General features: G+C 44.0%; 3 protein-coding genes and 1 long non-coding RNA gene across 10 annotated transcripts; all 4 read left to right on the forward strand.

Annotated features, from left to right (window-relative positions):
• The first annotated feature begins 42,117 nt into the window (after positions 1-42,117).
• On the forward strand, positions 42,118-97,849 carry OTUD7B (OTU deubiquitinase 7B). 5 transcript variants are annotated; one of them, XM_029950145.1, is made up of 12 exons: positions 42,118-42,362; positions 72,463-72,612; positions 77,172-77,357; positions 79,376-79,603; positions 81,108-81,209; positions 82,008-82,135; positions 86,590-86,702; positions 88,462-88,589; positions 88,894-89,043; positions 89,903-90,017; positions 92,012-92,096; positions 92,969-97,849. In XM_029950145.1, exons 2-12 carry the CDS (start codon positions 72,528-72,530, stop codon positions 94,172-94,174), a joined length of 2,526 nt encoding a protein of 841 aa, XP_029806005.1. In that variant the 5' UTR covers positions 42,118-42,362; positions 72,463-72,527; the 3' UTR covers positions 94,175-97,849. The 5 variants fall into 5 exon arrangements, with proteins under 5 accessions (XP_029806005.1, XP_029806004.1, XP_029806003.1 ...); XM_029950143.1 differs by lacking the exon at positions 42,118-42,362 and adding an exon at positions 42,602-42,826; XM_029950142.1 differs by lacking the exon at positions 42,118-42,362 and adding an exon at positions 70,438-70,523.
• Positions 97,850-98,410: 561 nt separating this feature from the next.
• On the forward strand, positions 98,411-99,437 carry LOC115300442. Its single transcript, XR_003912649.1, has 2 exons — positions 98,411-98,572; positions 98,682-99,437. It is a non-coding gene; the product is annotated as an uncharacterized LOC115300442 (long non-coding RNA).
• An 891-nt stretch (positions 99,438-100,328) lies between these two features.
• Positions 100,329-108,292, forward strand: MTMR11 (myotubularin related protein 11). 2 transcript variants are annotated; one of them, XM_029950147.1, is made up of 17 exons: positions 100,329-100,623; positions 100,966-101,056; positions 101,466-101,587; positions 101,800-101,860; positions 102,025-102,167; positions 102,637-102,715; positions 102,847-102,982; positions 103,231-103,318; positions 103,468-103,556; positions 103,642-103,766; positions 104,377-104,443; positions 104,675-104,745; positions 105,294-105,460; positions 105,769-105,942; positions 106,198-106,380; positions 106,872-107,165; positions 107,614-108,292. In XM_029950147.1, exons 1-17 carry the CDS (start codon positions 100,558-100,560, stop codon positions 107,758-107,760), a joined length of 2,103 nt encoding a protein of 700 aa, XP_029806007.1. In that variant the 5' UTR covers positions 100,329-100,557; the 3' UTR covers positions 107,761-108,292. The 2 variants fall into 2 exon arrangements, with proteins under 2 accessions (XP_029806007.1, XP_029806008.1); XM_029950148.1 differs by lacking the exons at positions 100,329-100,623; positions 100,966-101,056; positions 101,800-101,860 and having other exon boundaries at positions 101,506-101,587; positions 103,441-103,556.
• A 920-nt stretch (positions 108,293-109,212) lies between these two features.
• SF3B4 (splicing factor 3b subunit 4) lies at positions 109,213-114,221 on the forward strand. Of its 2 annotated transcripts, none has more exons than XM_029950149.1 (6): positions 109,213-109,316; positions 109,793-109,921; positions 110,416-110,958; positions 111,294-111,500; positions 113,445-113,618; positions 113,825-114,221. In XM_029950149.1, the coding sequence occupies exons 1-6, from the start codon at positions 109,283-109,285 to the stop codon at positions 114,010-114,012; spliced, it is 1,275 nt and encodes a 424-aa protein (XP_029806009.1). In that variant the 5' UTR covers positions 109,213-109,282; the 3' UTR covers positions 114,013-114,221. The 2 variants fall into 2 exon arrangements, with proteins under 2 accessions (XP_029806009.1, XP_029806010.1); XM_029950150.1 differs by having other exon boundaries at positions 111,294-111,482.
• Positions 114,222-119,487: the final 5,266 nt, after the last annotated feature.

Genomic DNA, 119,487 nt, shown 5'->3' on the forward strand with positions numbered 1-119,487 from the left:
CCCCCCCCCCCCCCCCCCGCCATGGTGTAAGGCAGCTACGGAGGCACTTAGTTCTCACACTGATTACTAGAGGATTTGTGGAGGGCATCCTTTCTTTTAACTAGCACTTATTGAACACTTACTGTGTGCTAGCTATGGAAATATAGCATTGAACAAAACAGACAAAATCCCTAATCTTAGGAACTTTACAATCTTAGGACAATCACACCAAGAAAAGAAGTAAAATTTTGGTAATTAGATGATGATAAACTCTATAGAGGAAAACAAAACAGGGTTCTCCAGATGATAACCTTTATAAAAAAGGGACGGGGGTAAGGTTTGCAGTTATACACAGGATGGCCAGGGAATCACTGACTGAGGAATAGACACTGAGCAAAACCCTGAAGGAGGTGAGAGGAATAACTTAGGTGGTATCTAAATGAAGAATCTTCCAAATAAAAGAAAGAGCAATTGCAAACCACCTCCCACTCCCCGAGGTGGAACTGGCCTGTTGATCAAAGTACAAAGTGACCGTGTAGCTGGAGCTGAGGCCGTGAGGGCAAAGCAGGTAACGGGGAGCAGTGTGGGCAGGACCCTACAAGCAGGGCACTGACTTTTATTTTGAATGAGCTGTGAGTCACTGGAGAGCTTCGAGGGTCAATGTGGCTGTTGGGTTGAGAATAAACTGCCGAGGGCAAAGGGAAAAAGCAGGGAGACTAGTTAGGAATATTTACATTAATCCAGGTGAGCACTGAGGAGGCCTTTGTCAGGCAGATGGAGAAGGAGGGGGAGAGATTCTGGAGATCATGACAGCATTAGCTGAGAGTGCCAATCAACATATGTGAGAGGGGAGACCCAGCAGGATGCCAGGGTTTTAGCCTGAACGACTGGTGGGAGAAGCTGCCATTAACTGAGGAAAAGCAGCCTTTACCCCTTCCGGTTCCGCTGTTCCTGCCGCACACCTAAAATGCTGTGACAGCCAGCTTTTAGCGTCTTCCTTTTCCCATCCATCCTGTGTGCTGTAGGAATTAAGAACAGGTGTTGAGGGGCGCCTGGGTGGCTCAGTTGGTTAAGCATCCGGCTTCGGCTCAGGTCGTGATCTCACAGTTCATGGGTTTGAGCCCCGCGTCGGACTCTGTGCTGACAGCTAACTCAGATCCTGGAGGCTGCTTCAGATTCTGTGTCTTCCTCTCTCTCTGAACCTCCCTGGCTCTCACTGTCACTCTCTGTCTCTCAAAAATTAAAAGAAAAGAAAAGAAAAGAAAAAAAAGAACAGGGTTTTGGTACTGCAGAAAAGTGAAGGTTACATCGATGTTCAAGGGTTAAACATACGTGGCGTTTACTGTTTTTCTGTAATAGGGATTTGCCTTTGTATTTGATTGTTTTTGATGTTTTTAAAAGTTTATTTATTTATGTATTTATTTATTTAGAGAGGTAGAGAGCAAGCAGGAGAAGGGCAGAGAGAGAGAGGGAGACAGAATCCCAGGCAGGCTGTGCAATGTCCACGCAGAGCCAGATGCAGGGCTCCAAGTCACCAACTGTGAGATCATGACCTGAGTCAGTCTAGAGTCAGATGGTCAACCGCCTGAGTCATCCATGAGCCCCTGAAGTTGTTTTTAATGGTTCGATAAATTCGAAACAGAACTACAAAGAATATAATTATTTCCTCTGCTTTTTTAGACATGCTTTTAATCATGTTAATTATATTACCTTATATTTCTTTGTAATTTATCTTACCTTCTGTAAGATAAATCTAAAGCCTTTTCATTCACATTTTTATATTCTTGAAGACCTGCTGTAGGACTGCAGGAAGTTTAAAAATTGGCAGTGGAGTGGATTTGTATTATTAGTCTGATCTTAATGTTGTAACATTACTGATTACGCAAGACATATAATTAGTTTGTTTTTGTTAATTAACCTGGGGGACTGTAACAACACAAACTGGGGAAGATATAAAGGTACCAGAAGAAAACTAGTAAATCACCACCTGATTAAAACATTTAATTCTAATATTGGCAGAATTCTCTGTTTAAAATTCACAGTGTCTTTTTTCCCCGTTTCCAAAAATTTCCCTCAACCTTGGTATGTGTCTGTTGAATAGTATCTCTAATTTTAAGAGTTTAGTCTAGAAACAAAGTGTAGGGCACCTGGGTGGCTCAGTCAGTTGACTGAATGTCCAACTCTTGGCTTCAGCTCAGGTCATGAGTCCAAGGTTGTGCGGATCGTGCTCTGCGTCAGGCCCTGTGCTGAGGATGGAGACTGCTGAGATTCTCTCTCCCTCTGCCCCCGTTCCCTACTTGTGCTCTCTCTTTCCCTAAAATGAAAACGAATAAAGTGTTATCTTTTTGAAATCTGAATCTAAAAATCCTTAATATTATCCCCCTTGACACTAATAGACAATTTTCTGTGTAAGGGTCTTGATAACAAAAATACTACATAAATACAGTGATATATAATTTATCTATTTTAAGACTGAGTTCCTTTTTGTTTTGGGGGATTAATACATCTTGTCTCTCCTTCAAATTAAAAAAGTTTTTTAAAAATTTTTCACATTATTTGTTTTTGAGAGACAGAGAGAGACAGAACGTGAACAGGGAGGAGCAGAAAGAGAAAGAAGCACAGAATCTGAAGCAGGCTCCAGGCTCTGAGTTAGCTGCCAGCACAGAGCCCAATGCGTGGCTCGAACTCACAAACTGTGAGATCATGACCTGAGCCGAAGTCGGATGCTCAACTGACTGAGCCACCCAGGCAGACCTCTCCTTCAAATTTTAAACTCTCATTCTTCACCTTTATGAAAATGGAAGGAGTAGAGGGGTGATTTATCGACATTGTAATATTGGGTTGTTATAATTTTCTTTGTTGCATTTCCATGACTTTCATGTAAGCAATGAGTGAGTTTGGTCACTGCACAGCTGATTTTAATAAGTTTTGTGTTTTTAACTCTTAGAATGGGTTGGTCATCACACATATGTGTCGAAATATGATCTAACTAAACCTTTAACAAGTCTCAAATTTGAAAAACTGTTAATTGTGTGAGATTTAATTTCTTTAGGCCAATTTTTGTAGACATCGTATTAAACCACCAAATGTATCTGGATCCTTCACTATGAATAAATGGGCTTCTGGTATCATCTGGCAATGTTATCATGATTATAACTCTTATTGAACTAGTGAACCTAAAATTAGAGAATCTTAAGAATCCTAAGAGTTAGAAGGGAATGTAGAAATCATCTGGTCTGATGTAAAAGTGTCTCTTCATCTCTGGCACAACATCATTCACTATTTGCTTAGATATGTCCAAATAGGAGTGAACTCACTAATTTATAAGAAGGTTATTCCATTTATGAAGAATTCACATTGCTAAAAATCTATTCCTTATATTAAAACTTTAGCTCTATCTCTGTCTAATTTTTACCCTTTGCCCTGTCCTTTAGCAACTACATGAAATAGGGGCATCTGGGTGGCTCAGTTGGTTAAGCATCTGACTCTTGATTTTGGCTCAGGTCAGGATCTCACTGTTGGTGAGATGGAGCCCCACATAAGGGTCTACGTTGACAGTCTGGAACCGGCTTGGGATTCTCTCTTTTTCTCCCTCTCTCTGCCCCTCCCTTGCTCATGCACTGTACAAGCTCTCTCTCTCTCTCAAAGTAAATAAATAAACTTAAAAAATTAGGAAAGCTGTAGGAAATAAGTTTTAAGCATCTTTTGTATCAGTGGCCCAGCACCTTTTGTGTTCTTCCCACTAAGTATTTTTTTCTAGCTTTGGACAACCTTAGTTTGTTCAATACTCTTTACATGACACGGTTCCTAAGACCTTCCTACCCAGCTGACATCCTCTGCACTTACTGAAGCTTCCCAGGGTATTAGATTAAGCAATAGTTGCTGAATTTCGGTGTACTAGAATAGATTCATGTGGGGCGCTTGTTAAAAATGGAGGTTCTGGGGGCGCCTGGGTGGCTCAGTCGGTTAAGAGGCCGACTTCGGCTCAGGTCATGATCTTATAGTTCGGGGGTTTGAGCCCCACATCGGGCTCGGTGCTGACAGCTCGGAGCCTGGAGCCTGCTTCGGATTCTGTGTCTCCCTCTCTCTCTCTGCCCCTCCCCCACTCATGATGTTTCTCTCTCAATGATAAATAGAAACATTAAAAAATGGAGATTCTGACTTAATAGATCTGAGATGGGGCTCTGGAAGCCACACTTCTCATTAGTACCCCATGGAAATTCTGATGCAAAAGGCCTCTGGACTTCTCTTTGAGAACTCACATTTCTGAATTCCTTTCCCAAAGGCCTCAGCTGATGAGAAAGACAAATGTACAAAATGACCCTTACAAGGCCGAGCAGGGTGAAATGAAAGTGAGGTCCACAGGCTGGAGAGAGTATGCTGATCTGTAGCCAACAGATGGGGCAGGTCTTGGCCTTAGTTTGCCCTGAAGTGGGGGATGGTGCTCTGATTGGAAATGAGTGTGAGGGGAGGGGCAGGAGTATATATACACTGCCAAAAAGTAGCTTTTAAAACCCTACACAACGATCTACTTATAAGGTAAACAGAACTCTTGTAAATAACTATGGGTTGAAAGAAAATAAGAATTGAAATTAAAGACAACACTGAGAATGTTACATAGCAAAGCATACAGCATACAGAAAAGAGTGCTGAAAAGAAAACATACAGCGTTAGAAATGCACTGAGAAAACATGAGATCTTGATATTAAATAATGAACCAAACACTGATCTCTATAAGCTAGACAAAGAACCTCAAGAACAAAAAAAACCCCCCAAAAAACAGAGCAATGGAATGAAAAGAGGAAATGAAGTTGAAAACAATCAAAAGTCTACTTGATCAGTGTATCCAAAACTGATTTTTGGAAAGACCAACAAAATAGACAAACTTCAGGCAAGTCTGATGAAAAGAGAACGTCTTCTGATGGAGAAGGAAAGAAAATACCAAAAAAAAAAAAAAACCCAAAAAAACCAACCAATGTTAGTGATAAAAGGGGGGCATAATCACGGAAATAGTGAAAACTCAAAAAGTGTAAGAATGAACTGCGTACTACTGTAGAGCAAAACACGTAAAATCTAAATGGAACAGAGGAATTTCTAGGGACACAGAAGCCAAAAGTAACCCCAAAGAAAAAGAGAATCTAATAGCCCAAAAACCATACAAGCAATTAGGAAGTAAAAGGAATGTATTTAAAACAGTAATAGTAAAAGGAATAGTAAAATAATGTATTTAAAATAAAAATAGTAAAGGAAATGTATTTAAAAAGAAAAGAGCACAATGAATTGTATACTTAAAGATGGTTGAGATGGTAAATTTTTTTATATATTTTTTACCACAATTGAAAAAAAATTTTTAAAGGAGAAGAAAAGAAAAGTCTTGGGGATTTTATGCACAAGTTATAGAAAACCTTTAAGAAAGAGACAAATTCATTTGTTACTCACACATCCCTAGAGCATGGAAGATAGTGAAATACTTGCAATATATTTCTTAGGTTCACCTAACCAAGACAAGGAAAGGAAAAAGGACGGCACAACAAAGAAAAACTCACGTCAACCTCACTCATAAAAATAAAAATAGGGGCGTCTGGGTGGCTCAGTTGGTTAAGCTTCCGACTTTGGCTCAGGTCATGATCTCACATTTGAGGGTTTGAGCCCCACGTCGAGTTCTGTGCTGACAGCTCAGAGCCTGGATCCTGCTTAAGATTCTGTCTCCCTCTCTCTCTGCCCCTCCTCCTTTATGCTCTGTCTCTCTCTGCCTCAAAAATAAATAAAACATTAAAAATAAATTTTAAAAAATAAAAATAAAAATAAAAATTCTAAATCAAATATAAGCAATTTAAGTTCAGCAGTGGGTTAAAAGGAAAATAGGTCATGGACATCTGCTAGACCACAAGCTCCATGAGAAATCATTGCCGGGTCCCTAATACATGCCAAACAGTTGGTACAGTATTAGGTACCTACATTTTTTGTTGAATTGAATGAACTGAATTAACCAAATAGGTTTAATTCCAGGAACGCAATGTGGAAGGTGCGGTTGACATTAGGGAATATGCTCATTACACCGAAAGAAATAAAGAATAAAAGGATAATCTTGTAAGATGCTGAAAATTCTTTTGATAGATCTCAACTCCCATTCCTGATAAAAGCTATTGTAAGCTAGGAAAAGGAAACTGCCTTAATTGAGAGCCATCTGTTAAGAAGCTTAATTAAACATCGCACTTTATTATGAAACATTAGAAGCCCTTCATGAATAAGACGAGAATGGCTGCCATACCATCTGCATTCAACAGTGATCTAGAGGTCTTAGCCAATGTAAAAAAAATAAAAGTAATAAGTGCTAGAAAGGAGGAGACAAAAATTATTGTATGTAGGCAATACAATGACCTGTTTAGATAATCTCAGGCAACTAATGAAACACTAATTAGAATTAATAAAAGTGCAGTAAAATGGCTCCATATGAGATAAACAAATCAACATCTTCCTGTGTGCTAGCAATAAGTAATGAAAAAAATGTAATGGGGAAGAAAATCCCATTTATAAGAATAACAAGGGTATAAACCAAATAAGAATTATGTGACTTCTATGCAAAATATTGTAAATATTTTCTGAAAGAGAATTTAAGATGTTTTGAATAAATAAAGGGATAATATAATCTTGGATGGGAAAATTCAATATTACAGTGATGTCAATCTCTCCTACTAATCTCTATATTCAATGTAATCCCAATCAAAACCTTGATGGGAATTGTTTTGGGGGGTAAGGATGTGACATATGAAGAGAAAATGTAGACAGGAATAGATCATTAAGAAAAAATATTTTTTTAAGAGAGCAATGGGTAGCCGATGAAGCTACCAGGACCTGCTGCATCAAATATCAGAGTGTCAAGAGTAATTAAGATAGTTTGGTAATGCCAAAGGCAAGAGAAACAGATTGGAATAGAGTAGAATGCATAGAAATAGACCCATATTTAAATGGAAAGGTATTCTATGATAAAGGTTATGTATTATTTATTTTACTTAAAATTTTTTTTAATGTTTATTTATTCTTAAGAGTGAGAGAGAGAGAGAGAGAGAGAGAGAGCATGTGCGCATGAGCAGGTGAGGGACAGAAAGAGAGGGAGACACAGAATCTGAAGCAGACTCCAGGCTTGAGTCTGCTTAGAACATAGACCCAACTCGGGGCTCAAACTCAAACTGTGAGACCTTAGCCAAAGTCAGACACTTAACCAACTAAGCCAGCCAGGCACCCGTACAAAGGTCATATTTTAAATCGATGGGGAAAAAAATGGACAGTATAAGATTCCAAAGCTATCCATTTGGAAAATAAATAAAGGTAGATTCCCTCCTTGAAGCCCTCTGTAGAAAGAATTATAGATGAATTAACAATCAAAATGTACAAAAAATTGTAAAAGTACTACAAGAAAATAAAGAACATTTTTATTCTTGTACTGATAATAGCCTCCCTAAGCAAAACGTAAAAATCACAAACCATAAAGCACCATAATTTCAGACTTTAAAAATTATGCATGCATGATACATGGTTAAGTATGGCAATTTTAAGAAATGGAAATAGAATATATAACTTAGAAACTAAATCAGGAGAAAGAAGGAGTAAAGAAAACCCAATCAAGGGGCACATGGGGAGCTCAGGCGATGACACATCCACTCTTGGTTTCAGTTCAGGTAATAATGACACAGTTGATATGTCTGAGCCCCACATGGGGCTCTGCTCTGACAGTGTAGAGCCTGTTTGGGATTCTCTATTTCCTTCTCTCTCTGCCCCTCTCCTGCTACTCTCTCTCTTTCTCGTTCAAAAATAAACTTAAAAAAGAAAAGAAAAGAAAAGAAAACCCAGTCAATATAATAGAGAACAGGAAGTGAGGGGGAAATGGTATGGGGAAAAAAGTTTAAAGAACAAAAAAATTAGGTGGTGGAAAATAACCAAAATATATCAGTGACCACAGAAATCAAAATAAATGAATTAAACGTATATGTTTGAAAACATATTATATTTATATCATAAAATATGCTTAAAAACATATTCGCTTGTTAGATTTAAAAAATATATTTATTTTGAAAAAGTGAGAGTGTAGGCGATGGCACACGACTGAGGGGAGGAGCAGAGAGAGAGAGGGAGAGAGAGAGAGAGAGAGAGAGAGAGAGAGAGAGAGAGAGAGGGAATCCCAAGCAGGCTCCACACTGTCAGAGGAGAGCCCAATGAGGAGCTCAGTTTGATTCCATGAACCCTGAGATCGTGACATGAGCCGAAATCAGGAGTCAGACACTTAACTGCCTGATTACGTATCAGATTTTTAAAAAGAACTATACGATGTTTACAACAGATATGTGTAAAATATAAAGATTTTATTTTGAAAAATAACAGAGAATGTTTCAAAGTAAAACTACAGGAAAAGATACAGCAGACAAATGCTAACCAAAATAAAGACCGTATAATGCATTGTAAGGAAAAAAGAATTAAGGCTTCAATACGAAAAAGTAGGAAGTAAAACTTAAAATATTTAGTTCAAGATGTAGATGTTCTCAAACTAAACACCAAAAGCACTCACTTTAAAGAAAAAGACCAATTAATTTTACTACATTAAAACCAACCCGTCTACAACAAAAGCACCATAAACAGAGGAAGGAGGCCACATACTAGAAGACACTTGTATGGGGCGCATCTAGGGTGTTCTGTGTGTGTGTGTGTGTGTGTGTGTGTGTGTGTGCGTGCGCGTGTGCACTTTACATCTGAAAAGGGTAGTGTTCAGGATCCCTAAAGCATCTTATGAAACAGGTAAAAGTTTAAATGGATAAATGTGCAGAGTCCTATGCTTACTTTAGTTGGCTCAGGATGGGAAATATCTGATTTACGAGCAATACTTAGGTCAACTACCATAAGCTTAACTATGAGGCAATAATGTGAGCTGGCTTACAAAAGAGAAGCAGATGCAGTCTTCAGTCAGACTACAAGAACACCGTCAGAACTCTGTACTGTCCAGATTATAACCAGTATATTGAGTTTTTCATAATTAGCCAACACTCAAGTAATTTTTTAAAAAAGGAAAATTTATGAAGAGGTTTGAAATCTGTGTGATAAGGTGTCAAGTCTGCTAAAACACATATTTATTATTCAGCTTTATTTTTAACATTTTATGTATTTATCTATTTATTTATAGAGTGCGGAGCGGGGGTAGGGTGGGAGCACGCAGGGGAGGGGCAGAGAAAGAGGGAGAGGAGAGAATCCCAAGCAGACTCCGCTGTCGGCACAGCGTCCATCGTGGGGCTCAATCTCACCAACCAGAAGATCACCACCTGAGCAGAAATCAAGCGTCAGACGCTTAACCAACTGAGCCACCAGGCGCCTTGATTATCCAACTTTCAAATTTGGTTGCTGTTATCTTTCCCACTCTATTTGTTTTGGGAATCATATGCCTTATTGCCACGTTAGAGGAGTTTAGACAAACTACACACTTTTGCTCAATACCCATCTATAAACAGTCCTTTTCCTCAGATTAAGGAAGGAGCATAAGATAAACAGCTTTTATTTTTTTTAAAAAAAAGAGGGGTTGGCATTTGGTGCTACTTCTTGAATATTTTGAGAGCTATTCTAGCAGGGACAGCTAACATACTTTCTTAGGAGTTGTATTATTTTCATTAATTAACATGTTGAGCTGACTGGGTCATGGCTGATCTAATTTTTGCTAGTCTTTATTTTCTTACATATGTTTGAAAACAGCCATAAATAAAGAAAATATCATGTTTAAAAATTAACTATTGTACTTTAAGTCTATGGGGTGGATATGAGTAGAAAAGTAGTTCACTGTGGTGGGGTTTTTTTTGTTTTTTTTGTTTTTTTTTTTTTCGAGAGAGAGACAGGGCAAGCAGGGGAGGGTCAGAGAGAGAGGAAGACACAGAATCCGAAGACAGGTTCCAGGCTCTAAACTAGCTGTCAGCACAGAGCCTGACACCAGGCTCGAACCCCCAAACTGCGAGATCATGATCTGAGCTGAAGCTGGATGCTCAACCGACTGAGCCACCCAGGCACCCCTATTTTTAAAAAATTTTTAGTGTTTATTTACTTTTGAGAGAGAGAGAGACAGAGGGTGAGTGGGGGAGGGGCAGAGAGGGGACACAGAATCTGAAGCAGCCTCCAGGCTCTGAGCTGTCAGCACAGAGCCCGATGTGTGGCTCAAACCCATGAACTGTGAGATCATGATCTGAGCTGCAGTCGGACGCTTAACTGACTGAGCCACCCAGAGGCCCCAGTTCACTCTTATTCGTAAAGGCCTGGACAGTAGTGTTATGGTGCTTCCATTTAAATTTAGCTAATGAATAATTCAGTTCTAGGAAGGAATGAAAGACATATTAGCTCAAATTCTTCAGTTCTGTGGGTATTGTTAAATTGTTGTGGGACAGCTCTCTGTTAAGTAAGATGAGTTAATGATTTTAATCAATATGAAAGTCACTATAAGCGTATCTTAATTTTATAATTTTTCTTTCTGGGTTCACTCCCCCGTGAATCATTCTCTTAAAGCAATTTCTCTTATATTCACCACAGCTTTTTTTTTTAGGATCAGAAACATGTCGGCAATACAGAATGATTGATTACATAATGATGGCTTCATTCCTGAGAATATTGAAGTCTCAAAAGTTATCATGAGGAAGAACATAGAAACAAGGTAAAGTCTTGCAAGAGAAATACAGATGACCAAGTATTAAGCAAAGATATTTCATGGAGGAGGCAGTGTGATGTCATGAAAAGACACTTAGAACCCAAAGCAACCAAGGTCTCAATCTCAGTTTTATTCTTGCACCAGATGTGTGGCTTGCCTTCCTAGACTTCAGTGTCCCCATCTGTCCAATGGGTATATTGTTGGCTACTCTGCAAGTTTGTTGTGAAGATGTGAATTCACCCTCTACCTAGTGCGGTCCCTGGCACACAAAGCACGTCAACTGAGCACCTACCACTATTGCAACCATAAAGCCGGCTTAAACCTTAAAGGAAGACAGTAGAAACTGACACATATGGGGTATGGTTGGTATGTAGCTTTTCTCTTTGCTAGTAACCGGAGCCCCATCAACTAACAGTTCTGTGTTAGAGGATATTAGATGTTCTGCTAAGTGTCACTATATTTTGTAAGTAAGGGTGCCCATGTCACTCACACTTGCACACCGTGTTCTTCTCTCTGAGGCTCAGCCCTCAGAGACTCAGGTTGGCTTTTTCTCCCCAGATGCTGAACCTCTGGGCTCCATCTCTCCCAAGCTTAGCTTTGGACTGGAATAAGGTGTCCCTGACTGCTCATTCCTCCTGGGCTTTTTTCATTTTAAGAATTTTTTTTTTTAACATAGAGAGAGGATGCAAGTGAGGGAGGGAGAAAGGGAGAGAAAGAAACGGGGCTCACCCAGTACAGGGGCTTGAGCTCACCTGATGTGGGACTCGAACTCATGAACTGTGAGATCATGACCCGAGCCCAAGTCAGATGCTTAACAACTAAGCCACCCAGGCGCCCTTACGAATGTTATTATAAACCACTATGGGGAGTTACAAAGAACAGGCAAATTACAAAGCACATGAAGGTCTTAAAGGAGTGACCTTTGAAATTAATTTTGACATAGTAACTCAAGGGTGAAGCTCCCTTCGATAAGCAGAATGATGCCCCCCTCCCACTCCCAAAAGATGTTGTCTACCTTAAGATTAGGATCCTTGGAACCTGTGAATATGTCGTGTTGGACGGCAGAGGAGAATTAAGATTGCAGACGGAATTAAGGTTGCTAATCAGCTAAACTTAAGATACAAAAGAATATTGGGGACCATAGTTAACAATATTGTATTATATATTTGAAAGCTACTAAGTAGTAGATCTTAAAAGTTCTTATTACGAGAAAAAATGTAACTATACGAGGTGATGGATAGTAACTAAACTGATTAGTTGATTTATATTGTGGTAATCACTTTATAACATGTATGTATATCAAAGCACTGTGTTGTACACCTTAAACTAATACAATGTTGTCTGTCAACAATAGCAATAAGATTGGCAAAAGTAAAAATAAAATTTTTGTAGTTAAAAAAAGATAGCAAGAATACTGGGTGAGCCCAAGGTAATCACAAGGATCCTTAAAAGTGGAAAAAAAGATAGAAGAGAGGGTCAGAGAGAGATTTGACAATGTAAGCAGGGCCATAGGGGTGCTTAAAACAATATTCCTATATTTTGAAAAGTGGCTTCTTAAGGAAAATATTCCAAATATTAGAAAAGATTTTAGGAATGGCTGATTGTGATTAAAATAGTTCTGATGATAACCAAAAAGTTAGTATGTGTTGAGCTAGTATGTGATTTCTTAAGCAAAATTTTTTTGAACTAGGCCATAAATTGGGGCAATGGTCCTTGAGACCCTTTAAGGAGAGTTACAAGGTTAAAAATTATTTTCAAAAAAGTTTTAAGGTGGGTGGAAAATAGATTAAATGGGTGATGTATATGTAAGTGATGAATCACCAAATTCTTCTCCTGAAAACAATATTATACTAGATATTAACTAACTAGAATTTAAATAAAAATTTGAAAGAAAAAAACCCCCCACCAAAAAACTTTAGGACATGATATGCCTCCCCGCCCCCCGCCTTGATATTACACTGATGGTACAAAAGCAATGGTAGGTAAAACCTCTAGTCTCTTAGCACAGATTAAACAGTGACACCAAACTATACTATGCAGTGGTCATTGTATTCATCACTGCCAGGCACTTGCAGAAAAAAGGGGGAGAAGGAGAAACAAAGAAGGAAGGAAGGAAAGAAAGAAGAAAAGGAAGGAAAGAAAGAAGGGAAGAAGGAAGGAAGAAAATGAAAGAAAGGCCAGTTTCATTGAAGACTGATCTTGATGAAGCAGGAAAAATTATTTTATTAAATGTTGATCCCTGAGGTAGAGGTAGATGTGTTTTTGACATTCTGGGAAATGAAATCTGGACACAAACACTTCTGTTGTATACCAAAGTGTGATGCTTGTCTTGTAGAAAAGCATTTGTGCAGTTGCTTGAATTGTGAGCTGAACTAGCTACATTTGGCCATGGACACCATTTTTACTTGAAAGAACATGAGATGAAACTATGGCTGAGACAGGTATATGGTGGATGTTTTCTTGAAAATGAACAAAAGTGAGCCAATCACTTCAAGGTAAACAACTGACCAAATCTGTTGCCAATGATAAAATCTGGGCTTTCAAGCAAATATAAGAATTTTGGAAAAATTGTATCTGCCATTGTGAACTTGAGAGCTTCCTAACACTTAAAGATTTTCTAATTGGATCATATTCATAAATGAGTATCTTGCTATTACACAACGAAATGTGTTAGCATTTGGAAAATCTGCATAATTCAGCAACCCAATATTTTTGAAAGGACCAATGCATGATGTTACAAAATAAGCATGGCTAAAAGACATATATTCAAAGAGTAAGATGGACTCATGGGTTTTAATGTAAGAGTGTGAAAAATTCATTACATATGCTTTCGGATTCCACATTGCAACTAATGTTTTATTTTTATTTATCTTTTAATCTTTTTTTAGTGTTTATTCATTTGAGAGACAGAGAGATACAGAGCAGGAGCAAGGGAGGTGCAAAGAAAGAGAGAAACACAGACACAGAATCCAAAGTAGGCTCCAGGGCTCGAACCCACAAACTGCAAGATCATGACCTGAGCCAAAGTCAGATGCTTAACCAACTGAGCCACCCAGGTGCCCCTAACTAATGTTTTAAAAACTACTACTTGTTAAGTTTGGGAGTAGTATCAAAGAAGAATATTCACAATTATTTGAAAAGACCATTGAAATATTCCTCTTTTTCCTAACTACATATTTTCATGAGGCTGGATTTTCTTAAAATATTTCAACCTTTTCAAACAACATAACAAGAAGTGGATATGAGAGAGAATCCAGATATCATCTGTTAAACCATGTATTAAGGAGATTTGCAAAAATGTAAAATAATGCCATCCATTGACTAAATTTTTATTTTGGAAAATATAGTTATTTTTCCTAAAATATGTTATCTATTTTGGGCTCCTGGGTGGCTTAGTCGGTTAAGTGCCCAAATTCGGTTCAGGTCATGATCTTACAGTCGTGAGTTCATGCCCCACATCTGGCTCTGTGCTGACAGCTCAGAGCTGGAGCCTGCTTTGGATTCTGTGTCTCCCTCTCTATCTGCCTCTTCTCCACCTGTCTGTCTCTCTCTCTTTTTCAAAAATAAATACAAATTAAAAAGAAAAAAAATATATGTTACCTATGTTAACCTATAATGGATTTATTTTTAATAGTTTTAAAATACCTCAGTTTTAAGTTTTAATATGGTAAATATCAGTAGTTATAATCTACATAACCTAAAACTCTTTGGGGTTCTCAATAATTTTTTTAAAAGATTATTTATTTATTTTGAGAGAGAGAGAGAGAGAGTCGGAGAGGGACAGAGAGAAAGGGAGAGAGAGAGAATACCACACAGGCGCCCCCCTGTCATGGCGGAGCCCAATGTGGGGCTCAAACTCATAACCCCTGAGGTCATGACCTGAGCTGAAGTCCTGAGTTGGACGCTCTACTGACTGAGCCATGCAGGTGCCCTGGGGTCCTGAAAAATTTTTTAATGTAAAAGGGTCCTGATGCAAAAAGTTTGAGAACCACCGAAACACGAGGCTTAATATGACATTTTATTGCATGTTGACCTTATTTTTTTTAAGTGTATTTGTTTATTTTGAGAGAGAGAGAGCGAGAGAGAACAAGAGTGAGTGGGGAGGTGCAGAGAGAGAGGGAATGAGAGAATCCTAAGCAGGCTCCTTACTGTCATGATGGAGCCTCATGCAGGGGCTCAAATTCATACACCATGAGATCATGACCTGAGCCAAAATCAACAGTCAGACGCTCAACTGACTGAACTACCCAGGCACCCCTGCATGTTGATCTTATGATGGAAGTCGCTAAAGTTAATTATATAATAAACATGATTAGTACTTTAAATCATGCTGATGTTTTTTAAAGGCAGTTAAGTAAATATAAAACAATGAAACTACAGTATTCAAAATATATGATTTCAGACAAGTCAAAGTCTACATTTTTATTTATATTTTTAGCTTGATCTAATGCCGTAACAACCCCATAAAACATACAAACAACTCAGTAAGTTGCATTGAAGCATTGGAAAACAGATTTCTAGATTATTCTGATGGAGCCAATTATGCTAAAAGCCAGAGGGATGAGCCGCTTCAAATGTTTGCAGAAATGATTTCTTTTTTTAAAGTAGCTCTGTCAGCCAGAGAACAGAAAAAGGACAAACTTGCTGAATGAGGATGGGTTGGAGTAGGCCAGAATTCCTGTCTTAATTCTCCATTTGGCATTTCTGCTGCAGCTCGGAGAAGCCTAAGTGTGGGGGAGATCTATAGGGCTGTCGTCTACATCAAACTCAAAGTGCTTATGTGAGTAGTTTTTAAGTTCTAACTGCAAGTATGATATGAGCTATGACCTTAACGAATAGCAAAGGAAATGTAAGGTTTTGTGTTTATTATTATACGTCAACAGATTGCTTCCGTTACCTAATCTATGAACTGATCAAATTCCACAGATATGATCGTCAGCGCCAAACTATGTACGTAAAAACATAGTGAGAAATCAAGAGCGTTAAATGAAAGATTTATTATTAACAATAATATGCTTAGAGACATCTTGGTATTGTAGTTTTGGAGTTAGACTGGTCAAGGCTTAAATTCGGGCTTTGCCACTGAGGATCGTGTAACTTGAAACCAGTTTCTTTAGCCTGCATGACCCTCAGTTTTGTCCATTATAATATATATAATACTATTAATCTCATGGGCTGCTGTGAGGATTAATGAAGTAAAGTGCTTATTACATAATAAGCATGCCTACCCATAATAAAGTTTTCGTAATCAACAGCTACAATAATAATTATACTAATGTTAATTTTATACCTTAATGATAGGGGTTAGCAGAGACTAAAGAAATCTCGTATCCTGCCCTGTTATTCACCACGAACAAGTTCTTTGAGGCATAGAGCCATTTGGGTAATACTGAGTATCATTTGAGGACATAGCTAGGATTCTTATCTTCCCCCAACTATTTCACTTACTTGTCCAGAGCAGGGCAAAGAATGAGATTTGATGCCTCGAGGGAAAAATAGTTTGTCCCCAAAAAGGCCCTATTTAAAATGCGCATATTATTGATTAGTAGACCTTTTCTGGGCAAAAGTTTAAAAGGTGATAGACCGAGGTGCCTGGGTGCCTCAGTCAGTTAAGCGTTCGACTTCGGCTCAGGTCATGATCTCATAGTTTGTGGATTCGAGCCCCACCTCGGGTTCTGTGCTGACAGCTCAGAGCCTGGAGCCTGTTTCAGATTCTGTGTTTCTCCCTCTCTCTCTGCCCCTCCCCTGTTCGTACTCTGTCTCAAAAATAAATAAACAAGAAAAAAGTTTTAAAAAAAAGTGACAGAGGGAGAGCGAATTGTAAGCAGGCTTCATGTCCAGTGCATAGCCGGACACGGGACTGGACACTGGAAATACAAGTGCAAACTCGTGTTTGTGGACCTTCTTCACAGCATTATTTACAATAGTGAGATAGAAACAACAAGTTAAACGCGTAATAATAAAAATTGTTCAAGTAAAATATGGCCTACTCATAGAATGAAAATATATGCAACTACTAAAAGTCATAGAAGAGGTAAAAAAACTCAAATGTCTTCATGTGCTTCGCCAGGAAACTAAGTGTGCAATGCATCTAAGACCACTAGTGAGTGGTCTGTGTTTAACTGGAAAGTTCTTGCTTCACCTAAAGGCGTTAAAATTCAAATGATAAAACAACACTATTCCAGGGACACCAGGCAAAGTCTAAAATCTTCCCACAGGCTTACCAGCTTGAAACACCTACTGGTGGGGAATATTAAAATGTGGGAAAATATACATGGTATGCTCCTAAGTGACAAATAATAAAAGGACAAGTAAAGGATGATTTCAATATTTTTTTAAAACTATTTGTGTTTATAGACATATTCCTTTCTTGTCGGTTGTTGGTCTGTCTTAACTATCTGGAAGTATATTTGTAAAAACAATAATAGCAGATGCTTACATAGACCTTACTACATGTTACGGATTGTTTTAAGCACCTTACACATGTTAACTCATTGAATCCTCAGAGCAATAGTAGATAGTATCCCTATTCCCACTTTACAGATGCTAAAGCTGAGGCACAGAGAGGTTAAGTAATTTGCCCAAGGCCACACAGCTTGAAAGTAGTAGAGGTGGGATTCAAATTGAGGCAGTAGGGTCTGAGCTCTTAACTACTCTGCTATGTTAAAACCAAAAGGCTTTGACTTGTTTGAGGTGTGTTTTTGTTTTTGTTTTTGGTTGGGGGTGTTGTTTTTATTTTCTTTATGTTTTTTGGTGGTTAAATTTTTTCTGTAACCATCATGTACATTAGAATCAGAAAAAGCACCATGTTTTAGGAAAAGTGTATACTTATTGCCTAGGCTTGTGTTCTCTTTGACTTCTCTAATTACTGTTCTCTATTAATGAAAATGAGTTTGTCTGATTTGCTACCTGAAACCTTAGGCCCTGAGGAAATAAAAAAAAAAATAGGACAGATATATTTTATGGAGGTGGAAGGAAGATCACATCAGTTAACAGGCTCTGTGGGACAGCAGAAAAGCATTGAGCTAGAAACAGCAAGACTAGGTTAATGAGTGCAACGTGGGTGGCTGTCCCTACAGATGAGTTTTTTTTGGACCTGGCCCTATACCTCACTGAAAAAATGGTAATGTTGGGGTGCCTGGGTGGCTCAGTCGGTTAAACCTCCGACTTCAGCTCAGGTCAGATCTCACATTTGTGGGTTCGAGCCCCGCGTCGGGCTCTGTACTGACAGCTAGCTCAGAGCCTGGAGCCTGCTTCTGGTTCTGTGTCTCCTTCTCTCTCTGCCCCTCCCCCTCTCATGATCTGTCTGTGTCTGTATCAAAAATAAATAAAACATTAAAAAACATTTTTAAAAATGGTAATGTTATTTAATGTATCACTTTCAATGTCACCTAACATTTTCTTTAATGTATTTAATAAGTATTCATTAGATCCCTCCTTGCTAGGCACAAACACGCAATGAAAAATCATATAAGGAACCTGTAACTTAATAAGGGAGATAAGGGAGTCCTAGAATACGATCTTTACTGGTAAAGTGGGGAGAGCTTAATGATTTTTTTTCCGGCTTTACTGAGATACGATCGTGTGTAAATTTAAGGTGGTGGTTTGATGCGCGTGTGTGTTGCAGAATGTTCACCACTGTAGCGTTAGTTAACGTGTCTGTCACCTTACGCAATTACCATTTGTGTGTGTGTGCGGTGAGGATATTTAGGATCTACTCTCTTGACAACTTTCGACTGTATAATATAGTGTTGTTGATTATAGTCGCCATGCTAAACATTAGATCTCCGGGGAGAACATCGTTTATCCAAAAGGTTTTGGATAAAAGGTGTTAATCACTCTTCTAGTACTGGGAAGTTAGCGAGTGATGAGCCAAACACACAGTCTCTTGCCCTCAGAGAGTTTACATTCCAACATTGAAGACAAAGAAGTAATTATAACGCAGCCTTGTGTAAAGGCACAGAAAAAGAAAGAAAACCCGCCAGCTCAGATTATAACCTTGTAAAGCCAGGACACCAAAAACCATACTAATTAGCACCAGAAAAGAACATTATAGGGCGTTCTTCACTTAATAACACCAGTGCAAAATATGAAATGTTAGCAAAGAAACCCAGTAGTGTATTAAAAGACCAGGCAGAACTTACTCCAAGTTTATAGAATGTTTCAATATTAGAAAGTCTATACATAGAATTCAGTAGATTAATATACGAAAGAGGGAAAGATCATTTTAAGAGATGGTTAAAAAAAGATTTGATAAAATGCAACGCCATTCCTGAATAAATAATAACAATTTTTAGCAAAAAAGAAATAGAAAATTTCTTTAAAAAACTTTTTTAACGTTTATTTATCTTAGGTGGGGGGCAGAGAGAGACACACACACACACATACACACAGAATCTGAAGCAGGTTCCGGGCTCTGTGTCGACAACTCAGAGCCTGATGCAGGGTTCGAACTCATAACTGTGAGATCATGACCTGAGCTGAAGTCAGACGCTTAGCCAACTGAGCCACCCAGATGCCCCAGAAATAGAAAATTCCTTAACTTGATATGAGTTTTTAATCTATACTCAGACATTATACTTAATGGTGCAACTTTAGAAGAATTTCCAAACAAGGAAATTCATTGCCACTACTCAACATTTATTAGAAATCAAACCAATGCAATAATGTGAGAACAATAAGAGGTATACAGATTGGAAAAAGAAAATGTCTTTATTTGAAGATGACATGACGACCTACATAGAAAAGAAAATAAATGGGCAAACTATTGAAACCAATCAGAGCAGGCTGACAAGATCAGTGTACAAAAATAATGCTTCTCTATCCCAGTAGCAACCACTTTGGAAATGAAAGAGTAAGGGCACCTGGGTGGCTCAGTCGGTTGAGCATCCGGCTTCGGCTCAGGTCATGATCTCACGGTTCATGGGTTCGAGCCCCACATTGGGCTCTGTGCCGACAGCTTGGAGCCTGGAGCCTGCTTCAGATTCTATGTCTCTCCTCTCTCTCTGCCCTTTCCCCACTCATACTCTGTCTTTCAAAAATAAATTAATGTTAGAAAATTTTAATGAAAAGAAAATGAAATAGCAAAAAATTCCTTTCACACCAGATATAAAAAAGCATAATATAATAATTTAATATTTTAAATCTACATAATTTAATACTTAAGTGAGCAGGGCATGTGGGTGGCTTAGTCGGTTGGGCATCAGACTAGGTTTTAGCTCCTGTCCTGATTTCGAGGTTTGTGAGTTTGAGACCTGTAAAGGGCCTCATGCTAACAGTACAGAGCCTGCTTGGGATTCTCTCTCTCCCTCTCTCTCTGCCCTTCCCATGCTTGTGTTCTTTCCCTCAAAATAAACAAACTTAAAAAAATTAAATAATTAAGTGAGCAGTAACCACTATGTTCACTAAAAACCCCCACATGGGGCGCTTGGGTGGCTCAGTTGGTTGGGTGTCTGACTTGGGCTCAGGTCATGATCTCAGGGTTTGTGAGTTTGAGCCCCACATAGGGCTCTGTGCTGACGGCTCAGAGCCCAGAGCCTGCGTCTGATTCTGTGTCCCTCTCTTGCTCTGTCTCTCCCTGCTCATGCTCTCACTCTCTCTCTCTCATAAATAAAACACTGAAAAAATTAAAAACAAAAACCCACATAAATTAGCCATAGTAAGCATCAAGAGGTTGACAATTACAGATACTGCAGATACTGATGGCCTTTTGCAAGAGCAGTTTCTATGTCCTGGTGGGGATTTAAGTGGGGTGCAGGAAAGCGGCAGTTGAAGGAGAGAACACGGGACGCGGTGCACCCTGTGAGAGGCTTGCCTGCTTGCGTCCAGTGAATGTTTTGTGGGGCTGGGTGTGGCTTTGTTTGCTTTTAGATGAGGGTGGTATGGGCTGAATGGAAGGATCCAGGACAGATAGAGTAATGAAAAATACAGAACAAAGAAGAGACGTGGGATACTAATGATAAATGTTCCCTGAGGAGGAAGCAGGGGTTGGGATTTTATACAAAACGGGGTGGGGTTTAGGGGGATTAACCCTGAATAGAAGGGGCATTTCCTTTAAGCCCAGAGGGAAAGGCTTTTAACCAGGAGCTTGTCTAAGACAAGGGCGTATCCAGCTGTAACTTGGTTTGTGAGCGCAGAATCTGGAGGTTTAGAAAATGCCTTCCACTCACCCCAAGGCCTCAGTTAGTTTTCTCTGTGAAGTGGGCCATTTGTCATCTGCAGAGAAGGAGCAAGGTGATAGTTCTAAAGGGAAGATGGTGGTGAGTGTTGGGCATAGTGACTGAAGGAACCAGAGAAAAGTTCGAAATTTTAAGTTGATAGTTAAATCTTTATATGGTCCACAGGTTTCATTTTCTTTATTTTTTTTTAATGTTTACTTATTTTTGAGAGAGAGAGGGCACAAGAGAGCATGCACAAATGGGGGAGGGGCAGAGATTGGGAGACAGAGGATCCGAAATGGGCTCTGTGCTGATAGCAGAGAGTTCGATGTGGGGCTCGAACTCATGAACCATGAGATCATGACCTGAGCCAAAGGCTGATGCTCAACGGACTGAGCCACCCAGGTGTCCCGCACTGGTGTAATTTTCTACTATTGTGTTTAGAATGTAGTAGTAGAGAAACTAGCTTTTAGGGATTACATATAAAATAAGGATAAGAGGGAGCCAAGGCACCAATGGTTTCATTATGGGACCCAGGCTCCCTGGAAAGAAAGCGTAGGTGAGAAAGTTCACATGGACTCAGAGCAGATGAAGACATGTAGATTGTGAGATGACTGTGGTGGCAAAGGACCGGTTTGGAGAGTAGGAGGGTGAGACGGCTGGAGGGATGAGAGGTTGCTGCAGGATTACTAGACTTTAAGACTTCAGGGACAGCCATGTGGTGTAGTAAAAAGAGCATAGGCTTCGGAGAACGCATTGAGACTTCCTTGCTACATAGTTTAGGAGAAGTTACTCAAATCTCTCTGACCCTCTGTTTCCTTATATGAAAAATGGGAAGGCAGGAGAATGCTATGACCAAATCGCTTGTCCTGAGACCGTGCAGCCGGAAAGAATGAACAACCTCTGTTGTAGGCAGCTGCAAATAAATATGCTCCTAGATTTGCTTTGGGTTAAACTCCCAAGACTTCTGGAATCTTCAGTAAGTTCATTCTTGAGCTATCAGTAGTGCTCATCTAAAGCAACCTTGGGTTGTAGGATCATATCTGCCGTCATTTGTTGCATTTTCTTATCTGCTGGAAATAAGTCTTTCAACTTTTGAGAATAACCTCACTTGAGTCACAACACCAGGGTCGACATAATCGTTAGCCTTCCAGAGCCTGCCAGGGTCAGAACTCAGGGCAATGGGCTTGTTTACTCAATCAACCGACAGTCTGTGAGTGGATGGTTACCCTCTCAACATGCCATCGAATTTATTTTATCCATGAAAGCTTATTCAACTTGTTACAGGTTTGACGACAATGATGATTTGATGATCTGCCTAAACAAATACATTCCCTCATAATCTTGAGGAGACTTGGGAAGTAAGCTGAGTTTCCTAACTCATCGTTAATTATTCAATTATATTTATTGACTAAACCTGATATAAGAGATTAACACAATTTTAATTCATAAAAACAATACGGCCCTTAATCTTTCTTTTTAAAAATTTTCTGGACGTTTACTTACTTTTGAGAGAGAGAGAGAGAGAGAGAGAGAATGAGTGGGAGAGGGACAGAGAGAGAGGGAGACACAGAGTCTGAAGCAGGCTCTGTACTGAGCTGTCTGCACAGAGTCCGATGCGGGGCTAACCCAAGAGCGGTGAGATCATGACCTGAACTGAAGTGGGATGTTTAACCGACTGAGCCACCCAAGTGTCCCCTTAACTTTTCTTTTACCTAATGTTTTCTCCTAATCTGGTTTTTCCCAGGTTCTCCTGGGAAACACAGAACCTTGTATTGGGCCAAATGATCTTGGTAGAATTTAATCCAGTGGTTAGGCTCTGTGTGCTTTGTTTTATGGTGTCTATTGTGATACCATTGACAATTGTATCCTTGCCAAACCTGTTTGATTTAAAAGAATTAACTCTTTGGGGGCAGAATGGTTATGTATTAGTGAAAACACGAATGCTTTTGAATCTTACCTACTATCTAATAAATTAATAGATTTTTCTATATAAAGGAATTTAATGTCAAATTACGGTTTGTTATTTGGTATTGATCTATTGCTTTGGCTTCTTCAGAAAGTTTTTTTTCCCGTAATATTTTCTTTCTATACAGGAGAAATTCTTTTGGTCTTAGCTAGTTAATCATCTTAATAATCTGAACTTGGGGTGCCTGGGTGGCTCAGTCGGTTAAGCCTCTGACTTCGGCTCAGGTCAGATCTCACGTTCGTGAGTTCGAGCCCCGTGTCAGGCTCTCTGCTGACCGCTCAGCGCCTGGAGACTGCTTCTGGTTCTGTGTCTCCTTCCCTCTCTTTTCCTCCCCCTCTCATGCTCTGTCTCTCTCTATATCAAAAACAAATAAAACATTAAAAAAATTAAAGAAAATAATCTGAACTCACCAAATTAGTTGAAGAAGTTTCTTTACTTTTCTACTTGAAATCACCCATGATAGAATAGAACAGAATTTATATATTTTATAGGGAAGTAATAAAGAAATCTTTCCAATTTGGAATTTTAAGGAAATGAACATTTTCTTGGCACTGATTTTCCTGTTCACGGTAAAGAATACTAGTTGAGTAGCCAATTATTATAAGGAAACTTCTGTGGTAAATGAAGTTGGTAATATTGAACTGATCAGTCTACATTTGTGCCACGGCTTTCCTATTACGTATCTCTGTGGTATTGTAATTATTTATTTCCTCTCTGCCTCACCTTCAGAGGACAAGCACTTTTTTTTTAACATTTTATTAATTTTTGAGAGACAGAGAGAGACAGCGTGAGCAGGGGAGGGGCAGAGAGAGAGAGGGAGACACAGAATCTGAAACAGGCTCCAGGCTCTGAGCTGTCAGCACAGAGCCCAACGCGGGGCTTGAACTTACGAACTCTGAGATCAATGACCTGAGCTGAAGTTGGAAGCTTAACCAACTCAGCCACCCAGGTGCCCCCAGAGGATAAGCACCTTAAAGTTAGGGATAATCGATCAGGTTTTGTGGTGATGGTATGGTTTGGAGCTGATGGCCAAGAAAGAATTCTTGAAAGACATTTTTGGTGCAAAAAGGTGATTTTATTAAAGCACAGGGACAGGACCGGTGGGCAGAAAGAGCTGCACTGAGGTTGTGAAGAGTGACTGGTTATATACCATGCAGCTGGGGAAGTAAAGGCAAACAGGAAGTTTCCAAAGAGATTTTCAGATGCTAAAGAAGACTTCCAGGAAGTGGAGGCTTGGCTATTGTCAAGCTAGGGTTGCTTTCCTTCTAGCAAAGCATTAAGACAGTAGGGAGTTCCTGGAGGAATGTCCTACTCTGCCTGTATTTGTCAATGGGCTGCAGGTTATAAGGAAGTTTAAGTTTGTTCCCACATCGTTATGGAGGGGAGAGTGATACTAGGGGCTACAGGAAACGGAATCTTGAGGTTTCTGGAGATTAGGCTATTGATAAGATTGCCTTTTCTTGCAATTTACTAGAATATTTGTAAACTGATAGAGACTCTGTGCTGCATGACTGTGCTCTCTATCAGTTAACCATTTGTTTTCTTTCTTTTGTTTTTGGGCAGCCAGGAGTGTCTGAGGAATGTCACACATATCCCACCTGGGGGAGGGGGTGTAGCTTGTATTTTGCCCTCAGCTTCCCTTATGCTCCCTTATCAGTAATGACCTAATCTTGAACCCCTAGAACCTAGCAATGGGATGCCTATCACATATAAAAAGCACTCAGTATGACACATTACATCTGATGTATAATACATTTGATTTATGTTATCTGAAGCCTGAAAGTCAAAGATTATTTAAGCAGGAGCACATGATATGATTAATGGCGTACGTTGGTTATGCATCCAGGATAGCTTTGAAATAATAATATAATTTAGAAATTTAAAATTGTTAATATCATAAATTTAAAAATTTCAAGGATAAGTATACTTTTGATTACAAATTATTACAAAAATCCAGGGATGCCCAGGGGGCTCAGTTGTGTAAGCATCCAACTCTTGGTTTCGGCCCAGATCATGGCCTCACAGTTCACGAGGTAGAGCCCTGCATGGGGCTCGTGCTGACGGTGCAGAGTCTGCTTGGGATTCTATCTCTCTCTCCCTCTCTCTTCTGCCCCTCCCCTGCTCTCACTGTCTCAAAATCAATAAATAAGCTATAAAAAAAACTACAGAAATCCCTATGGAATGAATGTAAGCCAAAAAGGAAGATGTATTGCCAAACTATGGAAAGGGCAGTAGTCAAGTCATTCTCATAGACCACTGGCTCCGAGAACTTTGGTATCATTTCTTTCTCTTCATTTCTCACCTCTGCTTCTCTCTGTGTTGGCTTTAATCTTTTAAGTGGCTATGAGCATATTTCACCATAGCCTTACGTAGTTAGGAACTTATACCCTTAGGACCTCATAACCAGAGAAAAATCTAGTTAGAAAATCCCCGGAAGGGGCTCTGATAAGTCAAATTTGGGTTACATGTCATCTTTGCGCTAATCACTGAGGTGAAGGTGGATGAGAGATTACATCTGGAACCATCTGGGTCAGGAGCTCATCTCTGTGACCTCAGAAGTAGAACACTGTTACTGGCAAATACCTCCAAAATCATAGGGTTGCAGGAGGAAAGAAAAATTTCCCAGAAGGAAACAAGTCCTGTTATAATCAGACAAAACGATAACTATTCATTACATGGACTCTGACATATATTTTCAGTTTTCTTCTATGATTTGCTCTGCCTTTCTTCCTTACCAAAACAATCTCTCATTTTAACTTGGCAAATAGCTGCCCAGAAAAATAATACATTTATAAGCTTTCTTTCTTTGCAGCTGGATGCGGTCATGTGACCAAGTTCTGGTCAATGATGAAAAACGGAAATGTGTGCAACTTAAAGGGAATATTCTAAAAGGAAGGAACACGTGCCTCTTCATTCCTTCTCTTCCCCTTTGAAGAACACTGGAAGCCTCTTACTCGAGGCCTCACTCAAGGCCACTTCAGATCCCTTCGCAGCCCTGTGACTAGACTCTTGCAGCTCTGCTTCCCTTCTACTGTTTTGTCCCAAATATGAACACAAGACCTTGACCATTTCTCCTTCTCCAACCATGCGATTTTTATGGAGACTTCTATGTTATTATATAGCTCTATTTCCCCAGCACAGTGGTTGGTCTAGGCATGGACACCTATCCTAAATGTAATATTTCACCATGTCTCACACTAGACGCTGGTCTGGCAATGGTCACCTGACCCAATATAGTCGAATCAGAGCCCTTTCTCCAGATTTTTAACTTGGACATGGAAAGCTGGCCTCGAGTTCTCTCTCTGGTGGAGAGCATTTTATGATGTGAGGCTCTGGAGTTGTTATTACCTCTTGTGTGAAAGAAGCCAGTCTGTATTATGTAAGGGTAAAGCTCAAAAGTAGAAAAAAGTCATGATGAAGCCTGGGGAAAATTCTGGAAACATTTCAGTCCTTGATTTCAGTCAGTCCCTTCTTGCTGAAGTCACTCATATGTATAGATTTGCATCCCTCTCTTATGGAAATTTGTTCTCAACTATCGACATTTGTGTTTTTACAACTCTTGTCATAGAATATCATTCAAGCTAAATTCCTAAAAGATCAAGAATAATGTTTTTGCTTTTGTGAGAATCACAGAAAACAGCATATAGTCAATGTCTTTAACCCTCATTAGTGTTCTTCATCAAGCCACCTGTTCCTAGGTTTTATCACCTTGTACTCAAATCCCTTATCCTCTTTATTGTTCTCTTCCTATTAAGCTAATGTCCCCTCCTAAGCCTGTGAGATCCTTTATTCCCCAGCGGGCAGAGGCAATAATCAGGGACAGGCTCCTGCAGAAAATCTCTTACCTCAGGCGTTATAGTTTGCCCTGGTCTTGTCCTTTTCTTTTTATTTCTTTATAATGTTTTTCAATGTCTATTTTTGAGAGAGACCGTGTGTCTGTGAGCAGGGGAGGGGCAGAGAGAGAGGGAGACACAGAATCTGAAGCAACCTCCAGGCTCTGAGCTGTCAGCACAGAGCCCGACATTGGGCTTGAACCCACAAACCACAAGATCATGACCTGAGCTGAAGTCGGACCCTTAACCAAATGAGTCACCCAAGTGCTCCTGCCCTGGTCCCATCCTTAACAACAAAAATGAAAATGACTTGAGCCGAAGCCCGATGCTTAACTGACTGAGCCACCCAGGCGCCCCTTGGGGAATTTTAAACGTCCACATTTAAATTATATTTTTAATGTCTTTCCTTCTGCCCCTCTTAAGGAAAGCTGCATTTGCTGGCAATATGCATATTTTAATAAATCTTACATGTTTTTCTTTTTTTAAAAATTCTTAATGTTTATTTATTTTTGAGAGAGAGACAGAGTGTGAGCAGGGGAGGGGCAGAGAGAGAGGGAGACACAGAATCCGAAGCAGCTTCAGGCTCCTAGCTGTCAGCACAGAGCCTGACGTGGGGCTCAAACTCATGAACTGTGATCATGACCTGAGCTGAAGTCAGACACTTAACCGACTGAGCCACCCAGGCGCCCACATGTTTTTCATTAATATTGTCGACTAATTATAGATTGATTCCATCATCTGACAAGTATTTGTTGAGCTCCAGAATCTGAATTCCACCAGGCTGCTGCCGTCATGTGCTCTTTCACTAAACCTGAAAGGTTAGTGGGCTTAGCCCATGTTTGTTCATTCCATAAAAGGGCCTCTGGGACTCAGTAAACTCCAGTGTGATGACTAAGGCAGGTGGGAGGTGAAAGGGTCCAGTGCTACAGAATGAAATAGACTGAGTTCCTGACCTCCGATGTCATCTTCTATTTTTGGCTCTGAATTCAACCCTTGGACTTGATGACACAATTTTGCTTCTCTAGATTAATACTTAACCCCTCCCCCAAATGTAGTTTTACACTCCCCCCTGGCTTCATTCTTTGCCAGCCATAGCGAATATATACCTAACTTGGGTCTTCCCTGCCCTAGGAACCTGCCTGAGCCTGGCCTGCCTTCCTCTTCACCCCTACTGGAAAAAAAATCAGACATTAAAATCCTTAACAATACACTATTTGATATAGCAAAATGGAACATACTTCCTATTAAAGTGTCTGACCCGAAAGGGGGAAAACATCTGAGTCACTTAAAAAACTGATGAGGTTGGTTTTTTTCCCTTTTGAGAGAAGGGAATAGAAGAGTCAATTCATTTGCTATGAATAAAACAGCTCTTAAACTATGTACTTAAAAACGATGTTACTTCTGGCTTTCTAGAAGGCTAGCTAATAGAAATGGGAGGAGGGGGATTGAGGCCAAGCTGAGACCCAGGAGACACCAGAGCTTTGCTAGATGAGGCAGCTAGAGGCCAGCATCCACACCCTTGTTTGGAAACCAGGAAATCAACAAGTGCCAATAACTATTTTGTTACACCAAGCATTTTTAGGAAACATGTACTCTTTAGCTACAGATCATTATTTGACAGAGGTCTACTTGGTTTTAGAGAAAATTTTCTAGGTAAGTCAATAGCTGTAAATAAAAATCTAGGTTTGTAGTCAAGGTTTTTAATCAATAGCAGAGAAGAATTTTTTAAAATATGCATTTATTTATTTATTTTGAGAGAGAGAGAAAAGGAGCAGAGAGGAGGAGCACGAGGGAGGAACAAAGAGAGGGAGAGAGAGGGAGAGAGAGAATCTCAAACAGGCTTTGTAGTGTCCATGCAGAGCCCAACATGGGACTCAGTCTCACGACCATGGTACATCATGACCTGAGCTGAAATCAAGAGTCAGACGCTTCACTGACTGAACTACCCAGGTGCCTTTGTCATTTTTTTTCCAAAAAAAATTCTTAATGTTTATTCATTTTTGAGAGACAGAGAGAGAGTGTGTGAGTGGGGTAGGCAGAGAGAGAGGGAGACACAGAATCCAAAGCAGGCCATCAGCACAGAGCCCGATGCAGGGCTCGAACTCACGAATCATGAGACGATGAACTAAGCTGACATCAGATGCTTAGCCACCAAGGCACCCCCATTTTTTTTAATTTGAAAGTTGAATTGGTTTTATTAAGTGATTCACGAATTGGGCAGCACCCCATCTAGCAAGTAGAGGGGATCTCCATCATATTTTACCTTAAATATATAGTTCTCTAAACCCAAGCATTTTCTATTTTGAATAGGCCCACCTCTCACATTTGGGGGCCTTGGGACAAGAGTACAAGTAGAGACCTATATACCATATATCTAAATATTAAAAAAGTAACAAGTCATTAGATAAAATGTGTTTTTTTGGTAAGTGTATTTATTTTGAGATAGAGAAAGTGTGAGTGGGGGAGGGGCAGAGAGAGAGAATCCCAAGCTGACTTCAAACTGTCAGTGTAGAGCCTGATGCAGGGCTTGAACTCATGAACCATGAGATCATGGTTGAGCCAAAATCAAGAGTTGGATGTTTGACTGACTGAGCTACCCAGGCACCCTGGGGTTATGGCCAGGAATATGGCAGTATGAGGGGAGCTGGCCCATTGCTGATAATACTCACTCTCAGGAATCTGGACCCAGGGAAGAGGCCTACACAGGTCCTGGAAGCTGGCTTGGAATATCTGGACCGCGAATTCCAGACCCCTAGGCACCCAGAGGGTGCTGCTTTAGAAAGGGTTCCTGGCCTCCAGATGTAACTGTCTCCAGATTCTATAGACTTCTCAACCTATTGGAAAAGATATGGCCAGGAGAAGGTCAGAACGATGCCTTTTCAAGTTCAAGGCTCAGAGCAGAGAGGCCCCTTGGGTGGGCCTGAGGGCGATATGATTTGTCACCTGGGAATCACCCTTTATAATTGCTACTCAATTACTAATACCCTGTCCTTGTCTTTTCCCTCTTTTCTTGCCTACTGTCTCCCCTTAGAACACACAGAAGTTACCAACTCTTCCGCTCAGATACTAGTTTTACAAAATAGGACACAAGGATGGTGTCTTCTGTTATTTCTCTGTTTGATTCCAATTCCCTCTACTAATTATCTGGGACCTTTCTTATTAGCAAAGTTTACCCACGGGACTCCTGTCACAGAAGAAAGAGTGTGCATGGCAGTAAGTCTTGGTCAGAGACATGGTGTTTTCTTTTTACTGCGGAGAAGGCCTTTGGAACTGTTCTCAGGGTTTGTGGCACATCCCACCCCTTGGTTAGAGGGACAGAGGTTCCAGCGGTATTCTCACAGGCCACAGCTGGAGGACCAGAAGATGCATGATGGACCGGGTCTCTGATCAGACCATTTATTTTATTTTTTAAATTTATTGATTTATTTTGGGGTCAGAGAGGGAGGGAGAGAGAGAGAGAATCCCAAATGGGCTCTGCACTGTCAGCAGAGAGCCCAACTTGGGGCTTGATCTCATGAACTGTGAGATCATGACTGGAGCTGAAATCAAGAGTCAGATGCTTAGCTGACTGAGCCACCTGGGCACCCCTGAGCCGACCACTGTAAGATGAAAGGAAAATGAGGGGCGCCTGGGTGGCTCAGTTGGTTGAGCCTCTGACTCTGGGTTTCTGCTCAGGTTATGATCTCACGGCTTCGTGGATTTGATCGAGCCCTGCATCAGGCTCTGTGCTGACCAGAGCCTGCTTGAGATCCTGTCTCTCTCTCTCTCTGTCTCTCTCTACCCTGCCCCCCACCCCACGTGTCTCTGTCTCTCTCAAAATAAATAAACTTAAAAAAATAAAGTTTATTAAAAAATGAAAGGAAAATGAAAAATGAATGTCAATACCATCATCACATACATATTTATTTAGTACTCATATGGGGGATACAGAGTACCACTCAGGGCCCCTGTCATACTGACAGGATGAGAGAGTGAAAAGGGAATACACACCTTTCACCAAATTGTAACCCATGTTGGTGTGAAGATTACAGTGAGATTCAAAGGAAACTGCCTAATGGCTATTCTCCAGTAGGGTTAAGAGCTCCAGGGGTTCTGGGGCTGGGGGTGTGCCTCATGCTTTTCCTTGTTACTGATGGGTTCGATGTCTGTCTCATGTCACTGTCTCCAGTGTGCTGTGGTGGTTTTGCATCACATTGTCCCAAGATGTAAAGCAACTTCTTTCATTTCCCCCAGAAAACACTCCTCACACAGGATATTAGTGTATGTGTTAGGCTTTCCTGAAGACTTGGAGGCAATAGAGAAGTTTTAAATGTTTATTTATTTTGAGAGAGAGAGAGATCGAACAGGGGAGCGGCCGTGAGGAGGAGAGAGAGAATCCCAAGCAAGCTCTGCATAGAGCCTGATGCAGGGCTTGAGCTCACAAACTGTGGGATCATGACCTGAGCTAAAATCAAGAATCAGACGCTTAACTGACTGAGCCACCCACTTGTCCCCAGGAAGATTCACATTGCTGTATTACTTAGTCCTTTCTCTTTTGTGAAAGACTCTTCATTTTCCTGACCACGGGGCTTCCCTTTTATGATTTGATTTCCCTTATTGTATTATAGCCAAGGACTCATTAATGGGCCCTTCTGAATTATGGTTCATCTGTTTCAGTTTGCATCCTGACACTCAGAAGAACTGACAGGCTTACAATGGTCACCACTCACTTCTTCCACTTCTGTCAGGGGAAGGAGGCTTGTGAGGAATGTTTCCTTTGCTATATGAATTACATCGTCTCCTTTAAAAGGCAGCATCTATAGTCAGTTTGGGTTTAATGTTTTTTTTTTTTTTTTCATTTTTGAGAGAGAGAAACTGACAGAGTGTGAGTGAGGGAGGGGCAGAGAGAGAGGGAGACACAGAATCTGAAGTACAGAGCCTGACGCGGGGCTTGAACTCACAAACCACGAGGTCATGACCTGAGCAAAGTCGGATGCTTAACTGACTGAGCCACCCAGGCGCCCCAGTTTGGGTTTTAAATGACAATGTTTTCTTTCTCAGTTTACCCTTACCTTGGTCCCAAAGGAATCTATCATCTCTCTAAATTCTTTTAGTCCCTCGAGAGTGTTTAATACCAACCACATTTAAAATAATAATAATAATACTTATTACCATAAACATATTACAATACATACGTATAATTATAATTATATAATATTTTATTTTATATTATCAGGAGCTTATAATAGTAGTAATTTACAATAATTATTATTCTTGGCAGTAGATAAATTTTTCTCCAAGGACAGTTGAAGGCTTTTGAGCAAGGGAATGATTGACCACAACTGAGTTTCAGGCAGGGCCCGAAGGGTGGTAAGAGAAGAGAGATTAAAGGCCAGACAGCTGTGGAGTTATTTTACAGTACTTTCCATCAGGGGTAATGAGCTAAGACTGTGGTTGTGGAGAATAGATGTAATGATTCACATAGAGGTATTGACCAATGGATTCAGACATTAAAAAAACATCTAGCCTAGTTTTTTTTTTTTAATATTTATTTATTTTTGAGAGAGGGAGACAGAACACGATGGCGGAGGGGCAGAGAGAGAGGGAGACACAGACTCAGAAGCAGGTTCCAGGGTCCGAGCTGTCAGCACAGAGCCCGATGTGGGGTTCAAACCCATGAACTGTGAGATCATGACCTGAGCCAAAGTCAGACGTTGAATTGACTGAGCCACCCAGGCACCCCTTCGCCTAGCCTGGGTTTAAGCAGAGACACTAGTTACGAACTGAGTCTACATTGTAATCTAACCATAGTTTTGTTATTTGTCCAGTGGTTAGGGTACCCACCGGAATAGGCCTGAGTAACGCCAACCCACTGGGCTGTGCTTCTGAGTTAAGTAACCATCATACCTTCTGACAGTTAGAAACTATTTGCTGCTTAAAGACCTGTAAATACTATTCATCTAGTGAAGGAGGGGAGGAAGAAACTAAAGATCAAAAGGAAAGTCTCGTAGGAAGCAGGAAATCAATGGCAAAGTGTACTGTATGGGCGGTAATAATTGGGCCTTTCAGCTTCTTTCAGGAATGAATGTCTGTAGTCAAAGGTCACATTGTCTTTTTATAGTTTACATCACCTTCCATCTTTCTTCCTGTATAAGGTAAAGGACATGTGTCAGGTGGAGAAGGATTGGATTACTAATGCCTCATCTTGCTCCTGAGAGGTCCCTAAGGGCCAGTGATTGTATCTCTATATGCTTTACATATGGCGGCCACTGAAAAATATCAACACAAGGGCGCCTGGGTGACTCAGTTGGTTGAGTGTCCGACTTTGGCTCAGGTCATGATCTCACAGTTCATGGGTTTGAGCCCCGAGTCAGCCTCTGTGCTGACAGCTCAGAGCCTGGAGCCTGCTTTGGATTCTGTGTCTTCCTCTCTTTGCTCCTCCCCCACTCATGCTCTGTCTCACTCTGTCTTTCAAAAGTAAATAAATGTAAAAAAAAAAAAAAGAAATCAACAGAATTCATGGAATTGTATTAATTCCAATTTTGTTGAACTTTGGTCACTCCTGTAGAGAATCTAGACAAGGAGGCCAGGGGTCTGGTGCTATATTCAGTATCCTTTACTGGCAAGTAAGAGCAGAGCTACCCATTGTGTGTAATCTCTGGCCCAGGAGGGGGGTCGAAGGGCAGCACGGGTGGGGAGGCAGCCCACTTAGAAATTGGGGCAAGACCATGTGACCTTTGTCTAACTGGGTCTCATTATTCGGCCCTTCAGTTTCACGTCTTACACTTTTCTCTTGCGTGCTCCTATAGTATTTTACTCATTTATAGATCCCTCCTGAGTTCTTGGTCTTGTTCTACCAATTTTTTTCTGACGTTAGGGTTTCATCTCTTCCTCAACCAGGAAGGTTCCCTAACACACGAGGGTAAGTATTACAGTAACCTAAGTAGAGGTGACACTTCTCAATGGCAGACTTTTTTCCAGCTGAAAATACTGTCATCTGTTTACTTCTTTTATGGGAAGTTGCTATGATCTGCAGGCTTGTTCACAGACCATAAGTGACATGGGAATGAACATTGCTCAGTTTGGGAACCTGAAGAGTGATAGAGGGCACGTCACTGAGAAAGATCCGAATAGATGCCAATTAGATATAGTCATCCATCCCCGGAGCTCTCTAAAGCAGGAATAAAAGCATGTATTTATAACTTAGAAAAAAAATTTTAGAGTGCAGTACCTAAAGTGCTTAATGCACACTGTTAGTCACATAAAAAGGGGCAGTTTGGTGCAGTTTCACACTTTCTATCCCCTGGAAGTTCTGTCAGTTTCCAGTAGCCTGAATTTGGCCTGCCTCCCAGTGCTGACCTAGTCAGGGACACAGTGACTTGGTCACTCCATCCCCCGGCCTCTCCTCATTGCCTCAGCCAATGTTTTTGCAGCCTAATTATTTGCTTTTCCTCCAAACCTGAGGGTGTGTCACCTGTGAAGTGGACTGGAAGCTGACCCACCTGGCTGGTGTTCCGATCAGGTAGGGTTGCCTTTGCTCTCTTCAGAGCCTCGGGAACTGGCTTCTCTTCCTTGCCTACCTATTGGTAGGGCCTCTGAGGGCCGAAGAAGCCCATTCTTACATTCTCAGGGGATTTGTCAGAACCAGAATGGGAACACACCCAATCCTGCCAAGAGCCCTTTAGATAATGTCCTAACACAACTCTCCTGGGAACCAGCACTTGCAATAATTGAGAGCTGATAAGTCCTATTTACAACAAAGTACTTCCAGTGATCTTTGGTTCTCCCGGGGCCTGACGGCAAGGACTTTTTACTAGAGAGTTCCCCTAATGCCTAATGCTAGGAGCCTTTTAAAAACAATGTCACCAAACTCTTCTCTCTGGCTATTTTATCATTCCTAGGTTTTTTCATTAATTGATTACATAGTTTACTCACTTGCAAATACCTGTGAAAACTAACAATTCAATGCAACTCTCAGATTCCAATTGGTAAAGACATTCATAGCTTGGGATTTTATAGGAAGTCTGTAAAAGGAGATGATACAGGTTGGGCCTTGAACTCTAGGGAGAACACACTTAGGGACGGAAGAGAGAAAGTTGAGTGGTAACATGCTTTTGTGTTCTTACTGGCTTGCACTTGATTGCACATCTCTTTTCCAATCCTGTGTTCAGTGACATCACATTAGTAGCATGAAATTGTCAGGGGTAGGAATATTTAGACCATGGAAATTGGTAAATGTTCTAACTCAGGTTTTTTTCCTTCTGGAAAGCTGGTTAGTATTTGTCAGCACACCACTGGTGCTAAAGGATGTAGAACACAAATGTAGAGATGGAAATTAGCAAGCCATATTCTGGAGTTAGGACTAGTCTGGGGTCAGAATGTGTAGGATCATACAGGGCTGACTAAGAAATCTGACTTTATCCTACAAATATTGAGAAGCTATTGATGGGTTTTTATTAGTTGAGATGCTTTTGGTTACAAGTAACAGAAAAACTAAATTCAAAATGGCTTAAACAATAAGGAAGATCTATTATCTCATATAATAAGAATTTCAAGGAGGACCCCCTCAGGATTGGCCAACTCAGCAGTTCACCCAAGACCCAAAGTCTTTTCATCTTTTTGCTCAGCCATTCTTAGTATGTCAGCTTGTCCCTTAACCAGAAGGGCCATTCCACATCCAACATCATTCAGCAGCCAAGGAGAATCTTTTCTTATTTCTCTGAGTCTCTTTTTAAAATCAAGAAGGTGAAGAAGATTTCCTTAAATCTCACATTGGTTAGAACTTATCACATGCCTAAACCAAGCACTGACAAGGGGAGTGGAACCTCATAATTGGCTTAGATCTATCAGTGTTTCCTCATCTCCTTCCCGCACAGCCTCTAGCCCTCCACTGGAGCCTATCTCCCCTTGAAACCCATGGTTACGTACAGAAGGGTGGCTACTTGAACATAATCAGGGTTCTATAAGCAAGGAGGGAAAAGGGGGATGGAAAATATCAATGAAACATTTTAGGAAGCATATCTAGCAATGGTGCACAGATAGAGGGCCTAAGAATAGAGAGACCCAGTTACACTATTTTGAGTCTGGATGCTACTCTGTTAAAGGAGTCTGATATGAACTCCCAAAACAGTGGTTCCCAACTGTCCATTCATTCATCCATTCACTCCGTATTTAATGAATTGCTACCACGGGTCAAGCACTGTGCTATGTACTAAGACAAAATTGTGAACTTATGAAGCTTCATAATCTAATGGATGAAGCAAATATCAACAAAAAATCCACAAGAAAGTGTAAATTTATAACTTGGTTAAGTGTTACAAAGGAAGCCAGGATATTTGTTTTCTCTTTTTAAAACTGAGATAAAATTCACAGATTTTAAGTATACAATTTGATGTCCATGTGTAAAAACTACCCCATCAAGATATAGAGCATTTCCATCATCCAAGAAAGTTCCTCTGTGCCCTCTTTCTATTCAATCCCCACACCCCTACAAAGGCAACCATGGTTTGCTTTCTATTATTTCCATGATCATAGTATTATTTCTATTATCATCTATTGCTTTTACCTATTCTCAAATTTCATATAAATGGCTTCTTTTGGTCAACAAATGATTTTGAGATTTATCTGTTGTGTTTAAAGGGAGCTCATTTTTTAAACTTGTGTTCCATTGTTTGATCAATTTATTTGCCCATTTTTCTGTTGGTAGACATTTGAGATGTTTCCAGTTTAGGTCTGTTATGACAAAGTGGTTTTGAATATTCATGTATAAGCTTTTTGGGGATATATGTCTTAATTTCCAGTAGGCAAATACCCAGTAGACTTGCTGGATAATAGGGTAGAAATGTATTTAACTTTATAAGAACCATGCATGTTAGAACCAACAAAATGAATTCAGTAAAGTTGCAAGATACAAAATAACTATTCAAAAATCAGTTGCATTTCTATACACTAACCATGAACTTATCAGAAAGAGAAATTAAGAAAACACTCTCATTTATAATTACATCAAAAAGAATAAAATACTAGGACTGAATAAAATACTAGGAATGAGTACTAGGAGGTGAAACACCTGTACACTGAAAACTATAAGACACTGATGAGAGAAATTTAAGGAGACACAAACAGAAAGATATTTCATGCTCATGGAGTAGAAGAATTAAATATTGCTAAAATGTCTATACTACCCAAAGCAATCTATAGGTTCAATGCAATCCCTGTCAAAACTCCAATGACATTTTTCACAGGAATAGAAAAACAATCCTAATATTTGTGTGGAACCACAAAAGACCCTGAACAGCTAAAGCAGTCTTGCGAAAGAGCAGTGCTAAAGGGATCACACTCCCTGACTTCAAACTGTATCACAAAACTAACGTAATCAAAACAGTGAGGTACTGGCATAAAAACAGACACCTAGACCAATGGAAGAGAATCGAGAGCCCAGAAAGACAACCACCCACACATCCATGGTTGATTAATATGCGACAAAGGAGGCAAGAACATGCAACGGGGCAAGGACAGTCTCTTCAGTAAATGTTGGGAGGGGCACCTGGGTGGGTCAGTTGACTGGTCAAGGTCATGATCTTGGGGCTGACAGATCAAGCCCCAGATCAGGCTCCATGTTGAGTGTGGAGCCTGCTTAAGATTTTTTTCCCTCTCTCTCTTCTCCTCTTCCCCACTTATGTCTCTCTCTCAAAAAAAAAAAAAATTGGGAAAACTGGACAGCCACATGTAAAAGGGTGAAACTAGGCCACTATTTTATACTGCACACCAAAATAAACTCAAAAGGAATTAAAGACTAGAATTTAAGACCTGAAATGATAAAACTCCTACAAGAAAACAGGTGGTAAGCTCCTTGACATCAGTCTTAATGAGTTTTTGTGTCTGACTCCAAAAGAAAAAATAAACATGTTGGACTGCATCAAACTAAAAATGTCCTGCATAGCAAAGGAAATCAAAATGAAAAGGAACCACAGTAAGTGGGAGAAAATATCTGCAAATCATCTATCCAATATGGAACTAATGTCCAAAACATGTGAAGAACTCCTACAACTAAATAGCAAAAAAAAAAAAAAAAAAAAAAAAAGATGTGATTAGCAAATGGGCAGAGGATTTGAATAGACATTTTTTCCAAAGAAGAAATACAGATGGCCAACAGACACATGAATAAATGATCAACATCAGTAATCATCAGAGAAATGCAAATCAAAACCACAATGAGCCTAACCTCACATATGCTAAATGGTTATCATCAAAAAGAAAGAATAACAAGTGTTGGCGAGGATGTGGAGAAAAGAGAACCTGTGCACTGTTGGTGGGAATTTGAATTTATGGAGCCAGTATGGAAAACAGTATGGAGGTTCCTCAAAAAAATTACAAATAGAACTATCATATCTAGCAATGCCATTTCTCAGTATTTGAAGAAAATGAAAACACTTATTCAAAAAGATATATGCACCTTATGTTCATTGCAGCATTATTTACAGTAGCCAAGGCATGGACAGAAACTAAGTGTCCTGTGATAGCTGAATGGATAAAGAAAATACAATATACTGGATGCCCGGGTAACTCAGTCTGTTAAGCGTCTCACTTCGGCTCAGGTTGTGCTCATAAGGTTTGCAAGTTCGAACCCTGCATTGGCCTCTCTGGTGTCAGCACGGAGCCCACTTCAGATCCTCTGTCCCCCTCTATCTCTGTCCCTCCCCTGCTTGTGCGCTTTCTATCTCTTTCTCTCAAAAATAAATAAACATTTAAAAAATAAAACAAAAAAATGTGGTATACATACATACATACATACATGTATATATATATATATACAAACTTCTATTATATATAATATATTTATATTGGATCATTACTCAGCCATAAAAAATAGAATCTTTCCATTTGTGATAACATAGATGGACCTTGAGGGCATTATGCTAAGTGAAATAAGTCAGACAAAGACAAGACAAATACCATGTGATTTCACTTATATGTGGAATCCAAAAAAACCCCAAAACCCCACCAAGACAAACAGATAAAACAAAGCAGAGAAAGAAAAAAGTTGAGCCCATTGATACAGAGACTAGATTGGTGGTTGCCAGGGGAGAGGGGTTTGTTGGGGTGGGTGAAATGGGCAAAGGAGGTCAAAAGGTTCATACTTTCAGTTAAAAAATAAGTCACACGGAGTATGTAAAGCATGGCAAATACAGTTAATAATACCGTATTGCATACTTGAAAGTTGCTGAGAGTAAATCTTAAAAGTTCTCATCACAAGAAAAAAATTGTAACTGTGTGTATTGAGGATGTTTACTAGACTTAATGTGATCATTTAACAACATACACAAATATCGAATCGTTTTGTTCCACAACCGAAGCTGGTATAATGTTGTATGACAATTATATCTAAAAAAAAAAAAATAACCGTGGGTATTTAAAAAATATTTACTTTCATGGTTTTCAGTCCCCAAAATTCTGAGTTAGTCTGTCTGAGGTTCCTAGGCATATATAGTGCATTGTTTTGAAACTCCACAGAACTACTGGTCTAAATTACAGTGGTGGTAGTGGAAAGGAAGTTATTTTGGTTTGGTTTTCTGTTCCACCACAAACGCATATAAATGCAAACAATTGCTGGGTTTTTTTTTCCAGGTTAGCTGCAAAATCGCTTTCTCTGAACATCCTCCCCACTCCCCATCCATTAGCTACAGTGTTGAAATAGTCTCTCCTTTTAGTTTCTCCAGTGAAATGCAAAGCTCTATTTTTTTTTTTTACATTTATTTATTTTTGAGAGACACAGAGCGTGAAGAGGGGAGAGGTAGAGAGAGAAAGAGACACAGAATCCGAAACAGGCTCTGGGATAGTGGTCAGCACAGAGCCTGCTCCATGCGGGGCTCAAACCCACCAACCGTGAGACCATGACCTGAGCTGACGTTGGACGCTCCACCAACTGAGCCACCCAGGCACTCCATGCAAAGCTCTATTTTTTCTTATGGTGCAGTGAAAGCTCGGAGAGCTCTTTGGAGCAACCCTGCGAATTGCTAAACGAGTAAATAAAAACAGGCCCTTGGGATGGAAGAGAACTTGGTACTAAATGGCAGATGAGGGTGTGCTGGCTGGTACACTGGTGGGATTTTCTGTCGCTTGGACTTTCATCTTTTTACTACTCTTTTACCTGGCAGCAAAAGATAATCAACTGTGTTCTGGTAGCTGACAGTGACCTCGGACAGTTGCTTCTGAATATTCAGTATGGTGACAGCCCAAACAGCTGCGGCTGTGTATCGTTCTTGAATAGGTCCCCAGTTCCTAGGCAGAGAACCTGAGACGCTGGAATAGGAAGAGAGTCACTTAATGGCTTCAGGGCTGGCTGAGCTGGGACCAGAACCCAGGTGGCTTGGCTCTCAGCCTGGCTGACCACACGGCTACCCACACTGCCTGGCCTGACCCCAAACAAGCAGCCCATTGAGCAATTGCACAAACAACAATGAGTGATGGATGGTCAGATCGAGAAACAGGCACAAAGCAACTGCAGCCCCATCACTTCCTGGCCCCTAAATTTCCAGGCAAGCCTGTAAAAAGTGTGGTCATTTAATTGAGTTTGGCCCAGCGTTCCAATTTGGAAACTTTTTGTGGTCACTGCCAAAATTAAAAGCCTGCCTTGTAATGAGGGTGGAGGGTGTCTTTGAACTCTGTACCTGGTTCTCATAAGGCAGTGGTAGTGGAATTAAGACTGGAAAGAAATAGTTAACAGATGAGCATAACCTCGCCCTGGGAGGGCTCTGGTGAAACAAGACTGCTTTAGAATTTTGAGGCTGCTCATCTGTGACTCTATTCTCCTACCTTGGATTTAGCTAGCAAGGGGTGGCTGTGATCAGTGCAGTTCAGTTTAGAATCAACTTAGATGACCAAGTCTCATTCTACTCTCCTCCTCAAATCTGCCACTTAACAGTAGTCCCAATTCAGAGCCCTTGCATGCTTGAAGCCCAGGCCAAATGGCACGGCTTGTACTGTTGGTCCTGGGTGTGCCTCTCACAAGGCACTCTGACCTGCTTGGCCTTGGTATGGCCTTAGGCCCAGCCCTAAATCAACACTAAACCCTGGATGTCTCCAGGAGATAGAGCTGCCTGTCTGGGCAGTTTCCTGTTTCGGATGTCCATTTTCTAGTCCCGAGCTGGATGATCCCAACATGTCTAGGCTCCACCCCTCCCATTTAGAAACAGGATTTCAGGAAGTATTGAGGAGAAAATCAGTGTAATTCAGTATTTGTTCTTAAATAGGCCTACTGGGCCCAGTGTAGACAATAAACATTTTGAATATGCAGATCAGGGGCCCCAATGTTAGGAATCTCAATTAAAATTCAGGATTTCTTTGGTCAGATTAGAGCTGGAGCGGGCCTCATTTTGTGTTTGTCATAAAGAGGTATTGATTCAGTGGCTCTGCTCTCCCACTATTTATTTATTCAACAAATATGGAAGGTCTGTCTGCTACTATATTTTGAAGAATAAAGCTTACGTTCTTACAGCCAAAGTCCTTTGTAACTCACAGAGCACACGTGTGAGTTCTGGTATACATAATACAGTTGCACGTATTTTACTAAAGTGTAAGATCCTTGATGCCTGGAATTATGTCTTCTTTAAAAACTTTTTTAATGTTTATTTTTGAGAGAGAGAGACAGAGCTTGAGCAGGGGAAGGGCAGAGAGAAAGAGAGAGAGATTTCAAAGCAGGCTCCAGGCTCTGAGCCATCAGCACAGAACCCCCATGCAGGGCCTAAAACTAACAAAAGGTGAGATGTGACCTGAGCGGAAATCTGACGCCATGCCTAACGGACTGAGCGACCCAGGTGCCCCTGGAATCATGTCATCTTATTCATTTTTGTGTCCCCAATATCAAGGAGCACGGTATCTTGCCCAGAGTAGGGACTCAGTAAGTATTCGTTGAATTGGATTACGCTGGAATGCCGTTAAAAGGCAACGACCAAGAACAGCAATCCTTGACTCCTTTCCATCGGGCAAACAGTCTGAAGCAGACACGTCCACGGGGCGAGGATGTTTTCACTTCACGAGTCTCACAGGGTGGAGACTGGTCTGGCAGAAGTATGGCGAACGCTCCTCTGGTCCGTCCAGAATGACTGCGCCGAGTCGCTAGAACTTCAGTCCTCTGGTTCGAAAGTATTCTCACCCCCTCTCACCTTTCCAGAACCACTTGCCTCTTTCTGCTTCTTCCCCAAGGGCTGTCGCCAAGTGACTCTAATTCAAAGGCTCAAGAGCCCACCGTGTACCCCTCCGGCTCCGGCTCAAGAACTCTCTAGACCGAGGCCTTAGGAAACCCGGGCCAGGAAAACACAGGGTCAAGCGCGGGGCAAGCGCCAAACTGGCCACCGCCAGGGGAGCGGCGCTGAGGGCGGGGCCGCTGCGGGGCGGGGCGGGGCGGGGCGGGAGGAGGCCTGGGGGCCGCTTGGGTGTCACCACCAACCCGCTCCGGCCGGAAACTGGCGCCAGTTTCCGGCCGGACGGCCGAAAGCCGCCGATCTCGAGCCGGCCGCCGGAGCCGTAGTGGCGACGGGGTGTGGAGAAGGCAAAAAGCCACTGGGGGAGGCCGGTCCCGAGCAGCGCTGTCTGGCTCCGGCTCCTGGACCTGTGCGGGGCGACAGCCGCAGTCGCAGTCTCCGCCGCCGCCTCCGCCTCCGTCGTCGTCGGGGGAGGGGCCAGCCGGACCCCGGGGTCACAGCCGAGGAATGAGGAGCGGCGGCTGGGCCCCGTGCTCCGCCCCGGCCTAGGGCCTTGCCCCGGGAGCTGCGAGGGTAACGGAGCCCCCTGCCCTGTCACCTTCCCCCGTCCGCTCCCGCCCGTCCCGCCTCTTCAGGACTCCCGAACTCTGACTCTTCGATCTCCACTTTCCCCCTTCTTCTTTCTCGTGGTATTTCACCCGGAGCCACCGCCTCCTGGCACCCCCTCCTCGCCCTGACTCTTCCCTGCTTGGTCCCCCCCCCCCCCCCCCCCGTTCCTCCTCCCTTTCACCTGAGCCCCGCGTTCCCAGCCCCGAGCCCCGTCCCTGTCCTCCTTTCCTGAGCTGTGCTGGGCAGTGTGGACGGTGCCCCCTTGTCCGCCAGACTTTTCGGGAAGGGATGGCGGGGTTTAAAGGCGGTTTAGAATGCAGGCTACCCCCGATTCTACCCGCACAGTAGGATAAAGTTCATGGTACAAGTCTCCGCATAAAAGTACTACAAGAAACCAAGCCTGTTCATCCCCTAGAGAGCCAACTGAGGTGCGTCCGGTAATGGAGGAAGGGAGCGAAAAGTGTGCGAGTGTGGGAGCGAGAGAGAGGGAGAAGGATTGATTCTAAGGCAGGCTTACGAACTTTAGAGAAAAAAGTTGCTATGAGCCGATGGAAACTTAGAAGCTGGTGATGAGTAAGCCGTGGGCTGCGTGATCTCACTCCTCTTCTCATAATTACTAGGTTAACGGTGTGGCTCCTGTCGGGATGGAATGGGATTTGTTTACTGGGCCGGCGTATTTTTAGCTTGTCGGCTCATAAGGACCAGAGCTTGGAGTCCCTCTGAGTCTCTTTCCCTCCCTACCGCCCTCCTTCTCTGTCTAGGGAGTCTGGCTCACCGAGGTGGTTCCTCTGGGCACAGTAGAGATCTAGAAATGCTGATTAAAGAGGCGAACTGGTGAAATTAGATGGAAGAGGGTCTCCCCACCTTCTTCCAGGGGGGTTCCTTTCCATGAAATGCAAAGGCAGAGGATTAGCAGGACTTTGACTTTTATTTTGGTTCTAGTTTCATAACGGTATGTACAAAACGCTTTTTAGAAAAATCAGATGCTGATACTTTTTCAGTCTTTGGCTCCTCGTGCAGTATATTTAGGAGGTCTTAGAGGAGGCCGGATCCTTTTGTCTTTCAGAATCTATTTCTAAGGTGGGAAAGGACAAGAGGAGGTCGTGATAAGTAAGGCTAGTCCAAAAATGATAGCAAACCCTACATTAACAACAACAACAACAACATGTAGAAAACTTTCTTCCTAGTGAATGAGCTTGCCTTCCTGGTGGAGTGAGAAGACAGCAGGGACTTACTTAGGTCGGGTGACTTGGGAGAATCGGACTTGTAATTAAACATTTGCTGTGCATAATTTACAAACGAATACATTACACTCTTTGTCCTCATTGTTTTTCTGCACGGTTCTTTTAAAGTCTAGTAACCAACCTGCAGTGCTAGTCTATTGGTATTTGGAAGGCTGAACAGAACTGTAAAATAAATGAAATTGATGTTGCTCATTGGGAGTCTGAATACCAGTCTTGTTCTAATTTCCACTGGCTCCCTGGCTTGTCTCAGTACCTCCCTGAGTAAGTGGCCAGTTACTATGTACTTAACGATCACAAATGAATACAAATATTAGCTCATGCTAGGAATAATTGAGAAAGTAAATCTGCTGAAAAGATCTCCTGAAACAAATCGATTATTTTTCTATTTTATTCCATTCTGGACTGTCAGCGCTTTTCTGCCGATAATTATCCATGAACATGAATAATTTAGAATTGAACAGATATCCACTTTGGGCACTGAGCATTCAAGCAGGAAGGAAAGATGGAAGGAAGAGAATTCCCAAACTACTACTAATTTTTTGTTGTTGTTGCCTCACTTGACTTACCCTTTCATTTAATGCCAAAGACTCCCTTGTGGAAAAAAAAAGTAAACCTTTGCCAAAGAGAGGGCTGTCTGTTGACTTGTGTAAGGCAGGCTGAACAGTAATGAATGGTAATTGTTCGTTGGACTTGGTAGAGTTATGTCACCAGCAACTTGGAAATATTCCTGAAGCTTTGTTTCCTTAGTGATGTCTGGGAAATTCTATTTACAGCAATAGGTAAATTAGGGAAGATTTCTGAGTCAGCAAAATTTGAAATGGAATTGGAGGGTATGGATTAGAGTCCTAAAGAGGCTTGACGTATGCTGTTAGGTAGAACTTGGTTCAAGTCTTGTTTACGGTTTTTACTATGTGACCTTGGACAATGTACGTCTCCATCCTTATTTATAAAGTATGTGTGAGCATTCAGGCAAATGAAATGGTTATTCTTTATTAGAAGTACATGAAGAGAAAAGAATTTCCAGGCAGAAAATATGTTTATATCTATTTATATCAACGTCTACATTGATTAATTGGTGGCTGGTGAGCTGGGCTGGGGCTGGAGACTGAAGCAGTTGAATAAACCTAGGAATAAGCACAGGGCAGCTTCGTAGCCTCCCACGATTCCCATTTCACAGAAGGCATTGTGTGGGTTTTTGGGATTCAATATATGAAACCAAGAGAATGCTGATGGAATAACAGTATTAATAATAAATTTTCAGACTGTTATGGGGTAGTAAGTGCCGCTTGTGAAAGTTTTAGAGCTTCTCAGGCATGTGTGAGCATGCTGTGGATTTGGCAGATCCTTGTGGCTTCGTGTAAGGAGCACCTCCTCTTCTTCCCCAAACATTTGCCCCACTGAGGGAAAGTCCTGAGCCAGTGCTTCGAAGTGTGGCTGCAGCAGTGTCTTCCCTGTAGGAACTTAGGAGCTGTGAAGTCTTTTCAATGGCCCCCGAGAAATCCAGCGAATTATAATCTATGTAACTGGAATATACATGCAGGGCAGTTTTATGAATGCCTGAATTCAGTTGATGTTTTTGATATGATAGAAGAAAGTTGGGTTTTGTTTGTTTTTATTTTTAAGTAAGAAATAACTTGCTGAATAATGATTGAGCACTCTTGTGGATAAAGCTGTCTCCAAACTCCAGTGATGGGCTTTGGGGATATAGAAAAGATACAAAGGCAGGTGTCCTTGCCCTTGGGACAAGGATGGGGTATGGTGGGTATATAAAAAGGGAAGGCACACTGTTAGAAGCTTTAACATTTAGGACACAACATATAAACAAAAGCAAAATTAATGTGCTACAAATGGAGTATGTAGAGGCTAGACAACTTGAAGTGACAAAGTAAGAGTCCATGAGATCAATTAAGGAAGATTTCTGAATCAGCAAAGTTAAAAAAAATTTTTTTTCTTTAATGTTTGTTTATTTCTGAGAGACACAAGAGTGTGAGTGGGGGAAGGGCAGAGAGAGAGGGAGACACAGAAACCAAAACAGGCCCCAGGCTCTGAGCTATCAGCACAGAGCCTCACTGGGGCTTGAACCACAAGAACATGACCTGAGCTGAGATCATGACCTGAGCCTAAGTCAGACGCTTAACTGACTGAGCCACTCAGGCACCCCTGAATCAGCAAAATTTGTAATGGACTTGGAGGCTATGGGTTAGAGTCATAAAGAGGCATGGGTGGCCAATGGAGTTAGATGGAACTTGGTTCGAATCTTGACTGTGTGATCTTCATCTTTATGAAATATGTGTGAGCATTCAAGTAAATGAAATAGCTGTTCTGCGTTAGGAATAAAAGAAAAGATCTTCCAGGCAGAAAGTATAGAACATACAATGTGCAGTGATGATGTGAATGACTAAGCTGTGTTTGTTCGGGGAATAAATGAGAGGGGCTGGAGAGAATGTGGGTGGTCAAGTCATGGGTAGAAGCAGGCAAGAGGGTGGAGGGAACTCAGAGGCCAGACTCTGTTGAGTGTTGATGGAAGGGTCAATAGAGTCATTGTAGGTCCTTGAACAAAGGATGGATTTAGTGAGAAGTATTGAGCCTTATAGTCCAGGAACGCAGGGACAAGGAGTCCGGCTGCCACCGGTACGTTGTAACTCCTCGGTTTCTCTCCTGGACCATCTTGGTCTAAAGGGACCATCGAGGAGAAATAGGATTCCTTATGTTTTTGTGTCAACACACCTTCCTCAGTATGCTGAGCTTGGCTTGGGCCTGTCTCCTATTGTCCCGGCTTGTGGGTTATGGCTGGATTCTCCTCAAGAGCTTATGGTAAGGACAATGTCAGGTTTTAGGTACATTTAACTTTCCGTCATCTCTGGTGTTGTAGGGTGCACTAGTATATATAATTCAGAACTTCATATGGAAATTTCTTGGTTTGAAAGCATGCTATTTTTTAAACCAGATTTATTTTCTTTATTTTTGAAGTGTATTTATTTTGAGAGAGTGTGAGAGAGAGTATGTGAGAACTGGGGAGGGGCAGAGAGAGAAAAAGGGAGAGAGAGAATCCTAAGCAGGCTCTGTGCTGTTAGGAGGGAGCTTAGTGCGGGGTTCGATCTCAGGAACCGGGAGATCATGACCCGAGCCGAAATCAAGAGTTGGATGTTTACCCGACTAAGTCACCCGGGCACCCCATAAACCAGATTTATTTTAATGTTTTAAAACTGGTGTTGATAGTGAATTTGCATTTCTAAGCCTCATAGTCCCTGATGGTGAGGAGGGTATATTGATGGCAAAGAACAGTCTACCTTGGTTTAAAGATTTTTCTCAGAAATCCTTTAAAGTGGATAATACATTTGTGGATAGTTAAGACTGGACTATACGGGGTATGTTAATGAAGACTAATTTCTTTTCAAAATCTGTGCAAGTCCAGTGTGGCCACCTAGGCCGTCTGCCGTATGCTCCAAGAGCGATTTATAGGTGATGCCTGTGTTGTGGCCAGAATGAGTCTTCACTCACCGTATCTGCAGGAATCCTCTAGCGTTATATCGTGTTGTTGAAGATGAGTGAAGATAGCTTTTTCAAAGGACTTGGGCTTTGTAGAAGCTCTTCCAGACATCAGCTGTGCTGATCGTCTGTCAGGTTTTTCCTCCTGAAGCAAACTTGTTTGGAACTATGGCCAATTAAAAAAAAAAGATATGGGGAGCAGTGTCCACGTTTAATAAACAAAAAAATCGCACGGCTGCTCTTGCAACCTGTTCTTTCGGTTGACTTGCTCTCCCTTCCCCCTGCCTTCCCCCTACCTTCTCACAGTCATTACCAAACTATGCGCTTATGATGTCATGAGCACAGGGTCATTATTGGCCTCTTGAGTCAGGAGATGGTAGTATTTCTGAGTGCAACTCAGAGGTGGAAGTCAGAAATCTTAATTTATGCAGTTTAGTCCAGGATTATTTTCAATTCTGTTTTTTAGGATTAGGTCTCATCTTTTTTATTTCCTCTGAAAAATAGTTTTGGACAGGGAAAATTACCAAGGTATTATTTTTAGTGACCTGCTTTAAGTTTAGTTTTATGGTAGCGACTGCAGAGGATTAGGAAAGATGATGACTTTGGACCTTTGGAGAGTCTGCGATCTTGCTGGGAGTCAGTGGTGTAAGAAGGACTGAATACCTGCTGAGCCTCTATTATGCCAGACAAATAAAATGAAGAAAATGTGAAATTATATTATTGACTGCATAGTACAGACTGCATACCATCGAATGTATTCGGGGAGGAGAGCGCTCAGGTAGTTATGACTATCACAGAGGAATTACAACTTATTCTGGATCTTAAAAATATATATAATTGTATTAGTACCAAGGGGTGAAGGTGAAGTAAGTAAGAACAACAACAAAACCATTTCACACTGGAGCTGAGAGGGACCGGGCTTGGCTGGGCTTGAGCAGTGAGGAGACTGACCCGAGTAGCAGGGGACAGTAGGGAAATGAGGTGTTTACATTGGTTTGGAGCTTTTTTTTTTAATGGTTTATTTATTTTTGAGAGAGAGAGAGAGAGAGAGAGAGAGAGACAGCATAAACAGGGGAGAGTCAGAGAGAGAGAGGGAGACACAGAATCTAAAGACAGGCTCTAGGCTCTGAGCTAGCTGTCTGTCAGCACAGAGCCTGACACTGGGGCTTGAACCCACGAACTGTGAGATCATGACCTGAGCCGAAGTTGGAGGCTTAACTGACTGGCCACCCAGGCACCCCTGGAGCTATGTTTTCTAGGGGGCTTAGGAGGCAGGCTTGTAAGTGGAGGTTTTATTTTATTTAATTTTTAATTTTTTTTTTTACATTTATTTATTTTTGAGAGACAGAGACAGAACGTGAATAGGGGAGGGGCAGACAGAGGAGACCCAGAATCTGAAGCAGGCTCCAGGCTCTGAGCTGTCAGCACAGAGCCCGATGTGGGGCTCGAACCCACGAACCATGAGATCATGACCCGAGGCAGAGTCGGATGCTCAGTGGACTGAGCCACCCCGGCGCCCATATGGAGAGTTTAAATCATGGAAAATGGTGAAGCCCCATGAATTGAGGAGGATGCCGTGTAGCGGGATGATAGTAGGAAGCAGGTTGGCTGGGGGGAGGGCCGGGAGATTGGCACCTGGGCCAAGCGAGGGGAGGAGACCTGAGCTAGCATTGCAGAAGGGGAGAGCCGGAGAGACAAAGGGGACGGGGACACTGTGAAGGAAACACTGAAGTCCATGAGGACTGGACGCAGCAGACGAAGGAGAGTGAGCCATCAAGTATGTGACATTTTTGAGCCTGGGTTCTGAGACCCTGAGGTACAGAAGTAGGAAGGTTTCCTCGGTTTTTAGGGGAATTTGGGGAGGTGGGCTAGAGAGGTGTCAGATATAAAGGGGTAATGGACCCACCCAAGTGACAGCTGTTCCAGCGACGAGAGCTGTGGCTGAGCTGGCGGAGAGAGGCCGAGGTGCGTATGTTTGTAAGTGCGGTTCTGCGGCTCCTCTGTCTGGATGTGGCCAGAGCCAAGAGGACGAATAAGCCCTCTGAAGACGCGAGTTTAGGGAAAGAGCAAAAGGCCAGAGCTCGTGGTAACGATATGCTCTTCGTAGTCTTGAGGCCATTTTCATTGGCTTCTTCCTTGTCCTCTCTCCGTCCTGACTCCAGCAAACATCCCTTGAACGTCTCTTACCTTGTGAGCCCTGTTGTAGGCACTGAGGGAGCAGATGAGTCAGACCGGGTCTCTACCTGCAAGGAGTTTATGGGTCCAGGGGGAGGAGACAGACGCATAAATACGTGTAAGGACGTGTGGTGGCTGCGACAGATATGCAGGGGGCATGGTAAGGGCCTAAGGGTCAGTCCTGCCTTGGGCACGCAGAGGCTGGAAAGTGCCTCCCGCAGGAGATGACATTTGAGCTGAGGCTTGAAAGATGAGCGAGGGGTGTACCCTGCAGCAGCCTGGAGAAGCCCGCTCCAGGCCAAGACAACAGCATGAACAAAAGCTTGAAGGAACGAAAGAGCCAGGCTTCTTCAGGTAACTTACGACAGCGTCCGCTTGTGCCCCAGCCACTGAGGAGCTTTTCAGGGTTTTTAAGCATCGGGTGGCAGAGTTGCATGTTCTAGAAAGATCATTTTGACGGTGGTATAGGGGGCGCATTGGAGAGGAACAAAGCAAAATGCTTTTTAAATACCTTGATTAGGCTTCACAGTAACACATTTGTTACTGAGTGATCCTGTCCGTAGACTCATCGAATCCAAGAACGGCAGGAACGGTTTTCTATTCATTTTCAGAGGGAATATTTGAGATCTGCTCAAGATCACAGAAGTAGTTTTGTGATAGCTCGTTCTGCAATTCAGTCTTCAAGGGCTATAATGTGCTTGGTGATTAACAAATGTCATTTCACCCCTCTAGTTCCCTCACTCCCCACTCCAGTGTTTGTTTCGTCCTACCACACTGCATTGTGCTAGGAGATGGTCCAGTCCATTGTCGTTCTTAGTCCAGAGCGAGCAGTGGTATTTTCCCAGGTCTGACGGAGAAAGTCTGCCCTGAGAGTACCTGGGAGAATAGGGACTTTTGACCTGGGGCAGTTGGGTGTCCCAGAGTGGAGTGAATTGGATGTTAGGATTATTCATCTGTAATGATTCAGATGGAGAAGAATGTCAAGTTATTTGTTTTATTGAGTGTGCAGATGTAATTATCTCTCTTGCTAAGTTCCCTTTAAGTTGTTTTCTTTTAAACTTAATTTTAAATTGTGCCAGTGAAACTTTGGTAGAAGAAATGGGCTCTAATAATTTGGTTACCCACAAAAACTATATTTATCTAAAAAATAACAACAAGATTTGACATTATACTTGTATTCTGCATCTTCCTTTCCTGTGTTTTTAATTTCATTGGGTTTTTATAATTGTTTTTTTAAAGTAGGCTCTAGGCAGAGTGTGGGGCTTGAACCCATGACTCCCAGATCAAGAGTCACATGGTCTACGACTGAGCCAGCCAGGTGCCCCTTCATTGGGTTTTTGTGAAAGGAAATTGTTTGGGTTTAAAGGGCTAAGTGAGAGTTTGGGCTTTGTGCGGTCTCCTCTTTGCTGGAGCAGGACAGAACAGGATGGAAGGATATCTTAGAGGTCCTTAGATTCCCTTGGGGGAAGTCGGGACACGGGGATGTGGAAGGATGGGTACCTTCCATCAATAAGTCTTCCTCAAACTTAACTGAGTTGTTATTTCTTTATAAACTCTTCTCGGCGGGCTCTGTCTGCATCTTCTCCAGAGATGGGTCTTGGTTTGGAAACTGTCCACCTCAGCAGAGCTGCCAATTCTTAATTCTTTCTCAAGTGGGCAAGGGTACATTCTGTTTTTCTCTGTGAGTGTTTGGGGAAAGGAGGGGGGAGAGGAGGCACAGAACAACTACTCACAGTGAGTCTTTATCTGAATTCCTATGTAACTGGAAGTTTCCTTGGCTTTGTTTTGGGGGAGAGGACATGGTTACACCGGCATTTATGTGGTATGGGAGGGTGGTTGTCACTTCCCTCAGATACCTGATTTAGGATGGCCATAAAAACCTCCTTCTCCTCTGTATCTGTTAGCCTTCACCCCGCCCTGTTCTGAGAGCCTTTTATGTACACTGAGGAATTTTAAGGATCCTGTTCAGTTGAGAGCTGAACTGATCAAGTGTTCCCTGAATGTTTAGGGACGCCACCTTGCTCCCGTCTGTTACTTTTGGGTGAATGACTCCAATGTTCTTCCAGTCACCTGGCCTTTTCTTAACTTTAAACATTTGCATAATGAGATATTTTGAATATTTTGAAAAGTCCAGGGGAAAAAATCCAACACATTTTTGAGCCCATAACCCAAATTTAATGGATATTCACATTTTGTCCTATTTGTCTTAGATCTCTTACTCTCTTTAAGATATAATGGTAGATATAGCTAGATCCTACTCTACATCCTTTCCCCTTTTTTCTTTCTTGAGAACTGATTACTGGCCTGATTTTCTACTTCTCCAGTTTTAGTACTTTCATTTTCTATTACTTCATTCAATTTCATGTTTTATATAAAAGTTTACTTTTTTAATCTATTATATATACACAGACAACATATAGTTTTGTTTTGAAATCTTACATGAATTGAACGGTATGTATCCCTTTGCAGCTTTTTCTGTCAGCATTGTTTTTCATGTGTCTGCCTGTAGATCTAATTCATTTAATCACCTAATCTTTAAGCCTCTTTCTTCCATTGCCCTTTTCACTTGTCCTGTTAAAAAATATCCTACCCATCAAAGTCCCAGTTTCAACCATATGTTCCATGAAAACTTTTCTGATTTTTTTTCTCCAACAGGAGAATCCCCACTCCTGAATTTCCCTGTCATTTTATCCATACTTGTCTGGTAGTAGTTGTATATTTTTGTGTTTTTGCTTATTTGTGCGCTTGGCATGCCACTTCGACTATACTGTGAGCTCCTCAACACCAGAGAAGTGTCTTTTATCTTTGTATTTTTCCTGGGGCTTGCCACAGTAACTTACACATCAGGCATGTAGTAACTGTTCGTGACTAAATGGTTCATTAATGAACAAAAAAATAAAGACAATCCTTTGCATTGATGAGCTGTTCACTTAATTAGGAATGTGAGAGTGGCCCCCATGAAAAATAGAGCTTATAAAGAAACATTCAGCCCTGGAAATTATCTAAAATGCACATAATTGGTGAGCATAGTCAAGATTAACTTCCTGCAGGAGATGAGAGCAAATGTTCACTGAGAAATGAAATGTGAATTGATTGGTGATATCATCCAATGAGGAAACTCCTAGGAATTGATCCTGATGGCATTTGTGAGGCAGTGTGCTCCTGTGGCCAGACTCATTTCACTAGCTATCAAATTCTGCTGTCGTCATCAAGGTCTTGACACCCTCACTGGAGATGGGATACTGGTGTTGGGAAAAAACCATCCTCTCTGTTCACTGAATAAACACTGCTGAGAACCAGGAATTCTTTGGCCTCTGAAGAAGAAAGCTTAATATCCACCTTCGTACCTATACTTTCAACACTTCCCTGGCCTTACTCAAGCCAGATTGTGTCTCAGCGGATTAATTCGAAGCTTTTGATTCTGGAAGGTATATTCCCAATGTAACATCATGTTTTGGCCTCATAGAAGTTCTTCCTTCACCCTCCACGTAGAAATTAAGTATTAGGTGGAACTATATGAAATTGCAATTTTTAGGTAAAAGCAGTCAAATATTGGCAATTTTGTGTGGTCAAACCCTAGATATCCAGTCTTGATTTTCTCCTGGCGTTCTGCAGAACATTATCATGGGCCTTTTTGAAGTGGATAATCCCAAGTCCATTGATAATTCTAAAATGCATTTCTGAACTTTAATTTGCAACCAGCTTTTTTTTTGTAGGTATGTTCAGCTCAAATTTTTTAATATTTATTTTTTAAAGTTTATTTGTTTTGAGAGTTGAGGGGAGGGACAGAGAGAGAGAGAGAGAGACAGATAGAGAATCTCAATCAGGCTCTGCACTGACCCTGACAGGGCTTGATACCACAAACCTTGAGTTTATGATCTGAGCCGAAATCGAGTCGGATGCTTAACTGACTGAGCCACGCAGGCGCCCCTTAAGCTCAAATTTTTAATAAAATGTGGGAAATAAGCCTGAGATAAAACCTTTTGGTCTCAATAGTTACATAGAAGTGATTGAATTGGCTTTAACAAGCATACAGTTTCTTTATAAATGTCCCCTTCCTGCACTTCCTGTCACCCCATGTCTCCTCTCCAGTCTTGATGAGGGAGAACTGATGGTGGGGAAAGCCGTGGAAGAGAAAATTACCTGTGGCTTTTGATTTTACTTGGAGACTTAACAGGGAAGAGGGTATGAGCCCTAGCTCCTAGCACCAGACTCTTCCTTTATAACCTCCAAACAGTTCCTAGGTAAAGTGGCGGGAGGCTCAGGAAGGGGGATGGAGAGGAAAGACACAGAGATAGTGGGAGTTAGCAGTATGGTGCAGGACTGAGGAACAGGAATGGAAAAATAAGGATAGGTTAAAGAGCCTCTGTTTCCTCTTATCCTTCAAAACCCTGTGCCTTAACTGTATCACAATTGTATCCAGGCCACATACCTACTTGGAAAACATATATGGAATTCAGCTTAAGTATTGGTTTTGTGTTCTAAAATGGTTCTTTGGGAAGTCAGGGTCATTTTAAATGAGCTGGTCTATTATTGCCTTTTGAATCCTTAATAAATGACATTGAAGGAAAAGAAAATTCCTCTGAGCCTTTAGTATTCATAAGTCTTGGTTTTTACATGAAGATAGTTTCACATGAGGAACTGAGAAAGACAATGGTAAGATACCATGCTGCTAACAAAAATGTTTTCAGCAGCAAGTTCTCATCTGTTTTAAAAACTTACCTGCTTTTATGAATTCCTTTGTGAGTATTCGCTTATATCTTCTTTGAATTAAGAGCTCACCTGGCCAAGTGTTAGGCTGTACTTTTGTATATTTATTTTCTGAAATTTTCTGTCAGTACTAAGGACAAAATTAGCTGACATGAAGAATACTTGGTCATGTTTACTGACCGGGGATAGAGACTTCCCATACTCCTCAGAATTCTGAAAATAGAATTTGAAAGTTAGACTTCATATTTGCTGCATCCTGGTTTCTTTGGTTGCCTAAAATAAATTCCTAGCTATGTGGCACAAGGTGACCTCTCATTTTAACATTACATTCCTTCTCTCTCACATCATCTTTGAAGTTTTTTGTAATATGCCAATTCGTTATGGAAATTAAGATGAAAAAAATCATCTACACACATTTCTCTTGATGTTAGCTGCCAGGTTGAGACTATAAATTTCTTTCTACCGAATACCTGCTGTGTACTGGTATTTGGACAACATACCCTAAGGAGGTGCCAAGGAAGTGTTACCCAGTAAATAAACAAACAGCAGGAGAATCAGTCCTTTGGGAATTTATGTTCTGTGTTAAATGGGAAATAGTTATATATACACAAATACATAGAAAAAAAAAGAAACGTGAGAAACAAGTACAACTGCAGAGTAGTATGTATGCATCATACAGCATTTTAGAACTTAACGGAAATTTACATATTGTCATTTTCTAGGTCGGGAAAATATGGTGCAGAAACTTTTGACTTGTCCAAGGTTACCATTAACAGCATTTTATTGAGTACTTGCCTTCTGAGAAGTTAGGCCTCAGTATAGAAAAGAGTTAAAGTGAGTGAAGAACAATAATTAGCTGCGAAGGGGCGCCTGGGTGGCTCAGTCAGTTGAGCATCAGGCTTCTGCTCAGGTCATGATCTCACAGTTCGTGGGTTCGAGCCCCGCGTCGGGCTCTGTGCTGACAGCTCAGAGCCTGGAGCCTGCTTCAGATTCTGTGTTTCCCTCTCTCTCTCTGACCCTCCCCTGCTCACACTGTCTCTTACTGTCTCTCAAAAATAAATAAAAAACATAAAAAATGTTAAAAAAAATTAGCTGTGAAGACTGAATATTTGCATAAAAAGATAAATAGTGATAGGAAGTCATAGGTGCTAAGTGTCAAGTGAGGAGTACTGTTATGCAGAATTATATAGAAGTTTTTTTCCTTTTTTTTTTTTTTCAAGTAAGCTCTGTGCTCAACCTGGGGGCTTGAACTCAAAACCCCCAGATCAAGAGCCCCATGGCCTACCAACTGAGCCGGCCAGGTGCCCCCAGAATCATATAGAAATTTACAGGGAGTAGGTAGGGGGAAATTTAAATCCAGGATCATCTAAACCTTAGAGAAGAGAGAAAAGAGCAATTTAGAAGGGAAGGCATGAGAGCAGGGCACATTCAGGAGGCATTTAAGGCGTGGAACAGTGGACTGACCCACGTCTTGAGGACAGAGCAAGTAGATGAGCAATGAGATAGAAAAGTTGGAGAGTTAGGTAAATTGGAGAGGGCCTTAACTCTTAGGCAGGGGAGGGGAATTTGGTTTATACTTACAGTGGAGAACCCCCAAACACAGAATTGTATGTGTAAATGAATATTTTAGGAAAATAGGTTTCAGTTATGCAGTGTAAAATGGAAGACAAGAGGCCAGGTAGAGGCTGTTGCAATAACCTGGGGGAAAGGAGTCTGTCTCTCCAGGAGTGATGGTCATGGAGAGAGGGACGCGATTCAAGTGGTTTGAAGAAAAAGATAGAATTTGGTAACTGCTTTTATAGGAAGGGTAGATAATGGTGCATACGTTCTCAGTCTGGGTTATAGCAGTAGAGGAGCTGGGTTTGGTTGGTTTCTGATACATCTCTTCTCCAAAGGGATACTTTGCTGGAAGCCTTGGGAGAGGATGGAGTCTAGCCCAATATTCTCAGTTAGCACTGAATACATAGTTTAAGTGACTGGTTTTGAAGTTTGCAGATGTCCTAAGTTAGACTTGGCTCAGAGCCCATTCTTTTGACTGTTGTTCAGTGCTCTTCCTGCTCTATCCTGTTGCTTAAGAAGAGGTGGGTCAAGTGGTTAAAAACAGAGGAGATGCCTGGGAAGTGAAATGGGAAGTTGAAGACCACATTATGATGAGGTTTAACCACAAGTCTTTTCGGTTCTGCGTAGGTTTTCCTGCTCTTCAGACGCTAAATGTGTGTACTGTTGGGCTCCTAATGCAACAGGGACCTGCATGCCTTAGAGCTAAGACATTCAGCTCTTCATAGGAAAAAGATTCCTTCAGATTTTGGATTTGATTGTATGTACTCTCTGACTCCTCATTTTGAAGATGCAGTATCTTTTCCTTTGCATGTAAATAGGATGCTCTTCCTGCAGGCTCTAGGTGAGGTAGCCTCAAAGGCCCCACCAGTCTTTTTAGAGTAAAGGGAGGAGGAGAGTGTTGGACCCAAATCTTTTAAGCTTATTTACCCCATCAGCAATTAAGAACAATTTACTTACACAGGTCTTATTACCTAAAAAGGTCAGTAAATACTGTGAATCAATAGAGTGTTTTCTCTAATAGGAAGTTTTTAGAGAACTGATTAGCCTTCTAAAAAATCCTTTATAATTGGTTTTTAAATATATAGTCTGGTATATTTAAGATGTGACGCAGTCTTGCTTCTTTTCCTTTCCTTTCCCTTCCCTTTTCCTATTCTGCCAGGCTGTCTGGTAACAGATACCTGAAGACTGACAATAGCATTTTCTGGATCAATTACCACTTATTATGTACCTACTACATGGTCTGTTATTTATTTTTATTGTTTTTTTTTTAAGTTTTTATTTTTGAGAGAAAGCAGGGGAGGGAGTGCACAAGTGAGGGAGAGACAGAGAGATGTGGACAGAGGATCTGATGTGGACAGTGGGCTCTGTACACACAGCAGAGAGCCTGATGTGGGGCTCGAGCTCACGAACTGTGAGATCCTGGCCTGAGCCAAAGGCAGATGCTTAAGCGATGGAACCACCCAGGTGCCCCACAACAAGGGTCTATTATTTACTTTCATCTGCCAAGATGAAATATTCCTAGATTTTATGACTAGGGCTCTAGTGATACACATTTTACAACGGTTGGTTTCTGTAATTCTTATCCCACTTATTTATTTATTTACTTTGGGGGAGAGGGGCAGTGAGAGGGGAGAGAGAATCCCAAGCGGGCTCTGGATGGCCTGTATGAAGCTTGATGTGGCCTGAACTCCCAAACTGAAAGGTCATGACCTGAGCTGAAATCAAGAGTGGGCCGATTAACCAGCTGAGCCACCCAGGTGCCCCGATTCTTATCCTATTTTAACCTTTGCCATGGCTCATCTGTTACAACTTCTGACCTGGCTGGGAAGTAAAGGGAAGAAAACTTTACTGTTTAATACTGTGACTTTAACTAAGTACTTTATATATCACCTCCCTTAATACATAAGAATAAGATATCTATTCCATAAGATAGATATTTTTATACCTATTTGTAGATTAATTCATCTAAAATATTTATTTTGTTTATATATTTATTACTGTGTTAATAAAACATTTATTAATTCAGCCAAGATATTTAGGTACTGTTTAAAGGGGCTGAGTATAGCACGGTGACTATCAGCTGAGGTCCCTGCTTAGGCACAGAGGAGTTAAATAACTTGCCCAAGGTGGCAAAGCCAGAAAGTGACAGAGCTAGGATTTACATATAGACCTGGTGGATTCCAAAGGCAATGTATGCAGCCATTGTAGCATGCTGCTATTTACATATATTGCATGTTCCCTGTGATTACTTAAGTCATAAAGACAGGTGGGACTTCTAGTATTTCTTTGTTTAAAAAGGTTCTCCATGAACCCAAGAAAGAAATCTGTCTTGGTGCTGACAAGCACACCTGTCCAGTAATGCTTTTCCTCTTTTCCCCTCCCCTCTTCCTACTCCTGCTCCACCCACTCATACCTGAGTATAAACTGGACAGTGCTACCTGCTTTCGAATTCGGATGTGTTTGTGTTTTGAGGATTGGGAGAGTTTTGTTTGTTTCCTTGGCTTCCTGAATGTTCCTTGCCCACTTGCAAGTGCTTTCTTGTAGCATGATGGTGAGTAATATGTTGTTAATGTTGTAATGTGGTCATACCAGTTGGAATTTTTTTTTCTTTTTCTCCCAGTTCTCTTGTTGAGTATGTGAGTGGAGACTCCCAGGTCAAACTTGCCTTCTGCAGTTCATTCAAATAGAGAAGACTTCCTGTATTTGGAGGACTAGAAAGTGTCTTGAAGTTGGGAAGGCTGTTAAAATCCAGTGTCTTCTGCCCAGCTCGAATTTGGTTTTGTTAGCATTCTAGGTTTATTCTTTAGCTAGTGTGATCCAAGGGAATGCTTGTTTTAGATTATGGCCAGTATTACCAGGTGCCATATCTAGGCTAAATGGCGTTTGTTCTGGAGTCAGGAGCTTAGAAACAGGCACACAGGTTTTGTGGTAAGCATTCCTTAGGAGGTGGGGAGCATTAAAAAAAATGCTTAGGTCTGTGAGTGTGAGAAGCGGTGTTCCAGCCGAGTTCTAGGGATTAATTAGATGGGGTCAAGGTGGATAGGGTTGGAAGTAGTTTTGGAGACCCAAGTCAATGAAGCATTGGGATTTAGGAATATCTGTGCAGGATACATAAGGTTAGTGAGATAATTTATGTGGATGTGCCTAACCTAGTGCTTGCTCCTTGATTTGTGCCCAGTAAATATTTGTTAAATCTTTAAAGGTACTTGAATGGTGAGTGTTGTCAGTTTGTCTTTCTAGGGCAGCTGTCTCATCAGTAAGTATTCCTTCTTTAGAAGAATATATATTGATTCTTTAACTGTGGGTAAAACATTGGGAAAGGGGTTGGGGTATTGGACGTTTATATCAGGTTCTTGCTGAAACTGCAGTCTTAATGTGTACAAATCAATCAATTAGGCCTAGCATTTAAGGGCATAATTTCAGGGGAGATTTGTGATTTTGCTTTGCTAGAGTCAATCCTGTGCTTTTTTGATAGAAATAGCTTCTTGAACCTGGGGTTGAGTTGAAAATGCTTGCTTTTCAATTCTAGTAAAACTGGGTTTGATTTTTGTTATTTGAGATAGTTGCCTATGATGCTTCCTTTTATTCTGCCCATTTTTTTTTTCAGTGAACAAAGTAATATATTTGAAAGGATTTTGTGAACGGTGAAGCTAGCAGTTGCTATCAACACCACCACCACTACCAATGATCATGCTAAAAACATTAATGGGATAGGACTCATTCTAACAAGGGTTGATTCCCTGGATTAATTTCAAGGAGAAAAACTGAGACAGTTGCCAAATGACTTCTGTACTAAATTCATACCGTTTGTACCTCTTGTGGAAGGGAGTAGAAGTGGGGACCTGTCCCCCTGAAAACTTGGCCTGGGGCCATGTCATCACGAAGGGTCACCTGTACTACTTAGACATACTCTCCTGTGGCAAGATGGGCAAATAGGATTTGTCCTGTGATTTTAGAGGCTTACCATACATTCTACTGGAAGTACCTGTCTACGTAGGAAACAGTTCATCCTAGTCCAGTGGGAAGATCAACCACATTCCATGACGGGCCCTGTACTGATAAAATGTCTCAGTCCAGGACAGTATGGCCTTCCAAGGTGGTAAGATTAAGAAGACAGTACCTTTGACCAAATTATCTGGCTAGATGTTATCATCAAAAGCCTTTATGGTCAACTTCTGATGATTGTCTTTCTTGGAGAAGAACACGTGATTTTAATTCAGAAGAGCAGGTTGTTTAGTAAATTTGAAAAGACTCTTACTTTAAAAGTTTGCATATTCTTCTGTCTCTGGAGCCTGGAACTCAGTAAATCTTTGTTGAGGAAAGGTTACTCAAGTAAAAGTTAGCAGATACCTATCTTGGGGTTTTCTCTGGATCCAGCCCATGAGATGAACATCCAGGCTGATGGCTTATTGGTTTATGTGTCCCCTTCACTGAGCAGGTTGCCCGGCACAGAGCTGGTCCTGGCTAAGTGCTTAGTGAATGACTGCGTCGGGAGGCTAAGGTTTTCATTATGGGAGAATTGCAATGACCTGGTGCTGTTATAGGGCCGGTGGCCCTTGCTAAGAGGAGGAAGAAATGTAGCTTTCCCACAAGTCCCCGTGAATCAAAGGGAACGTGAGGAAAGCAATTGCTCGGAAGCTTCCTGGCATTTTACTTTTTTGGACGAGGACAACTAATGTGTTAAAAGTTGATGCTTTATTTCTCTCTCGGTTTTTATTTTATGTTTTATTCTGTTCAAACTTTAGCTATTGCTGTGATTTCACAACAGCCTGTGAGTAGTATGTTATAGCTTCAAACTGTCAATAGAAAAGAAAAAATTTATCCCTTTGTCACACTTAATTTCATCCTACCTTCTTGCTACAAAATTTCAGGCTTCAGGGATATAGTGCCTAGAAGAATATTTTCAAATCCAGTTTATATCTTTGGTGGTGATGGGCAAAACAAAAAGGATGATTTGATTTTAGCATGCCTTCTGATTGTCTAACCTAGATGATTGTCATTAATATGGCTTAAGTGATTGCATCTTTTTCTTTGGTACACATCTGTAGAAGTCAGAGATTTAGCTGGGTGGCAGGAGGCAAGGAAGTGTTCATAGATAAATCCACGAAAGAATTGCACAGAGAATTGAAAGTCATCAGTATTATGTGAAGTCAGGTAAAGATTACTAGTGTACAAGTCAATGGATTTATATTCTGTACACAGCACTAGTAGCTCTGTGACTTTGGGCAAGTCACTTAATCCTACTCACCTAGTTCTTATACCTTCATCTAGAATTTGAGGCTTTGGAATGAAGTGATCTCTGATGTCCTGGTTTTAAAGTCTATAATTCCAAAGTGCCAAACAAGGAAAACAAACTGACTTTTCTGTAGTTCACCACCAGGCTTATTTCACAGTAGACTCACATGTGAAGTGTTAATGATATGAAAATAAAAGTGTATAGTCTGTATTCCCAAGTAGACTAGAATTGTCAGATTGTATTATATGGTCATCACTAATTTTATGTGCTTAAATATAAGAGGCTTGGTTGCTTTTAAAATAAAAATTATGGGGCGCCTAGGTGGCTCAGTTGGTTAAGGATCCAATTTTGGCTCAGGTCATGATCTCTGGATTCGTGAATTCGAGCCCCGTGTCCGCCTCTGTTCTGACAGATAGGAGCCTGGAGCCTGCTTCAGATTCTGTGTCTCCCCCTCTCTCTGTCTCTCTTCCACTTGCATTCTGTCTCTCTTTAAAAAATAAAACATTAAAAATAATTAAAAAACAAGAAAAATTATTACCACAAAAAGCACAACCTATATAAATGAAAGAGACTCAAATAAGGTCTTGAAGTTTCTGCTTCTTAATGTTTATTTATTTACTTTTAAGAGAGAGAGAGAGAGAGAGAGAGAGAGACCACAAGTGGGGGAGGGACAGAGGGAGACACAGAATCCAAAGCAGGGTCCAGGCTCCGAGCGATCAGTGCAGAGTCCAATGCACAGGGCTTGAATTCATGAACCATGAGATCATGACCTAAGCCAAAGTTGGGTGCTTAACTGACTGAGCCCCCCAGGTGCCCCTGGAGTTTCTGCTTCATTCCAACTTAGAAATAGAAGTATGTGTGTTTTGGTAGAATTGGTGGGGAGTGGGGAGGATGGTGGTGGCTAGTAGTGTGGACGAATGTGGGTAGTATTTAAAAAAAATTTTAATGCTAAATTATGAAAGAGAAAGAGACAGAGCATAAGCAGGGGAGGGGCAGAGAGAGAGGGAGACACAGAATCCGAAGCAGGCTTCAGGCTCTGAGCTGTCAGTGCAGAGCCCAGCACAGGGCTCCAACCCACCAACCATGAGCTCATGACCGATTTGATTTTGCCATAAACCCGTGTAGAACTGATATGAGCCCTGTATTCAAATTCTGAATACCTAAATCCAAGCTCCTTGCCATCTGGGTATCATTTAAGCTTTGTAAGCTTCTCTGTATGTGTATTTTCCATCAGAGAAGAGGGGATTAAAAATTTCAAAGAGTATTTAATATTTAAAATTTTTATTAAACGAGGCCATATTTTTGAAAGCGTTTTAAAAACAAAATTACAGCCAGTGACATTACAGCTGTAATATGTTTGTTCATATAGACCTTGATTATATGTGCCTGTGCAGTGAATGATGACATTTGGAACCAGTAAATAATTCACGGGTCTGTTTTAGAAATAGATTAGTTCTCAGTCTTCCAGACACATAGATGGACTAGTATGAATAATTTGAGAACTAATAAATATTTGTTGGTCATCTATTACGTGCCAAGCAATTTTTTAGGGCTGTTTAGAATAATTTTTTTTTCAAAGTGTATCATTTTGAGAGAGGGAATGCGTGAGCATGCACGGGGGAGGGGCAGAGAAAGACAGAGGGAGAGAATCCCAAGCAGGCCCTGCTCAGCATGGCGCTCACTGCGGGGGGCCCTATCCCTTGACTGCAAGATCGTGACCTGAGCCCAGAGTTGGAGGCTTAACTGACTGAGCCACCCAGGCGCCTGTAGGATTCATTTATTTATTTTTGAGAGAGAGAAACAGATCATGAGCAGGGGAGGGGCAGAGAGAGAGGGACCCAGAGACTCGGAAGCAGGCTCCACGCTCTGAGCTGCCAGCACAGAGCCTGACGCAGGGCTTGAACTCACGAACTGTGAGATCATGACCTGAGCTGAAGTCAGCCGCTCAACCGACTGAGTCACCCTGGCGCCTCCCTTAAAATTCTTTAAACTATAAAAGAAAGGTGCCAACCTCAAGGATCTTAATTGTATATAGAACGTACCTTGTTTTCCAGCCTGATGATCTCTTACACATCCTAAAAACCCAGTTTGAGAAACTTCTGAGCCACCCAGGTAAACTAGTTGTTTCATACCTCTTCCTACCCCACTGGGCACAAAGAGCATGATTAGATTTCTCCCAGCAGACTGGAGTGCCCTGAAGGTAGGACAGTAGCTTCTTTTCATTGGTATCTCCCAAGCCCTAGGGCAGCACCTGGTACCGGGTGGCCCAGCTTGGAGGCTTCTGATTGAATGACTGACTGATAGTCAGATTGAGAGATAAGATGTATCCGGAAGTATCAGGAAGTGCCAGTGAATGCTGGGAAGTATCAGGAAGTGCCAGTGAACGTTGCAGGTAATGGGCTGACTGGAGTTCAAATGAGGTCTAGATACGGCCGGGACAGGTGGTACTACGGAACTTGCAGGTGGAGAATTTTAAACATAAGACTAGTAATAAAAAGTGTCTTTCTTTGAGTGGAGTTATATAATTTTGTGCAAGATAATTTTTTTTTTCTAATTGCTTGGGGCTTTTAAAAAATCAGTAGTTGTGTGCTGAAGGAAGTTAATTTACCAGAAGTTTACCAAATGAATAAATTTTCTGTGGACAACTAATTACAGATACTCAGTCATTAGAACTTTTTTCCTTCTGCTGTTTCTCTCCTTGAAGAGATGTTCTGTAATTGACAGTGAAATGACCAATAGTTAGGAATCAAGAAGGGGAGAAAAGATTTTCAGCTACCAACTATGGGTGTATCCTAGAGAAAGAACGTGTTTTATTATGAGACCAGCCGCTGTTGATTTGTAGTAATTTATTTTTTTCTTTCATGTCAAAAGTTTAGTGATCAGAAACTTTAAGGGCTTAAGTAGAACTTTTATTTTTACAGACTGTTCTTTTAAAAATTGAATTTAATGAGACTCAGACCTTGAACTATCATTGACCCTAGCTGAAAGGGAGAAGAAAAACTTTTGTTGTGTGTGGTAAATAGAAATATTGGTCTGGATCTAAGAAAATAAACATTATCATGATTTCTGTTTCTTTTTTTTAAAAATTTTTTAATGTTTTATTTATTTTTGAGAGAGAGAGAGAGAGACAGCGTGAGCAGGGGAGGGTCAGAGAGAGGGAGACACAGAATCCAAAGACAGGCTCCAGGCTCTGAGCTGTCAGCACAGAGCCTGACGCGGGGCTCGAACCCATGAACCATGAGATCATGACCTGAGCCGAAGCTGGACGCTCAACCAACTGAGCCACCCAGGTGCCCCCATGATTTCTGTTTCTATTCAAGTTTCTGTTGTTGTGCCAATTTTATGACTCTCTCTGCCCTTATTTTTGTAAAGGTCACTTCCATTGTACAAGTCTTCCGAATTATTAGATTTCCCAAAGAACTGTAATCCAAAGAGACTTTTATCAGTAGCACTAAAAAGAGAAATGCCAGTTCATAAGGACTTCTCTGTGACCTTCTCCCTGGTCTTTATATGAGCATTTGGCTGTTAATGGATTTGTCTCTTAGAAATTCATTTTTGCTGTTTGTGGGCCTGATTTAAAAAAAACTAGAAACTTTTTTTTTTTTTTTTTAAGTGGGCTTCATGCCTATCACAGAACCCAGTGTGGGGCTTGAACTCACGACCCTTAGATCAATACTTGAGCTGAGATCAAGAGTCGGACACTTAACTGACTGACCCCTCCCAGGTGTACCCCCCCAAATCTAGAAACTCTTCAAAAAATAGTTAAATCTTGTTCTGACACGTGCACGAACCAGTGACAGTGATAAAGCTGTGGGGCCAATTCTTGAGTCCTTCCTGGGATGTGTCCACAATAGCATGTGGTAAACTAATACAATACATTGTTTGGGAATGGGAAATTATATGATAGAGATTTTTTGGGTTGGGTTTTTTCTCAAGTTTGATTTGGGGAGAGAAAGTGGCTATTCCTGGGGGTCCACTGTACTGAGGACATAGAAAACCATCCAGAATTGTGCCGGGTGAGGAGGAGGAGGTATAAACATTTTTCCCCCCAAAAATAGACAACATGCATGAAATTAAGAGAATATTCTAAACTCTTTGAATCTGGAACGAGTAGAGTAATAAGGGGGAAAGGTGGGGAGGACAACTGGTAGATTGACATTAGGGTTTCAATGAATCTGTGTGAATTTGCTGTTCCTAGAAATTTGCGAATAAATGAGCTGTTCAGCTGCATCTGTATATCTAGGAGAGGACAGGTAGTTTTCTTTTGCTGTTACTTTTGAGGGATCACCTGGTAGAAGGTACAACCACAGGAGTCCCTTTGCGGATGTTTTCTTTCAGGCTCAAGGAATTGAAAGACACTGGCATGGGAATGACAGACTGGGTCCTGTGTGCACCTGTTGACTGTGCCTTGGAAATGGCTGTGGGCCTGGAGAGTTGGTTTTGGAGGAGCAGCGAGAGCTTCTGGAGCAAAGATCCCAGGGGCTGTTATTGGGCAGCAGTGGAGTGAGGCGGAGTATGTGGGGCGAGTCAGGCAGGAGGAAGGCAGCTGACTTTTTTTGAGGACTTACTGTGTGTTAGGCATTCCCCTAACGTATCTTCAGTTATTTAATCCTGCCATGAGGTCTGAGACACAGATATTTTCCCGTTTCTTACATGAAGAAATGGAGGCACAGAATGGTTATGTTACTTACCCATGATAATGTAAGCCCATAGTAGTAGACTGGGGTTTGGACTAGATCTGTCTGGATCCAGAGCTGGTCCGCTCTCTCAGTGTGTGCTGAACGGCTCAGTCCCCCACCCCCCACCGCCCCTGACGGGGTGTGCCTTGGTGCAGGGTCTGGTAGCAGAGTCATGTAGTCTGGGTTCATGAGGATCCTGGTTCTGCTGCTCTTACCTGGGTAATCTTGAGTTGACTCCCAAACCGCTGTGAGCTTTGGCAACTTCACTTGTAAGGTAGGGTTCATGATACAAACATACCTCTTAACGTTGCTTGGAAGTTAAAGTGACATAGTGTCTGAAGCTTTAACACATATTAACTTCTTTTCACTTCTTTTTTTCCTTTTAGACGCATCTTATAAGCATCTCTGGGTTGTAACCTAGGTCTACATAGGTCTCTTTAGTATGGAATGTTCTCTTTTTTTCTAAGAAGGTTATATTTTGTTTCTTTCATTTGGTAGGATCCATATTAATTAAAAACAATCCGCCAACAGAGTCTTTCATTTTTCTCTCCCACCTAATCAAGAATTGGGTGACATTTCTAAGGCTTTTTGTCCCTCCTCTTTTTCCCTGTCTGGATTCCTCGGGACTGACATCACAGACATGGAGGAGTCTCTGACCTTTGAAAATTCTTGACAGTTTTGAATGTTGTGGTTTTCCAGTGAGTTTGGGAAGAACTTAGGGGGGACTCAGACGCAGTTGTAGTGCGTCAGCGGAGCCAGGACAGGGTACGATGTGAGAATGGGGACACTTTGGAGGAATGCGGTAGATCAGAAAATGTAGGGTCAGTAGTTTCTCAGGCATTTTAACATAACTCTGTTATCTATAATCGGTATTTAAGTTGGGGTCATTTTTCTCTGTTACTAAGTAGTTGGGCATTCAGAGCATGCAGACTGAATGTAATATTAGTCTGAATAAAACAGTATTTAGGAAGAGAAATTTGTTGCAAATCAGATCATATAACAAGCACATGTCTTTACAATGACCACAGTTTTAGACTTGCCTGTTTCCAACACTGATTATCTGGTTATCATCCATATTAGTTGTGTGTGTGTGTGGTGGAGACAGATGTGTAAATACAGGTACTCTGGTGTGATACATAATATAATAGTTGTAGAGTACTAGGTACAACAGGTACTCAAGGAGGGAGTGGGCAATTTAAGTTGGGAAGCCAGAGAATGCTTTACAGATGAGATAGTACTCAAGTTAATCTTACAGAAGAGATAAGAATTTACCTGCTAGTCTGTAAGTCATTCCAGACAGAGGGGACACCATGGGCAAAAGAACTGAAATGTGAGCACAAGGTGTACTTGGGGAGACTTCCAGGACAGAAAGGGGAATGACGGCAGGTGAATAAGGCAAGGGGTTAGGGAGAGTCAGATTGTGAAGAAGTCTTAGCTTTAGGCATTGAAGAAGTTAGAGCCATGAGATATAATACATACTGTATTTTAGATTGATCACTCTCCATAAGCAGCCTGTGAGTGGAGAGAAGAGAAGGAAGAAATTAGGAAGCTATTTCCTGGAGTTCAGGTTACAAAAATCTCAGAGAGAAGAAAAGAGAGTTTTAATTTATGGAAAGTGTGGGATGGATTTGAGAAATTTTAAAGATAAAATTAGTAGAAATTCATAATGGACTGTTTATGAATGAGAATAAGGTAAGAGAGAAGTCCAGAGTGGCTCCCAGGTTTTGTGATTGGATGGGGGGCGGTGCGGATAGTTACCTTTGCTAGCATAGGCATACTGGAAGAGGAGTAGTTTGAAAGGGGGAAGGACAGAGCTGAGAGAATGAGCTCATGTTTTTATGTGCTGGGTTCAAAGTGCATGTGGGATTCCCAGGCGAGTCTGAGAGTTTGGGGCTGTGAATACATTTGGAGTCATCAGCATTTGAGTGCTCAGGGTCACGAATGAAGTTTCTCATGGAGGTGATATAAAATGAGAAGATGAAGGCCTGAGGTAGAGCCTTGGGTGCACTAGCTCTTGGTGCAGGCACAGGAAGAGGAGTCCACAAAGGGGACCGGGACACAGTGCTAGAGAGGCAGGAAGGGTGAGCAGTGTCAAAGGGCAAAGAGAACACTTCGGATAAGCAGTAAGGAAAATTGTGATGGTCTCACTGTAAGTCAGTGCCTCCTTCTTCAACAGAAGCACATTTTGATAGGACGTGCACTCCTCGGAGGTGAGAAAGTAGCGTCAATGGATGTAGTTGGTTTTAAGGAGTTTTGCAGGGTGGAGGAGAAGAGCAACCAACGGGTGGGGGCAGGGGAGACAACCTAAAGGAATTCCTCTTGCCTCATTTCATAATTTTTTCCTGTGAAGTTGGTGGCAAGGTCACGCGTCAGGAGTTCGGGAGGTGGGAAGGATTGGGTAGGAGAATGGTGGGGGTAGGGGTCAGTAGCTGAGAAGATTGGTTGACTTGTACCAGAGTCAAGCAGAAGGCAGCAGGGTTTCATTGAAGGTAATGAGACTGGATACCATCTATTTGCAGCTGGGAGGCCATATGTGGTTATGTGATCTTGTCTTGCTCAGTAGCGTCAGAGAGCAGAAAAGTTGAATGTGGGAGCCGTCCAGATTGAGCTGATGAACTAGAAGGAGAGCAGAACTAGGCTTTTACAGGAAAATAAGTGATCAGTGTTTGGGTTCCTATGCAGTTAGGCAAGAAGGGACAAAGTGGCATCTATCCATTTTTCTCAGTTGTCACTGCTGTCATCCTAGTCCAGCTCACCATCGTGTCTTTGCAATAATTTCCCAGCCAATTCTCCTAAAATCCATGTGCTCCTTCCACAGTCTTCTTCTCACTACAACCAGGGGGATCTTTTGATATTTCAAATCTGGTCATGTCCTGTCCCTACTTACAACCCGTCAGTGGCTTCTCATTATTTCTAGGATAAAATCTCAATCTTTAACAGGGTCACTAGGCCCCTCCTAATCTTCATTTCATACCATTCTCACCTCTGTGTTTCTTCCTGCCACACAATGTTGAGCCAGGTTTCCTCTGCTTGGAGTATTCTTTCTTTCCCAGCTTGTCTCCAATTTCTATTCACGCCTTGGTCCTTACATGTAATACCACTTCCTTAGGAAAGTTTTTTCTGACTCCCTGTAGGAGATAACACTCATTTCCTGGGCATTTCTTTATTATAATTTTCTGTGAAATTTTGTGGGTTTTTCCCCCCTCCAGACTGGAATCTTTGTGAGGATCAAGATTGTATCTATCTAGTTCATTGTTGTGGTTTGAATCCTGACCGTAGTGCACGTGGTAGGCACTCCATAATTTTTGTGGAATTCGTGAATAAGGTGGTTAAGGAATTGGATGTTTGATCTTGAATTAAGAGAGCAGGTTTAGTAGTAGAGGGGGAAGGCTGGAAGGAAGATAAGATTGTAGCCAAAGTGAGGTGTTAGAAGTTCAAAATATAGAGGTGGAGTAATTTTAGGAGATGGCGGGGGTCCAGGACTGAGGCTTTGGAGTGGAGATGAAAGTCTTTGCATTTGATGAGATTATGAAACTCTTCTGGCAGAAATGTTGGATGGATTGTTAGATTGGTATTGAAATTGCTGAGGAAAATGGTAGGATATAAAGTGAGGGCAATAGAAAGCAGGAGTCTAGGTCTTTAATAAATATGAGAGATAGGCTCAGCCCTCTCTTATGGTGAAAGAATTCAGTGGGTAAGAATCAGAATTGTTTTGGAGTTCAGTAATGCCATAGTACCTTGGGAGGCAGTGTGGTGCAATAGAGAGAGCATGGGTCAAAATATCTGGGTTCAGACCTTGGGCAACCACCTGACTTTTCAAACCTTATTTGTTCCTTACTTGTAAACAACCCAATTGTATGCTTTCTCTAATCCTTTTCTATGAAAATGCCATCATTTATGGGAGTAGATTTTATTGTTCCAGAGAAGAGAACAAAGGCCATTATGTGAAAGTTACAGAGGGAGGTGGGCTGGTGATTTAGTTCAGAAAAGCGTGTTGTAACAATTGGAGCTGTCCAACAACAAGACAGACTTGGTGGTGGGGGAATGAGCTCTCTGTCACAGCTTGTGTCGGTGTGCGGCAGGCGGTTTCTCTGTCAGAGATGTAATAGAAGGGTTCCTGCACGGGGGCAGACACTGGGTTACATAGTCACTGCAGGCTTGTCCACATGGGAGGATTGGAGGGTTTTGACCCGTCAAGATTTGTGTCAACACCATTCAGTCAACAAATGTTTGCCGCCTTTGCTTTGCGTGAAGGTTGGAAAGCCAGCATTTTCTTTTTTTCCTTCCAGTGTGCGAGACAGCCCCAAGGACTGCGGGTCTTAGTCTGTGTTGTGGTTATTTCCCATTTGGAATTTGAAAAGCTCAAGGCCATGCTGGTGGTGATGTAACAAAAGCTACTGTCCTCTCCTGGTGGGCGGGGTTAGGGTGGAGTCCGGGGCTGCACCTGAGGCATCAAAAAGAAGAATGTGCTGCCTAGAAGTTTGGTTTAGTGATTTGAATTTTTTAGCCAGTCATTCTAGATAATGTTGGGCCTCTCAATTACTTTTCAAAACTAATTTTTGAAGCGAATGAATGACCTGCCATGCTGGCAGATGAGATCTCTGATGCCATAGCATGGCATTGTTGGTTTTTATTGGTTTCGTAGTCCCAGGAGCCCGTGTCTGGCTGGGAAATGGCCTACACGTGTGTGGCCCAGTCAGCTCTCTGCTCTTCCGCCGGGCACCACGTTGCTGGTTGCTGGCTGCTGTACGTGTGCTTCTCGTAGATCTCGCACATTCTTTCAGAGACAGAGTGAAGTGGCTTTCCTCAGTTCCTTTGCATATTTTTTTTTCAAAGAAAGAAGATTGAGATTCATTTTGCAGCTCTGCTCTTGGTCACGCTTTTAAGTTATTTGGGCTGCAACCTTCTCCTGTGACCTCTAAGACCGGGACTAAAAGGGGCTTGGAGGAGAAATTCTTATCTGTGTTGGAGGAGGGGGAAGTCACCCATTCATGTCTGAATTCTGAAGGAATTTAACTCTTAAGTATAAATGGTAAGAAACGAATTTATAACTTAACAGTTTGAATGTGAGACACGCTGGGCCAAAAGTTCCTTAGGTATTGGCAGCCTTTTCTGACCATCACAATACTGAAATGGAAGGAAGTGAGGCATTGTTAGTATGTAGACCAAAAGAGAATGTCAGGGTCATGTCAGGCTGTAGTGAACTGAAGTTCATTTTTTTAAACCCGTAAAGGATCTTAGAGGTCATCAAATGCAAACCTAGGATATACGAGAGGCAACTGAAACCTCGTAAGTGATTTGACCAAAGCCACCCAGCTGGTACTATCTGTGTAGCTGAAATCATATGATGCGAGGGTGGTGGAAGTGGAGATGGTACAGATGATGTCTCTTCAGAAAGGAGAGTTTCTGAAACATGGGAAGATGGATTGGGACCATCTAGAAATAGAGGGATTATATGAAGTGCGAAGGACCCTGGAATTTCTCATCTGCTAAGTTAAGCCGAAAATCAGTTGGTTTGGTGATGGCTGGCGCTGAGGTCCACTGTCATTTAATCCATTTACTCAGCAGGCATTTATTGACTGCCTACAGTAGTGCAGGTGCTGTGCTGAGTGTTGGGGCGACAACTGTGAATGAAACACGCCCCTGAACTCATGGATCTCATGTACGACTGGAATCGTGTAAGAGAGAATACTTTGTGTTTTTCCCTCTCTCTCAAAAAATTCAGTGTTACCAAGTTAGTGACCTACTGGCTTTATGACCCACAAATCGTTGCTGTTTATTTGCCTTAATATTTCTAAGGAATGCAGAAAATCAGGATATCTGATCATACCACTGAACAAGCTGTGTCCTGGGGTGAGGCGAGGTTTGAAGAAAAGACATCTGAGTCACCCTTAGACTTTAGGTTGTTTCTGAAGAGAGTAACTTGAGTCACCTTTTACCTTTGAGAATTCTACTTTGGGCCTTTCCCCTCAAAAAGCAAGAGATCGGCGGGTGCGGTAGGATAGGCGCGTTACGGTTACTTGGGCACAAGCCCGCTTCTCTGGGGGGAACTGTAGACCTGCCTGATGTGGCGGAGTTGGTTAGAGAGTGCTCTTTGCCTCGCTATTGCTTCCTTGGCTGGGACTGCTAACTTCAGAGGAATGTGGATTGGTGCCAGGCTATCAGGTCAGGGACGGAATTTCTGCCAAAGTCAAGTCTGAAAGAGGAGATCTTTTTCAGGTGAACTTATTTGGCTCATTTGTCCTGGATGGAGAAAGGCATATTTCCTGGGTTCATGAAATTAATGGACAAAAATGGACTTTTGTGTACCCTCGGGATCTCCACTCTGCTTTGTGTAATAGTGATTGTTTCGTTTTGAGTAGTTTTAGCTGTCAGTTTGCTCCTTCTGTGTCCTTAGCCAGGCTCAGAACACTCGTCAGCTCTAAAGTTATTCGATGTATAGTATTCATTCGTTGCTTCTCCATTCATGCAGCAAACATTTACTGAGGGCCTATATGCGTGCCGGGCACCGTGCCAAGCGATACATGCTGAGGACACATTAGTGAGCAAGACACACAGGCACTCAGCTTTCAAGAAACTTAAGTATTAGAGCAGGAGATGAGACAGCAACTACAAAATAATTCCAAGGTGTATCGAATGCCAGGAAGGAAATAAATAAACAAGGTAGGGGGCTCTTCAGGGTGGCAGTCTGCTGTTTCCTGCTAGGAGTTTGGGCAAGCAGACTGATGGAGGCAAATGGAATACTCTAGAAAGGGAGAAGAAAAGCACTGAGAGTGACATTGAGTTCTGTGATTAGTTTCGTAATGAAATTAATGAGGAATTAGGAAAGTCAATGTTGCTCTTCGTAGTAAACCCAACCAAAACAAAGGAGGCAGGAGAGTCTCCCCATTTGGTTAGGAAACTGCGGGGAGCGGGTTGGGATCGTCCTGCCCCAGCGTAATGTGAGCCTTCTGTGTTCATTTCCTCCTCAGGTGGAGGGCTGAGTTTTGATCTATGTCCACCCTATCTCAGCTGCCTGAAAGTGCTTAATGATCACATGACCCTGGACATGGACGCTGTCCTGTCGGATTTTGTCCGTTCCACGGGTGCAGAGCCGGGGCTGGCCCGAGACCTCCTGGAAGGTAAGGAGTCCTGAGTGGGAGTGTGAGACGAGAGAAAGGCAAGGGCTCTAGTCGGGGCACCTGGGGGGCTCAGTTAGTTAGGTGGCCTACTTCATTCAGCTCAGGTCATGATCTCTCCGTTCAGTTCGTGGGTTTGAGCCCTGCTTCGGGCTCAGTGCTGACAGCTCGGAGCTTGGAGTCTGCTGCAGCTTCTGTGTCTTCCTCTCTCTCTGCTCCTCCCCTGTTCATGCTGTCTCTCTCTGTCTTGAAAATGAAGTATTAAAAAGAAAGGGAGGGACGAAGGAAGGAAGAAAGGAAGAAAGGAAGAAAGAAAGAAAGAAAGAAAGAAAGAAAGAAAAAAGGCTATTGTCAGGATGACTTGGAACATTAAAGTGATCAGAAAGATACGTCGTGTACAGCAGGCCTCACGTTTAGGTTGCTTCTGGTAACTTTGGTATGACCCATCATAGTTTTAAAATGCAAAGTCCCCTTTTTACTTTGAATTTTTGGGGTAGCTTTCTCCGCTGTCAATTTGTGCTATGGTAATGCGAGTGAAACTTTGTATTAGTCCACTGAAAGCATAATTCTAGATCTGTTTGGCTTCCTCTTCATAAGAATGACTTTTGGGTTTTCATGTTTGGAATCATACAATTTTTGTTTCTTTCCTTCCCTGATTTGTATCAATGATTCTTTGTAGAGTGATTTAAATTAATGTTTTCATTTTGCTGCCTTTGTTCACTCATAACTGTATATACACCTAAGTGTGAACATTCTAGATTTTAAGATTCTCAAGGCTTGGAATTATGTCAGTAGGATTCTTTGTTTGGAGTCATAATTAACAGATGTTTTTTGATGATGGAAATATCTAATGCTACAGATGGGTAAGCCGGCGGGGCAGGGGCAGGTTCTTAGCATACAGTCTAATGTTTTAGATTGTTAGCTCTTAGTGATGTGTGAGAATTTGACGTTTGCTTCTACCTGTTAGTTAGGAGGTAGAAGATCTGGGTTTAAACTCCAGTATGATAATTCAGGACGACTCTGCCCTTGACTGGCACTTTTAGTTTTATCTCCTGCTACCTTTTTATGTGTCAGCCTGGCCCAACTTGTCACCCTTCCCTGGTCACGTTGTTTTCGAAGTCTGCAGTGTCTCTTCCTCCATTATTCTCCCAGCATTCTCCTCATCCTTCAGGATTCAGCTCAGTTGCTTCCTCTTCCTCTTGTAACATGTGTTGAATGCTGTATGTATTCAGTATGTGTGAGGTACTTGAGATAACATCCTTGTATTCTTACTCTGCATTATAGGTTTTATTATCCCACTTTGACAGTTTTAAAAACTGAGGTTCAGGGAAGTTAAGTAGGATTTGGACTCAGGCAATCTGGTTTCAGAGGCAGACTCTTAGCAATCCTGTTACAAATAATATTTATGTACTCTCTCTCCTCTCCCTTTGCTCTTTGCTCTCTCGCGTGCACAACCCCCCCCCACTTTTGTGTTATGAAGGAGAAGTTGAGGGGGTACTATGGAAGTATAGGAGAAAAACCTAATTTAGATATAGGATACAGAAAGGCCTTTCTGAGAAAGTGATGTTGAGCTGAACAGGAGTAGCAAGACAAAGGATGGAGAAGAGAGTGTTGATATAGAAGCTTATGCAGGGACCCCAAGGTGAAGGGCACGAGGTAGGAGGAGTGGGGCAGGGGTGGTAAGAAATGGGTAGAGAGGCGGGAAGCAGAATATGGGGGCCTTTGTAGACTGGTTGAAGTTTAAATTCCGTCCTGTGTTCAGTGAGAGCTGGTGAAGGTTGTAGTCGGGGGAGTGATGTGATTGGATTTGAGCGTTGGTTGAAGGATATAGAAGAGATTGGAGCGTGGCCAGGGACGTGGTCAGCCCAGTGAAGTGGCCGCAGTTGAGGTAAGCGATCTTAGTGGTGCTGTAGCAGCAGGGAGAGACGTGGATGGACTGAAGATAGAATTTAGAAGGGAAATCAAAGGGCCTGATCCTCGGTTTTTTCCCTGCCTCTGTCTTTCTTGCTTTTTCTTTAAAAGTTAGCTTTGGTTGTAGTGTAAAGAACAGATTTGAGAGAAGAGATATTAGCAGAAGAGAGACTAGCCGAGCCCCTCCCTAAGACCAGGGGACGATCATGAGACCTGCATAGGGGCAGTGACAATAAAGACGGACAAGAAAGGACAGATTTCAGAGACGTGTTCCGAGTGCAACCATTGACTAGGTAGTGAGGGGAGAGAAGGAGTCGGATTTGAGTAGTGAGGAGCTGAAGATGATGGAAGTTTCTGTCCTGGAGGGCTTGTGATGCCATTACTGATTTGGGGAATATAGAAGGAGATGAAGCAAGTCTTAGGAAGGAGGATGATGGGCATTCAGGATTTGGACGAGTTGATTGTTGGGAGGACCTGATTTGAAGGAGTTAACCACACAGTTAGAAATGCAGAGCCACGGTTCAGTATGTTTCTGTATTTCCAACCATGTGGTAAGCCTTCATTCGTTCGTTGAGTCAGGAAAAAAGTCCTTCATTCTTCAACAAATATTTATTAAATACCTACTGTGTGCCGGGTTCTTGGTGCTTGAATAAAACAAAACAAACAGAAATCCCTGGCCTTAACATTCTAGCAGGAAAGACAGTCACTGAATAATAAACGTGATAACAAGTCATTGTAAAGTGTGTTATAAGGTGTGAAGTGCTATGGAAAATGGGAAGGGGAAGGATGAGATGAAATGGCTTGTGATTTTTACTTGGGTAGTCAGGTCAGGCCTAATTAATGATGTGACATTTGAACACATACCTGAAGGATATGAGGAGCTGTCTGCGTAGATAAATTAAGGAAGGAGCTTCCAGGCAGTGGGGATAGGTGGTGGACAGTCTAAAGGTGGGAGCCACCTTAGCATGTTTGTAGGAGCGGCAAGGGGGCCGGTATGACTGAAGCAGTGTGAGAGCAAAGGGGGTTGGATGAAATGCTGAAGGTAATAGTTCAGAAGTAAATTCATTAGGCATTAATGATTCAGGCAGCTTACCTGGAGAATTCTTAATATCAAGACATCACAACAACAGCAATAAATACATATATGAAGCTTATAATTCTCCAGGGCTTTTAATTCATTTGTCTTCATAACAACCCCACGTGGAATCATCTCCATATTCATAGCCACAGAAATTGAAGCACAGAGAAAAGCCTGGAAGAGTAGGCCAGGTCATAGGGGCACCTGGGTGGCTCAGTCGGTTGAGTGTCCAACTTCGGCTCAAGTCATGATTTCAATGGTTTGTGGATTTGAGTCCCATGTTGGGCTCTGTGCTGACAGCTTAGTCAGACAGAGCCTGGAGCCTGCTTCAGATTCTGTGTCTGCCCCTCTCTCTGCCTCTCCCCTGCTCGCACTCTGTCTCATTCTGTCTCTCAAAAATAAATAGATGTTATAAATAAATAAATAAATAAATAAATAAATAAATAAATGTTAAAAAAAAAAAAAAGGAGGCCAGGTAATAGAAAGCCTTGAATGTCAGACACAGGAGTCTAGAATTTATTCTGTAGACAGTGGCAGGCAAGTAGCAATCAGAACTGTGCTTTAGGGCACCTGGGTGGCACAGTCTTTAAGCATTTGACTTTGACTCAGGTCATGATCTCACAGTTCCATCAGTTCAAATCTCACATTGGGTGAGCTTGTGCCCTGCATCAGGTGAACATGAATCCCACTTTGGGTAAAACCTATGAGCCCCACTTCAGGTGTGACCTGGTTCTTCGTTCTCTCTCTCTCTCTCTCTCTCCCTCCCCACTCTTCCCCGCCCCTCGCTCACTTATGCTTTCTCTCTCTCAACAACAAAAGAACTGTGCTTTAAAAAGATTAATCTCATGGGATACTTCAGAGTGAACTGGTGGGACACTGGGTAATAGGAATTGAATTAAGCCGGTAGCAGATGGAATAGAAGAGAAAGAAGTGTGAACAGTTATGCCATAAAGTTATTTCTTGAGTAATGTAACTGGAGAAAGCAACAGAAAAATCTATTATGACAAATCTACCATGTAGGGTCTTTTTTTCACCCATGGGGGTGGTTAACAATTCCTTTTCATAATCTGATGACAGCTTTCAGCTCCTTTTGTAGAAGAATGCACATACCTATACCTTTGTATATGGTTTCAGATGGTTTAGGACATCCTACACTGTGTCTAGGCTAAGGACTCTCTGGATCTCAGAACTAAGACCTGGGCTTTAGTTGTACTTGTCACTGGTGCAAACTAGCTATGCATTTGGGCAGGTCATTCTTTCTTTAGGCTTTCTCTGTTATATCTGTAAAACAAGGTCACTAGGTTTGTGTGGGTCCTTTCAGTCCAGGGACAAAGTGTGCATGCTCACAGACCTGACTTAGGAAATAGACAGCAAGTAAATAAATTGTGGGACTGCACACCGACGTGTTCATGAAGAACATTAAAGCAGGGTAAGGACTGGCAGGATGTCAGAGGCGTTCTTGAGTACATGTTTGCTAGTTTCGAGAGGGTGCTTTGAGTGATCATTCTGTGTCTTTTCTCAGTTTCCCTGTACTCTGAGTATCCAGTTCACTTTTTGCTTTGTGTCCTGCCAGGAAAGAATTGGGACGTGAGTGCCGCCCTCAGTGATTTTGAACAGCTACGTCAAGTCCATGCTGGGAACTTGCCTCCCTTTAGTGAAGGGAGTGGTGGCTCCAGGACCCCTGAGAAAGGGTTTTCTGATAGAGAGTCTGCCCGGCCTTCCCGACCTGCCCTCCAGCGGCAGGATGACATCGTTCAAGGTACTGGGCTCCCTTAGGGCTGTGTCTGTAGGTGGAGTAGGAAGGAAGAGAGACGACGCTGAATGGGGTCATCCTTTGGAGATGATCTTACTCCTCCCCTGCCAGACTGACCAGAGGTGGCTTCAGGGTGTCCCGGTGCATCCTGGGGATTACCCTCATGAAGGAACTGTGCTGTCTCACTGCGCCTAGATCATTATCTGTACGAAGGCCTTTTGCAGATACTGGCAGAGAAATAGAGGAAGGAGAGCAAGCTAGTTGTTGTGATCAGGCACACAGAGATAGAAGTCAAAGGCTCGCTGCTGTCCCGGGTTAATATTTGTCCGTATCTATCCAAATTTAAAAATACATGTTTACTCTGACTCAACAATTTGATTTCTAGAAATGTAGCATAGATGTGTACATGCGTGTGGGCATATATACATGTCCTTAAGTAAATATATCCATGCATACATAAATAGACACATACACATATGTAGCATAAAGCTGGGAAGTTAAAACTTAAAAAAAAGAGAGATAAGAATGTTAAAGCTTGAAAACAACCTTTAATGCCCTTTAGTAGAGGAACAGTTAAATAGATTAAAGTCTTCTGTGTCTTGGAGTACTCTGCGGCCGCTGGAAAGAATTAAGTAGAACTTGATGTGCTGTTTTTGAGACGCCTCTAAAATCTATTGAGAAAAAGGTAAGATGCAGTAGAGTTTTTATAGTATGTTCTTGTTTATGTTCTAGTGGTTTTAAAAGCTATATGTGCTTTTGTTTGCATCAAAAATTCTAGAAGCATCCAAAAGGTTGCTTTGGGGGAAGGGATCATAGATTTTGAATATGAGGAATATTTCTTTGTAATACTTTACACTTCTTGATGGTATTTTGATTCTTTGCCATGTGCTCATGGTACTTTTTAAATACTGGAGGGAAAAAAGGTTTAAAAAAGAACATCATATAACTTTAGACAACTCTTGACTGACTTTGTGCATCATCTCCGGCAAGTATTGTACTAAGAACTACTTCCCAACACAGTTTTTAGCGATTGAGGTAATCGTTATATAGCTTAAGCCATGCAAATGAGTTGGGATATGACTCTGAGCAGATTATGATCACAGAATATCTGCCGGGGAATTTAAGTGCCATGTAATCCAAACAAATGAAATGATTTGGGTCACTATATTATTGTATTTCTCGGTGGCATGTTAAGTGAGAATACCTGTACCTATAAATTTTTGATAAATATGAGTATCAAGAAAAATTGTAGTAAATAATGTAAGTAAATGATATCAATGGTAGATAAGAAAGTTCCTGGATGTGTAAGATTTATCGTTAATTTTCTATAATGGAACTTCTTTCCTATATTCTCCAAACAGTGGGAATTATCAGAGGGATGAGGTGACTCAGTCTAGCCAAATGAAAGCCCCACTTCCCTTATTTCCTCTCTTTCCTACCAAACAGTGACCAAGTTGCCAATTGAATGAGTCCCTATTACGTTGGGAAGTGAAAGAAACTAGAGTCATGGGGAGAAGTTCAGGCAAAATCTCTTTTTTTTTTTTTTTAATTTTTTTTTAATGTTTTTTTATTTATTTTTGAGACAGAGAGATTCAGAGCATGAGCAGGGAGGAGCAGAGAGAGAGGGAGGCACAGAATCGGAAGCAGGCTCCAGGCTCTGAGCTAGCTGTCAGCACAGAGCCAGATGTGAGGCTCGAACCCACGAACGTGAGATCAAGACCTGAGCTGAAGTCGGAGGCTCAACCGACTGAGCCACCCAGGCGCCCCCAGGCAAATTCTCTTAAAAAGGGTAGAAAGAGGAATGTGTATTTGGTGCTAATATAAGCGCTTGCAAAAATACTGCTTTCTCTATTTCTCCATTTGTATTTGGCTTGAGAAAGAGGGTTGGGAAATGTGGTGGCCAGTTGGAGTCGGTTATCCCCTGACTGGAAGAGGTAACCCTTGTCAAGAGGTGACCATCACCACGTGGGTGGGAAATGCTCTGGGCTGTATGTGTTCTAAGGTGACTCCGTTTCTCATTGCAGAAAAACGCCTGTCTAGGGGCATCTCCCACGCCAGCTCCAGCATTGTTTCCCTGGCCCGGTCCCATGTCTCCTCCAATGGGGGGGGCGGGGGGAGCAGTGAGCACCCCCTGGAAATGCCCATCTGTGCCTTCCAGCTTCCAGATCTCACTGTGTACAGCGAAGACTTCCGCAGCTTCATAGAGAGAGACCTCATTGAACAGTCCATGTTGGTTGCCCTGGAACAAGCAGGTCAGTGATCGCGGCTCTTCCCAGGCTCCTCCCTCTGCTTCCCACCTGTAGGTGACCACGTGGGGGGGCCGGCCGTGACCAGTAGCTTCCAGTCCACGTGTGGGATATGACTGCCATCAAAGTCCAGAATCAGATACACACATACTGAGCTAGGTGCTTCTTCTCAGGACACCAATTAGACACTTTCCTCTGGAAATGTCCTGGTTGATGGAAAAGAAACCAGATATACACATGGAAGGCCCAGTACTCAATACCTAAACATCCAAACATGGGGAAAAATTCAAACGAATTACAGTCGCCTCTGGAACACCCTTGTGACCAGAAAGACCCAAACTGTGGGTGACGTGCATGGTGATTCATTTAAAAGTTCCATTTGTTTCTATGGACTGTTCTCAGAAGATTTATTTACCTTTACAATTGTGTTTGTCTTAAATTATTGTTAAAATTAGTTAATATGATGGGGTGGGGGCTGCTGGGAATTCTGGGGAAAGCTAGTCAGGTATTAAAAAAAAAAAAAAAACAACTCCCTTGGAAGAAACACCGGGGCTGGGAGGTGGGGGCATCAGGAAGAAGCTTTCATTTTTCCTTTGTACTTTCCTTCTGTAGGAACTGTGTGCATCTATTTATACTATTTTTTAAAAAGTTAGCAAGTTATCTGGCTTAGTGAGATTATAGGTGGTTTTTCTTTCTGTAGATTTTTTAGTAATTCAAGAAAACTTTTAAGCACGATGCATAAAATATTTTCCTCGTATGAATACCACTGGCCATTGTGGGATGACTGTACAGAATTGAGACTCGTTTTCTTAGGTGTTTCATGTACTTTGCTTGTTGCCCATGTTTTTAAAGTCCTACCACATACAAGCTGACACGCTGTCATGGATGCAGATGATACTCACATGACACTTGGAGTACATGCTTTGGTTGTTGTTCTTTTACTGATGATGGATTTGTGCTGAGATTCACTGGGACAAGATTCACTGGTCTCCTGGGCAGAGTGAAGGAATCAGAGCCAGACCAATAGCCAACGCAGATTTCAAACTATGACTTTGGCCTCATCATCTAACCCAGAGTTGCTCAGTCTCAGCACTTTTGACATTTAGGGCCAGATAATTCTTTGCTGTATGAGTGGCCTAGTACATTATATTATGTTTAGCAATCTCCCTGGCATCTGCCCATTGGATGCCAATAGCAGCCCCCTCTCCCCACTCATTGTGACAACCAAAACCACTTCCAGATAGTGCCCGGATGTCCCCTTGGATATTGATTAGATCAGCAGTCCCCATGTAGGAATTGCTGATCTAACCAATCATGCTCTCCGGATTCTGATCGACTAGGTGTGCGTGAAGAAGGTACAAGGAGAAACAGAGATGGTTTTATTCAAGGTAGTCTTCCTACCCACGTCTGTGTGGTGACAAGTTTGGAGTCTGTTTTAGAGCAAAGGGAGTGGGGGTGGGGAGGGCTTCGTGGATAATCTGCTCCTCTCCTTCTCCTCCTGTTCCTGTAGGGCGTTTGAACTGGTGGGTGAGTGTGGACCCCACGTGCCAGAGGCTGCTTCCTCTGGCCACTACTGGGGATGGAAACTGCCTCCTACATGCAGCCTCTCTGGGTGAGTCTTGACAGTGGTGTTCCACACCCTCAGAAACCAATAGAGTCACATCTCATGTGTAGGACTTGATCCAGCTAGCCTTGATCTTAGGCAGAAGGAATGACACAGTGTGCATGTACATGTGTGCGTGCATGCGTGTGTGCATGCACATGGGCGTGCAGGCAGGGATGGAAGAGAGCTCTGCGCTGGACATTCGGTCTTGTTCAGAGAACATAGGGAGAACCCAGGATTTAGCCTGGGTTCCACTCCGAGAGCTGCCGCCCAGAAGTAATGAGCAGCAAGTACACAAGCGGTCTAGAGCTATGTGTGTATATCATTCTGCTTAATATTTATGCTCCTGGCATATAAAAAAGATGTGCTTTCATCAGTTTTTGTGATATTTGCTTACTTTAATTATAACACTTATAATTCAATGTGTTTTGCCTTAGATCTTTAAAAAGTCTTCATTTTCCAACCATCCCTCCAGCTTTGATGCTGACTGCCTTGTACCAGCCCCATCTTCTCTTCTGCTCCCTTGTATTTTAGTTTGTTGGACTTCCATCAGGAGTAAGGGGCTTTCCTATCAGGAGTTTGTAGGGTGTGGTGTATCCCCCCACTTTAAAGTTCTCAGAGTTCCTGAACGGCCAGAGTGGGAACATCTTTTCTTTCATGATGAAGTACCTCTCCCCTAAGCCACACAGGTTTCTTTGAGCCTGGCCTTCAGCCTGCTTTCCTTCGTGTTAGGGTATGTGCACCAAAATTAATAAGTGGCGTGAAGTCACGGTAAGGTGTCCTACTGATAATGTTTTCTTGCCACAGGCATGTGGGGTTTCCATGATCGGGACCTGATGTTGCGGAAAGCTTTGTATGCACTGATGGAGAAAGGAGCTGAGAAGGAGGCACTGAAACGGCGCTGGAGGTGGCAGCAAACACAGCAGAATAAGGAGGTGAAGGAGTTTGGGTGGGAGCGTCGTGGCCCCAGAGCTCTCTGTGGGAAATGCTCCGAGCTTCCCGGCAGGCAGTGTCTGTCGGTGTTTAATCAGTTGGTACTCCCCCTACAGTCCTGGAAACCGTAGAGAACGCAGATGACACCGTAGGGCTAATGCCTGTCAGTTACAGTCATGAGAACGAGTGTGGGGAAGCCGAGGCCTATAGAGGAGGTTGCTAATGCTGTGCTTCTCGTCTGGGAGGCCCTCAGGAAACCTTCAGTAGCAGTCTTTTACAAAATAAGATATGATAGGTCCACAGGATCTTTGTATTGTTTTTGTTTTGTTTTTTTTTCTTTTGCTTTATAATAAGGCTAGCTCAATTTTTATTTTTGAGAGAGAGAGAGTGTGAGCAGGGGAGGGTCAGAATATGAAGACAGGCTCCAGGCACTGAGCTAGCTGTCAGCACAGAGCCCGATGCAGGGCTCGAATCCACGAACCAGGAGATCATGACCTGAGCCAAAGATGGACACTTAACTGACTGAGCCACCCAGGTGCCCAAGGCTAGACCAATTTTTAAGGACTTCTATGTTTTCAACCTTTATAGAAATGTAAATACTAAAAAATGTTGTTGGCTGTATATGTACTATTTGCGTTTCATATACTCTGAAAAATCTTAAAAACATGACTATTAAATTGTGTTTGAATCATGCTTCTCAGGGGTTCAGCAGATGCTGACACTGCTTTTGTATAAGAAAGCAACAACAGACTGTTTCTATTTTCCATGTACTTTCCATCCTGGTACAGGGGTTGGGCAAACCCCACAGGCCTGTGGGGCAAATCCCACCAACAATTTTATTTAAAAAAAGAAAAAAATTTTTTTTCTTGGAACACAGCCCTATTATTCATGTATGTGTGTAAGTGCTCTCCTTACGTAGAGTAGAACAGCAGCAGAAAGAGTAGTTGCACATGGCTCACAAAGCCAGGAAGATTTACTGTCTGGCAGTTATGACAGAGCAATGAAAGATTTTGCAGACACCTCACTTTAATATAATGATGATAATGTACATTTCCATAAAGATAACAGGCCTCCCTCTTTCCTTTTCTCCTGGTTCTCTCTGTTTTCTATTTTTATCTCATACTCTTTATGTGTGTGTCTTTCTTTTAAAAAATTTTTTTAATGTTTTATTTATTTATGAGAGGGAGAGAGAGGGAGATACAGAATCCGAAGACAGGCTCCAGGCTCTAAGCTAGGTGTCAGCACAGAGCCCGACGCGGGGCTCGAACCCACTAACCGCGAGATCGTGACCTGAGCTGAAGTCGGACACTTAACTGACTGAGCCACCCAAGTGCGCACCCCCCTCCTTTTTTTTTTAATGGCTGGGTGCTCTGGCATAAACTTGGGTCTGTCTTTTCAATAACTTTCCTTTTTTTTCTTTAAAAAAATTTTTTTTTGTAGTTTATTTATTTTTGAGACAGAGACAGACATGAGTGGGAGAAGGGCAGAGAGAGAGGGGGAGACACAGAATCTGAAATAGGCTCCAGGCTCTGAGCTGCTAGCACAGAACCTGATGCGGGGCTTTACCCCACGAACCATGAGATCATGACCTGAGCTGAAGTTGGCCGCTTAACCAACTGAGCCCCCCAGGCACCCCAAAACTTTCCTTTTTCTTTCCATCTTCTTTCTTGTCACCTTTTATTGCTCTGTCATAAATGGCTACTGTATAGAACCAAGAGGGGTTTTTTTTTTAGTTATCAAAATTTTATGTTCTGAAAATTAAGATATGAAGGTAGACTGTGTCATGTTTTTTCTTAAAAACAAAGAACCCAGTCGTTAAAATTAGGATGGTATGAAGATCAGAATGCTGTCTTTGATCACCCAGCCTGCCCCAGAGGGTTCCTGAGGGGGACCAGACACATAGGGGCAACACCAAGTAGATGGTACTCATTATACCACCTAATCCCATGGCTCCCTGCTGAGCTGAGACGGACCTCGTGCCTCAAGTGTGCCTTCTTCACTACTGACGTCACACCATGCCTGAACCTTAAATTTGACTACTCTAGAGCCCAGAAAAGGCCAAACTGGCGCCATTAGCTGGGAAGTAGAATTGACAGCAACAGGTGGAGAAGAGCTGTGCCCAAGACCAGCTATTAAGCTATCTATTCTAGTTACTGTGTTAAAGGTGGGGTTAGGTTCTGATGTGTTGAGCTGGGAGACCCAGAAATACCCAAGTTCCATTCTTGGTCAGCTGCCTGTTCCCTTCAAAGTTCCTGGTGGAAATACATGCATAGAGAATAGTGGCTCTCTTGGGGCGCCTGGGTGGCTCAGTCAGTTAAGCATCCGGCTTCGGCTCAGCTCGTGATCTCACGTTCGTGGGTTCGAGCCCCGCGTCAGGCTCTGTGCTGCCAGCTAGCTCGGAGCCTGAAGCCTGCTTCCTGTTCTGTGTCTCCTTCTCTCTCTGCCTCTCCCCCTCTCATGCTCTGTCTCTCTGTATCAAAAATAAATAAAAACATTTAAAAAAAAAGAATAGTGGCTCTCGAAGGAGAAAGATTTTGCTCCTTTTGGCCAGCACATTAAAAGTTCAATACTGGAAGTGTAGCCTAGGAAAATTGTTTTAGTTAAGACCATTTATAGCATTATCCTGCACCTTGGGCATGGGAATGGAGGGAGGTGTGAGGGACTGGAGGGTAATCAGGTCCAAACACCACACAAACGAAATTGGTTTTGATTTCCCAAGGCTTCTTGTTTTGTGTTGAAATTGGTGAAACCCAATAAGGATAGGGCACCTGGCTGGCTCCGTCATTAGAACAAGTGGCTCTTGATCTCAGGGCTGCGAGTTTGAGCCCCATGTTGGGTGTAGAGATTGTTTAAATAATAAACTTAACAACAACAACAAAATCAAACCAACCAGTAAGAACATTTTCAGGATAGAAGGGTGCACCACCTAGTGGCTGTGTCGATAAAAACAGGAAGCTGAACTAGGTACGAGGAAGAGGGAGGGTGACCAGAGCACCCAGGATATATTGCCTGTGCATTGTTCTTTTTCTTTTTAATCGAAAGACTTTGTTACGGCATTTTATAAACATAAAGTAGCTTTGTCGTTTTTTATTAATAAAATAATAATAGAGAAGTAGGAGGAGATGGACGTGTAAACACATAATTGCGCCAGGGTAACAGCGTTATGATTTCTTTAGTGAAGTCTATGTAGCAGGTGAGGAGGGAGGCCACAGAGGAAGGAGTGGATCTACCAGGGAGGTTTAGGAGAGGCTGCAGAGAAGAAATTAGTTGAGTTCTCTCCTGACAATTGAGAAATTGTTCACCAGGTGGTTAGGGAGTGGGCTGCTCTAGACAGAAGGAACAAGCTAGACAAAAGCTCAAGTACAAGGTAACATGGTACATTTGAGGAACAACAGCTAATTAAATGATGTATTGGAGAGGTGGGTAGGGGCCAGGAAGTAGACTTTGTATGCTACGCTTACCAAGTTTGAGCTATATCTAGGAGGAGAACAAAGGTTCTTAAAAGAATTTGTAGCAGGACACAAACATCAGATTTTAATTTTAGAACAATCTTTCTATTAACATTGCAGGAGACAGATCAGAAGAATGCATACTGGAGTAGTACTACCATTTAAGGGTCCATTGCAGTAGTTTATGCTTTATAATTGTTGACTAAGGAGTCCAGGTGTGGAGTCGGTCAAAGGAAGGCATCTTCGGTACCTCCCTGGTTTCTAGCTTGTGTGTTGGGTGTTGCTCTGTGCTCTTGCTAAGGCAGGAATACAGGAAGAAGAGTGGGTCTTGGAAGAGGTAGTAGTTCAGTTTTGACTCTACAGAGTTTGAGGCAGTCATGGGCAGGTGGTGTCTTCAATAGGCAGCTAGATATGAATCTAGAAATAAGAGGAAGTCTGGGCTGGAGAGGGAGGTCTTAGAGTCCTGTGCATATAGACGGCAGTGGATGAGATGATGGCAGTAGAGGAAATCACCCAGAAGGAACCAAGGCTGCTAATGTGGTTGACACAGCACCAGTATGGCGAGGCTGGACAGAGTTGAGAGAGATAGGAGAAAGTAGTGTTGTGGAAACTAAAGGAGAAGGATTTAACAAGGAGTTGAAATGCCATGTGAACGCTAAGAAAGACGAGAACCAGAGAGTCCACTGAATTTGAGAATTAGAAGGTCATTGTCCTTTGCCAGAGTCAGTTAGGTGAAGTGGTATAAATGGGGTAAGGGCGTAAGGGACAGAAACAGAAGCTAGATTGCAATGGGCCAAAAAAGAATGGAGGAAGAAGTGTGAGAGAGAGCATAAACTTCTGTGGATCTTGACTAAGAAAGGGAGAAGTCTAGGTGTGACTTTGTAGTACACATTATGAGCCACAGCCAAGAGAACAAGGAGTGGGACAGCATGACTGAGTTGAAGAGCTACTGCCTTGAGGACATAGCCTCTTACTGCTTGGTCTCTCCTTGCCTGTCTTTCACACAGTCGGGGCTGGTTTACACAGAGGATGAGTGGCAGAAGGAGTGGAATGAGCTGATCAAGCTTGCCTCGAGTGAACCCCGCATGCATCTAGGTACCAATGGAGCCAACTGTGGCGGGTAAGTATGGCTAAACGGGGGAGTAGGAAATAATCGTTACTGAGTCCTCAGTGTCCAAAGAACTTGAAGCTAAGAGGATGTTAGAAGGAAAGAGAGGGGCCATCGCAAGGGCAAAGAAGGATGTAACAGCATGGTATGTTCTAGGAACCACAGGTAGTTCAGTATGGGCAGAATACAGAGTATGCAGTATAGAGTGATAGGCTAGCTGGGTAACTGGAGTTTCGAGTGCTCTGCTGAGGTTTCTGTTGTACCATGTTAAGGAATTATAACCAGATCCTATCCAGACTTTGAGAAACTTCAAGACAGACAACTCCGTTTCCTCAGTAAATATACCGCAAGGAAAATAAAAAGGGAAAGGGAATCTAAGTTTATTTATTTATTTTTTTAAACTTTTTTTTAATGTTTTTTTTAAATTTATTTTTGAGATACAGAGAGAGCACGAGCAGGGGAGGGGCAGAGAGAGAGGGAGATACAGAATCTGAAGCAGGCTCCAGGCTCTAAGCTAGCTGTCAGCACAGAGCCTGACGCAGGGCTCGAACCCACGAATAGCGAGATCACGAGCTGAGCCGAAGCCGGATGCTTAACTGACTGAGCCACCCAGGCGCCCCAGGGAATCTAAGTTTAAAGACACTTAGATCAACCATTGGGAACATATGGACATTTATGACAGTTGAGGAAGGGTGAACAATGTCTATATGTTTGATTGTTGTTAAATTTTTAAAGTGTGATGTTAAGGGTTGTGTGGTTGTTTTTAAACATCTTTTATTTTTTAGAGATAGAAACTGAAAAATTTATGGATGAAATGATATGTCTAGAATTTGATTCAAAATAATCTGGTGAGGTGGCATGTGGGTGAGAAGTAATAGGGAAATAGATCAAGGTCAAGGTGAACATGACATTGACCATGTGTTTTATGACTGTTGAGGCTTGGTGAGGGACACATGAAAGTCTAGGTGTAATATTCTTTCTAGTTTTGAATGTTTTAAAATTTTGAAATTTTCTGTAACACCAAGTTAAAATTATAACCTATCCAAACTTTATTGTGCATAAGGACAATCTGGGAGGCTTGTTAAAATGCAGATTCGGGGACCATCACTAAGGAACCGCTGAGTTGCACTGAGCTCAGGCCCAGAAGTCTGCATTTGTGCCAGGTGCCCAGTGCCAGACACCATTGCTTCAGGGGTGGGAAGCTGCTGAACTGTGTGCGTGTGAGTGGCAGGAGCAAGTTCGAGTATTGGAACACACCCACACCAGGAGAGTGGGTGATGAGGTGGAGGCAGGGGGATGGGGTGCAGTTGTGGTGACCCAGGAGAGAGGGCCATGGGCGTGACTAGGAGCAGTGGGTCGCAGACAGGCCAGAGGACGTAGATACAAGAGACAGGGAAGTGATGAACTTGGTCAAGGCGGGTGGTTAATTGAAAATGTGAGATAAGAGTAAGTCACAGATTTCTGATTAGGGTATTTGGTAGGTGGTGAGGTTAGACGCTGTTCTTGAGTAAGGGACCATAGCAAGAGGAAGTTTTGTTTCTTGGATTTCCCCATCTGTGAAATGGGCATAGAAGTAACCGTGGTAGCATAATATAACCAGGTATGTCCGTGACAGCCTTAAGATGAGAAAGCCAGGAAAGATGTTTCTCTTTTTCTTTTTCCTTTTTTTTTGGATGTTCTTCTTTTTCGTCTTTGCAGAACTGGTCTTCAGGAGTGTCTTGTTTTGTTTTGTTCCCTTTCCCTTCCACAATCTCCTCTCCTGCGACTCTAGGGTGGAGAGTTCAGAGGAGCCTGTATATGAGAGCCTAGAAGAATTCCACGTCTTTGTCCTTGCCCACGTGCTTAGGAGGCCCATAGTTGTTGTGGCCGACACCATGCTGAGGGACTCTGGTGGGGAAGGTGAGTCAGTCCTGAGCTGCCCTGAGCCCCTTGTGTTTGCGAAGCCTTGGCTACGCATGGGAGACGGAGGGAAGGGGCGACGTAGACCCCTGTGGAGAAACAACATATACACTACAACACTGCCCGATTCTCAAGGGGTTGAGAGCTAAGCGGTTGGAATTAATTGATGAGGTTTCTTAGGAAAGAATGGTTAACCAGGGTTTAGAATTAATGAAAGGGGGGAACTGACTCAGTCAAGCAGGTGCGGGGTTCCTCTGTAGGTGGGAACCCCACCCCGGGTAACGCTCTTTGTGGTTTGCCGCAGCGTTCGCCCCTATTCCCTTTGGGGGAATCTATCTGCCTTTGGAGGTCCCAGCCAGCCAATGTCACCGCTCCCCTCTGGTGCTCGCCTATGATCAGGCCCACTTTTCTGCACTCGTGTCCATGGAGCAGAAGGAGAACGCCAAGGAGCAAGGTGCTGAGGGCAGTGTTGGTGTCTGTGGTGTCTTTTGGTCTGCTTTCCTTTCACTTGGAAAGACTGAAATTGGAGAGAATGTAGGAGGAAAGAATTAAGTGACATGCAAGCCCAGACAGTGCACACTGATAACTATTTTACTAAGCTAACCCTAAACCGGGGTTTTTATTTTATTTATTTTATTTTTTAATTTTTTAAATGTTTTATTTATTTTTGATACAGAGAGAGACAGAGCATGAGAGGGGGAGGGGCAGAGAGAGAAGGAGACGCAGAACCGGAAGCAGGCTCCAGGCTCTGAGCTAGCTGTCAGCACAGAGCCTGACGCGGGGCTCGAACCCACGAATGTGAGATCATAAGCTGAGCCGAAGTTGGAGGCTTAACCCACTGAGCCACCCAGGCGCCCCAAATCAGGGTTTTTAAATTAAAAAGAAATACTATTTTTAGAAGCAGCTTTAGGAAAAACACAGTCACCTGCCTGTACTTGCTGCTCCCTGTTCTGGAGTCAAGAGCATATGTATTAAGGTCACAGAACCTTCCAAGTGATACTTTGCTGTATTTGCCTTAATACTGACTTTGAATAGCTTGAATCCACATTGACTGGCAAGAACATCATGAGTGTTCGTTGACTGACTGTTGGGGCATCATGAAGATTAGTGGCTTAAATTGTGTGCTGGCTAGTAAGGGAAGACCAGTCTGTTTGTTTTTAATGCTAAGGTAATCCACTTGTGAAAATTGAGATGTGAGCTCAGTTAGAGACCTGTGATAGGATTCTATACCTATTTTTTAATGAAGTCTGTTTGTGTTCATTTGCCTTTCTCTCCTCAAGAGACTCCTTGATGACATGTTTCTTCCTCCCCAGCTGTGATCCCACTTACGGACTCGGAGCATAAGCTGCTGCCCTTGCACTTTGCTGTAGACCCTGGAAAGGGCTGGGAGTGGGGCAAAGATGACAATGACAACGTCCGATTGGCCAGGTGAGGCAGGCCTCGCCTTCCTATCCGCCAGGTGCCTGCAGTATCTTCCACAAAAAGTGTCCATTTCCCTGGGGACTTTTCCTCAGTTTGGAGGCCAGACAGTTACCTCCTAACTCCAGTGTTTGGAGGAAGATGGAAACGGCAGGGGCAGATTGGGCACCATGATTCTTGCAACATGCAGCTGCTTTGTCTCCCCACGGAAGAGATGGGAATCAGGGCTCTCAACTGCTTCTTCCCTTATACTGTGAAGCATGTTCTTATATGGCTACCTCCCAGAATCTCCCACACAGCGGAAAATCAAGATTATCAAATCACGGGGCACCTGGGTGGCTCAGTTAAACATCTGACTTCAGCTCAGATCATGATCTCACGGTTCATGGGTTCCAGCCCCACATCGGGCTCTGTGCTGACAGCTCGGAGCCTGGAGCCTGTCTTCGGATTCTGTGTCTTCCTCTCTCTGCCCCTCCCCTACTCGCACATGTCTCTCTCTATCTCAAAAATAAGCAAACATTAAAAAAAAAAATCACAGTTTTTTCCCAGCCCAAGTGAGAGGGTATTTATTTATTTGTTTAAAAGTTTTGGGGGCACCTGCATGGCTCAGTTAAGCATCTGATCTTGGCTCAGGTCATGATCTCACAGTTCGAGCCCCATGTTGGGCTCTGTGCTGGCAGAGCCTGGAGCCTGCTTCAGATTCTGTGTCACCCTTTCTCTCTGCTCCTCCTCTGCTCATGCTCTGCTCCTCTTCTGCTCATGCTGAAAAATAAATAAGCATTAGAAAAAATATTAAAAATAAATAATTTTTTTAGGTTATTTGAGAGAGAGGGAGAGAGAGCGAACCTATACATGAGTGTGGGAGGGGCAAGAGACAGCGGGAGAGAGAGAGAATTCCAAGCAGGCCCCATGTTGTCAGCAAAGAGCCTGATGCGGGGCTTAATCTCACAAACCACAAGATCATGACTGGAGCTAAAATCAAGAGTTGGATGCTTAACCGACGGAGCCACCCAGACATCTATTTAAAAAAAATTTTTTTTAAAGATTATTTATTTATTTATGAGAGAGAGAAAGAGAGCACATGCTCATGAATGAGTGGGAGAGGGGCAGAGAGAGGTAGAGAGAGTAGCCTCCTCACTGCCAGTGCAGAGCCTGACTTGGGGTCCAAGCCCATGAACCGTGAGATCATAACCTGAGCTGAAATCAAGAGTTGGACGCTCAACTGACTCTGCCACCCAGTTGCCCCTAAAGATTTGATCCTTTAAGTAATCTCTACACCTAACATAGGGCTCAGACTTACAACCCCCAGATCAAATGTACCGACTGAGCCAGCCAGGTGCCCCACAAGGGGGTTTTTAAATAATTGACCGAAGTAGTTTGCTCTGGATTGTTGCCTTTCTGGAATTTAAATAGCAAGAAAAATGTGTCCTCCCTGCCCATTCCCCTCCCTGAGCCTCGTAGTGGGTATGTCTCCATCTGAGTCCCCCCAGCCTCCAGCAGAGAGAGCGTGTGGATATGAAAGCTCCTCCCTGCCATCTTTTGCAGTGGCTCCTCCTTTGGGTTCCCGGACACTGGGGATCCAATTGAGAGGGTCTGATCTAAGACTCAAGAGTTTGTGGCTTTTAAAGTTTGTTCTCACCTACATATCAAAAGCTCCCTCTTAATAATATTTATACTAGCAACAATAATAATGGCTACTGTGTAGTACCTGTTTCCTGTATTCTAGACTCCAAATACCATTTTAATTTTTACAACTAGCTATAGGGTAGATAATTATCTACACCATTATCAACCCGACTGAGCTGACGTTAGGGAGGGTGGAGTGACTTGCCTCCAGGTCATGAAAACACTAATTGGTGGAGCTGTAGTTCAAACCCAACCTCCTCTCCGGAGCCTGCCTCCCTGCCTGCCTCCCCCTGCTTTGCTTTCTGAAGGTGTATGTTTTTAATTCTTTTAACTCACTTTAATTCACAGTATGTTTTTAATTCTTCTCCTCCCCACAGTGTAATCCTGTCCCTGGAGGTTAAGTTGCATCTGCTGCATGGCTACATGAATGTGAAGTGGATCCCAGTGTCACCTGATGCACAGGTGAGGATGAAGGGAGACCCAGCAGGTCTGGTGGGGGCCTCCCGAGTCGCTTCCACCTGTAGCTTGTAATTCAAGGTTAGGAATACTGGGGTAAGTTCCCAAAGACACTTTTTCCTGCTTTTCTGTTAGTGCCCTCCATTGTCCACAGCCCCTCTCTCTCCAGCCAAGCTCTTGTTTGTGATACTAAAGTGCATTCCTCAAGAAAAGTCTTCTTGACTTTTTGGTGAATGGTTGTTACTTTGTCCCAAGCCTTTGTATAAATAGACCTCTGTGGTGGGTACCAGAGGAGACAGAATAGTGTGAAGAGACGCTGGTCCAGTAGGTTCGGAGGGTGTTCTCATTACTCCTAGAGCCCGGAGCACAGGGACAAGGGCAAACTGACAGACTCCAGTGCCGAACATCTAAATGCTGTGGGGAGCAGGACGGTCAGCCCTGGCTCTGGCTCAAGGACTTCCTTGAGCCTAACCTTGGGCACAGTTTGGTGGGAGAGATTTGTAATAATGGATGGTAGTGACGGCTGTTCTCCTTACCCAGAGGCCACGTGCTGGACCGTTGCTCACTGCTGCACAGAGCGTCAGGCTTCATTCTGATCTGTCCTTGTTACAGAGGGGGTCAGGTGGGGGGGCGGTGAGATGAGAGTTAGTCCCTCCTGAGGACCCCTTCCCCTCCCGGGACAGCAGCCCTTCTCTGGAATGAGGCAGGCACTGGAGGATGGAGTGGCTGGGGATCAGCAGCCCTTTGTTGCCTGGCTAATTGCTATGGCAAATGCTCAGCGAGCCCCGCGAGCCAGACGTGTGAGCTAGAGGTCCTTGGGGACTTCCCTCAACCCGACCAGCGGGACAACCCTCAGCACTGTTCTTCTTTCTGCCCAGGCCCCCCTGGCCCAGCCCGAGTCCCCCACAGCCTCAGCTGGGGACGAGCCCCGCTCCACTCCCGAGTCTGGGGAGTCAGACAAAGAGTCGGTTGGTAGCAGTTCTACGAGCAACGAGGGCAGCAAGCGGAAAGAGAAGTCCAAGCGCGGCCGGGAGAAGGACAAGAAGAGAGCAGATTCCGTGGCTAACAAGCTGGGCAGCTTTGGCAAAACCCTGGGCAGCAAGCTCAAGAAGAACATGGGAGGCCTGATGCATGGCAAGAGCCCCAAGCCTGGGGGGTCCGGCACAGGGCCGGGGGTCGGCAGCGGCACTGAGACTCTGGAGAAGAAGAAGAAGAACTCCCTGAAGAGCTGGAAGGGCGGCAAGGAGGAGGCGGCCGGGGCCGAGAAGCCTGCGGCCGAGTCTGCTAGTAATGGTAACGGCGGCGGCAAGTACAGCCAGGACGTGATGCGAAGCCTGAGCATCCTGAGGATTGCCATGCAAGGAGAGGGCAAGTTTATCTTTGTGGGCACCCTGAAGATGGGTCACCGGCACCAGTACCAGGAGGAAATGATCCGGCGCTACCTCTCCGATGCCGAGGACAGGTTCCTGGCAGAGCAAAAGCAGAAGGACGCAGAGAGGAGGCTCCTGAATGGAGGAGGTGGCGGCGGGCCTCCTCCCGCCAAGAAGCCAGAGCCGGACGGCGGGGCGGAGCTGCTGCCGGTGTCCCCAGAGTCCACGGCCGCAACCTTCTCTGCTGGCTGTCCCGGGGGCTTCACCATCCCTCGGTCTGCGGGGACAGGGGTCCACTGCCAGGAGCCCTGCAGGCAGCTGGCAGGGGGGCCCTGTGGGGGAGGCCTGCCACCCTATGCCACCTTCCCCAGACAGTGCCCTCCAGGGCGCCCCTACCCCCAGCAGGACTTCATCCCTTCCCTGGAGCCAGGCAGTCACTCCAAGGATGGCAGCCACAGGGGTGCATTGTTGCCACTCCCCTTCCGTGTGGCCGATTCCTATAGCAATGGCTACAGAGAGTCCCCCGAGCCAGATGGCTGGGCTGGGGGCCCCCGGGGGCTCCCTCCGGCCCAGACCAAATGCAGACAGCCGAACTGCAGCTTCTACGGACACCCCGAGACAAATGACCTGTGTTCCTGCTGTTACAGGGAAGAACTGAGGAGAAGGGAGCGGGAGCGGGAGCCGGGTGGGGAGTTGCTGGTGCACAGGTTCTGAGGGGGCCACCCGGGAGGGCAAGGGGGCTAAACAAAGAGAGTTAAGCTCAACTAATTGGCTCATCAAGACCCAGCCCCCACGCAGATGGGGCAGATGCAGTAACCTTGGTGAGAGCCCGGCTAGAAACTTTGAGGTGTGTGCGCCCCGGAGAGCTGGAGGCTGGCGAGGGCAGGGCAGGGCCGCTGGTGCCCGAACGGTGCCCACGTGGCTGCACTGGGCCTTTCACTGGGCCTTTGCCCGTCTTGATGGGACTGAGGAGGTACGGGGGTGGGGTGGGGGAAGGTGGTGATTCTCATGACTGCTTGGGTCCCCCCCAGGGCCAAGGGGAAAGAGGGGAAGGTTTAGTGTGTGGGAGTCGGGGGGTGGGCAGAAGTCAGGGGGAGGAGCAGACAGAGGAGCAGACTGTGGGTCAGTAAAAGACAAAACAGACCAAAGTTGTTGTAGGCTGGACAAAAGCACATGATGGTAGAGTTGGGGATGTGGAGGGAACTGGGAAATTAGATAAATTTGTTATTGATTTGACTTAAGGTAGAAATTAGGGTTGGATAAATTCTTCGTCCTGAAGGATCTGGAAAGACAAGATAGTAAGGTGTGCTCATGGGGGCTTAGTTTAAATTGGTTTATTGAGATGGGAAAGGGAAGCACTTAAACGGGGAATCCTTTTCCTCTCGAGTTTTATTTCCTTCTAAACAAGTCCTCTGCCATCTGATCTAGTTCAGGAGGAGGCTGCTGATTGCCCTGTATCTTTTCCTCATCCTCATGAGGGCTGAGCTCAGCCAAGTTAAGATTGTGTGTGTTTTTTTTAAAGGACTTTAAGTTTATTAAAAAAAAAAAGAAAAAAGAAAAAAGTTCCCTCTGGGGTTGGGGAGAGCACTGAGAAGAGCAGCTGTGTGGGCTGAATCTTCTCCAGGTGAGCAGGTGCACAGGCAGCCCTTTTGTAACTACTTAGCAATAACCACACAGTGGGGTGAGTGCACCCTGCAAGGGGCAGGAGCAGGACAGACCTTTGGCCAGACTGTTTTAAACAAAACCAAAAACCTAAATAGAGCACTACCATCCTCTGCTGCTGCATTTCCATTATAAAGAAACTTATTTTGACTTTTTATTTTAAGGAAAAGAAACAAAGACCCCAGTGAGCAAAACGTTTTGAAAAATGATTTTTTTTTTCTTCCTATTTAAGTGACTTCTTTCTCCTTCCTCTCTACTTTTGGAGAATGAACTTAACATCACGGCTTCTTTTGTTAAGCCATAGCTGACCTTTAATCTGTGGTTAGTTTATTAAAATAATTAAAAAAACACTTTGTAAGAAGACATATTTTTGATAATAGGATTGATGTTAAAAAACACAGGGGTAGGGGTTAGGGACAATTTATAAAAAAGGTAGAGAAATATATTTTAGTGGACTATAACCACAGATCACAGATCACTCCCAATGAGCTGATCTGTTCTTGGGTTTTCCCCCTTTCCCCGACAGCCCTGCTCCCCAGGGGTGGCGTGGGCCTATGGACACGGAAGTGGGGGCTCCTTTGCATTTTGCACAAAGCACAAGTCTGGACAGCCTTCACTCTGGCCAGCACCATTTCTAAGAGCTTTAAACTGGAGGACCTATCCTGGGCCAATTTTCCTTTTTCCTTCTTTTGTTTTTCCTGGAGAAAAAAATCAACTATGCAATTGTATACACTCCTGGGTGCATATGAAGAAGGGGAGTAAGTGTACTTAAGTGTCCAGAGTGTTAATTGGGGCTATTTTTCTGTACATGGATTTCTCTTTTGAGAGATGTACTCCTAGCCCATCTCATGGAATGTAATCTCTGCATCTGCTCCAAACTGGATGCTCCAAACCGAACAAAGGCCGGATGTGTGTGTCGGGGACCTATAATTGCCATATGTTGCTTCTGCCCAGTCAGGACAGTTGTCATCCTGCCGTCCCCCTTGGTAACAGAGCCCGTCAGGACCATCCTCTTCATTGGAACCGCTCACAATTTAGAAAGGTTACTCTCTCCTCAGCAAACTTGAAAAAGTCACTTATTTTTCAAATCTGATGAGTCTGTTGATTTAATAATTTCCTATGGCTATTCTTAGGCTTTTATTTGAAAATAGGATGGTTTTAAGGAAGCAATGAACGAGGTCAGAGGAGCTAGGTTCCAGAGGAGGGGGCGTGTATATTTCTGGGCAGGGCTGGGACTAGCAGGAGATGAGCGCTCCCCTTGGGTACAAAATGTAAGGGGTACCGAACAACTCAGTAATTCAGATAAATAGTGTTTTAATACAGTATTTCAAAAATAATGCAAAAAAATCCATGATGAATAAAATATCGAAATCTTAAAGACAGAATCCAATAGGACTGAGATTAGGGTGAGGGAAATAAGCTGAACTGAGCAGGTTGAATCTCGTCTTTAAAACTTTGATACGTAGTTCACTGCGGACTTTTTACATTTGTTTTGATTGTCACAAAACAGTGCATTAAAACAGTTACTGAGTTAGGTGGCACCCCTTACATTAAGTGCTCAGAGTGAGTGCCTTGGTCACCTCACCCCATCTCTGGGGTTAGAACAGCACTGGTGAGACTGCCACCTCCTGAACCGCTTGTCCCTTGTCCCCTTAGTGCACCTGAACAACAGGTGGCCCCAGCCCCCCACCTAGCACTCTCACCCTTCTTGCCCCTAGGTGCCCGTCTGCAGTGCAGGGCTCTGGCCTGGACCCATAGGAATGGAAACAGACCAGGGGTTTTCCCTGAGTATAAAACCAGGAAAGTTTTGATTCTTCACTGGACTGCTGTGTTTGGATTTGATTTGTTACTAGATTCTAGTTGATACTTTTGTTTTTAAAAACTGAGGACAAATGAACAAAAACAGAAACCTCGTGTCTTGTTTGTTTTTGTTTTGATTTATAAACTAACCAATCCCAATTCCTTTTGACCTCTTTTCAAATAAAAAAGGTGGAAATTCTGGGGGTGTCCTAGGGGTATGATAAAACAACTTTATTTAGGCCTTATGGCTTTTTATTCAGAAATAAATTATTTTTGTTTATTTGGGAAGGTAACTATTTATTGAGGCATTAAAAAATTCTCCATTCTAAGGATGAGGGACCCTGAGTCCACGGATGTTTTTCCATAGGGATGCGTGGACTGTTTTGCTTTATTCTTGGAGGGGGCTGTGTGGGATGGAGGGTGAAGGAGTAACGCCTGGGAAATGAAAACAGGCTGTGGTTGGTTTGCGGTATTTTGGGAAGATGAGGGGGTGGGAGAGGCAAGCCCGTGCAGTTACTGTGCTGGGGAGGAGAGGGGTACATGACGTCCAAAATGAGCAAGAATTGGTGGTTAAGGAAGGGTATGCGGGTGAAGGGGGAGACAGATCCTGGAACCCTAGCTGAGGGATGGGATCTCTCAGGCTTAAATAAGTGCACTTAGTTCCTGTAAGCCAGGGCATTGGGGTATCTTGAGGTTTTTGCTGGAGAGGGGAAATACTTGGGGTTCTTATTTTTCCCCTTTGAAGAGAGTGCTACCCTCCACCCAGCGTTCTCCACCCCAGCCCTGATGGAGCAAGTATACTAGAGGGTAGGCTTCCAGATTCCTACCTTAATCTGTGCTCCTTTTGTTGAGAGTTATAAGGTTTAATCAAAAGTTTTTCCCTCATACAGGGTTCTACCAACAAAATAAAAAGATTATATAAAAACATCTTGTTAAAAGATTCAGTCTCTTTGTGGAGTTGGGGATGGGGTTAAGCCTCGTGGGGCACAGAGCCTGGAGGGAGCCTAAGTGCTCGCCCTCTCCCATCGGCTCAGTTTTTTCCCAAGCGAAACGAAAGCTCGCAGACCAATAAAAAACAAATCAGCAATGACTCCGTGTTGTGTACTTGGGGGGTGATCCGGAAGCGGGAAAATGGCACTGGCTCCGAGTGATCTCTTAGAACCCAGCTTTTGCCATTCTCATTCCTTTCTAAACAACCACACGTCTGAGGTTCCAGGCACGTTTCGTCTTTCCCATTAAAGGAGATTCTGAGAAGATTGTCCCTGAGTTACTTGGACACCAGTTACTCTGGACTCTGTCCTCTTCTTTCTGCATGCAGTCAGGGCCCCAGACACACGTGAGAAGACGGAATTAGAAGACCCTGGCCTGCCGAATCACCGGCGCCCGATTTTTCTAATTCCTTTAACGCCCCGCCCCCCAGGGCCCTTCAACTGCAGATTCAGTGAGTCATCCAGGCACTCTTGTCTCGCACTTGGCCACTACCCAGCCTGCAAATCGCAGGGTGTTTTGCCGCTGTACTTAAGTTGATGAACAAAATATTTATTATGACGTAGACCCTCACGCAGACTTTCTCCAAGCCACCGCCCTTCCCTGGCCACGTGGGCAAGGGGCGGGGCGGTGGAAAAGAGGAACAGAAGCTGGCTGACGGTGGTAATGTGCAGAGCAGTGGAGGGTGGGGAGGATCTTGGCCTCTTTCTGTGCTTATAACTGGATCTGTGACTCATCTTGTGAGTCACTCAGCTCCACCTCCCTCCTCCAGCTGCCCCTCCTAGCAGCCTTCACTCTTGGCACAAACCTGCAACCAGACCAGGATTCTGAAGATGGAAAAATCTGATACAGCCCCTTGCTTCTGCATCCTTTCATCCCTCAAAACCTCCACTGACGTGTGGGGTGCTGAGAGACGGTCCTCCTGTGACTTCGCCCCCAGCTGCTGCCCCTTTGCATTTCCTGTGCTGATCCAAGTCACCCACTTTTTTTCTGCCTTCCACCTCCCATTCCCTTGATGGGAATCCCTGGATTCCTCTGCTGCTGCTATACCTCAGAATATTAGAGAACCAAATGAGGCTCTTGAACGAAGGGTGGTGGGGAGAAGGAAAGGGGACAATGGGATTTAAAACTTGTGGTGCCCCACTCTTCCTGCTGCAAGAGACCTTGGAAGGATTCCTTGCCCCAAGAGACTGAGGCGCATGGAAAGTAGGTGGGGTTGGGGGTGCTTGGCAGCTTTTAGGACTTCTAGAACAAGGCTTCTGGGCCACCTTCCTAGCAGGTGTATGCCGCTTTGTTCCAAATTAACTTCCTGGCTCACAATATCCTCACTATTTCCAGAGTAGTGGCCAAGACATCTTTTGTTTTATTTTATTTTTTTTCCAAGACAACTTTTAAAGCTGAGGCCGGAAGGGTGTGTGTGCCGAGGGGAGGAGGGCTAAGTGTCACTTTGGAAAACTGGGGCCCCCACCTAAGGACTGCTGCCTCTGTACAGACTCAAAATCAATAAACAGCAGCTCGTTAACCCTTACTTTGTATTTCATTTCCTGTCTTTTTTGCATCTAAATGCAGATTTTTTTTCTTCCTACCCAGATGCCGTGAGCTGCAGTTCCTTTCTGTCCCTGCTAGGGTCCTCCCTACCCACCTCGGCTTCTCTAGTTACAGGGGGGAAGAATGGGTGATGGAGCTAGAATTGCTAGAGGTTTCCAGCCCTCAACTTTCAAGGGCCTAAACATGAATCATTAATTTGGAGATCTGGTGCCTGCGTTGCAGGGAGGGGTCACGTACCTAGAATGGGCTCTAGTTTCCCACTGGTTAACGTGTGTGTGTGTGTGTGTGTGTGTGTGTGTGTGTGTGTGTGTGTAGGTGGTATCTTTTCCTTGCGCCTCCCCCAACCCCAGAACTTGCACATAAACACACCTGTACTTGTTTGTGTCTGCATCCTGGAGATCAGTTTCTCTCCCCAATATTCTCACAGCACCCTCCACATGTGTTTAATGCTCTCTGAAAAACATACAAAATGCTTTTAACTCAACTCCCTTATTTCTTGGGCCTCCCCAGGCAAGAATCTCCCAGGTCCCATTTCCTACCACCTTTGCCAGGTGTGGCAGGGGAGGCAGCAAGGAGGCCTGACCTGCTTTTGCCTACCTCCCACTGCTCCACCCCCTTTTAGAAGACAAAAATTTAAGCCCAAATTAACCCAGTTTAATATTAAGCATTACTGCTCCCCTCAAATAGTTTCCAATCCTCGTGAACAGAAAGGGCATAGGATCTGGAACTGGGGTAACGAATCTGCGTACTTTTTCCCCAGTCACCCATTTTTTCCTCACCTTTTCCAGGCTCCTCCACTTTCTCTCCACTTTTCCAAAACTGTGTGTATTCCCCTTTAAGGGGCTGGGCATCTCTCCTGCCCTCTCCAGAGTCGACTGAAGTTTCCGAGGAGCCTCCTCTAGCTGGGTCGCGCACACCTTCCGAAAGACCCCTAATCCAGCTCCCTGCACCACAAACGGCTCCTTCCCTAGTGTTGTCACCCTGCCCCTCTCCCTGACCTCCCTCTTCTCAGCTACAGGATTCAGCCTCTCCTCAAGGGGCTGGAGCACCCTAAAGGTTTCCCACCCTTCAAGGCTCTGTCCCCGGATGGAGCCAGAGAAATGTGGTGGGGGGGCCGGGGCCAGAGTTTCAACATCGCCCCCCAGAAGGAGGAGCCGGAGGTGGGGGTAAGGAGAGGAAACGGGCTCTGGAGGGAAGGGGCAGGAGGGTGTGAATGAGGAGGACCTGGAGATAAAAGGGGGGTAAGAAAAAGATCTAGAGGAGGAGGATGGTGTGTCCCATATCAACTTTGGTTGATGGCACTTACTCTGTCTTTTTCACAGTCTCAAGTTCATTGTCTCATTATCCATTAACTAGCCCCTCCCTTTGCTGTCTGCCGGCTGGGTCCTAAGCTTCACAGCCACTGATCTCAGTTTCCCCTGAGAGCCTAAGGGCAGGCCTCCAACGGTGGCTGGTGAGGTGATTCCAAGGTTGGGGAGGCCTGGGGATTCACCCTCCACCCTTTGCAGCTCGCTGGGCCAAAACGTGTCCAGAGGACTGGGATGCTGGAGCCCAGGAGTCGGCAGCTTGACAGTCACGTGGCCTCCGGATGTCTCCCAGGTAGTAGCTTCCCTTTCAATATTTCCAACCTGCAAAAACTTCCACGTTTCATCCTGCTCAAGTCTTGCTTCAACCTTCACCAGAGATACCTCTGTATTCCTCTGCTCAGAGAGCTTCTGCCTGAGGCTTGCTCTCTTCTCTGTCCAGAGCTGACTAGAAACATGGACCTTGATGGTCCCTGTTTCCTTGACTCTGTTACTCTGCTTCTCATTTACTTGTTCAATAAGCATCTGAGTGCCTCCTTTGTATAAAAGAATACAAATGATCTCCTAGGCTTTCATTCTGGTGGGGTTAGGGGAGGATCTTAATCTTCCCTCTTTGGATCCTCCTGTGTCAGAGGAGTCTGGTGTATGCCAGTGTGGGCGACACTGGGAAGAGTCGTCAGCTGGCTTTCCTTCTTCCCCTGTAGGGGAGCAGATCCTAGCATGGGCCCCAGGGGTGAGGAAGGGGCTGGAGCCTGAATTGCCTGGAACCCTGATCTGCACCAACTTGAGGGTCACCTTCCAGCCCTGCGGATGGCAGCGGAGTCAGGTGAGAGGGACAGGGTGATGGAAAGGACGGTTAGTGAAAAATGGATGGGGGAGTCTAGAAGTATTTAGACAAGTGAGACAGGGAGAATTATGCTTAATGCTTAAAGGCTTTCTTTTGAATGTATCAGGGACAGTCAGTCAGGATTATCTCCAGGGAGGTTAGGGGTTGCCAAGGTAGGGCAATGAGCAATGTCAGTCATGTGCTTCCTCTAGGAGACTCCTTTGAGCAGTGAATACGATTTTGCCCTGGTCAACATTGGGCGATTAGAGGCTGGTAAGAGGGGGTGGGGGTGTTTGTGAAGGGGCTCACTGGGGGCTCACCCTTCCTCATCCTTCTATTCTCAGAGGGCAACAGGGATGGAGTGGGATGGGCTGGGAGACTTCCTTTTAGAGAGACTCTGATCCATGGCTATGCTGCTTTCTAACTCTTGGCTTCAGTGAGTGGCTTGTCCAGAGTCCAGCTCCTCCGTCCAGGGTCCTCACTTAAATTTATCCCTGAGGAGATTCTCATTCATGGCCGAGACTTCCGGCTGCTCAGAGTTGCTTTTGAGGCTGGAGGACTAGAGCCTCAGGCTTTTCAGGTAAGAGACCTTCAACCCAAAGACTCCTCTTCTCTGTAGAGCCTTGGGATCCTTTCCCTGATATTCCCACGACCCCCGTCTCCTAGAACCCGTCTTATCATTCTGTCTGCTTCTCTGCTCAAGGGGGAGGCTAAAAGCCTAGGGTAAATGATAGCACGAGAGTAAGGGGCCTGAATTCTAGCCCCAGGCTGCCATTATCAGAAGTGGGCAAGTTTCTTCCTTTGAAAAACAGGGAGGGCTGGAGGAGACTGTTCCTGAGAATTCACATTCTGTGCTTCCATGATTCTGGGTGTGTTCTCTGGAACCCAGTCCCCGTGGCCCGTGGAAGCTGCCTTCCTCAGCGATGGTCTTTGCTGCTCTCCCACGTCTCTCCTGGTGGGAAAGACGGTTGAACACCACATGGGCCCCATTTCATCCTCGACCCTTCCTCAGCCTGAGCCAGAAGGCTGGGATGAGCTTTCCTCCACAGGTAACCATGGCCATCGTCCAAGCCAGAGCTCAGAATAGTCAAGCCCAAGAGTATGCAGGCATACCCCTGAGCAAGGCTGGTGAGTGAGGGTGCTTTAAGGTAGGGAAAAGGTAAAGAATCTGAGCGAGCAGGGGCTGGCCAAAGACAAAACAGCTGAGCAGCTCTCTCTGGTTCCTCTTCCTTCTTTTCTGTGCCTCACTCCTGTCCTAGGCCAGAGTTCAGGGTCTAGAAAACCACCTATTCCCCTCTTGGAGACATCAGAAGACTGGGAGACTGAGCGGAAAAGGCAGGGCGCCAGGGGCTGGAGGGTCAGCACCGTCAATGAGAGGTTCGACATAGCCACCAGGTGAGACTCAAGTCTACTCCAGCCCGTTGCCCTCCCAGTCTTCCCACAGTTCTTCGATCCTCTGAAGCTAGGACTTCCCGCCAACTTCAGCCTCTAAGGGCAGCCACGAAGCTACCTCCCTTTCCACCTAGATCTTCAAAGTTGAGGTTCCTTGGAATAATCCCCTCCTAAGCAACTTCCTTGTAATGACAGGTTTGCATTATAATGCGGTCACAGAGCCCAGCTGTGACACACTCTCAATTTCACAGCCTCCCCCGTTATTTCTGGGTCCCTAAGCGAACTCTGGACAGTGAGGTCAGGAAGGCATTTGGACACTTCCATCAGGGCCGTGGACCGGTCAGTATAAGCGCCAGGGTGAGGCTTTGGGATTAGCTGGTTATGGGGAGGGGTGGGGGGGTCACTGTGGAGGGAGGTCAGTTTGGGGGCAGGGTAGGGTAAGGCTGGGAGTTTCTCCCAAGGTGATCCTAACCTCCCACCATCTGAAGCGCCTGTCCTGGCATCACCCTGGGGACAGTGATCTTCTCCGCTGTGGTGGCTTCTATACAGCCAACGACCCTAACAAGGAGGATATCAGGTGAGGGGAGGTTTCATGGGTAGAATCAAGGGTTGGAGGTTCAGGGCAGACCTGTTCCCTTACATAGTGACTCCCTCCCCTCCAGAGCAGTGGAGTCGATGCTCCAGGCTGGGCATTCAGATGTTGTCCTGGTGGACACCGTGGATGAGCTGCCCAGTCTTGCAGATGTCCAGCTTGCCCACTTGAGGCTCAGGGCCCTCTGCCTGCCTGGTGAGATAACCCATGACCCCTACCCCCATCCCTAGGTCTGCTGACCCTAATCCGGTTTACACTTTGGCCGGTTACAGATGAGTAACCCTTCAGCCCAATCCTTCGTTTTCTATTCAACTTGCATCTCCCACTGACTCAGATTTCCCATCTTCCTGACCTCACAGTATTCTTTTTTTTTTTAACAGCTTTATTGAGATATAATTTACATACCATAAAACCCACTCTGGGGTGCCTGGGTGGCTCAGTCAGTTAAGTAGTCGGTTAAGTGTCCGGTTAAGCCTCTGGCTTCCGGCTTCGGCTCAGGTCATGATCTCATGGTTCGTTGGTTTGAGCCCCGCGTTGGGCTCTGTGCTGACAGCTAGCTCAGAGCCTGGGGCCTGCTTTGGATTCTGTACGTCCCTCTCTCTCTCTGTCTCTCAAAAATAAATAAAAAACATTAAAAAAAATTTTTTAAACCCCACCCTTCACCCATCTTGGTGAACTTTAGTACATTTACAAGGTTGTACAACTATGTATAATGTAAATTTAATAACTTCATGGGCAGATCCCAAATCATGAATCCTGAGTTCTCCCAATCTCTTTGTCCTTCTGACCCTCCACTATCTCACAGATTCATCTACAGCTGAGGAGAAATGGCTCTCAGCCCTGGAAGGAACACGATGGTTGGATTATGTCAGGTACTGTCTCATTTTCTAGCCATGATTTAGAATTCAACCCTCCCCAACCTTCTGTTGACTTGAACTCCTAACTAGTCTACCATTAACTCTTCTCTTTGGTTTCCCAGGAAGACTCTTTTTTGCTGCTTCTTAGAAGGAGAAGGGGCAGAATTTTGGAATCTGCTTTTATTCCATCACTCCCTTCCTCCAGGTTTAGCATTCTTCTCTCCTCTTTCTCATCTACCCCACTAGGTCTTGTCTTCGAAAGGCCAGTGACATCTCGGTCCTAGTGACATCCAGGGTTCGCTCTGTAGTTCTACAAGGTGAATTTCTTGTGTTCTACTCCATTCCTTCCTTTTTCCTTTACCCACTCAACTGGGAGGGGGGAGACCTCTAAGTCTTTCTTGCCCTCTTCTAATGCTACTATCTTCTCCTGTTATTAGGAACTAGCAAAGGGCCCTAACTCATTTTTCAGTGCTACCTGTGCCTCACAGTAGTGGCATGACTAATCCTAGCTGTAGTGCTACTACAGCTTGTGGTCCCTACCAATAGGGTTCTTCACCTTCTGTTTTTGTCCTTCCATCAATGGATGGTGACTGCGGTTAGGATGGGAAGGACAATATAGAAGCTGGTTTGAGATTTATGATTCTACCTCCTGCACGTGAAGCTGGGTATTTCGATCCGGGTGGAGTCTATGGACTGAATCATTCAAGGTCTTTATTTTCTCTTCTATTTGCCCTCTCAATCCTTCCTACCCAAAACTTTAACCCTCTGTGCCTCTCTTCTTCTTGCCACATTTCCTCTTCTCGTTTTCTTCTGCCCTAGTTTCTTAGCCCCTCTTCTTTGTCCCTTCTCCCTCTTTATCACCCAGAGCGCGGTGATCGTGATTTCAATGGCCTCCTCTCTTCACTCGTCCAGCTGCTTTCAGCCCCTGAAGCCCGAACATTGCTTGGCTTCCAGTCACTAGTGCAGCGAGAGTGGGTGGCAGCTGGACATCCCTTCCGGACCCGACTTGGGGTAACTGGAGCCAGTGAAGAGGTGAGACCATTTTGGGAGAGTACTGTGGGGAGGTATTACCTAAGATGTAAGGGGATGAGAAAACTATGTAGTATAATCCACTGGAGGTAGATTAGAAGGTCGGGTTAGAAGGTTCCTGAGATTAGGCTGAGCTTGAAGGGAGACCTCGATGAATGAAGCACCACAACCCCCTACTACCGTCAATCCAGATTTCCAATCCCTGACCTTAGTGGCCTTGTCATCTGTGTCTCTTGTCACTCATCATTGTCATCCTCCTCTTCTTAGATGCCCACAATTTGCTCCTAACCTCATAATTTCCCTCTTCTCAGGCTCCAGTGTTTCTCCTCTTCCTTGACTGCGTCTGGCAGCTCCTCCAGCAGTTTCCAGCAGAGTTTGAATTCTCAGAGTTTTTCCTTCTTGCTCTTCATGACAGCGCCAGGGTTCCTGACACGCTCACATTCCTGAGAGATACTCCCTGGGAGCGTGGAAAGCAAGGTGGACAGGTCAGTGACTTCCATTTTTGATTGGTCTCTTCTTTTCCTGGAGAAGTACCCTCTGAAGTTTAGTCTTAATTTATGAAAAGTGAGGTCTGCGGATGGGAAAGGGGGTGGTTGGTGCTCATTCTCATGACTGAACTCTCACCCTACATCTGATTCCCAGAGGAAAAGTTCAGCATTTCATGATTTCTGTACAGACTTGGGAAAAGGATTATTATTATTTTTTGCTTAACCATCCTTTTTCCTGTTTTCTCTTTCCAGCTTAACTCCTATACACAAATCTATACCCCGGGGTATGGCCAACCCCCTGCTGGGAACTCTGGGGACTCACAGCTGTCTGTCTGGGACTGGGAGTTACGCTACCGCAGAGAACAGATACTACAATTCCATAATCCAGGCTATGACCCAGAACACTGCCCAGATTCCTGGCTCCCTAGACAGCAGGTGAGAAGTCTACACTTCCTCAATTTCCTTGCCTTTCTCCCAGGCCCATCCTACTAGATAGGGAGAAGTGGAAAGACACAGTGCCTGAGTTCCCCAGGGAAAGCTGTCCCCCCACGTCCTCTGTAGCTGTCACGTCTTGCTTTTCATGACAGTGCCAGGGTTCCTGACCCCCTCACATACCTCACCATCCCCAGGAAGGCAGAAATCCTAGAATAGCACAGAGGGCATCCTTCTTGTCCTCATCTTTGTTGATTGGTTTTTCTGTCTCTTACACACATTTTATAAGTTTCCCTAAAATTGGCTTTAATGAGACCTGAGGCCTAGTTTGAAGCCTAATGAGGAGAGAAGAGAGTTCTCAGGGGGAGGCGGGTAGTTCAATCACTAAGGCAGTGTGAGTAGGTGGCAGTTAGACATTCCTTCCTGACCCATTTTGGGGAAAGTGGGGTTCATCTGGTTTCTAGGTTGCCAGTTGGTTTCTCTTTTCCCTTTAGCCAAGCTTCATGGTTCCTGGACCCCCCAGCTCTGTGTGGCTCTTCTCCAGAGGGGCCCTGACTCCCCTGAATCAGCTTTGTCCTTGGCGGGACAACCCCTCCCTGCTCGCAGTCTCTTCTCGTTGGCTCCCTCGACCAGCTATCTCCTCTGAAAGCCTGGCTGATCAGGAGTGGGGGCTCCCCTCACATTGGGGGGCTTGCCCTTTACCCCCGGGGTTGCTGCTGCCTGGATATCTGGGACCCCAGATAAGGCTGTGGAGACGCTGCTACTTGAGGGGAAGGCCTGAGGTCCAGGTGAGGAGGGAAGACAGGGATTAGGAATGGGAGAATGGGCTTGACTATGAAACCAGATGTTTTTGGGAGAAACCAAATGTTTCTAGGAGCTGGAAACGCAAGGGGCTGGGGAGATGGAGAAGTGAAGTACCATTCCTGTTGGTATCAAAGTGGATAGGGTTGGGGGTGTGTATGTGGTGAGGGTGTCGCTCAGATCAAGTAGAACCTAAGGCATAGTTGGAGGGGAGAAAAGAGAATTAAAGATGCCAGAGGTGATGGTAACTAGACTTGTCATGGGGATCACTTTGTAATGTATAAAAATATCAAATCACTAGACTATGTACCTGAAACTAACAGGATGTTGTATGTTATACTTAAAAAAAAAAGATGCTAGTAGTGAACAGATCTCAGAAACAGGGAGCCAGAGCTACAACAATATTCCTCTCTGCCCCTCTTCACCCCTCCCCAGAAAGGCCTCTCAGCTCCCACAGTCTCTGGCCTCCAGGATGAGCTATCCCGTCTCCAGGAGCTTTTAAGGAAATGGACACCAAGAATATCTCCTGAGGATCACTCCAAGAAAAGAGACCCAAATACCATTCTCTCCCAATCCCGTTGAAATTACTGTCTTTTTTATGGGCACGGCAAGAGGGTGGTCCAGGGTGATGGAGGGTTCTGTGTAACCTTTAGATTTTTTGTATCTGGTCTTGCTGTCTCAGCTTTTGACATTCTGGTGCTCAACAGGCTCACTGACCTGACTTTCTGTTGCAAATGGGTGGTGTGCTAACCTTCCCCAACTCTGGCCCTGTCCTGTTTGGTTCCCCAAGATAGGTTTCTTGTGGTTTGAAGAATTAAGAAACAAAAGCAATCTAGAACAGGAGTGCCTTTTTTCCAGGGCAATTTCATCCCTTTGGATATCCAGCTGTTAAATTGTGAGATGAGAGATGATGTTCATCAGTCTTAACACAATGGCCTACAGACCTCATTCTCACCTCCTCTTGCTGCTTCCTGAACTCCAAGTTCTGTTCCTTCCCTTTAGTTTTCTATCGGTATTCAGTGGGTTGGGAGACACTCTGTCTCTTCCGATTGTATATTTTATATACTGACAGTTCTATTTAAGGAGTTCATTAAAGCCCTGTATTTATACAGATTGTTGGCATTCTCTCTTGTGTCTGAATAAAAGATCCTAGGTAAGGGGTGACTGGGTAGCTCAGCAGTCGATTAAGCATCCGACTCTTGATTTCCCGTCAGGTCACTTGCTCATGACTTTTGAGTTTGAGGTCCACATCTGGCTCTGTGCTGACAACACAGCGCCTGCTTGGGATCCTCGATCTCTTTCAAAAACAAAGATTAAGAAGATCCTAGGTAGTGATGGGTGTGAACAGAGAGAGGATGGCACCCATCATAGTAGCGTTAAGGAAATTAAGGGGATAGGTCAGGTTAAGTCCACGTGCAATTGGGTTCTCTTTTAGGAGCAGATGGGGCAATAGCACTCCTAAGACGTTGTTGCGGGCCCAGGGTGTTCTAAAGGTTGAAACTGTCACTTTTAACCACCTCTCAGCTCTGGTCACTCTCCATTCCAGTCAGCCGCCCTCACAGCCACCACCAGCAATAGGCCTAGGTGAACTAGACTTTCCACAGCCCTCACCCCTGAGGGGAAACGGAACACCTCAAGCCCAGGCTGGGGCCACAGCCATCGCTCCCCGAGGGCTGTGGGCCGGGGTGTAGAGCTGCCCTCGCGTCTCAAGGCAGCAGAATCCTTGGGGTGGGGGTTTCCTCGGCACACCCTTCTCTGGGGAGCAAAAGAAGGATCATTTGGCAACAAAACATAAAAAAGTAAAGTTTTGTTCCTTCGGCTCCTGAATTTTCATTTTTGGGAGCAGTGTACCCTCTAACATCTAGCACGGCCTTAAAAGGGTCTGAGCATTTCCACTGCGCCTTCCTCGCTTCCACCGCCCGCAGGTGCAACTAACTCCTCACACACCCCTGGCGTCCAGTCTCCGCAGTTCCTAAGATGGCCGCATCGCTTCCGGCTGCGGCCCCGCCCCCGCCCTCCCCTCCGCGTTCGCCCCGGAAGCGGAAGTAGTGCCTGAGTTCAGAGGGTGGGACTGCTGCCTGGAGACGGCGGGAGCTCTTTCACCATGGCGGCCGGGCCGATCTCCGAGCGGAACCAGGGTGATTGGAGGGGATGAGCCCGGAATAGGGCTGGGGAGGCTGGGAGGCCTCGACTGGGGCCGGCAGTGTTTTCGCCTGGGCGGGAGATCGGACCCCCCCGGACGGCGCGAGCCCGGCCCCAGTGCCTGCCGGCGGCGTGGGTGAGAGGCGGTGGCCGAGTGTTGGTTGAGGCCCGTAGGTGTGGTGCTCTCTGGGCCCAATCCCTTTTGCCTTCCCATTCAAAAAACAAAGTAAAACAACAAAGAAACCCCATAGGAAACAAAAGCAAAACCAAACCTAAACAGCTCACCAAGAGAATTTGCAGCAGAACCTTTAGATTTCGAGGGGTTCTTTAGTTCCTGGAAAGAGGGAGGTATAAGGGTTTAACCGAATTTTCTTTTTGCTCCTGTCTTCCATCTCCGCTCCCAATTCCCCCGCCTGTCACCTCCTTTCCTGCCATTATTTCATCCTTGTCCTAACCCTCTCCCATCCTTTAGATGCCACTGTCTACGTGGGAGGCCTGGACGAGAAGGTTAGCGAACCATTGCTGTGGGAGCTATTTCTCCAGGCAGGGCCAGTAGTCAACACCCACATGCCAAAGGATAGAGTCACAGGTCAGCACCAAGGTAAGTACATGATAAGAGGTGCGTTTATGTATTGGGTGGACGAACCGTTCATGGAGGGCTCCTGCAGTTCCTGCAGTATTTATAGAAGTTTTGGAATTAATTATCTGCAGATTCTTTTTTTTTTCTTAATTTTATTCTGAGAGAGAAAGAAAGAGCATGAACAGGGGTGGGGCAGAGAGAGGAGAGTCCTAAACAGGCTCCACACTGTCCTCGCAGAGCCTGATGTGGGGCTTAAACTCAGGAATCTGAGATCCATGACCTGAGTTGTATGTTTCACAGACTGAGCCGCCCAGGAGCCCTTGCAGATTCTTTTTTTTTTTTGGTCTTCAAGCAAGGCTTTGTTTAAACTTGCAGATTCTTTTAAGCATAGCCCACTGCTTGTTTCTGGAACCATTCCCAACTGAAATGAAGTTATTTCTTGCTTCGGAAGGTGAATGAGTTATACCCTGTTTTGAATCACGAACGTTGTACATCTGTGCCCTTTTACTTCCCAGGCTATGGCTTTGTGGAATTCTTGAGTGAGGAAGATGCTGACTATGCCATTAAGATTATGAACATGATCAAACTCTATGGGAAACCAATACGCGTGAACAAGGCATCAGCTCACAACAAGAACCTAGATGTGGGGGCCAACATTTTCATTGGCAATCTAGACCCAGAGATTGATGAGAAGCTGCTCTACGATACTTTTAGCGCCTTTGGGGTCATCTTACAAACCCCCAAGATCATGCGGGACCCGGACACAGGCAACTCCAAAGGTTACGCCTTTATTAATTTTGCTTCGTTTGATGCTTCGGATGCAGCTATTGAGGCCATGAATGGGCAGTATCTCTGTAACCGCCCTATTACTGTGTCCTATGCCTTCAAGAAGGACTCCAAGGGGGAGCGCCATGGTTCTGCAGCGGAAAGACTTCTAGCCGCCCAGAACCCACTCTCCCAGGCCGACCGCCCTCACCAGCTGTTTGCGGATGCACCCCCTCCACCCTCAGCCCCCAATCCTGTGGTGTCCTCCCTGGGATCCGGGCTTCCTCCACCAGGTAAAGCTTTTATGCAGAACACTTTTGCCTTGGGTTTGGGGTGTGGTGGGAGGGAGGGGGCAGGAGGAGGGAAAAAGGACCCAATGAAGGGGGACATGGAGTCCGTAGGTGATGAGAAAGGGATTGAGGGGGGACAGCTGTGGTGAGGGAGAAAGTCATTGAGTTTCTCCGGGAGGCTGAAGTTGTTGATCAGAGATGGCTGGTGTTGCTTCTGACGTTAGAGACCTGGGAGGAGGTGCAAAGAGCCTTTCCTGCCTGAAGAGGCCAGATCGGACAGGCTCTCTGAACACAAGCTCTTCTCCCTGGCCTTAGCTTTCCTTCCATTTCCTCCATAGGCATGCCTCCGCCTGGGTCCTTTCCACCCCCAGTCCCACCTCCTGGAGCCCTTCCGCCTGGGATACCCCCAGCCATGCCCCCGCCACCCATGCCTCCTGGGGCCGGAGGACATGGCCCACCGTCAGCAGGAACTCCAGGAGCTGGGCACCCCGGACATGGACACTCACATCCTCACCCATTCCCACCAGGTGGGATGCCCCATCCAGGTGGGTGTTCTTTGCTGGGAAGGGGGGGAGGAGCTCTGTGGCCACTTGTGCTGCTGCCCTTGTCCCTCAACAACAGAGTCCCAGGGCTCAACTTTCCTTCAGAGCTTTTTTCATAAAAACAAAACACAGAGTACTGGTCTCTGTTTAGTTTAATGACATCCACCCTGTTTGCATGTTCTTATGTAAGTTTTTCCAGAGAGTGTAACTGTACTTGCTTTTTTCCCCCTTGTACTATAAAAAAAATTACTTTTAACGTTTTATTTATTTTTGAGAGAGAGAGTATGAATGGAGCAGGGGCAGAGAGAGGGAAACACGTAATCTGGAACAGGCTCCAGGCTCTGAGCTGTCAGCACAGAGCCTGACTCGGGGCTTGAACCCATGAACAGCGAGATCACGAGCTGAGCCGAAGTTGAATGCTCAACCCACTGAGCCACCCAGGCGCCCCTTTCCTTTAACTTACTTCAGTTTTCTTCTCTGACTTCTACCCTAAAGCAGGGACCTAACTGCCAAATCTAGGGGATACTTCCATTCCTTACCTGGTTTGCCCTTTGGTATATGTGAATTTGGGCCTGTTGTCCTGTTTGAAAAGCTTGTCCGTTTTACTGGACTCTTCCTCGATCTCTGACTCCTCGGTCTCAGCCACCTTCGTAGGCTGCTTCTTCTCCCCACCGAGCTAGGTTTTTATATTCAGTTCTCTTCTCGGCATAGGTCCACTACCTGTACACTGATGCCTCCTGATCAGTGTCTCTGGTCTGTGATCCTTAGTCCTGCTTCGTAATGGGCCGCTTCGCTTTCCGACCCCTCCCTTTCAAACCTGTCCTTCCTCCAGTATTTGTTCTCAGATGCTTCATTGAGAAATCTGAGAGCTGCTTGAAACTAGGTCCTTTCGCCCCACTCTAGATACCAAGTCTCATGAGTATCTGTGGCGTTGGCCCCCACTGCCAGTGCGTTAGTTCAGGCCCCCTCACACTAATTATGTCACGTAATTACCGTAGTAATTTCCTCATGCTTGGACTCCAGTTTCTCTCTCCTTGATTCACATGCGTGGAGTCATTCTGAAACACAGATGTTCACACACCCTGGCTCAAAATTCTTCTGTTGCTCCCTTTTACCGACAGAGTAAAACTCAAACTTGTCACCGTGGCATTCTAGGCTTTTCACGATCTGGTGCCCATTCATTACACCCATGACTACACGCTGCTGTGTGTTTCCCAGAGTTACTGGTTTTCTCCAAACACCCTGTGCTGTTAGATGCCCCTGTGATTGGCACCTGCTAAATAATGTTCCCTGCCTGGAATGTTCTGTCCCGCTTTGTTGTCCACTTGAAAAATTCGTACTTACTCTTTAGAATTCGATCTTTGCTCAGAAGGTGTCTCTGCTCCCTTCCCAGATCCTGTCTGCACAATAATCCCTCTGTTTGTTACATGCTTCTGCACCACCATAATGGTGACTCAGTTATGGTGTGTGAGTCGTGGAAGGTGCAAGTCAAGTGGGTTAGTAGTTGATTTCTTTGTAAGCTTTTTTAAAATTTTAATTTAAAAAATTTTTAAAGTTTTTTAAAATGTTTGTTTATTTTTTGAGAGAGACAGAGTGTGACTAGGGGAAGGGCAGAGAGAGAGGGGTCACAGCCTCTGAGGCAGGCTCCAGGCTCTGAGCTGTCAGCACAGAGCCCCACGCGGGGCTCGGACTCATGAACTTCAAGATCATGACCTGAGCCGAAATTGGCCCCTTAACTGACTGAGCCGCCCGGGCGCCCTGATTTGTTTGTAACCATGGAATGACGTTGAGGACAGGGGCACTTCCTGCCAGCCCTATTTTCCATACTCTTCTTTCCTTGGCATCACTTCTTTCTCTATTTTGTTCTCTTTTTTTTCCCTCCATTTCCTTTGCTTTTTTGTATGCCTTTTGTCTCCTTTCTCTTTGTGTCTGTTTTTTTTCTCATAGGGATGTCTCAGATGCAGCTGGCCCACCACGGCCCTCACGGCTTAGGACACCCCCATGCTGGGCCCCCAGGCTCTGGGGGACAGCCACCCCCACGACCACCACCTGGAATGCCTCATCCCGGCCCTCCTCCAATGGGCATGCCCCCTCGAGGGCCTCCGTTTGGATCTCCCATGGGTGAGTAGGCTCCAGCCGGCCCCTCGTCCTCGAATAGCCTACTCCTGCAGCTTCCTTTGTTACACTCCTGTCCCCTGCCCTTTCTTTAATTCACAGTTGTGCTCGTGGTCTCCCTGCCGGTCTTCTCTGTACATTCTCCCAACATCAGCTATTGCCTGTTCCCCAACGATTACCAAGTCAGTCAACTTTTCATTTCTTGTGTGCAGGTCACCCGGGTCCTATGCCTCCACATGGAATGCGTGGGCCTCCGCCACTGATGCCTCCCCACGGCTACACCGGGCCTCCACGACCGCCACCCTACGGCTACCAGCGGGGGCCCCTCCCTCCACCCAGACCCACCCCCCGGCCTCCGGTTCCCCCTCGTGGCCCCCTGCGAGGCCCTCTTCCTCAGTAATTTCTCATTCTCTTGCCTCCTGTTCTATCTTCCTAATATGTTTTCAGTTCCTTGGACCAATCAGAGTTGCCGTCGCTCCTAGGGCTAAGGCGCTAATCCCTCTCAGCCTTTTTTTAAGTGTCAATTTTTTCACAGGGGGTCTTTTTTTAATGTTGGTCCTAAGTGTTTTGCAAATGCGCAGAGAAAAATAAAACTAAACTCCTTGTTTATTCTTTGTGCTCTTTTCCTCGACAAAGTAACCTCTCTCTTTTCTCTCAGAATAGATGTCAGTTTACTGGGAGAAGAATGGTCAGGTCAGAGGGAGGGTGCTTATTCTGTGTTTTAAAGGCTTAGATGCAGCTTATACGCTGGAAACCCAGTACCCAGGACATCGGGTTTTTGTGAACAGTAAGCGAGGACAGAAGTGAAGGCCCCGGGGAGGGTGCTGGCAGAGAGAGGAGGTGCGCGCACAGAGCCGGCATTGCAGCCCTGTTTGTAACGATAGTAGGTTGGAAATCACTCTCCTCCATTGGTCCGGGACTGGTTGAATAAACTGGTAAATCTGCGTAGCCGCGGTGCAGAGGGGTGAGAGAAGACTCTACCTACTGGTTTTTTGTTTTGGTTTTTTTTTTTGGTTTCTTTTTTTTTCCATTTCAATAGTTTATTGTCCAATTGGTTTCCATATAGCACCCAGTGCCCACAAGTGCCCCCTCTACCTACTGTTTTGGAGAGACCTCCAGGATATGTTAAGTGTAGAAAGTAAGATGCAGAACAATGTACAATATACACCCTCATCTGAGAGGGGATGCCTAACATATGCATTGGTTTGTATTTAAAAGACCGGGGGCGCCTGGGTGGCTCAGGCGGTTGAGCGTTCGACTTCGGGTCTGGTCATGATCTCACGGTTTGTGGCTTTGGGACCCGCGTTGGGCTCTGTGCTGACAGCTCAGAGCCTGGAGCCTGCATCTGATTCTGTGTCTCTTCTCTCTGCCCCTTCCATGTTCACGCTCTGTCTCTGTCTCTCGATAATAAAAAAATTTAAAAAAATAAAAAAAATACAGATAAACCCAAAATGAATGGAAATTCTTACAACTTGCGGGGGTGGGGAGAGAAGCGAGATTTCTCTTAGCACGCGCTGTTAAACTTGGTTTACTTTAACACCATACACATCAACGTCTTACATAATTACAAAACCTTTGAAACTGGAACTCCGTAAACTTACATTTCCTCCCGGGCTTTCCCTTCAGATGTCATGAATGAGGAGTTTGGATCTTACTCCTATTTTTTTCTCCTTCTCAGTTCCTCCAGAGCTGACTTCTATCCCCTTGAAACCTGTCTTCAAAGACTTGGAGTAACTAGACCAAATCCAATGGCTCCTTTTCTGTTCTTTGCTGCATTTAATCCTTTTGTATCACCTCTTTCCTAAACCTCTTTCTGGTCTCCGTGACCATGGACTTTGCTGACGTTTAGGCAAGAAAAGGTGCGCCGGGCCCTCTTTCTCATGCACTGTTCTTAACCCATGTGGCATGATGCCTACAAGCCTGTGGGGCAGCGAAGGGTACAGAGATGAGCGGGGCCGTTCTGCTCCGGGGCCACCGAGGCTGACAGTCAAAACACAAAATATTCTGGCAGCATGAGGAAGGGCACCTAACCTGGCGTGACAATCCAAGAAACCTTCCTGGAAGAAAAGTACTGCGTTTGGATGTAATCTTAAAGGCAGGGAGGACATTTCCCTGGCGAAGAAGGGGGAGCTCGTTCCAGGTGGAAACGGGGTGTTTCTGAGCAGAAGTGGGGGTTGGTAAATACAACAGATCATGCGTGGAAGCTGCTTGGTGTGGGGCTGGCTGGGGAGCCCCCTTGATCAGTGCGTCCCTGCCCTTTCTCAGGGCGAGGAGACATTGGACACCGCCCTCTGAGGTCAAGGCAGCTTCGGGCTGGAAGCTATTGGCTCAGGAGTTCTAGCCGCCCAGGCTCTGCTCTGCAGCCCGAAGTGCTGGGCCAAGTCCTCCCCGCCACCCCCACCCCGGTCCCGCCATCCGGGCACCCTGGTTGGAAGCTGCTGTCCACGAGCCAGAGCCCCAGTGAGGACTGGAGCCAGGGGGTGATGGGTTTGCCTGTTAGAACCGTGTAGTGGGGAGAAAAGACTTGAGGGGGAAGACAGGGCAAGGGGTCAAGTTGGGCACTCGGCAATAATCCAGTGAGAGAGGACAGAGCCTGCGATGAGGGCCGGGTAGGAGCTGGCGCTCCGGGGTCGGACTTTGAAGGCAGAGTAGTAGGATGAGGTATTGGATTGAATGGAGTGAATGACAGGGAGAGTGGAGGGAGTCAGGAGAGCAGGCAGCAGGACGAATTTTCCAGAGCTGGGATGGAAATGGCAAATGCAGTGTGGGCTATGTGGATGTGCAGGTGAATCGTGGCACAGGCCAGGGGGGTCCCCTAGTGGGTAGTTGTCAAAACTTGGGGAAGGTTCCACCTGGTGGTTTCGCCCCACGAATGGCCAAGGATGCCAGGCTTCTAAATCGTAATGGGATTAACTGACTGCTTTGATGTGGCCCTAAACTGAGGGCTTGAGACCTGGAGGAGCTGCTGGCTCCCGGCCCAGGAGCCTGACGCCAGAGCTCCAGTGGCCCTGGTGGCCGCAGGCTTTGCCTGGGTCTCTGTGTCCTTTCCGCCTCCGTGGCCTCTGTCACATGAGCTGACTTCTCACTGATCTTTGGTGAGGACTTCAAGGCCCGTTACCCCGATGCCGAAGATTTCTAGTTCGTTTTTCCCATAGAACCTCCTGAGTGGTATTTTTGGCTCTTATCAAATAGCACGGTTGATGAATTCAGACCATCGTGGAGCAAATTAATGCCTTTGCCGAACTCCCTACACCTCTCTTTGGAAGCACTATTTTCTCAGGCATCTCTGAGCTTTCATTCATTCCACACGAATGTTTGAGCGCCTCCTCCAGTCAGTGGGGTTGACTCCCCCAGACCCTCCTCTGGCTCCGCCGCCCCTGCGGTTGCAGACGCTGGTGCCGCAGCCCTCTGGGCAGAGTCGGTATTGCTCCTACACTTTACTATGTCAGCTCACACAACTAAACGGGGTTTCCTTTTTTTTTTTTTTTTTTAATCATTGCTGCTGTCCCACCACCGCCAGGAGGAGTTGTTTTCAAAGTGCCCTCCCCTGTGCGTGACATTTTAAATCACAGGTAGGCTGTATATCTTTTTTTTATTATTAATTTTTATTTAATTTGAAAGAGGGAGGAGAGACAGAGTGTGAGTGGGGGAGGGGCAGAGAGAGAGGGAGACACAGACTCTGAAGCAGGCTCCAGGTTCTGATCTGTCAGCACCAAGCCGGACGTGGGGCTCGAACTGAGAATGGTGAGCTGAAATCGGACATTTAACTGACTGAATCACCCAGGCGACCCTATGTTGTATATCATTTTACATATCAGGGCCCTTTGAAGGGACACAAACCCTTGTAGTATCTAAGATTCCTGCTGCCCCAAACCAGTTTCTGATCCCTTTGAGGAGCTGATACCATCCCCACTGAGAATGCATGGGGTCATGGGTCCTTAATGTTTTGTGGGCCCCAGACAGTCCTTTGAGAACATGACAAAACCTATGGACTCTATCGAAGAAAAATACAAATATGCTTGTATTTCTGATATCCTGAAGCAAAACTTACATAAGGTTCATAGATCCCAATCTAAGTACCCCTGTATTACACTGAATCTCTTCGAGAACCTGAAGGGATCTCATTCTGTTCATCTATCTCCTGAGAGTGCTGAAAGGTGCCTGGCATATATAATAATTATAAAAATAGTAACAGCTCATATTTACTGAAGTCTTGCTAATATGCCAGGTACTGTACTAAGTGTTTATCTTAGTTAATCCTTCTAACAACTCCCAGAGGTGGGTTTTGTTATTACCCCCATTTTAAGATCTGGAAATGGATATTAAGTTACTTGCCCAAGGCATGCTAAGAAATGATAGATGGAATAATTAAACCAAGATCTGCCCAAACTCTAGAGCTGATGGCATAGTCCTGTTATACTATATCATATTTACTGACAAGATACTTGTTGAATGAATGAATATTTTCTTTTGCTACTTCTCTCTTTAACCAGGTTATAAGCTCCTAACAGACAGGAGCTTTTTTTGTGCTTTTTGTGCTTCATTTATTAGCTTCTCTCATTGGAATTTTATGGTATCTTAGAAGTGCTATCATCATTTGACCATGTTTTGTCCCTCTGATTTCCCCATCCTGACAATCTCCCGTGCTTAGAGTGTGGTGGGTAGAAGCAGTGATGGAATACAGGGGCGTGGCTGATGTTAAGTAGCTAATTTGATGGGTAACTGGGCAAAGCTACACCCGGAAGCTTTATAAGGCAGTGGTTAAAAAACCTGGAAAGTTCTAGAAGCCAGAGACCTATATACTGTATCAATCTACTTATATGAAATTCTAGAAGAGACAAATCTTAATTTTTTTCTTTCTTTTCATTTTTAAAATGTTTATTTATTTTTGAGAGAGAGAGGAAGAGAGTGAGCGCACAAGCGGGGGAAGGGCAGAGAGAGAGGGAGACACAGAATCCTAAGCAGGTTCCAGGCTCCAAGCTGTCAGCACAGAGCCCAAAAAGGGTTCAAACCCACAAACCATGAGATCATGACCTGAGCTGAAGTCGGCCATTTAACTGAGCCCCCCAGGCGCTGCTAGAAAAAACAAATCTAACGTATGGTGGCCAACAGGAGATCAGTAATTGCCAGGGATGTGGATATTGACTGTAGGGGCAAGGGAATTTTGGTGGGGGGCAAAGGAAAATGTTCTTTATCTTGATCAAGGAGGTGCTTACATGGGTATATACTTTTGTTAAAACTCAGAACTGTATATTTTATTTTTTAAATGTTTATTTATTTATTTTTGAGAGAGAGAAACAGAGAAAGAGAGAGCTCAAGCAGGGAAGGGACAGAAAGAGAGAAAGAGAGGAGAGAGAGAATCCCAAGCAGGCTCTGTGCTGCCAGTGTGGAGCCTGCCTTGGGGCTTGATCTCAGGAACCACAAGATCACAACCTGAGCCCAAACCAGTAGTCAGAAGCTTAACCGACAGAGTGGTCACCCAAGTGCCCCAGAACTGCATACTTCATTTTATTTTATTTTTATTTATAGTTTATTGTCAAGTTGGTTTTCATATAACACCTAGTGCTCTTCCCCACAAGTGCCCTCCTCCATAACCACCACCCCTCTTCCCCTTCCCTCTCTCCCTTCAGCCCTCAGTCTGTTTTCAGCATTCAAGAGTCTCTCATGATTTGCCTCCCTCCCTCTCCCTGACTTTTCCACCCCCTTCCCCTCCCTACGGTCCTCTATCAAGTTTCTCCTGTTAGACCTATGAGTGCAAACATATGGTATCTGTCTTTCTCTGCCTGACTTATTTCGCTTAGCATGACACCCTCGAAGTCCAACCACTTTCCTACAAATGGCCAGATTTCATTCTTTCTCATTGCCATGTAATACT

Source organism: Suricata suricatta, chromosome 8 (assembly GCF_006229205.1).
Source record: "Suricata suricatta isolate VVHF042 chromosome 8, meerkat_22Aug2017_6uvM2_HiC, whole genome shotgun sequence".
In the NCBI taxonomy this organism is placed as follows: Eukaryota; Metazoa; Chordata; class Mammalia; order Carnivora; family Herpestidae; genus Suricata; species Suricata suricatta.

Coding starts and splice junctions, on each gene's coding strand:
- OTUD7B (XM_029950145.1), top strand. CDS start 72,528: ATGACCCTGGACATGGACGCTGTCCTGTCGGATTTTGTCCGTTCCACG. Junction 79,604..81,107: donor GGTTGCCCTGGAACAAGCAG/GTCAGTGATCGC, acceptor CTGTTCCTGTAG/GGCGTTTGAACTGGTGGGTG. Junction 88,590..88,893: donor GAGGGACTCTGGTGGGGAAG/GTGAGTCAGTCC, acceptor GGTTTGCCGCAG/CGTTCGCCCCTATTCCCTTT.
- MTMR11 (XM_029950147.1), top strand. CDS start 100,558: ATGTGGTGGGGGGGCCGGGGCCAGAGTTTCAACATCGCCCCCCAGAAG. Junction 103,557..103,641: donor CCTAACAAGGAGGATATCAG/GTGAGGGGAGGT, acceptor CCTCCCCTCCAG/AGCAGTGGAGTCGATGCTCC. Junction 105,943..106,197: donor GTGGAAAGCAAGGTGGACAG/GTCAGTGACTTC, acceptor TTCTCTTTCCAG/CTTAACTCCTATACACAAAT.
- SF3B4 (XM_029950149.1), top strand. CDS start 109,283: ATGGCGGCCGGGCCGATCTCCGAGCGGAACCAGG. Junction 109,317..109,792: donor GATCTCCGAGCGGAACCAGG/GTGATTGGAGGG, acceptor CCCATCCTTTAG/ATGCCACTGTCTACGTGGGA. Junction 110,959..111,293: donor ATCCGGGCTTCCTCCACCAG/GTAAAGCTTTTA, acceptor TTTCCTCCATAG/GCATGCCTCCGCCTGGGTCC.